The 127,442-nt window shown below is 44.3% G+C and overlaps 1 long non-coding RNA gene and 1 other non-coding gene across 2 annotated transcripts; both read left to right on the top strand.

Annotated features, from left to right (window-relative positions):
* Window positions 1-19,311: 19,311 nt before the first annotated feature.
* Window positions 19,312-85,332, top strand: LOC146058832 (uncharacterized). Its single transcript, XR_014469986.1, has 5 exons — window positions 19,312-19,399; window positions 24,590-24,704; window positions 64,124-64,266; window positions 83,518-83,608; window positions 85,095-85,332. It is a non-coding gene; the product is annotated as an uncharacterized LOC146058832 (long non-coding RNA).
* A 9,603-nt stretch (window positions 85,333-94,935) lies between these two features.
* LOC146060808 (5S ribosomal RNA) lies at window positions 94,936-95,054 on the top strand. The gene has a single exon (XR_014470484.1). It is a non-coding gene; the product is annotated as a 5S ribosomal RNA (ribosomal RNA).
* Window positions 95,055-127,442: the final 32,388 nt, after the last annotated feature.

Here is a 127,442-nt window from a genome sequence, read left to right as displayed (position 1 = left end):
ATCGTGTACCTTAACTTAAAGGTACACGATCCACAAGATTGTGGCCGTGCTAGGAAACAAGTACCAAAAGATCTGTGTGAGAAAGAATTGGAACCAATTGCACATAAAAATTTGTCTAACGCAGAAAGGGAAGCTCTAAAAAATTTGAAAGACAATCCAGAAATAATCCTAAAACAAGCGGATAAAGGGGGAGGTTTGGTGATTATGGACCGTGATGCATACGATTGTGAGGCTAACAGACTGTTGGGTGACGAAATTTCCTATGTAGCCCTGAACAAAGATCCTAAGGAGGAATTCATAGAAGATTTAAGACTACTACTCCTCCAAGGATTGCGAGATCAAATAATCACCAAGGAAGAATATCAGTTTTTAATGAGGTCTAATCCCATCACCCCTATATTTTACTTTTTACCCAAGATACATAAGTCTTTGCAAAATCCACCGGGACGACCCATAGTGGCAGGAATCGATTCCCTGACCTCAAATTTATCAGAATATGTGGACATCTTTTTACGCAAATATGTAACGAATCTGCCAACCTATTTAAAAGACACCACCACGGTTTTGAATCTTTTAAAAAGATTTTAAATGGAAAGACTCTTTTTATTGGGCCACGATTGATGTCCAGTCGCTGTACACCTGCATAGAGCACCAGCAGGGGTTAGAAGCATGCAAAGAATTCATGGAAGATGATGTAACACTCACCCCACAACACAAGACTTTTATTTGTGATATCATGAGTTTTATCTTAAGTCACAATTATTTTAAATTTCTGGACCAATTTTATCTCCAAAAATGTGGCACAGCAATGGGCACAATCTTTGCCCCGAGTTTTGCAAATCTTTTTATGGGAAGTTGGGAGAAACGTTTTATACACTCAGACCATGCTTTTAAAGACAACGTCAGGTTTTACAAGAGGTATATTGATGATATTTTAATTATATAGGAAGGTGATGAAGAACTTTTTAAAGATTTTTTAAAGTATATTGAAGACAATCAAATGAACCTGAGGTTCACATCCAAAATCAGTAAGCCAGACATTGAGTTCCTGGATCTGGTACTGACAGGAGAAGACTCTCAAGTGAACACAAAGAATTACATTAAACAAGTTGACACAAACAGTTATCTTCACTTCAAAAGTAATCACTTGCGCAAGTGGAAAGAAAATATTCCATACTCACAGTTTAACCGCATCAAAAGAAACTGCAGTAAAGACAGTGAATGCGAAATCCAACTGGAGCTATACAACAAAAGATTTGAAGAAAAGGAATACCCCACTCATATCCTCCAAAACGCAAGGATTAAAGTAAACAACATCAGAAGAGAAAATCTGCTTGAGTACAACACAAAAAGAGAGAAAAAAGAACAAATAGCCTTCATCACCACGTACAACCAACATGAACTAACAATCAAACAGAGCCTAAAGGCCCCCATACACTAGCCGATTTTGGTCAAATTTCAGCCAGATCAGTCGGATCTGGCCGAAATCGGACCAAAATCGGCTAGTTTTGATGTCCCCTCAGATCCGATGCGCGGTCCCGTGCGCATCGGATCTGCGTCGGGTGGTCGGACCTGCTGCACGTCCGACCACCCGACTTGGGACCTAGTGGGGCGGCGCTGCTGCGGTAGAGGGAGCAGGGGGGGCTGGGGACGCTGCGGGGGACACAAGCGGCATAGAGCCGGGAGGGGGGAGCCGGCGGGAGCTGTCAGTGTTGAATAAAAAAAAAAGCCCATACAATGAATGGGCGGCCTGTGATTGGCTGAGCGCTCTCTCAGCCAGTCAGCAAATAATCAAAATAATCGAACAACACACAGCGGAAAAGAAAAAGGATCTCTCATCGCTGAATATATAAGTTCCCTGGACGTGCCAAAGATACCTTTACGAGAGGGAGAATTCCGTATAACAACGTGAGTCTTGGTACGCCAATGGAACTTAACATCTATCACCTTATTGGTTTATATTAAGTGACACACACACATTCTGAAAATAAGTCTTTAATTGATTTATTATTTATTCAATTCTCTTTTCACCGAACTTCTTTTGATCCGGGTACCCACTCCCACGTGAGAACACCTCCATTTCAATTAAGGAGAAGCCGGTAACATAAAAGCATCAAAGATTCCTCTGCGCCACTTTTCTATCTCCCCCTCTTGTCTTGTTGTATGTTTTGTGAAGTATTGGTGTTACTTCTGGGGATTGTGAATTGAGGCAGCATTGCGCCACGTATCACCTGTCAATCTTGTTCTGTAAAATTTACCTAATTAGTATCAAGGTTTTAAGTAACCTCTAGCACTTAGCACTTTAGCACTCTCTTGCCTTTCAGGCATATATCATAAGCAACACTATTATGTAAATCAATAATAACATTGTTTTGGGTCAATTACCACAGAGCACTAAGCTGTTCACTTTATTTATATCGATATACAGTCCTTAATAATATCTCAATGGTAACACCAGTTTTGATTTATGTTGTTACTTCGAATTAGCCACGCAATGTATTAAATCATGTGGGCATAATATATATTCAAGCAGTCATGCACAATTGTATTTACAATCTTCTCTCTTATATTTCTATGTATGGTTTAACATGGGCGCAATGAAATAGCTACAAGACGCAAAAGAAGCAGCCTTTCTAATGAAAAAACCCCAACAAAATGGCCATCGGCATTCACTCCTGAGGACACATCTACAAGAGCCATGCGAAAGAACCTCTGACAGTCCTACGACTCTCCGGCGCATGCGCACACGGCGGAGAAGGTCACAGCTCCGTCTGATCAGTGAAAAGCCGGGCATGCGCACTAGCGCTTTTTGGACGCCGGAAACGTGGCGGAAGTGCCGCGTTTCCGTACATTTTGCTTTAGATGAACTTTCCAGCCACTTAAAAATGTTGTAAATTTAGCGTTCTGCATATATGTCTTTTAATCTATCCCTGAGCATGTGTCCAGCCCCCCTTTATAGTAAAGTCACAAATCTAGCTGGAGTAATTGATTAATGAACAGGAAATGACGTCATAGCTCACACTCACAGGCACATAGGTATAAATACAGGTTTGGGCTCATTCATCTCCCACCCCTTGAAGAAGTCACACCAGATGAAACGCGTTGGGCTACCTACCTCCTATCACCTCAAAAAAGTTAAGAACTTTTTATTAACACCTTTCTTTATACATAACCTTTTTTATATACAAAAATTTTATTTATTTTTTTAATTAATTTTTTCTTTCCTCTTTCTTATATATAAAACTCTTTTATATATATCCTCACCCCATCTCTTACCCAAACACAGTATTTTACACCTATATACCTCTGAAACAAGTTTTTATTGTGCAATATATGTCCATTGGTGTACAAATGGGTTTTTACTTTTATATTTTACTGTCATCTCATTAAATATTTGTATTATCATATTCACAATAATTAGTCGCCGATATCTTTTTCCATTGCTACCTGTAAACCCGTGAGTAAACATACCATTACTCTTACTGAAAGATAGGCTGACACCCTCTATATACAAAGGGAATATTTTTGTTTTTGGGAAAAAGAACCTATCCAGCACAAGTGGCGCCCCCTATTCAGAACTAACATATATATATATATATATAACGATAATTTTGTAAAAGCAGGCACTCACCATAGGCAATTCTTCAGGGTTGAAGCAAAAAAACTTTTATTCAGTCATAGCTGGAGTCGACGTTTCGATCCTCAACAGGGACCTTTGTCAAGACAATAAATATCCAAAGGACTGGAGGCACAAGGCAGTGTGTATATATATATATATATATGTGATACTAAATAATAAATCTACAAATGAAATAATCACCAACACATACAAAACATACATGGTGAAAAAAGTTTGAAAATCAATATACTCATCAGACATGGATGATAACATCAGCTACAATATTGGAAAAAAAAATTTTTCATAATCTCTGAACAAGGTATAATTGTGAACTGCAATATTGGACTAAAACCAATACACTTCAAACATAATACGTAGTACAATCAAATTTGGCATTAAGAGGCCATGGTGCCTAATTGTTACTTTCTAAGACACAAAAATAACATAATTTTAATCCTTGATGGGTTTAATTGTAGACAAATTGGGTTGGTCTGTGCAACATTCAAAAATGTACCTGAAGAATCATTGGGCCACAGAGTCCCGCAGCTGGTATCCCCTACGGCTTTCCAGGGAGCGGGATGGGCGCAGGGGAGCATCTTGCGGCTCAGATGGAACCTCCCACTCATCAAAAGGGATATCACGCCGCACAGCTATGTTGTGAAAGAATGCACACAATCCCACAATCTTCGACACCATTTAAGGCGCATACTGTAAGTCACCACCAGTCCGGTGGAGCACTCTAAATCGACCCTTTAACAGGCCAATTGAGCGCTCCACCACTTGCCTGGTGGCAATATGTGCCCTATTGAATGCCTCCTGTGGGCCCGGTGTTGGGGAGCTGTACGGCGTAAGCATGGGTAACCGGACTCACCCAGAACCCACGCATCACGGCCTTCAAGCTCTTGGAGTCTCTGCCAAATCCCGGTTTGTCGGATAACATGAGAGTCATGGGCACTTCCGGGAAACTTCGAGTTGAAGGCGAGAATTTCCATGGATGGGCCACATACCACCATCACGTTGAGTGAGTGGAACATTTTTCGGGTACTATAGATCTTCTCACTGCGTGATGGAGGCACAAATGGTACATGGGTGCCATCCACAGCTCCTATCACATTAGGGAAGCCAGCAATTTGATGGAATGCCTGCTGGCTTCTGTGAAGGGTCTCTTGTGCAAAAAACATGTCCATGAAGTGCCCCTTGCGCCTAAACATGGCTGACATCACACGCCTCAGGATTCTGCTGAAAGCAGGCTGGGATATTCCAGCAAGTACTGCCACTACTTGTTGGAATGATCCTGAGGTGCAGAAATGCAACACCGCCAGCAGCTGAGTGTGAAGCGGAATTGCCGTCGTAAGCCCATGACAAGGTTCTAGATCACTCTCAATTAAAGAGAGTATATCTAGAATGACATGTGGGGGTAACTGGTACCTAGTAAGTACCTCATCATCGGGCGTCCCAAAGAGTGTCACCCGTGTGCGAAAGATTCTTGCACATCCTGGCCTCCTTTGGCGATGAGGGGGTGGAGCCGCAAGTGCGATCAGCCCATTAGCCACAAAATCCATCATTGCTTCTGCAACCTACAATGAAATGATCACATAAAAAGGTAACCTATGCAAAGAATGGTCCACAATAAACTAACGTAGAAACATATGAATCCATACGTACAATTGAAGGGCGCCCGCTCAGGTCCCGAATATCCATAATGATCTACAATTATGTCAAAATAATATAACCTCACACAACTATTTTATATCAAATATGTTTCTTACATGGAACACTTAAACACTAATTAAGTAATATCTCTAATAACAATTGTACATGAAATCATGTAGTCATACACATGAAGGAAGAATTGTAACAAATATGTTAGATGGTAAAGCATGGGGCATCAAAGTGTGCGCCTTCCGATGTTGTGAAAGTGCATGTTGTAACATGAATAACCACATTGTGAACTCTAACAGCATGGCACAAATGTCAGCTATTGCTGGGAAATGCAGTTCACCAATATATGGAGGGCCACAGGTTTAACACCTGTGTGTTAAATGGTGCCCAGGTAAGATGATTCATTAATGAAAACAAGGATTTGCAGAAAAAATAGTGTGTGATATGTTAAAAACTGGTGCATAAATGATTACTCTTACATTGTTAATGTATATCATCTCTACAATGAACATGGGCAACCTTACCTTACACCTGGCCACAATACAGATCTGGAGACAAATGAACCTAGCATCAAGCCACTATTTATAGGCCTATCACATGTGATGTGCATGACATTAGTGATGACTATTGCATGAGTTTTGGACTGGATAGAAAAATGGAATGGGTTACTTACATTTGTTGTACATACAAAACAATAGCACAGTACAAATGAACATTTACAGATAGCATTTATGTTTTTCAAAAGTAGTAGGTGGACATTGTTGAAAAATTCTCAAAATTTAAACTACAGTAATTCAGACTTGGAATGTACACCAGGTTTTGTTTAATATAATTGCCGCCGGTATTGGCGTGGCCTATGCGCCGCACAAACAGCATGGTGTAAGCTGCCGTACGGAACGCTGCCGCAAAGAACGCAGGGTGTGGCTGATGTACGCCAATGACAGAAATGTGTATATAAAGGTGTGCTAGAAAAACAAAATGGTGTTGCAAACATGTCTGGTTCTCAATCAGTGGGAGAACAGGAGTATCAGGGCCTCCTAGCTCGCCTGGACTCCAGCACCTTCTATGTGCCCCTCACCAGAGACCAGCCATTGGGAGGTGAGCAGGCAGCTGGGCCATCAACAGCAGCCCAATCGACAGATGCCCAATCTGCAGCTGGGCCATCTTCTGCCTCAGCAGAATCATTGGGAACACAGCAGGTGGCTTCACAAGAGAGTAGCCTGCCCAGCACTTCAAGTACAGCGACTGGTAGCCGTGGCCGTGGGCGTGGGAGTGGCCAAAAGAGGCCAACAGAGGAACCAAGCAGCAGGAACATGGCATTCGAACCACAGGAGCTTGCCATACTGGTACCCCGTGGAGATGAAAGATTTGGGAGGACATAACTGTGGAGATTAATGCGGTAGCTCCACAAGTTCATGAGGCGGAGCACGTGAAGAAGAGGCAAGTTCAAGTGTGTTACATTTGAGCAGAACAAGACCAGTAATGTTTTTATTAGATGTTAGATGGAGTTGGTAAATGGTCGGTCACGTTGCTAGGAGCAACAGACATGATTGCCATGTCACTTAGTCTATATTTATTGTAGGGTGAGTGTGAATGTATCTTCTAAGTGTTGGTTTTATAGTTTAACATAATGTAAGTTATGTGGAATGAAGCACATGTTGTAATCTGTAGCAGATTCCAATGCATGCTACATCAAACGTCAGGAGTGACATGTAATAATATGTAAACTTTGGTTGCAGGTGGCATGACTTCAAAACCAACCTCAAGAAGAAACTGACCAAACGGTGGGAACACAGCCACACCTCTGGGGCTGGCCCCATGCCAGGCCGCCTGAAGCTCACCCCCCTGGAGGAGATGGCTGAGGGCTGCATAGCAATTGAGGAGGTCCGGGGGGGTGAGCAACATGGATAGTGAGGCCCCAGTGGACGTTATTGCTACTGATTTAGAAGGTAATTTGTTTGCATGGCATAAGTAGTTTGTACTAATTTTCAAGGAATATATTGTAATTGTAAGTTTCTCTTTCAACAGCATCCCCACCGTTTGGTAGTGAAACTCTTGAGGAGGTGGAGGAGTCAGTGCCACCTGCCACCAGTGGCAGCCATGTGCAGCAGCAGCAGCCAACGGCCACACAGGATTTGGACAGGTGGGTGCAGATGCTTGGGCAGGGAGAGTTAGCATCAGAGCGGCTGCGTAGGACCGAGGAGGTCATGCAGGGTATTGTCAGCACCCAGCAGGCAATAGCTGGGAGCCAGCAGGCAATTGCTGGGAGCCAGCAGGCAATTGCTGACACCCAGCAGGTCATGGCTGGCACCCAGCAGGCCATAGTTGCCAGCCTGCAGGTGTTGGCAGATCAAGCCCTGCGCCAAAATGACCTCCTCCTCCACCATAATGAGCTTATGGTGGAGCTAGTTACCACCAATAGGGCCCTTTTGTCAGTCGTTTCTGGTGCATTTCCAACACCAGCACTCCCTGCTGGCAGAAGGGGAAGACCATCCCCCCTTCAACATCATCTGCTCCACCTGCCCCACCATCCCAACGTGACCGTCGCCGAGGAGCTGCTGCACGTGGCAAGGGCCCTACCCGGCCAAAAAGTCCCGCAAATCTTTCATTTGGCTGTGTGTGTCAGCTTCCCGTGTGCAACCCAATCCCGTGCACAGGGTACCCACATTTGCCCTCGGTTTGAATGTTTTGTTTGGTTCCCCTGTTGCCCTCTTTCGGCTACCATTACTGTCTGCTGTACTTGAAGTGTTGGTGCTATACTTTTCTTGTGAAGCCACCTGATATGTTCCTAATAATTCTGCTGTGGCTATGTATGCAAAGAATACATTTGTGAATTTTTTTTTTTTTTGGTTTAAAATTCCTGTTATATTAACTTTAATTTTTGGCATGTGCCAAAGAACATGCTTTTAAAATATTATGTTTTAAATCTTACTGTAATAAATTTTTCTTTTTATCCCCAAATGTGTGCTGTTATTGGTGAATGTAAAAGTGACATGTATATTTATATTAGTGATAGCAAGTTCTGTCCATTGCTTGCAGTGTAAATGTGTGTAAAAAATGCAGCCGTGCTTTCAGCATAGATTTGTGTGTTTTGTTATGGTCCATTTAAGCTGCAATGGTTCCAATTGAAGCAATGAAAAGAGTGTAATTAATGAGTAATGAGTAAAGGAGTGGATTGTATTGTGTTCAGCTGACATTGGTTCAGGTGCGGGCGTACTGATTGGGCGTTCCGAATGCCTAGCGCATGACCGAGTGGTGTCCGCAAAGCAATACTTGCTAATGGAGACTGCATATTTCCTGCCTTTTGGTTCGTTTGCAGTCGGTGTTCTGTCCGAATGCACGCCTACCAGAATTAGTGCACTCCCTCGTGTACGCCCATGTTTACGCCCAGTGTAGCCCACTTTGAAACTACGCCCCTGTGTAGTTCCGAATGACGCCCATATTACGCCCATATTTCCCAAATGAATGCGGTGCACTTTTCTGTACGAAATTAGTGAGAACGAGTATGGAGACCTTGCGTGGCACATGCGCATAGCGTTGCCCACGCATGCACAGACGGCTAAAAAACGCCATCCGAAAGTATTCGGAAAATTACGCATCGACCAGAATAAGGCCCTGTATACCAATATTAACACTAATCAACATTTAAATGTACTGGATCATCCTAAATTAAAATGGGAGAAAGACTTAGGTGCACTCACAGGGGAACAATGGGAAAAAACACTGGGTTCAATAATGTATGCCATGGCATGAATTAGATATCAACAAATACACTACTATATTTTGCACAGGGTATATCGAACACCAGAAATGTTATTTAAAAGCAGCTTTCAGTAATCACAAATGCAGGAAGGAGTTGGTACTGTATGTACCTCCTCTTCCATTTGCAATGCTAAGGATTGCATATGCTCATCTGCTGGATCGCCGCCCCCCCCCCCCCTTTTCGGGCTCGCTTCGCTTGCCACGCAGCGGGCCCGTTGTCTCGCTACACTAATTTATTCTCCCTCTATGGGTGACACCCACAGAGGGACAAAGTGCCGGGATTTCGGCGTCAGGATTTTGACCGCAGGGATTCCGACCGCGGGGAAAGTGACTGCATCCCGTGCAAAACATATGCCTACCCCCCTCACCCTTGACATCATTTACCACCTGCATTACAAAAAAATGCCAGGCTCCAGGTTCCCTGTACACTGTAAGTTAACGGCTCCAACATACTGTACAAATGTGGTTAAGGCAAAGTTTTTAATACTGTAGCATGGTAAAGAACACTTTTAACTAACAATTGGGTGCAAATGGATTGAATACTAGGGAGTGTTATGGGGGATTATAACAATTAATATCCTCCCTTTATGTTCTATAGCGCTCCATGGAAATCAATATATCTATGTAAATGGGAAACGGTCATCTGTCAGACCACACTTAGGTCGGCAGTCATTAGGTCGACCCCGGAAGGTCGACTGGCCCCAGGGTCGACAGGGTTAAAGGTCAACATGGGTCAAGGTCGACATGACTTAAGGTCGACATGGGCCAAGGTCGACATGTGTTTTTCAATGTTTTTTGAGCCGGCATGTGCCGACAGGTGGTATTTCATGCCCTACCATCCACTAGGGCGTGGTGGGAGAATAAAATAGTGTGCCGAGCGTAGCGAGGCACCGTGCCCAAAGCATTGCAAGCGAAGCGAGAGATGGGAGGGGCTGCGGTACAACTCTAACTGTGTCCATGTCGACTGTGTCGACATTCGGGTAAAAAACTGTAAAAAACTCATGTCGACCTAATGACTGTCGACCTCAATGCATGTCGACCTTGGCCCATGTCGACATTAACTCATGTCGACCTTGACCCATGTCGACCTTTAATCCTGCCAACCCTGAGGCCAGTCGATCTTCCAGGGTCGACCTAATGACTGTAGACCTAAGTCTGGTTTGACAGATGTACCGCTTCCATACAAATACACTAAATTAGAACTAATCAGCTGAGGATTGTATCATTTTTATCCAGAGGGCAGCTTCCAGATGGTTTACTGGAACACCATTAATCAATCAATAATTAATGTAAATAGAGCGCTCAGATAAAACACATATAATCCATTTTAATATACATAATGTACATTAATTGAACAATTTATTATAAAAAATCAGCTCAATCAGTCCAGCAGATTAATAAAGCGCTAAAGATATCCTTTGTATCTTTATTGAGAATATTGAGTCAATTCAACAATGGGAAGGTATTTCATGGCTAAATGTTTATATCCTTTGGAGAATAATCAACAGATTTAGATGTAAATCAGATGAAAATTAGTTTATCCAGGGGTGCATGGTGAGAATACCGCACTATTTTTACATTAGGTGCAGCATACACAGATATCAACAATGTGTACTGTGAAGCCAGACTGCAGTCTTTGTAGCCTCAAGGTTTTACTGCATTTGAATGTAATGGTGTGGCAAACACCTGATTTGGAGGTATCTCACCCGCTGTGGGACTCCCCGTCTCTCCCTGAGTGTGGATTGCAGTCAGTGTTGGAAGGTGCCAGCAGCATAGTTTGCACACAGCCGTGCTTGCTGGATTTCTCTCCCGATCCCTCTCTCGCCGGAGCTCGCACCCACTCTCAGGCTAGTATTAAATGCTCCCGATTCACCGTTTTTTTCAGCGAATCGGGCTGTTTCACTCCTTGCGGTGAAATTTTTTCACTGAAAATATGATTCATCCTATTCAATATTCACTGTTCGCCGAAAGCGAACAGTGAATGCCGGCCAGTTCTCCGTTTCATGCTTGCTGCAATTCACTGGTGTATTTCAATGGGGTTTTCACTGGGATTCTCTGAGAGTGTATTCAATGCTAGGATGGCGAATTGCTTTCTCTCTGATTTTTGCTATGATTCACCATTTTGCATTCGACTTTTTAAGGTGAACTGGAAAGTGATCTTTTAAAATAAAGTTTTTTTTTGTTGGTGTCAAAAAAAATTTTTTTCTGTGAAGGGACATGCTATTTTTATTAATGTGCTTGAAGCACATTAATATATATTACATATTTATTTTATTTATTTTTTTACATTTTTTTTTTACACTTTCACCAGCAGGGGGCCGGGAGCCTGGAGCCGCTCATTAGATATTCATATATTCACTTCACTCTTGTCCCGGCTTGTTACGTGCGGGACTAGAGGAGCGACTCCCAACCCCTGTCCCGTGCCAGCATTCCCGAGGGGCAGCCTCTGCTGCCTGTGCCCCGGGAGCCCTCCCCCACAAATTCTGGGACAGGCAGGGAGGCTTACATCTCCCTTCCTGCCTCAGTCCCCCGGCTCCCTGCGGCTTTCGCCGCAGGGGTTAAAATTTGCCAGCAGGGGCAGCGAGCCTGCATTGAATAGGGTGACAGGGAGAGCTGGCAGCAAATGCTGCAGCCATCCTGAATCCTGTGAATGTGCAGTGAATCCTAAACAGGATTCGCTGCATAAGGAGAATAAAAACATTGAATACTCCCCTCAGTGTTGGAAGGTGCCGGCTGCACAAATTGCACACAGCCTTGCTTGCCGGACATCTCTCCCGCTCCCTCTCTCCCCAGAGCTCTCACTCACTTGTTTCCTCCCGGACTCAAAGCACCTTTATAAATATGCAGAATATACCAAAGAAGTGCTAATGTCTGCTGGGATGTTAGAGGTATTTGCTTGCGTGGTAGGTCAGGTCATCAGGTCCCCTTAACGCGTCAGAAGGTTAGCTTTGACCTTCCCGGTATTGATTTTTAAATGTCAAGACCCAATCCCGAGCACGTATTAATTAGAATTCGTTAGGTGTAATTAGATACATATGGTTCCTTACTTTATATTTACTTAGATAGCGGCAATATCTTTAGCTCATACAGCATATATATTTCAACAGATAATAACATAATAAAAACATATGTTGCAAATGAATATATAAATCATGGCATCCCTTTGATTCAATCATCCTTTGTAAATTCTTTGTATCAATCATACATATGTGATACCCTCACAGATAATTATCTTTATCCTTACAGGTTATCTTGCAACAGCAATTATCAACAGCTCACCACAATAACTCACAGGGAAAAATAATAGAGTAATTTTATTAAGCTGGAACTCCATTTTTCTTAAAGGAACTGATGTAAATCAAGGATACTATTATGCACAAAATATCAATATATAAATACAAACATCAGAGATTCTTCCCACGTAACATTGGTGAGTTTTTGATGTATAACAATGGGGCAGATGTATTAAGCTTTAACAAGAGATAAATCCAAGGGTGATAAGGAGAGATAAACGCCCAGCCAATCACCTGCTAACTGCCATGCTACAGCCTGTGTTTGAAAAAAGTCAGTAAAGAGCTGATTGGCTGGACGTTTATCTCTCCTTATCACCCTTGCATTTATCTCTTGTTAAAGCTTAATACATCTGCCCCATTATTACTTAGAGCATAAGTTGTACTATTCTGCAACAAACAAATAAGCAACTATCCATTCACCTGCAATGTATAACAAACCGTTACAATACCAAAACAGGTTATAGCGTTTTACCAGTACTAGATTATCATTGCGCAATAATTGTTTATGTCTACAATAGTCTTGGGTTAACCCTATTATGACTGCAGTCACCTGTTCTTTAAGCGCTTATTTATAACAAATATTCTTTCTTTTATAGGTCCCACGCTGCAAGGTCAACTCTCTGTGTATTTGTAATCCAAAGTGAAGAGAATACATAAGGTAAGTCTTGCGTAATAATGCTGCTGACTTTTAACTTGAACGTCAAATAATCTGATAATAGATGACAGAAGCTAGCAATCTTTTTGGAATATCCTGAGTAGAATGATATAAGCAATTTTCCCTTAGCAGTATAATTGCCACAAGTGTCTCTATAAGTGTCAGTCCACTTCTGTAATATGCAGTTTTGGGGCTGATTCAGCAGCCACTACTCCCTTCCTCCTAACTTGTAGCTAAGGAAGACTTGGGTATTGTGTGCAGTATTAACTACTAGAGTCTCTCCCCAAATGCCAGTGTAGGTACTGCTTATTGCTGCCTGGATGAGGTGAATGTTACACACAATGCTTTCTTTAGCCGGGAGAGGTGTTAGGCTGGCTATGAGGTTATTGCAGGGGCGTTACTGCTATCTGTGGGCCATCCTGTAGGCTGTCTCCGGCTGGACTATCTCTGGGCTGATCTGTGGGATATGCAGGAGGCTGTACTGTGCTGCCTTGGGGCTGGACAATCACTCACCACACCCTCTTCTTTATCGATCACAGCTTGGATCAGTCACCGCCTCTGTCACCGCTGCTTAAGGGGACCTCGGGAAATCACCGGAGCCCTTTTGGTAAGTATTCTCCTAATTACAGCAATGCATCACACACTTTCTAGCTGCGCAGCTCTGCTGCCTTAACTTTCTCTCCACAACTGCTACACAGTGTCTTTCCTGCAGCACTTTAGCTTTCCTCAATCCCTATCCACAACACACCTACCGCTCTTTCCCCTGAGCACCTCTATAGTCCCTGCTCTGGGGTTTCCTGAGGAGCAGGGGCTCTGCCAACTGTCAGAGTATATTTTCCTTTCTGGAATATTCCTCACAGTTCTCCCCTTTTAAGCAGGGTATATGGTATAGTCCACACTAATGGGCTAGGAGGACAAGTCCATTGTCAGTTCAGGAAAGGGGTAAACAGTGTTCAGTCCACAATATTCTATTAATAAGGGGTATTAACACATTAATACTTTTCCTAAATAATTAATTAACTACTAATATTACTTTTGATATCTGCTACATTTACTGTATCACAACCATATAACATTTTAGTTTATGTATAAACATTAACCCTTATTGGGGTGTTACATTACTTCCCCGCTGGAACGTTGTGTGTCCTCACACAACAGACAACATCCAATAAAGAACAGTCTAATATTTGTGGACACACACGCACTCAAAAAAACCCACTTTTTACAATTATTATTGATAAAAGCAGTACTTATTCTGACTTATGTTCAATCTAATGCCTATACTGTATAAATGGGGCACCTCTGTTTCTCATTCCAAATTTTCTCAAAATCTGGTGCATAATTAATGCTGTTTCACTGGAACTTATCTCAATATATTTACTATTTGGAAGTTTGTACTCTGATGGAACAGAAGTTAAGGGCTCTTTAACTGAAATATATGGTTCTTCACATAAAATAGATTCAGACTTTAGCATAAAAGAACCAAGGCAATTAAGTTCATGGGAACCCAACCTCTCTGCTGTGGTTGAGTGGGCAACTCTTTCAATGTCTTCCTTATATTCAACAGTTTTTAAATCTGGCTGGTTGTAGTGAACTTTACCGGCATGTGTGTCATCCATTCTAGGTTTAATCTGGTATTCTGGCTCTGGAAGAGATTGTGGTTTGTTAGTATCCTGTAGGTTCTGCTGCACCACTTCACTCTGTTGCTCTACATTTTGTTCAACTGTCCTCCCCACTGATTTTCTCTGCACTGGGACATTGGCATATGGACTGCGACCTGCTGCATATTTGCTGCCTTGCACTGAAACACCATTAGGACCAGTTACATTAGTAGCTTTGGTGCCCTTCTCTCCAATCACCACATTGAACTCCACCAACTCTCCTTCTTCCAAACTGCAGAAGAAGTTCCTGGGTTTGTTCTTCTTAATGGCAGTATAGTGCACAAATACATCTTCCTTGGTGTCAATATGGTTTATAAAGCCATAACCCCGTTGGACATTAAACCATAATACTCGACCCAAAATGTTCCTTGTGCTGGCTGGCAGAACACTGCCTGCATTAGGTACACCAACATTTTTAGCCTGGTTTTGCAATACTGTTTCTGGACCTATATCTTGTCTGTCATCCACAGGTTGATCAATTCTTGCTGTGCTTCCTGAGCACTGATCCTCTGCCTCAGGGTTTGAGTTTAAATTCTCATGTTGCCTGCAGTTGAACTGAACATGTTCCTTTTGTCTACGGCATTGACATACTGGCAATCCCTGTGCGTCAAACTAGTAGGTCCGTTTTATTATCGAATTCCTGGCTCTCTTTTCGATATAACCTTTCTGTTGTTCTTGAGGAAGCAATTGCTCTTTCGTTGGGTTTTCCACCTCCCTGCACAGTTCTGTAAAACCCTGGATAGATTCTTCAATCTTGCTTTTTAATACTTCACTTTGGTCAGGGCAGGAGGATAACTGAGCATGCTGTATGACTGCCTCTTTGGGTGCCATGGGTTTTTTTCTTTCATTATAGCTGATTTTAGAGGGACTTCTGGCCTCAGAATTTTCCACTGATAAGGAGGAGGTAGTTTCAAAAGATGTATTCAGTCCCAGAATTTTGATAACAGTCTCCTTAAATTCAGGGAAAGGGCAAGTTGGATTCTGTAATCTCATCATGCATAATGTAGTATGCACTGCATCCCCGAGAGCTCCTTCTATAAATTGACTGGTCAATGTTTCATCCTCTTGTTGTTTTTCACGGGGGTCAAAGTTCTGTAGTTCTTTGAGTGATTCCTGCAAACTGAGAGCAAATTCTCTTAAGGATTCATGGGGCTGTTGCTTTCTTGCATAGAAGTTAATTTTAAGTTCAGATAAAGTTCGCAAATCAAAAATAGTGGACAATTTTTTAAATATGTCTTCTACGTTCTTCTTCTGTTCAGTAGACCAAGATTTTACTTCCCGAAGGGCTAGGCCTCTTAACTGTCCGATCAATATTTCCACCTTCTGTGGCTCATTAAGGGAACCTATGCAAAATAGTGACAGCAGTTTTGACTTGAAGTCCTTAAATATACTGTTACCTGGAGTACAGGCTTTCCCAGAATAAGTTGGCAGCCATGGGGCTCCAGGGTAGTAAGGCAATGTAATGGGGTTGACGCCAGCCATAGCTGGTTTTGCAGAATAGATTCCCGATGTTGACTCTTCAGCTGACATTTCTTCCCTTTGTTCTTATCCTGTTCGTGCAACGCCAAATGTGATACCCTCACAGATAATTATCTTTATCCTTACAGGTTATCTTGCAACAGCAATTATCAACAGCTCACCACAATAACTCACAGGGAAAAATAATAGAGTAATTTTATTAAGCTGGAACTCCGTTTTTCTTAAAGGAACTGATGGAAATCAAGGATACTATTATGCACAAAATATCAATATATAAATACAAATATCAGAGATTCTTCCCACGTAACATTGGTGAGTTTTTGATGTATAACAATATTACTTAGAGCATAAGTTGTACTATTCTGCAACAAACAAATAAGCAACTATCCATTCACCTGCAATGTATAACAAACCGTTACAATATCAAAACAGGTTATAGCGTTTTACCAGTACAGGTCGAGTATCCCGTATCCGAATATCCGTTATCCGAATTATTCCGAAATACGGACATTCCAGAAAGTGCAAATTTTTTTTTTTTTTGCTAAAAACTCACTGTAGACATATGTAACAGCATCACTGGGGACATGATATGTAACTGGCACTATATATGTGCAAGTCAATGATTGCTTGGCATTCAAATTCAGTACCTGAGATAGTACACAAATTTTGTTTCACGTTTTGAAACCTTGTTTTTTGAACAAATAAAATATATTTGTGTGTATTTTATGTGGTAATAAAATATATTTGTGTGTATATTATGTGTTTATACAGCATAAATGCAAGATACTTCAAAATACATCATTGAAATATTAAAATATTCCGAAATACGGAATAATCCGTTATCCAAAATTCTCCTGGTCCCGAGCATTTTGGATAAGGGATACTCAACCTGTACTAGATTATCATTGCGCAATAATTGTTTATGTCTACAATAGTCTTGGGTTAACCCTATTATGACTGCAGTCACCTGTTCTTTAAGCGCTTATTTATAACAAATATTCTTTCTTTTATAGGTCCCACGCTGCAAGGTCAACTCTCTGTGTATTTGTAATCCAAAGTGAAGAGAATACATAAGGTAAGTCTTGCGTAATAATGCTGCTGACTTTTAACTTGAACGTCAAATAATCTGATAATAGATGACAGAAGCTAGCAATCTTTTTGGAATATCCTGAGTAGAATGATATAAGCAATTTTCCCTTAGCAGTATAATTGCCACAAGTGTCTCTATAAGTGTCAGTCCACTTCTGTAATATGCAGTTTTGGGGCTGATTCAGCAGCCACTACTCCCTTCCTCCTAACTTGTAGCTAAGGACGACTTGGGTATTGTGTGCAGTATTAACTACTAGAGTCTCTCCCCAAATGCCAGTGTAGGTACTGCTTATTGCTGCCTGGATGAGGTGAATGTTACACACAATGCTTTCTTTAGCCGGGAGAGGTGTTAGGCTGGCTATGAGGTTATTGCAGGGGCGTTACAGCTATCTGTGGGCCATCCTGAAGGCTGTCTCCGGCTGGACTATCTCTGGGCTGATCTGTGGGATATGCAGGAGGCTGTACTGTGCTGCCTTGGGGCTGGACAATCACTCACCACACCCTCTTCTTTATCGATCACAGCGTGGATCAGTCACCGCCTCTCCACAACTGCTACACAGTGTCTTTCCTGCAGCACTTTAGCTTTCCTCCATCCCTATCCACAACACACCTACCGCTCTTTCCCCTGAGCACCTCTATAGTCCCTGCTATGGGGTTTCCTGATGAGCAGGGGCTCTGCCAACTGTCAGAGTAAATTTTCCTTTCTGGAATATTCCTCACAGTTCTCCCCTTTAAAGCAGGGTATATGGTATAGTCCACCCTAATGGGCTAGGAGGACAAGTCCATTGTCAGTTCAGGAAAGGGGTAAACAGTGTTCAGTCCACAATATTCTATTAATAAGGGGTATTAACACATTAATACTTTTCCTAAATAATTAATTAACTACTAATATTACTTTTGATATCTGCTACATTTACTGTATCACAACCATATAACATTTTAGTTTATGTATAAACATTAACCCTTATTGGGGTGTTACACGTAGAATAGACAGTATATATAAACACATACTTGTAATCTCAGAGTTATTAATTTAAAGATGAATACAGTTGTAAAGTTAAATCTATCTTATTTGCTAGTCTATCATTGTCTTGGCTCTCGTTGCCTGTCGGTCATGCTCGAGGACTTCAGCAGAGGCCCTCCTCAGTCATGGGATCGAGACTAGTGATGGGAAATCTAGTTCGTTTTGGTGACTAGTTCATTATGATCTAGTTCACCCAAAAGATTAGATCAGAAGATTAGTTCATTTAGTTCATTATTCCAGCACTGACTCAGAGACTGAGAGGAGTGCATGGATCTAGATGAACTAGTCTAGATTATGACACACAGAGCAGGCATTGTAATACTAGCTCATTGTAGGAGTTATAGCCTTGTTAGAATGATTATATACTGTATGTTTAATAAATCAGATTATTTTCTAGTTTAGAAAAGCAATACATTATACAGCACACTTCTAGTGACAAGCTTATTGTTTAGCTCTGCAATATTAATCCCATTGTGGTTATTATTTTACCTTCCATAATATGCAAATAAAATATCCAAATTCAGAGTAATTTAATAAGTCAATTTTTTTCTGCTTTTAAAATACAGTATTTAGAAAAAAAACATGTCCCCTTGCCCCAATTTAGCTGACCTTAGAGAGAGATAAAGTAGAGACTTTGCAAAGTAACCAGTTGCTGATTGGTTGCTAGGGGCAACTGCTCCACTGTATGCATCAAGATGGTTCATACATATCCATCTCTGACTGTAATATGGAGTAAACAGAGCTACTACAGTATACTGTATAACATGCAGCAGCCAGCACTGTGTCTGTGGCTGCATACACACAATACATATGCCTGAGCACAGCAGTGCCACACATGGTAGCTCACAGGTACTGTACAGTCTCATTATGGCTGTATAGTCACAGATTAGTTCAGGGATCTGTATGATCAGTGAACTAATTGAACTACTAAACTATTTGTAGGACTCATGAGTCATCAGGACAATGTAGTTCATTTGGATCCGCAGAGTCCAGACCATGTCTGAGCTCAGCACTGCCATCTCTGGCAGCTACCATGTACTGCCTCCTGTGTATTGCATGAGAGCTGATAACATGGCTGCTGCAGAAGCTCCTACACAGATCCCAGCAGAAGATTTAGCACAGTATGCTCAGGACCCAGTACCAGAAGCAGCAGCAGTAAGTGTTTGGACATCTGAACTAATCATATAATGATAGTATCACATAAAGGTGAGCAACATGAGCACACATTCTCACTCACAGACACACCACACATAGACTTTGGCTAGGCAGTGCATATTTATATTTTATTAGACTTGTATTTGCTGGGCTTTGTTGTACTTTTAACTTTAGATTCAGGAAGTAAAGATCCAGTAAATGAGCCTTATGGATCTGCTGGGCTCTGTCTGTCTGTGTGTTACACTGGGCTCTGTCTGTCTGTGTGTTACACTTCCCACTTGCTTTACTTCCTGGTGAACTAAATGAACTAATCTTTGCCAGAGCAGTGATCTGAACGATTTAGTTCACTTTGAAGATTAGTTCATTTTGAACTAATCATTCACGAACTACCCATCACTAATCGAGACCCAACACGCACACATCAATATTAATTTTTTATTTGTTATTTTAAACTAAATGTAGTGTTTTCGAAGATCAAAAGTACATATATCTAAAAACTACTTTCTCCCAGTCATTTATACACGTAATATGCATACACTAGTGCTAGTGTATGCATAGACATAGAGATGCATAAGATAGATTTAACTTTACAAATGTATTCATCTTTAAATTAATTACACTCAGATTACAAGTATGTGTGTATATATACTGTATATTCTATGTATGATTGATACTATGAATCAAAGGGTTGCCATGATTTATATATTTATTTGCAACATATGTTTTTATTATGTTTTTATCTATGCTGTATGTGCTAAAGATATTGCCCCTACCTAAGTAAATATAAAGTAAGGAACCATATGTATCTAATTACACCTAACGAATCCTAATTAAGACCGAAATTGGGTCTTAAACGCTTAAAAATCAACCCCGGGAAGGTCCAAACTAACCTTCTGAAAAAAACGCCACTAATAATTGCGGAGAAACGTGTTAAGGGGACCTGATTACCCGATTTACCACGGCAGAAAATACCTCTAACATCCGAGCAGACATTAGTGCTTCTTTGGTATATTCTGCATATTTCTAAAGGTGCTTTGTGTCCGGGAGGAAACGAGTTAGTGAGAGCTCCGGGGAGAGAGAGGGAGCGGGAGAGAAGTCTGGCAAGCAGGTCTGTGTGCAAACTGTGCAGTCGGCACCTTCCAACACTGAGGGCAGTATTCAATGAGGCCAATTTGCCATGTTTCATGGTGAATTTGTGCTATTTTCACTTTGGAAGGTGATTTTTTTGGTCAGAAAGTGAATCACCCTATTCAACGTGCACTTTTCACCATCAGCGAACAGTAAATGATGAACAATTTGCCATGTCTCCGCAATTTGTTGTGGTTTTTCAATGGGTTTTTCAATGTGATTTACCATGAGTGTATTCAATGAGAAGATGGCGAATTGCTTTCTAAGTGATTTTCGCCATGTGTCACCTTGTAGCAATCGACATCTTTTCATGATGAAGTGGAATGTGAACTTTTAAAATAATGTTTACAAAAACAAATTTGTGTCAAAAAATGAGGAATTTTATTCTGTGAAGGCTATTTTTATTCATGTGCTTACAGCACATGAATATATATTTCATAAAAAAAAATATTTTATTTTTACACATAACAGCCAGCAGGGGGCCGGGAGCCGAGAGCAGCTCATTACATATTCATATATTCACTGCTCCCGATCATTACATATGCACGATCGTGAGCAGTGTTAGCGGCTCCTACCTGGTCCCCTGCTAGCTCTCCCAGGGGGCAGGTTGTGCTGCCTGGGTCCCGGGGAGCTCTCCTACCCCCCACATACATTCTGGGGCAGGCAGGGAGACTTCCATCTTCCTGCCTGCTGCCAACCCCTAGCATCCGCCGCAGGGGTTAACATTCGCCGTCAGGGCAGCGAGCCCTGCGGCATTGAATACTGTGTCAGCGAGGGCTGGCAGCAAAGGCTCCAGCCCTCTGGAACATGGCGACTGTGCAGCGAATCCTAAACAGGATTCGCTGCACAGCGCAATTAAAGTAATTGAATACTGCCCTGAGAGTGGGTGAGAGCTCCGGCAAGAGATGGAGCAGGTGAGAATTCCAGCAAGCATGGCTGTGTGCCAGGGGCGGATCCAGGATAAAATGACGGGGGGGGCACCATGATAAAAGAGGGTTTAGGTGGGGGAGGGGCAGTGTTAGTGGTGCCAGTGTACATGCTAAGAGAGCGGCAGAGAGAGGGTGGGAATGGGACTAATAATAGGCCCTGGCAGTTAAAGTACGCAGGCCCACCATGGCGACAAATGTGAAGGATGTTATTGTGCGCGCGCCGAAGGCGCGCTCCAGAAAAGGGGGTGTGGCCACTCAACAGGGGGCGTGTCCTTGAGTGTAGTGTTCAACACCATATACAACTTCTACACATTATGCAACAAAATACTACACCCCATTATACTTGCCCCTTACACATGATGCCAAATGGAATGAGCCAAAATTCACATAATGCCACATGGATTGAGCCAGAATTTACATAATGTTACACGGATTGAGACAAAATTCACATAATGCCAAATGGATTGAGACAAAATTCACATAATGACACATTGATTGAGCCAGAATTCACATAATGCCACATGGATTGAGCCAGAATTCACATAATGCCACACAGATTAAGCCAAAATTCACAATACACTTCATAAACAGGGACATTGTGCGCCAAAGGCACGCATTAAACATTTACACCATAATGTCCATTACATGTTAAGTTACACGCTATTATGTCCATTATGTATTATGCCAAACACCATAATGCCTATTAAAAATTAGGTACTCTTTACCTAGCACGGCGCCCATCGCGGGCATTGAATGCACTAAAAAATCGGGTGCGACGCGACCGACGCGATGCCCGCGATTTCCCATAGGGACCAATGTTAAATTTCTCAATTGACCCGATTTTACTGTTCAATGCCTCAAGTGACACGATTTTTCCATAGAGGCCAAATAGCCACCCTGAAGTGTGAAATGGCCCCCCCAATTGTTAACGCCACCCCATGATCAACGTGAACCCGAAGCATGGCGAGCGGCGGCGGTACGCGTCCTACGACCTTTTCATACCCCCACTATCCACGTCGGTGTGGAGTTGAGAATAGAATAGTGTGGCAAGCGCATCGAGCCACCGAGCCCGAAGCGTGGCGAGCGGACGAGGATACCTGTGAAGCCCGCGAAGGGACGCGTTTACCTGTGAAGGTATCCGCGGGGCTCGCTGCGCTCGCCACGCTTCGGGCTCGGTGGCTCGCTGCGCTCGCCACACTATTCGATTCTCAACTCCACGCCGACGTGGATAGTGGGGGTATGAAAAGGTCGTAGGACGCGTACCGCCGGCGCTCGCCATGCTTCGGGTTGACGTTGATCGTGGGGTGGCGTTAACAATTGTGGGGGCCATTTCACACTTCAGGGTGCCTATTTGGCCTCTGTGGGCCATTTAACATGGTTTCCTATGGAAAAATCGTGTCAATTGAGGCATTGAACAGTAAAATCGGGTCAATTGAGAAATTTAACATTGTTCCCTATGGTAAATCGCGGGCATCGCGTCGGTCACGTCGCACCCGATTTTTAGTGCATTCAATGGCTGCGATGCCCGCGATTTTTTTACCTACGATGCCCACGATCAAAATCGTGGGCACCGTGCTAGGTAAAGAGTACCAAAAATTATACTACCTAAGTGCTGCTTATCTACATGCTCATTGCCAAGGGTTCCATGCTCATTGCCAGAGGTTCCGTGCTTGTTGCCATGTGGGATTACATGTTCATTGCCAAGGGGGAATACATGCTCGCGGTAAACGGGGACAGCTGCCGCCAGGCAGAAGTGATAGCCACTGACAGTGGCAGAGCCTGGCTGTATTCAGAGCACTGCAGGTCCCGGCTTTTTGAAAAAATACCCCTTTCACACCAGAAAATGCATTCCCAGGTTGGCCCCTTTTACACCAGCCTAGTCCCTGCATTTTCTGGTGTGAGGGGGAGAGAAAACCACCCCTTCCCCCCTTTAACCAGTTATCTAATTTAACCGGCTATATCTTCGGAACCAACTGACCCATTTACATGAGACAAATATCATATTGAAGAACTTTTGATTTTGGTCCAGTGAAACTGGAACGTCTGGTTCCAGAGTAATCTGCCCTCAAAGAACATGAACAGCCATGAAATTACATTTCAAAAATAAAAAAATTGGTTTACATGCAATATCTTTGAAACCGATTGGCCGGTATCATATTGAAGGCCCAGCGATTTGGAATGGAATGAGATCAACCACAAGCTTCTGCGATGCCAGGGGGGGAACTGGCAGCCGCCGGAACCGGGTGGGGGGTCGGAATTGACGGGTCCCATATTATCCTATGGGGAAAAAAACGTTACAGCTTTGCCAGGCGATATCTCCGGTTCCCGGGAGGCTAGAGACACGGGGCTGGGCTCGTTGGAAAGCCCTGGTCCTCAGCTACAAAAATAACAGGGGGGCACATGCCCGGGTGCCCCTCCCCCCCCTGAATCTGCCACTGCAGCCGGCACCTTCCAACACTGACTGCAATACACGCTCAGGGAGCGGGTGAGATATTTTCAAATCAGGTGTTTGCCACACCATTACATTCAAATGCAGTAGAACCTTGAGGCTACAAAGACTGTGGTCTGGCTTAACAGTACACATTATTGATAAATGTGTATGCTGCAACTAATGTAAAAATAGTGCGGTATTCTCACCATGCACCCCTGAATAAACTAATCCCCATCTGATTTACATCTAAATCTGTTGATTATTCTCCAAAGGATATAAACATTTAACCATGGAATACCTCCCCATTGTTGAATTGACTCAATATTCTCAATAAGGATACATGTTGTAAGCTTGCAGCAGGGCAAGTCTGTCTGTTGTTACCCAGTTTGTTTTATCACTGTCTACTATTGTAAAGCGCAACAGAATCTGCTTCGCTATATAAGAAACTGTAAATAAATAAATAAACATGTTTCCTTCTGCAAAGTGAAATGTGTCTATTTTTTTACATCAGTATTATGAAAGCTTATTCTAGTGGAACCAAAGAATTAGATGTATACCTTGACCATGGTTGATGTCTACTTCTATTGGACCTCCCCAATTTTCTTCTTGCAATGAATACTTCACCAAGTTTCCCTCTGCAAAGTGTAATGTGTTTACCTTTTTTAAACATTTATTTTTCTTGTCTTTACTGTTTCCCTGCAGGGTCACCTTTAAACCATAGAAGCTTATTCAAGGGGAACCCAAGTTGTACCTTAACCATGATTGGCCTCTATTTCTAATGGACCTGCCTCTATGGACCATCCCTACTCTGTACCAGGTGAGTTAATATACCCCTAAATGTGTGAAAATTAAAGTGCCTTGTGGACCTACAGTAACTTGAGGTATGGAAATACCTGGTGAAGTGTAAAGTGTTTTTTGGGCCTACCTATGTGTGTGCAAATGTACTAATTTGAGTAAAGTGCCTTATGGGCCTACCTAGGGGTATGCAAATGTACAGATTGTGCCCCTCTGAGCAAGCCTGCCAGCTTGCAATGGCGCTGTTTCTGGTGGAGCTGGCGGGTGGCAGGGTTGTGCGAGCATCTTTCTCGCTCACGTGTCCCTCTCAGCTGGGTGGCAGGAAGCGGGGACAGGGTGCATCCCTGCCATTCTCCACTTCAGGGAGACGGACAGGGAGTGGGCAGAGCAGGTAGGGAGCGGGTAGATAAGCAGGGAGCGGGGATAGTGCTGCGGGGCTTCTAATGAGAATGGCTCCATCTGTACCTGGCAAAGTGTAAAATGCCCTGTGGACCTACTTAGGGGTGTGCAAATGTACCTACAGATGGAACATCTCTCTTCTATCCAGGGGCTGGCGGTTGGATCACCAACCGCCGCCCCCCGCCAGCCGCCGGAAAGGGATGCGCACGCATCCACTTCTAACGGAGCTCCCGCAAGTTCCCGCCGACGGTCCCCGATGTGGTCCCCGACATGGTCACACACACACAGTCCCCCACCTCCCCGCTCCTTCCCCTTAACCCTGCTCATCTCCCTGAAGCAGAGAAAGGCAGGGTTCGTGTCCCCCGACGCACTGTAACTGGGACGCGTGTGCATGTGGGACGCTCACGCGTCCCAGTCAGATGGAGAGCCGGCTCGCCAGCGGGGGCAATCTGGTGAGCCCCGGCGCTGGCTTAGAGGTGCTCCATCTGTTATGTGAAAAGTGCCTTGTGGACCTACAAAGGGGTGTGCAATGTACTTGGTTATGTATAAAGTGCCTTGTGGTCCTAACATAAAATTTATGGAAGTTTTCAAAATCAGTGCGGAATGATCTTAGTTACTGGAAAAGATGGTGACAACCGTGACTTCTTGATTTGTCTCATAGTGCTCAAATCACAGCACCGCAAACACACATAAATCACCCAGTAGCAGTGCCACTAATACGCATAACACACCCAGTAGCAGTGACGCTTACATGCATAACAAACCCTGGGAGCAGCACAGCTAACACACATAATGCCCCAGGTCCCAGGAGCAGTGCAATGTACCCAGTAGCAGCACTGCTGATTACACGCTTAATGCCTCCAGTAGCAGAGATGTTTACATGCATAGTGCCTAATGCCCACAGGACCTGCCCTGCCTACACAGATAATGCTTCCTATAGCATGGCTGCTTCTATACATATTGGCCATACACACTGAGTCACTGACTGACTGTGAGTGGGGCTCCACTTACTTGGCTTTTAACCATTTAGCCCCGCCCCTTGGCACAGGTAGCTCCATCCCCTGTTCTAGACCCACTGACTGTTGCTGTTAAGGGGGGTGGAGGGTGGTAGCGCTTATGCATCTGCAAGCTCACTGCTGCTGCTCCTGGAGGCTGTCAAGTCCACTTGTACATGGCTGACAGCTTAATCTCTGCCTGGGAGAAACAGTAGCAGCATCCTCGTGTGTGGATCACTCCCTAACTTCTCAGCCACAGGGGACCACGAAGAACAATAGGCCGCACAGTGAGCGGCCGGGTAACATCCCCCGTCTCCTGGCCATCTGACGCAAGCAGGCCAGACCCAGAATGCTGAAATGCATACCGACCTGGGAGGCATGTTGCACCCTGCCCCTGGTCCAGCACATCACTGCATTCACCCCAACACCCCCTCCCCCTGCAACCCAAAACTCGCTATCCCATTAAAAAAAAAAAACATTTTAATCACCAAGCACATTTAAAAAGCACATCTGCCCCCACCTAAACCAGCACCAAACACAATTAAATAAAGACAACAACCCCAACAAAACCATGGCATGCCACACACCCCAAAACACTCTGCAACTTGCTATCGTATTAAAAAGTTGTAAGAAAAAAAAAAACATTACAATCAACAAACACATTTTAAAAATACACCTACCCCACCAACAAAAGGCACATGGCATGCCATACACCCCAAAACCCCCTGCACCCCCTAAACTTGATATCCCATTAAAAACCTGCAAAGAAAAAAATATTTTAATCACTATACACATTTTAAAAAAAAGACAATAACCTAAACAAAACCAAGGAACATGGCATGCCATACACCTCAACCCCCCCCCCCCTTGCTAACCGTAAATTTGCTATCATATTAAAAACCTGCATATAAAAAAATTTTGAGCACCAAAAACATTTAAATAAAGACAACAACCACAACAAGGCACATGGTGTACCACACACCTCAAACACCCTGCAACACCTAAACTCGCTATCCCATTAAAAAGCTGCAAAGAAATAAACATTTCAATCACCAAACACATTTTAATAACACATCAACCCCACCCAAACCAAGACACATGGCGTGCCATACACCCCAAAATCACTCCTGCAAACGCTAAACTTGCTATCCCATTAAAAAGCTGCAAAGAAAAAACATTGAAATCACAAAACACATTTAAAAAACACACTAGCCCCACCCAAACCAAGGCACATGGCATGCCATACACCCCTAAAGCAGCCCTGCAACCCACTAAACTTGATATACAGATGGAGCCGCTGCCGCTCCACCAGTGGCCGGCTACTGCCAGGGGCGCACGAGACGCTTGCGCGCCCTGTGGCAATGAAGCCTGCCGGGGGTCCCCGCAGCCTCCCCCAGCCATCACCGATGGTCCCCCTCGCTGCCCCGACCCCCCCCCTGAATTGGGCAGTGTCTCCCTAAAGCGGAGACGGGCAGGGAGACGCTGCTCAGCCGCCACAATACTAGGGCGAGCGTGCGTGTGAGACGCACGTGCGTCCCAGTCCCTATTGACGGCACTCGCCAGTGAAAGGGATCTGGCGGCGCCAGGCAAGAGTGAGCGGCGCTACATCTGTAACTTGCAAACAAGACACTTTTCACTTGTTGCACTTCTCAGTTCTGCAGCAAGTCAAAATGTCAAAAGACCACACCACAAACACAGCTTAAATATAAACTGTGGAGGTGTGAAAGCTAATCTGCAATGCTCACATTCCACCTCATTGGTCTGTTTTCACCTATAGGCATATCGTAAGGAAACTATGAATAGGACTGAAAGTCTGGACTGGTGGTAGCAAATCTGCCAGTTGAAAGGGGATAAACTGGCAATCTGTCGAAAGCTTTGCTGTTTCCGATGAACATTGAATACCCCCTTAGTGCTTCAGAAGGTTTTCCATTATTTTTCTAGTAAAATGATTACATATATTAATATACAAATTTTAAATATAAAATTGGGAAGAGTTAAAAATTTCATTTGTCCACACTCTTTTTACTGCGTTGTATAGACTTTTAGTTTTTTTTTGCAGTGTTTGTGTCTATTCTGAAAATCTATTTTATATGGGCACTTCACCCAGTGTAATAAAGTTAAACAATGCATTTCAGTTTAAATGTGGAAACAAATGAAATTTAGCCTGTAGCCCCCAAAATTTAAACAACAGTATAGATGTAAAATATGTCGATTTTTTTTAAGGTATTTTAAATGGAAGATTTGTGCATTTTTTAATGTAAAAAATATATAAAAAGAAACTTTCTCTTAAATAAATAAAAATGTTAAAATTAATTTTGGTGTAATTTGAGGCCACTTTATTGTTATTGTTTTTAAAACTCCAAAACACATCTGCCAACTATACAGCAAGTATGTATTTTCTAGTCCCACATCATTTAATGCATTATTGTACTCTTTGTAGAATATGTAAATAAAAACATACAATTATTGGCAAAATTAAGCTAACTAAAAATGTTTAATATCCTGATGTCTAATTAGATGGGAGTGAGTTCCCAGAAGATATGAACCAATTCTCTGATTTAGGTTGGATCATATACTGTATTCTAAACTGCTCACAGCAGATGAGCATATGCAATCCTTAGCAATGTAGATGGAGGAGGTACATACCAACTCCTTCCTGTATTTGTGACTACTAGAAACTGCTATAAGATCTCAGTTATACTGTAGATAAACAGCGCAAACATCAATCATGATTTTTCTAACGGCCCAGGTGGATGCTGGGAAAATGGATATTCCAGGTCTGGGAGGACCGGGCATCAAGGATTACTATGTCTTTAAGACAGTGCAGCCCGTAGCTCCTCCCCCTAATACCCCTTCCTGTCCTCAGAGACCAGTTTTTTCCTTGGTGCTCTGAGGAACAGGGCGCTTTTTTCAAGGAGAGGGCTGTTAAGAATAGGCTGTTGTAGAATTAGGCTGTTGTAGAATTATCTTTGTTGTCTTTATTGTTTTCTTATTTTTACACAGGGTGTCAGCGCAGCAGCAGCGCTAACGCTGACACCCGCACAGCTTCTTCCCGGTGACTGGTGACCGGACCTATTGGCCGGAACACACCAGTCACCTCCCTGCACTGGGAGGGAGCCACGGCCGGGTCAGAAGTGTAAGGTAAGCGGCTCCCTATTCGTGGGGATTCGGAATACGCAGCTCACATCGCCAGTGGGGGGGGGGGGGGGTTGCTACCGGCGGTCCTGGCAGTGGTACCTGGCTCATGCCGTGCGCACCGCTACACCACCAGGGCAGATTTTCACTCAAAAAATGAGTGTGTGCTCTGCGGTTTGAGGAGGGGGCCGGAGTTTACATGGAAACTCATTCCTCCGCCCCGCCCCCCTGTTTTCTCAGTGTCCAGGTTTAACCCTCACCTTCACTGTTTTTGTTGCTGATGGAGTACATTATTTTCTGTGTGAAAGGCTGTATAAATACTGTACTGTTTCACTGTATTTGTTATTTTCTGCAGTTTATTGTTTTTATAAATGGGAAGATTGTCATCTACACGTTATCTGTTAATAGCAGAGCAACAGTATTTAGACACTAATCAGTTTATTAGTGTCAGTGTACAGCACTTTCCCTGTTGTTTTCACAGATTCTGTAAATTAGCTGCAATAGGCAATATAGCAGTGTTTACTCACTAATCTGTTTATTAGTGTCAGTATACAACACCTTTTCTGTGTTTCACATATTCTGTGAACGAGCTGCATTGTGCATTATAGCAGTTCTTAGTCACTAATCTGTCTATTAGTGTCAGGATACAGTGCTGCCTTGTTGTTTACACATTATTGGGCATAAACACAATCTGTTACAATCTGTGCAAGGCCTAGTACAGGTATCATCTTCACTACAGCAGGCCTTAGGGGCCTCTGGTGCTCATGCTCCTGCGCGACGTAATGGAAAGCAACCTTTGGTTGCACAAGATACAGACGCTGATGATGACCTCAACACAGATGACCCTGTGGAGAAGGAGGAGGAGGATCCAAAATCTGATGAGGATCATATGACCCAGGCTAGGGTGGAAAGTCGGATTAAATCTATCCGATCATGCTTAAGCATTAAGGACCCTGAGTCCCAACCTCCTTCTGAGGGCCCTGTTTTCAAAAGGAAAAAGAAGGACCCAGCAGTGTTCCCACAGTCCGCGCAGTTGGACAAAATATTCAAGGAAGCCTGGAAACACCCCAATAAAAAATTCCTGCTTTCAAAGCGGATTTAAGCCTTCTATTCTATCCAGAGGAGTATAAAAAGTGGGAGATCCATCCTCAGGTAGACGCCCACGTCACTAGACTAGTGAAGCCTACCACTCTACCTATACCAGATGTCACTTCACTAAAGGACCCGGTTGATAAGAAATTGGATCGATTTCCTAAATCAATGTATTCCAGTAGCCCTTCCTTTGCAGCCGCCTGGACTACCATGGCTATAGCTCACTGAGCAGATTAATTACTTGAGGGCCTACAATCGGGCACTCACAGGTCTAAACTCTTGGCATTGGTAGACAATATCAGAGAGGCTATCACCTACCTCAGTGAGAGTGTTCTAGATGGGGGTGTATTTGCATCAAAGGTTTCTGCCCTGTCAGTGGCTGCCAGAAGAGCTCTCTGGCTCAGGTCATGGAAGGCAGATAACGACTCCAAGAGGGCATTAGAAGCCTTGCCATTTACAGGGACAATGCCTTTTGGTCCAGAATTGGACAAAATAGTTACTTCATTGGCAGCCTCCAAGTCTGCTTTTCTTCCCTCTTCCGTGTCAAAGCCAAAACAACAATCCTTTCGTTTTTTCAGACCACAAAGTAAGGCAAGAGCTAAGACCTCTACAAGATTTCAGCCCTCCATCAATAAACAGAAACCCAAGCAGTGACAGGGCTGGACAGGTCGTCGACACGCTCCTAAACAGGCTGACAAACCGACAGCTTGATGCCAAAAGTCCTATGCCGTCAGAAATGGTGGTAGGAGGACACCTTCTTTGGTTCACATGGATTTGGATAGACTCAACAACAGACTCTTGGGTTATGAATGTTCTGTCACAAGGCTACTCCCTCACCTTTTGGTCCAGACTGTTGCATGCAGCGGGCGTGCAGCGTCTGTGACGGGGCGGCGGCATCTCACGGCCGCACATCCTCCCCGTCACAGCGCCAGGCGGCCAGGTTGCTTAGCAACCGCAGACGCCCTGGATTCGGCGGCCGGGCGCAGGATCAGCGCGTCAGCATGGCGCCTAGCAACCCGGGACGCCGGGGAGCTCAGGCAGCCGGATGCTGTAGTTCCGTTGCCCAGCAACGATGGACGCCGCCGGGAACAACGGCGGAAGCCTCCTGATTAGGAGGTGCATGGGAGGAAGTTCTCCTGTGACTACAGCTGATTCTTATTCGGCTGGGCGGGCTGGGCTGCAGGTACTCCTTTATAAGGAGGCCAGCCCAGCATACCCCTGCCGGTTATAGCATCTGTCACAGTGGTTTCCGGTCTCCCTGCTGTTCAGCTCTTGCAGTGTCCTGTCTGAGTGTGTTCCTGCCTGGGACCCTCCTCCGGTTCTCGTGAGTACCCCGTTGTGGGGTCAGCTATTATTCTTTTTGCATTTGTTTCCCAGTTTGGGATTATCCTTAGTTTTGGGGCCATCCTCTGTAGTTCCTAGGAGGTGCCCTGGGCCTTCGGCCCATTTCTGTTCTCCTGTTTGGTATCGTTCTCTCGTCACCTCTTTTGTGTCTTCCGTGTAGTTTGCCTTTTGTGTGGTGTATTTTTTGTGTATGCGACTCGGTCGCTGGTGGGTAGCGACTAGGTCGCTGGCGCTTAGCAGCGTAGCCAGTTTGGCAAGTTGCCTTTTGTTAAAATACCAGTTAGGTCCCGTAGCTAGATCTCCTTTTGGCTGTACCCTTGGGAGGTCCCGGTTCCTTGTACCATCATAACTCCTGGCTGCACCGGAGCCAGGGCGGGCTTAACTCGCCCTTCCAAACGTGGCGGCTACAGGCGAAGCCTAGCTCCTGCAGGAACCGGTTACCTGGCTTTGGGGGTCAACAGAGGTAGAGTAGGGTCTCGCTGTGGCTGTCCTAAACAGCAGTCACGGCTGCGGGTTAACTCCCGAAACCATAACATTATAACCGGCCCAAAAAACATAGCCAAAGAGGGAGGGCTTAGTATTAGGGGATTAATTCGGTTAGAAGTGTCTGCCCCTTGCCTCCCTGTTTAGGCTCCTATCATGAATCCTACTCCATCTAATCCAGCCCAGGCCTTTGCCAACCAGCTACAGAACCTTACCCAGATGGTGCAGGATCTGTCTTTACGGGTAAAGTCCCAGGAAGAACTGGCTCAGGGTCCCTCAGTTCCGGCTCCCGAGCCTAAGATGAATCTCCCGGACCGATTTTCCGGTAATCGGAAAGACTTCTTTAATTTTAAAGAGAGCTGTAAGCTTTATCTTCGCCTCAGGCCTAAGTCATCGGGTTCCGTGCAGCAACAGGTGGGATTAATTATATCATTGCTGCAGGGGGATCCACAAACCTGGGCCTTCGGGCTTAAACCTGACGATCCGGCCCTTTGATCGGTAGATGCCTTTTTTAAATCCTTAGGGTTGCTGTACGATGACCCTGATAGAGAGGCCTCAGCGGAAAGTCAACTGCGGGCCTTAAAACAAGGAAGGAGTCCGGCGGAGGCATACTGCACGGAATTCCGCCGATGGTCCAACGACTGCGGTTGGAACGACCCGGCCTTGCGCAGTCAGTTCAGGCAGGGATTGTCGGAGGTAATCAAGGATAGCCTGATTCAATACCCCTCTCCCGACACTCTCGATAGGCTTATGGAGCTTTCCATAAAAATTGACCGTCGCCTCCGGGAACGAAAGTCAGAGAGAAGTTCTACTCTCCGACCGACCTCTCTCGGGTATGTGCCATCCGAAGAGGAGGAAGAGCCCATGCAGATAGGGGCCTTTCGAATTCCTCCAGATGAGAGAACCCGCAGGATGTCAGCAGGACTTTGTCTCTATTGCGGCAGCAAGGGACATGTCTTGCGTACTTGCCCGAACAAACCCGGAAACGCACGGACCAAGTGAATTGTGAGAGGGTTCATCTTGGTCTCCAGCTCATTTCCTCTCGTAATGCATTATTGGTACCAGCCTGACTCAAAGTAGATAACACTGAAAACCCAGTATCCATTTTTATTGATAGCGGGGCGGCTGGAAATATTTTGGATATGTCTTTTGCTTCTAGGCTGGGAATTCCCCAGTTAGATCTGGATAGAATGCTCATCATGCGGGGTCTGGATGGCGGCCCTCTTCCCAGTGGAGCTATCACAAGCAGGACTCCACCGTTGCAACTTCGTGTGGGAATTTTTCATGAGGAGACTGTCTCCTTTTTCTTAACCTCTTGTTCCCTGGTCCCGGTGGTTCTGGGATACCCCTGGCTCAAGAACCATAATCCACACATTGATTGGCAAACAGCAGAGATCATACGTTGGGCGATCAGTGTTTTGGGTCCTGCGTCAAATGCCCCATTCGGGCGGCGGCAGTTACCTTGGAGGGGATTCCCCCTAGTTATTTGGATTTTGCCGACGTGTTCTCCAAAGGACAGGCAGATGTCTTACCGCCTCACCGTCCGTACGACTGTGCCATCGAACTTCTGCCGGAGGTACAATACCCGAAGGCCAGACTCTACTCGTTGTCTGGTCCCGAGACTCGTTCCATGAACGAGTACATTCAAGAGAATCTGGATAAAGGGTTCATCAGACCATCTAAATCCCCTCTGAGCGCGGGGTTCTTTTTTGTTTCTAAAAAAGATGGGTCTTTAAGGCCCTGTATTGATTACAGGGCCCTCAATAAAATCACCGTAAAAAACACTTATCCCTTACCATTGATCTCGGTTCTCTTTGACCAGCTGCGCTCCGCCAAGATATTTTCCAAAATTGATCTTCGGGGAGCGTACAACCTCATACGTATTAGAGCCGGAAGACAGCCTTTAGTACCCAAACAGGGCACTACGAGTATCTTGTGATGCCCTTTGGGTTATCCAATGCACCTGCTGTCTTCCATGACTTTATCAACGATGTCCTCAGGGACTTTTTGGGGAGGTTCGCGGTCGTCTACTTAGACGATATTATGATTTATTCCAGTACCCTGGAGGAACATCGCACCCAGGTACGTCAAGTCCTGCAAAAACTCCGCGAAAATCATCTCTTCGCCAAACTGGAGAAATGTGAATTCAAAGTTCCCGAGGTATCCTTTTTAGGGTATATTATTTTTTCAGACGGTTTTCGCATGGAACCCAAAAAATTGGAATGGGTTCGTCCCTCCAATTTGAAGGCCATCCAGCGATTCTTGGGGTTCGCAAATTATTACAGACGATTTATCCAGTCTTTTTCCGATGTAGTCACTCCCATCGTGGCCCTCACAAAGAAGGGAGCGGACCCTTCCAATTGGACCCCGCAAGCGGAGCGGGCGTTTGTAGCACTAAAGGATGCTTTTGTGACAGCTCCCATCCTCAGACATCCAGATCCAGAGCAACCCTTTATCATTGAGGTTGACGCCTCGGAGGTAGGAGCAGGTGCCGTGCTATCCCAGAAGGGTTCCAATTCCTCATTCCTCTTCCCATGTGCCTACAGGTCCAGAAAATTCTCATCAGCAGAGGCCAACTATGATGTGGGTAATCGGGAGTTGCTGGCCATTAAGTGGGCCTTTGAGGAGTGGAGACACTGGTTGGAGGGAGCTAGCCACCAGACATTGGTGATTACCGACCATAAAAACCTGCAATATCTGGAGTCTGCCAAGCGTTTAAATGCCCGACAAGCCCGGTGGGCATTATTTTTTACACGCTTTCATTTTCTCATCTCTTATAGGCCGGGATCAAAAAACATTTGTGCGGATGCCCTTTCCCGCAGCTTTATACCCAGACAAGAATCAAGGGTTTCCCCAGTGCCTATCCTTCCACCATCTGTTATTCATTCTGGTCTTACCCAGACCTTGAAGGATTTACTTCTCAGAGTTCAAGATGGGGCGCCCAGTCAGAAACCTGATGGGTGTCTCTTTGTTCCACAGGCCTTGAGAAGAGAAGTGTTGGCAGAATTCCTTGAGAGTAGGATTGCAGGACATCAGGGAGTCAAAAAGACTTCGGAACTCCTCTCTCGCAGCGTCTGGTGGCCCGGCATGGCCGGCGACACAGGGACTTTGTCTTGTCATGCCCGGTATGTGCGAGGCATAAAGTTCCTAGGACAACTCCGACGGGGCAACTTGTTCCATTGGCCATTCCGTCCAGACCATGGTCACATATTGCCATGGATTTTGTAGTTGATTTGCCCATGTCTCAAGGGTTCCAGGTTATCTGGGTAGTTATTGACCGCTTCAGTAAAATGGCTCACTTTGTCCCATTGCCGCAATTACACACAGCTAGTGGGCTGGCCAAATTGTTCCTTCTCCATATCTTTAGACTCCATGGTTTGCCTTCTGACATCATGTCGGATCGAGGCCCTCAGTTTATTGCACGTTTTTGGAAGCACTTTTGTGCGGCACTTAAGATTAAACTGAGTCTAACCTCGGCCTACCATCCCCAATCTAATGGGGTAACTGAACGACTTAATCAGTCCTTGAAGCAGTATTTGCGCATGTTTGTTTCTAAGACTCAGAATGATTGGGCAGAATTTCTTCCCGTCGCTGAGTTTTCCTATAACAATGCGTATCATTCCTCTTCAAAGATGTCTCAGTTTTTTACAGTCTATGGGGTTCATCACAAGGCTAATGCACTGGGCCCAGAGGGTCGTGTAGTCGCATCTTCAACCACGGCCTGGCTCAGAGATATATGGAGGCAAGTTCACTTAGCCCTTAAAGGAGCTGCCTTTCGGGAAAAAGTATTTTCCGATCGTTCGAGACGGCCGTGCAATTTTAAGGTGGGTGATAGGGTGTGGTTATCGACCCGTAACATTAAACTTCGACAAGGGTCTGCCAAATTTGGTCCGAAGTTTATTGGTCCATACACCATTATAAGGAGGGTCAATCCATTAGCCTTTCGGCTACTTATCCCCAAATCTCTTAAAATTGCCAATACCTTCCATTCCTCGTTACTCAAACCAGCCATCTGTTCCAAGAAGTTTCCTCGGAGGATAGTGCAGGGTAGATCACCAGTGGATGTCCATGGTCACTCTGAATTTTTAGTAGAAAAAATCTTGGACTGCAAGGTGGTACGCGGGTCTCTCCGCTTTCTAGTCCATTGAAGAGGATATGGGCCGGAAGAAAGGTCCTGGGTCTCGGACAGAGATCTGCACGCCCCAAGACTCAAAGCAGAGTTCTTTCGGGAATTTCCCGATAAGGCTGGTTATAGGGGTTTGTTAACCCCTCCTCGAGGGGGGTTACTGTTGCACGCAGCGGGCGTGCAGCATCTGTGATGGGGCGGCGGCATCTCACGGCCGCACATCCTCCCCGTCACAGCGCCAGGCGGCCAGGTTGCTTAGCAACCGCAGACGCCCTGGATTCGGCGGCCGGGCGCAGGATCAGCGTGTCAGCACGGCGCCTAGTAACCCGGGACGCCGGGGAGCTCAGGCAGCCGGATGCTGTAGTTCCGTTGCCCAGCAACGATGGACGCCGCCGGGGACAGCGGCGGAAGCCTCCTGATTAGGAGGTGCATGGGAGGAAGTTCTCCTGTGACTATAGCTGATTCTTATTCGGCTGGGCGGGCTGGGCTTCAGGTACTCCTTTATAAGGAGGCCAGCCCAGCATACCCCTGCCGGTTATAGCATCTGTCACAGTGGTTTCCGGTCTCCCTGCTGTTCAGCTCTTGCAGTGTCCTGTCTGAGTGTGTTCCTGCCTGGGACCCTCCTCCAGTTCTCGTGAGTACCCCGTTGTGGGGTCAGCTATTATTCTTTTTGCATTTGTTTCCCAGCTTGGGATTATCCTTAGTTTTGGGGCCATCCTCTGTAGTTCCTAGGAGGTGCCCTGGGCCTTCGGCCCATTTTTGTTCTCCTGTTTGGTATCGTTCCCTCTTCACCTCTTTTGTGTCTTCCGTGTAGTTTGCCTTTTGTGTGGTGTATTTTTTGTGTATGCGACTCGGTCGCTGGTGGGTAGCGACTAGGTCGCTGGCGCTTAGCAGCGTAGCCAGTTTGGCAAGTTGCCTTTTGTTAAAATACCAGTTAGGTCCCGTAGCTAGATCTCCTTTTGGCTGTACCCTTAGGAGGTCCCAGTTCCTTGTACCATCATAACTCCTGGCTGCACCAGGGCCAGGGCGGGCTTAACTCGCCCTTCCAAACGTGGCGGCTACAGGCGAAGCCTAGCTCCTGCAGGAACCGGTTACCTGGCTTTGGGGGTCAACAGAGGTAGAGTAGGGTCTCGCTGTGGCTGTCCTAAACAGCAGTCACGGCTGCGGGTTAACTCCCGAAACCATAACACAGACCTCCAGTTCAATTTTTTACAACAGGTCTTCCTGCAAATCCATCGAAGACGGCAGCCCTCGAGAGAGCAATCTCGACTCTCCTACATTCACAAGTGATAATTCCGGTCCCTCCTGCGTAGAGGGGAACAGGCTTTTATTCAAACCTCTTCTTGGTAAACAAACCAGACGGTTCTTACCATCCAATTCTCAATCTAAAGAGGCTGAATTTGTTCCTTTGAGTGAAAAAGTTCTGCATGGAATCACTCAAGTTTATTCTCCAATCAATAGAACTGGGGGATTTCCTGGCGTCCCTGGATATCCAGGACGCATTTCTCCACATCCCCATAAAGTTAACACATCAGCGTTTCCTTCTGTTCGCAGTACTGGAGCATCAGTTAAATTTCCGTTTGGCCTCTCCACCGCTCCATGAGTTTTCACGAAGGTGATTGCGGTAATGGCAGCCCATCTTCACAAATAGGGAATACGGATCTTACCGTATCTAGATGACCTTCTAGTCTTGGCACAGTCAATGGACATCCTCCAGTCTCACTTACAGATAACAACAGACCTACTCCAGACGCATGGCTGGTTGGTCGATTGGAGAAAGTCCAGCCTGACTCCGGCAACTTCCATAATTCATCTTGGATGCCTCATAGTCTCACAGAAAGTGTTTTTACCCCGGGAAAAAAGGTTGGAGTTAAAGGAGCTCATTCGATCCTTCCGCAAACAACAATTTCAATTCATAGGTGCATGAAAGTGGTAGGGAAAATGGTCTCCACTTTCCCAATGGTGGAGTTCGGACAATTTCATTCTTGACACTCCAATTAGCTCTACTAAATCGCTGGAGTGGGTCACAGCTCCACTTGAAAACCCAGTTCCTGATACTAACCCAGGAGGCTCGGATCTCCCTTCTATGGTGGCTCCAGTCGGAGAAACTCAAGAAGGGTCGTTTATTTGCAATTCAGGATTGGACAGTAGTCACCACAGACACAAACCTACAGGGCTGGGGAGCAGTGGTACTACAACACTCCTTCCAGGGTCTTTGGACACATCAAGAGTCCAGACTCTCGATAAATGTCCTAGAATTACGGACCATTCACAGGACATTCAGCGAATCAGGGAACCTTCTTCACGGAAGACCTGTACGCATTCAGACGGACAACGCAAAGGCTGTTGTGTACGTCAATCATCAGGGCGGGACAAAAAGCCGGGCAGCAATGCAGGAGGTGTCTCACATTCTAAAGTGGGCAGAAAGACATCTTCCAGCCCTATTAGCGGTGTACATTCCCGGAGTTTTAAATGGGGAGGCAGACTTCCTGAGTCGCCAAACAATACACTCGGGAGTGGTCCCTTTATCCAGAGGTGTTCGATCTCCTGGTGGATCGATGGGACTTCCACAAGTGGACCTCATGGCATCACGCCACAACAAGAAGCTGCCACTGTTCTGCTCAAGAAAAAGAGATCCTCAAGCCTGTCTGATAGACGCTCTGTCCACTCCATGGCCCTTCCAAAGGGTCTATGCGTTCCCTCCAGTAGCTCTTCTGCCATGCCCCATCCAAAGAATCAAAGGAGAACAGGTGGTAGTAATCTTGTTTGCCCTCAAATGGCCAAGATAGTCATGGTACCCAGACCTGCTCTGTCTATCCAAGGAACCTCCATTTCCCTCTCCTCTACGTCCGGACTTACTGTCACAGGGCCCTTGCCAACATCCCGACATTCATAGGTTAGCTTTGACAGGGTGGCTATTGAGCATTTAGTTCTGAAAACAAGGGGATTTACAGTAATCAAGACCATGTTGGCAGCCAGGAAACCTTCTTCTGCAAGGATCTATCACATAATCTGGCACAAATATTTTCTGTGGTGCGAGCCTAAAGGGTTTAACCCTCGCATATATCGGCTGGACGGAATTCTAGCTTTTCTTCAGTCAGGCCTAGAACTAGGCCTCAGCCACACATCCCTAAAGGTGTCAGCTCTGTCTGTGTTGTTCCAACAGAAGATTGCAACATCTGCCACTATCCATACCTTCCTGCCGGGAGTCTTACATCTCCAAACCCCTGTTAGACCTCCAGCCTATCCATGGGATTTGGCTTCGGTCCTAAAATACTAAATCACCTTTTGAGCTGTTGGATTCTGTGGGTCTCCCCTGGCTCACTCAGAAAACTTTGTTCCTACTGGCAATTTCTTCAGCCCACTTTTATTAGGAAAGAGAAAGATTTGTCATATGGTGGTGCACCATTTATAAGAACTGGAGTCATAAAATATACCTTTTATTGATTATCATTAAAAAGGAACGCGAAATATGACAAGCATGTTTGTCATATTTCGCGTTCCTTTTTAATGATAATCAATAAAAGGTATATTTTATGACTCCAGTTCTTATAAATGGTGCACCACCATATGACAAATCTTTCTCTTTCCTAATAAAAGTTTGCTATATACTTTTGTCCGTGGTAGCACACCCCTAAAGATTTCACAAACCATCAATCCTTACTAGAGGGGGCCAAATTTCAAATCAAACTTTATATCTGCTCCTTTTCCTGTGCAACTGATCTTCAGCCCGTAGGGTATCAGACCTCAGTGCTCTTTCATGTAAATCCCCCCGTTTCTGATCTTTCACGAAGACAGAGCAGTCCTCCGTACTAGACTGTACTATCTCCCCAAAGTGGTATCAAAATTCCACATTAATGAGGAGATTTTAGTCCTGGTTTATTCACCACACCCTTCTTCAACGGATGGGAGCGAAACTTCATCGGTGGATGAGTCATTGGACGTTGGTAGGGCCTTGCGCCTTTACATCACAAGAACAGCAAGTATCAGGAAAACTGATTCTCTGTTTGTCCTGTACAGTGCGCAGAAGCCTGGGTGGCCAGCATCTAAATGTACACTGGCACGTTGGTTACATTATACAATCCGTCAGGCATACATGTCGGCTGGTCTACCAGTCCCTCATTCGGTGTGGGCATACTCCACTAGGTCCGTGGGGACATCATGGGCCATGCGGGCTGGTGTCTTGGCTGAGAGCATTTGTAGGGCAGCCACATGGTCTTCTGCTCACATTCACATTCAGTACATTTTATTGTTTTGACACTTTCGCCTCGGCTGATGCAGCCTTTGGAAGAGGTGTTCTCATTGCAGCTCGGGAGCGTTCCCACTCTTAGAGGACAACAGCTTTAGGACGTCTCATTTTCCCAGCATCCACCTGGGCCGTTAGAAAAAAGGGGATTTTTGGTTCTTACCTGTAAAATCCTTTTTTCGTAGGCCAAGGTGGATGCTGGGCGCACACTCTTGTGCTCCAAATCAACAGTTAAGTTAGTTGGCAGTAGTTGACTGCCCTTGTTTGTATGTTCTGTTGAATGGATCTTCTCTCCTATCCCTATTCCTCGGCTTGTTAAGTTAAAACTGGTCTCTGAGGACAGGAAGGGTTATTAGGGGGAGGAGCTACGGGCTGCACTGTCTTAAATACATAGTACTCCTTGGTTCCCGGTTCTCCCAGACCCGGAATAACCATTTTACCAGCATCTACCTTGGCCGACGAAAAAAGGATTTTACAGGTAAGAACCAGAAATCCCCTTATTCATCTACAACTGCAAGCCTGAGTAAGTCTAACCTTACTCAGACTTGCAGTCACAGGGGGCATTACGAGGCCCCTGTTTTCCTGAATGCTGGCTGCCTGCACCCCCATCCTTCCCCGTGAATACCTCAATCTGTCAATTTAATTTCTGAGACACAATCTCAGGACTTGTTCTGAACAGAATTTACACTATTCTAATTTCTATACAAATGGTGCTAGGTGAGGATATAAAAAATAATATTGTATATACCCCTTAAAGAAATTGTAGGTTTTATTTTGCCCTTTGTCTTTTTGCGGGACCACTGAAGCTTAATAAATAAACAGTAATATCGGGGGACATTTACCAAAATGGATTCGTAGAAAAAAGGTGTATTCGTAGGGAGAAATACACCTTTTTTTTACGAATTTGTATTTTCGGGATTTACAATCCCAAAAATACAACAATTCGTAGTCCTAAAGATGGAACATTCGTATTTGTATTTACAAATACGAATGTCTACACCATCGATAGGATACGACAGAAATCACCATTCAAAAGAATGGTGGTTTCTGATTTACTAAGCAGCCGTACTGATAATACGGCTGCTTAGTGGTGTAAAACACCCACGCAAATACGACAGGAAAATAGAACACCATTTTCCTGTTCTATTTGCGTTTTAGCCTGCACGGATCAGTCAGATCCGTGCAGGCTGCAGTGTAAAAAAATAGAAAAATTAAATTAAAAAAAAAAAAACGGCGTGGGGTCCCCCCCACAGCCTAAACCAGCACCAGGCTGACAGAGCCTGGAGCCGGTAATTAAAAATCAGGGAACTCGACAAATAGGGGTTCCCTGATTTTTAACAACCAGCCCCAGGCTCCTGCTCTGGGGCTGGTTCCCAAAATACGGGGGACAAAATGACTAGGGGTCCCCCGTATTTTAAGAACCAGCCCCAGGCAAAACCAGCCAGCAGGGTAATGCCACAGCCGGGGGAGACTTTTTATACAAGTCCCCCCAGCCAAAGCATTGACTACTGACCAGTCAGCCTGGCCAGGGGTCATGGGGAAGTGGGAACCCCCCCAATAAAGGGGCCCCTCCTCTCCAGGACTGCTGTCCTCGATGCCCCTGGGCGGTGGGCATCGAGCTGATTGGAGTGTAATAAATAGAATAATAAACTATTGTCTTATACTGTGGAACTATGAGACCCAGCAAGCCTCCCCCGCATGCTGGGACTTGGAAAACCAGCATGTGGGGCATTAAAGGGCCCGGCACTTGTAGTTCCAAAGTACAAGAAATAATTAAATAAACACACACTGACACACTTGAAAACTAAAAGTTTAATACATACATTACACATAAATACTGATACTTACCTATCTTGAGCCCATAGGTAGATCCCTGGGTCCTGGGAATTTCTCAGCTCCTGGTTGGCCTCTAGGCGGCCAATAGAATCATTCGGAGGAGAGGCGCTGAAGATGAAACTTCAGCGTCTCTCCGGTTAGTCCGTGAGCGGGTACCGGCCGGGTTCAGTCGGGTTTTTTTTTTTTAATAAGACCAGGACTACGTCGGAAAGAAGAGGACGGGATCTTCGCCGAAGGACCTTGGTGAGTATGATTTTCTTTCACAGGTACCCCTATTGATTTCTTCGGACTCTGCAGCCCAGGACCCCCGAACTCTGGACCCCGGAACCAGGACGACGGACCTAGGACCCCAGACCCAGGGATCTACCTATGGGCTCAAGATAGGTAAGTGTCAGTATGTATGTGTAATGTATGTATTAAACTTTTAGTTTTCATGTGTGTCAGCGTGTGTTTATTTAACTATTTCTTGTACTGTGGAACTACAAGTGCCAGCGAGCCCTTTAATGCCCTGCATACTGGGACTTGTGGTTCTCCAATAGTTGCAAACTATTTTTATTGATAAAAACAGAGGGGGCATGGAGAGGAATTGTTGCAGCATACCCAGTTTATTCCTGCCAATATGCACAATAATGTGACAGTAGACTATACACCACAGGGCGCATTTGGGCCTGTATGTAGAGTGCTGCAATATGTCAGGGACACAACCACTAAGCATCTTGGCAGGATTTTGCTCCTAAAAAAATAAAACTTGTGGCAAATGTTTTCAATTTTGTGTTCTCTCTTTTGCAGACTTTTTCATCAGTTCTGTTTTTGAATTAGTAAATTAATATTTCTGTTCTGGCTTTTACTCCTCCTTTATTCTGATCCTATCTTCCTGTTTGACTTTAATCAAGAACTTTTCTACCTAACTCCATGCAGTTTTTTTTGTATTTTGTGTCAATATCAATAATATAATTGGTCAGTAATTATAAGAGCCATACTCACCTTCTCTCCTTGAAATCCCCCCCCCCCCCCCCCACGAGTGCTAAATGTACGTCATTTCAGCTTCTTATATTTTAGAGGTGAGTGATATTCAGCCCTTCAATATTTGAGGTGAACATGGCATACAAGTCACAAGGCTCTGGTATGACCCAAACAATGTGTTGTGATTTATCACATTATAGTGAGAACCTGAGCTCTATCCGGTTTTCACAGGATGTTACTGTTTATTTTATTTTTTTATCTCTTTACTTATGTTGGTAGAATCTATGAGATTTACAACATGTAGTGAATGTACAATGAATAAAGACATTGGTATCAACAATTCACCATGCATTTTTCATGGTTTTTTTTTGCAGTTAACAAATAACGATTTAAACTGACCCAAAAAAGGGTCGCAAGTTTAAGTTACTGTTATTTTATTAAGCTTCAGGTGTCCTGCAAAAACACAAAGGGCAAAATACAACTTACAATTACTTTAAGGGGTACTGTATATTAGGGATGTGCACCGGCTTTTTGCGTTTTGGGTTTTAGGTTTTGGGTTCTGATTACCTTCAGGTTTTGGGTTCTAATGGGTTTTGCCAAAACACCCCCCTAAACGTTTTGGGTTTTAGTTTCTGATTTTTTTTAAAAAAGCATAAAAACTGCTAAAATCGCAGAATTTTTTTTCGCTCCTACGCTATTATTAACCTCAATAAAATTAATTTCCACTCATTTCCAGTCTATTCTGAACACCTCACACCAAAAGGTTGCACCAAGGTAGCTGGATAACTATGCTAAGCCACACAAGTGTGCGGCACAAACACGTGACTCATGTAAGAGTGGCACTGCAGCGGCAGACAGGATGGCCGTTTAAAAAACTAGGCCCCAAAAAGACCCCTATGTGGCTTGATCTTGCTTATCATGTGCAGCCAAGGAGCATTGGGCGTTTCGTGCAGCACAGAGTTGTAACTGTTTCGATCAGTTTAACATCCAACAAGACCCCTATCTGGCTTGATTGTGTGATTATGATTATTATTAATTTATGTAATCTGATTGTTTAATTTTGTGACTATTATTAATTTATTACCAGTCGTCTCTTAAATCATTGCCTAATGGGTGGAGGGGAGGGGCCTAATCAATTACTAGGTGGCAGATTAAAGAGTTCCTCCATCTCTCTAGGACCCCTGGGTTGGAGATGTATCACTTTTCAGCAACCAGTGGCTTCCTACCTAACTGTACATGTACAGTTAAGCAGCCAACAAGACCCCTATCTGGGATGTGAGGGCTATCTGGCTGCGACATCTGTTACCCAATTGATCTCTAGGGTTGATTCAGCTGATCTGGCTGGCTAGGCGGGTGTTCCCTTTCCTCCCTCACCGCTTCACATGCGTCCATCCCGAAGCTGCGCACTCGGTCGAAGAGGATGACCATCCCCAGCTGTTGCTAGTCCTCCTTCTTCCCACCCACCTATCTATCCATTCATCCATCCTGGGCATCCTATACAAAAAGAAGTAGGATAAAGAGGAGATCATGGATGTACCCGAAGATATCTCTTCATCTATAATAATGTGGAGAGAGAAGCACCGATCTTCGCTCAAGGTTTTGCGAGTAGCTGCCCTCCCCTGCTAGAACCTCAAAACATGTACCAAGACCCCTATCTGGCTTTATCGTGCACAGTTTACCATGTGCAGCCAAGGAGCAGTGGGTGTTTCATGCAGCACAGAGTTTCTCTGCAAGTGTGTAACTGTTTTGATCAGTTTAATATCCAACAAGACCCCTATCTGTCTTGATTGTGTGATTATGATTATTATTAATTAATGTAATCTGATTGCTTAATTTTGTGATTATTATTCATTTATTACCAGTCGTCTCTTAAATCATTGCATTGGGTGGAGGGGAGGGGGCTAATCAATTTCTAGGTGGTAGATGGAAAAGAGTTCTCCCACCTCTCTAGGACCACTTTTACCCCTGGGTTGGAGCTGTATACCATTTCTTATGGCTGGCTTCCTTTCTAATCGTATCTGGTTTAATCGTGCTTATGATGTGCAGCCGAGGGTCAGTGGGCGATTCGTGCAGCAATCAATTAATCTCAGCAGTGGGATTGGTCAGCTCTGTGATTGATTATAATTTATTAAATTTATTACCACTGTCAAGAAGAATGCAAACAGTTGTATACATTGAAAGACAAGTCCAGTTACCCCATGAATGACTGTAGGAAGTGGGATTAATGAATGGCGATGCAATATGTAATTGTGCTTGGGCCCTCCCACCCACCCTTATGTTGCGAAAATAGGACATGCACAATTTAAAAAAACCAAACTTTTCAGCGACAGGGCCTACAAAACTGTGGCTGAAATGATTGGTTTGTTTGGGCCCCCACACAAAAAAACTATTCATAATATCTCCCTGTATAAACTGGCTCTACAGCAACAAGATGTCATCGTCACTCGTCATCCTCCTCCTTCTCCTCTGATTCCTCGCCCCATTTAGTGTGTACTTCGTCATCCTCACAGATTATCAATTCGTCCCCGCTGGACTCCACAATTACAGGTCCCGTTATAATCTCTGGAGGCAATTCCTGGTCTTCATTGAATAATTGATAATTCATTTTTATAAACATCATCTTCTCCACATTTTGCGGAAGCAACCTCCTTCGCCGCTCACTGACTAGGTTCCCCGCTGCACTAAAAACTATTTTGGAGTACACACTGGAGGGGGGACAACTCAGATAAAATAGAGCCAGTTTGTACAGTGGCTTTTTTCCTGCCAGTATAGGTAAGGACTGTCTGACATGTCTACTTGGATGCTGTCACCAAAGTAATCCTCCATCATTTTTTCAATGGTGACAGCATCCAATGATAGTAGACATGTCAGCAATCGGTGCCAGGTCCTTGAGTCCAGACCAGATGTCAAAACCACCTCCTGCCTGCCTTGCATCCCTGCCAGCGGGTTGTGTGGGAAATCGCAGCTGTTTCCTCACAGGCACAGGTGTGGGAGAAAATGGAGGAGCTGGGGCCATGACATGGTCCCCTTCAGATGACAATATCCTGAACAGCAGGTCTTTGCACCTTTGTAGATTTGTGTCCAGCGGAAATAGAGACACAACATACGCTTTAAACCGAGGTTCGAGCACGGTGGCCAGAACGTATTCCTCTGACTTTAACAGACTGACCACCCTCGTATCCTGGCAAAGTATATGGAGGGCTTCATCCACAAGAACGACATGCTTTGTGGAATCGCTATGCTTTAGTGCCTCCTTCACTTTCTCCAGCTGCTTCTGCAACAGCCTGATCAAGGGAATCACTTGACTCAAGCTGGCAGTGTCGGAACTGACTTCACGTGTGGCTAGTTCAAATGGCTGGAGAACCTTGCACAATACAGAAATCAGCCTCCACTGCGCTTGAGTCAGGTGCAGCCCCGCTCCTCTGCCTATGTCGTAGGTGGCCGTGTAGGCTTGAATGGCCTTTTGCTGCTCCTCCATCCTCTGCAGCATATAGAGGGTGGAGTTACAGCACGTCACCACCTCTTGTTTAAGCTGATGGCAGGGCAGGATGAGGAGTTTTTGCTGCCGCTCCAGCCTTCGGCAGGCAGTGGCTGAATGCTGAAAGTGTCCGCAAATTTTGAGGGCCACCGCAAGCATCTCCTGCACGCTCTTGTCACTTCTGATGAAATGCTGCACCACCAAATTTATTGCGTAGGCAAAACATGGCATGTGCTGGAAATTGTCCATGTTTAATGCCCGCACAATGTTACTGGCATTGTCTGACACCACAAATCCCCAGGAGAGTCTAAGGGGGGTAAACCACTGGGAGATGATTTCCCTCAGTTTCTCTAAGAGGTTGTCGGCATTGTGCCTCTTCCTGAAACCGTTGATACACAGCGTAGCCTGCCTTGGAAGGAGCTGCCATGCAGGAGATGCTGCTGCTACTGCTGCGGAAGGCAATGCATCTACCCAGTGGGCTGTCACAGTCATATAGTCCTTAGTTTGCCCTGATCAACTTGTGCACATGTAATTAGTTAAGTGGACAGTGGGTACAGCCGCATTTTTCAGGGCACTGAGGACACTTTTTCTGATGCCCCTGTACATTGCGGGATTGGGTGGCGGACACCGGACGCACGTCTAACACCAACATATCTGTCAAGGCCGCAGTTATCCGCTTTGCCATAGGATGACTGCTGTCGTATTTCGTCCTCATGGCAAACGACTGTTGGATGGTCAATTGCTTAGTGAAAGACGTAGCGGTCTTACGACTTCCCCTCTGGGATGATGACTGACTTCCAGGAGCAGCAGCAGCAGCAGTAGTAGTAGGCGTAGCACTGCAGGATCCTCCGGAGGAATCTATGGAGTCATTAATGCAGGTGAGATGGCCTGCAGGACTCCCCCCTATCCGGATCAAGGAGGAATTTGACGAGGAGGGAGTTGGTGGTGTGCTTTTCAGGCGCTTGGCTCCAAAAGGAGGACCAAGGGAATTAGGTGTTGCTGGACTGCTAGCTGCAGTTCCTGAACTAAACACTGATTTATGAAGCTTGTTCAGGTGATGTGGAAGGGAGGTTGTCCCTAGGTGGGCAAGATCCTTACCCCTGCTTATTGGATTTTTACATAAGCTACAAATGGCAATACATTTGTTGTCCGGCTTCAGATAAAAAAAATTCCAGACCATAGAGGTGGATTTATTGGTCCTTTGTCCAGGCATGACGATGGGCTTTTTCATCCCATGGAAAACAACTTTTTCACCCCAGGTGCCTCATTCCCCCCTGGTGCATCATTTAAGCAATCCAACTCTCCATCCTCCTCATCAACTTCCTCCTCAGTGCCAGCTACATCAATATCCTGGGGTACAACATCACCTTCATTAATAAAATCTGGAACTAGACTGTGGGTGATCCTTCCAGCATATGAAGAGGGCGTACTGCAAATGGTGGAAGGAGCCACCTCTTCACGCACAGTGATGGGAAGGTCCGGCATCACAACCACTGCCACCCTAGGACTCTCCTTGGGGCCTTAGCCGTTCCTTGCCACTCCGTGTCGTAAATGGCATATTGCCAAGTTTAAGTTTATCTTCCAACGATTTACATTTAATTTAATATTTTGATTCCTTATTTGGTTTTGATTGTACATGCCCTCTGCTATCACACTGGGCATCTGCCGTGGCAGCCGACGTTGTTGGCATTTCATCATCTATGTCATGACTAGTGGCAGCAGCTTCAGAACTATGAGGAAGTGGATCTTCATCTTTCCTTTTTTTTATCCTCCTCTTTATGTCACATGACAGTGCCAGTGGAGTGCAATTAAAACGTCAGTACTAGGCAGTACTAGGCACCAGACAGGTAGATACGGCAGTACTAGGCACCAGATGGTAGATACGACAGTACTAGGCAGTGGGCCCCAGACCAGACAGGAAGATACAGCATTATTAGGCAGTGGGCCCCAGACCAGACAGGTAGATACGGCAGTACTGGGCACCAGACGGTAGATACAACAGTATTAGGCAGTGGGCCCCAGACCAGACAGGTAGATACAGCAGTATAAGGCAGTTGACCCCGGAACAGACAGGTAGATACGGCAGTACTGGGCACCAGACAGGTAGATACGGCAGTACTAGGCACCAGACAGTAGATACCGCAGTATTAGGCAGTGGGCCCCAGACCAGACAGGTAGATACGGCAGTACTAGGCACCAGACTGGTAGATACGGCAGTACTAGGTACACGACAGTAGATACGACAGTATTAGTCAGGGGCCCCAGACCACACAGGTAGATACTGCAGCATTAGGTAGTGGACAATATATATATATATATATATATATATATATATATATATATATATATATATATATATATATATATATATATATATATATATATATATATATATATGTTTAAATAGAAACACAAGAGGAGCGCTCCATAGTGTAAAACCAAGATGATTTAATAGAACATATAAAATTCTCTTGGTACAGTCAATCAGTACTCGTACCGATAAAAAAACAGTAGTGGACTGGTTACCACATGATGTAAAATTACAAGCCAGGCAAGCCTCCTACCACCATCCGGGGCAGCTGCAGATCATCACGGACTCTCACCACACACTCCACGGAGGACACGGTGCACCGAGCAGTCTGTCAGGAACAGATGCGGCAGTGGGAACCCAGCGTGGAAGGAGCTCGCCGTCACCAAGCCCCGCCCTAACGCATTTCGTAATCAACTTCGTCAGAGGGCGTGGCTGGTGACGGGCAGCTCCAAACTAAGAAGGGAGCAGTGACCAATCAGAGCATGTTTATGCTCATAGAGCGCACAATACAAATCGGTGGTCCTTAACTTTAGAGTCTGTGATGCATTATAACTCATACAATGTGTAATTTCAAAAACGTATTTAAACATATAGTAGCACAATCTTTTATATTGAAACCAGAGACATATTCGCATTTCTAATATGTACCATCGAGTGGTCCCACAGACAATTTTCTTTTGCACACATACAGTATATCTTTTCCATTAGATGGTATATTTAGAACTAAAGTTTCAGATATTTAAAGGGTATAAGAGAATAAGTCATACTTAGTATAATTAATTATTTGTTGGAGGAATCATTATTGGGATACACTATAGATGGTACATATCACACAACATTATTCATAGCCTCGACCCCATCTATGAACAAAGATATTTACAGTAATAGAATATACATATACTCATATTGAAACCATAACAAACACTGGTATATCGTATCAAAAATCCAGACAGCTCAAATCAGATTTTTACAGCGGGTTACTTTTCCTATCAAGACATCTGAGGTGGAGGTTGGTTATTTACTTGTTTATAAATGGAGTAATCTCGTATCCTTTGTTTAACCCCACAGGTGACAGAGTATTTAAGGTCAGGATCCAATATGTCTCGCATCTTAATAGAGCGCGATCTCGATCTCCACCTCTTTTATTCTGAGGGACCATTTCAATTCCTCTCACTTTTAAACCAGCAGGATTACAATTGTGATTACTTTTAAAATGTCTAGGCACACTATGATTAGTGATGCCATGCTTGATATTTCTGATATGCTCTAGAATACGGGTTTTTAAACAACGTTTAGTTTTCCCTACATATTGATAGCCGCAGGGACACATTAGTAGATATACAATATAAGCAGAATTACAATTGATGAAATGGCCAATTTTGAAAGACAAGTTTTCTGGTCCATCGGAAGCAGGACTCTTTTGAATGAAAGGACAAATTTTGCATCTCCCGCAGGGAAAGCATCCTTTTAGGGAGAGAAAAGAGGAATTTCCAACTGATTCAATAGGAGCAATGGGTTCCATTTGGCTTTTAGATATCCATGCGCTAATTGTTTTTGCTCTTGTGTATACAATTTTGGGGGACTCTTCTAAGAGAAGTCCAAGAAGTGGATCACATTTTAATACATGCCAATGTTTCTTCAAAATTTTGGCAATATTACGCTCACCATCATTGTATTTGGTGATAAATAGGCAATCATGTCTATTTTTATTTTCCTCTTTTTTTCTCCTTATACTGTAACACATCCTCTCTAGGCAAGATTTTAGCCTTCTCAAGTGCATTTTCAACCACTTTTTGGGGATAGCCCCGTTCTCTGAATCTTTCTACATAGACAGATGCCTGGTTATTAAAATTTCCATATTGGTACAATTTCTCCACAAGCGGAGAAACTGTGAGTAAGGAATGTTATTTTTCCAGGGCTTAAAGTGGCAGCTCTCATATTCCAGATAGCTGTTGCTGTCTACACCTTTAAATAAAAAGTACATAGGGGATTCTTGGAAAATTTACCACACTCAGTATTAGATTCTAAAATTCTATTTTTTCTGACTGAAAGTTCGATGTAAACTTAAGATTGAAGGAGTTTATGTTCAGCTCCATCATAAACTGGTCAAACTCTGATTTGTAACCCCTCCATATAAGGATTATTATTTGATAGAAATCTTTGTGTAGTGTGTTATTGCAGTGTAATTTAATTTTATATTGTATACTAGGGGTGAGTTGCAAGATTGTGGGGCCAAGATTGAAAACCGCACTCAGGGGGGCGTGGCCTGGCTGTGCAGGGAACAGGACGCATACCTGTAGCGCTCCTGCACTCAGCCCATAAAAAAGGCTCTTTGGGGACACTTTGCCGCTACCTGACCGGCCAGGGGGACCTAAACGCACACTCCGAACCAGGGGAGAGAGCGCCGTGGAGCAGGGGACGGAGAAAACCCCGATCCGCGGTCTGCGGCCTAGCCGCTGCTGAAGCCGCGGCCTCAATTAACTGCCGGCACCCGCCGACGGAGCTCCACAGCCACATCGCGGCGGCTGGCGGGACGCGGCGGCGGATTGGGACACAGATTCCGGCAGGGGTGATAGCCGGGAGGCGCCCCTACCCCCTCTGACACTGCTGACCTGCCTAGGGGACCCAGGAGACGGGAGAGAAGCCGCACTCGTCGGGCATACATCTCCAGCGGCGGCCATCTTGGATCACAGGGACAGAAACATCCTGCTGCACAGCCTGTGAGTAGAGCAGCTGGTGAAGCTGCATACTGTCCCTGTCCTTCCCTGCACCACAGCCAAAGCTCCCCTACCCACATATGCTCCAGCCTTTGGGGTTCCCCCACTCACCCCCACCCCTGGACTAAGAGGTGCAGAGCCCACTGAGAACGTGAACTGTCCTTCCAACAGCCTATACAGGGGCACATTCTCAGCATAAGGCATTCACCTGATCCCCTCCATACTTTCTATGTGAGGACCGGCTGCCACCTGCCCCGGAAGACCCTGAACTGACTACCTCCTAGGTGTCGGCGCCCGGCCTCTGCTGACTCTCCCGCCCGTGACGACGAGGGGCTATATAAACCACAGCACCCCCCATTAAACGCCATCCTTTGCTCCTCCCCCGGCCCACTGCGCATCCTCTGAATTTCTGGTGACACAATATACCTACGCAGTAACTCCCGACAGCCCCATCACACGGACCATCAGTGACGGGGCCTCCGGGCTACCCCCTGCCGCCTCTCGGATGTGCGGCGAGTTGATTCCACATATTCAGCATCTGGGCCTAATGTGAGCGCCCCTCCCCTGCCATGCCGTCCCACTAACAGGGGAATGTGACCTTCGTCTTCCTACCTACACAGTGCTCCATCTGCATGTAACTGCTCGCTAGCTTTTTCCTTTTTCTCTAAATGGGCAAGAGAGGGAAAGGCTCCCAGAGTAAGACCCCCCAGAAACCACGTGACAACACCTATCAACAGAACTTACGCTCCTACCTATCCTTCCCACAGTCCGCGGACACCCCTGGGGTCCCCTCTGGTGAAGGTACCACCGCCACTCCCATCATGGCGGTTGCTCCCACATCCGAGGCCTCACTCGACTCCCTGTCACAGCTCAGAGGTGAGATAACGGAGATCCTCTCTCATGTTAAATCGCTGCCATCCAAACAAGATATGCAAGCCCTAGAAACGCGCCTTCACGAATCTATGCAGTCTCAAATAGCCCTTGTGCAAGCGGACGTATCTCACCTAGGCTCTCGGGTGGCTACACTAGAAGATGACAGAGAGGCTGTGCACACCCAACTATCCAGCCTGCGTGAGTCACTTGCCCAACAGTCCCTAGATATGCGGGCAGCGCAAAACAAACTGGACGACCTGGATAACAGGGGACGCAGAAACAACCTGCGAGTACGCGGCCTCCCGGAAGACATCCCCCCCTCAGGCCTCATGGACGCACTCAACAAGATCTTCGGGGAAATCCTGAACTTAGACCCCAATGACTCTATAGAATTTGATCCGGCCCACCGAGCCTTACGCCCAAGAGGACTGGCAACAGACCGCCCCAGAGACGTCATCTGTCGGGTACACTACTTCTCTCAAAAAGAGGAGATTCTCCGTAGGGTTCGTGGCTTGGAGGGAGTGGAGTTCGGAGATGCCCGCCTACAGATCTACCAGGACCTCTCATGGCGCACACTCCAACAGCGCAGGATGCTGAAGCCCCTCACGGAAGCACTTCGCCGAAAGGGCATTAAATATAGGTGGGGGTTCCCGCTGTCTCTTCAGGTCTCACACGACGGCCGAATAATCACCATCAAAGATCCACCAGACCTTCCAGATTTCTGCTCCACACTCGGCCTGGACTCCATACAACTGCCAGATTGGCAGGCCTTTTCCCTCCCCCCCATGCCGCCAACTAGCCTTCCGAGGAGACCCCGCTGGGAACAAGTGGAGAACTCCAAGAAAAAATCTAGAGGAGCTAACTCCCCCCATGCACCCGCCCCCCCGTGACACTATGAGGGTTACCCCCCTCTGCCTCTACCCTTTTAAAAGGCTCTCCATAGTTCTCTAATATTGTTGGTTTCCTTTACTGCGGTTGACTGATGCCCTCCTTGACTAAGTTACACCTCTTATGCCTCCTAGCAATCCGCACTGTGATTTCTTATATATGTTATACCTTGTTTGAGTTTTGCTTTCTTAGGTTGACGAAGACACTGCCCCCTAGTGTGCCCCCCGCCGCAACCTTTTTCTCCGTGACATGGGTACTCTGGTAGTCCCTCTTTTTGTCCGGATGCGGTTATTTTTTGCTCTTATACTAAATACCAATAGCTTGAAATGTTTAAGGATTACTGAAGTGATTATTGTTGTTGTTTTTCTCTCCTCTGCTGTTCCCTATCCTTATTTCAGTTTCCCTCTCCCTCACCCCCCCTCCGGGGCTTTTCCAGTATTTCAAACTATCTTCTACCTCCCATATGGCTACCTCTCTTAAGATACTTTCCATCAATGCTAGAGGGCTAAATACCCCAGAAAAAAGATCCCAGGCCCTTCGCTCCTTCCACGCTGAAAGGGCCGATGTAGTCTTGGTGCAAGAGACGCATTTCCGTAACTCTGAGATGGCGCCCAAACTTAGCAATTATTTCTTTCCTACTGCCTTCTATAGTAACTACCCACACTCTAAGTCCAAAGGAGTGGCAATTCTTTTTGCTAAACATTTACCTGTGTCAGACCCAGTAGCCCATACGTTGGAGGAGGGTAGATGCCTACTTGTTAATTGTAAGCTTGCTAACTCAGCTTTAACCATTGTCAATATTTATGCTCCCAACCAGGGCCAACCTGCCTTTCTTGAGAAGATGCTCGACAAGATATCGTCTCTCCGGGATGGGATCCTGGTAATTGGAGGAGACCTGAACTGGGCTCTTGACCCTCGCCTAGATGCCTCCTCTGGACCCTCCCATCCCGAACGGACATCCCGCAGGGTAAGGAGGCTGCTTCACACTCACCAGCTGTCCGACGTATGGCGTATCCTACACCCCTCAGAGAGAGACTATACCCACTTCTCCTCCCCTCACCAGTCCTATTCTAGAATCGACTATCTATTGCTAGACCACAGATATCTCCAAATCGTCCAAGAGGCCAAGATAGGTCCTACGACCTGGTCAGACCATGCCCCTATTACACTGCACCTATCCCTGGGACCTCCTCCCTCATACAACCGACCATGGTGCTTTAACGAGTCCCTGCTAAAAGATCCCTATTGCCGGTCCCAACTCGAAGAGGCCATCACGGGATATATAGCATGTAATGATACCCCGGACGTCTCCAAGCCTACGATCTGGGAAGCACATAAATGCGTGCTGAGAGGGAAGTGTATTCAATTGGGCTCATTCCTAAAGAAGCAGAGAGCGGGACAGATTGAGAGTCTTCTGCAGAGGATACAATCCCTAGAAGCATCCCACAAAACATCCCTCTCCCCCGATATCTATGCTGAACTTATTGCTGCCCGCTCAGCACTAAACAAGATCCTCCTTGACAAAGTAAAATTTTCCTATAGGAAATGTCGTAGCAGATTTTATAAGTGGGGCAACAAACCCGGCAAAATGCTGGCCCGAGCACTGCGTGAACAGAGGGCCATTTCTTTTATACCCTCTATTAGAGATGGGGGGGGGCGAGCTCTCCATGAAACTGACAAAATTGCCGAGACATTTTGCTCCTATTATTCCTCCCTATACAACCTCACCTCTGCAGGCTGCTTTGCCAGCGTTACAGAGAAGCAAAGTGCAGTTAGTGACTACCTCACTAAGATTGGGTTCCCAAAACTTTCCCCACTAGATATAGAGAGCCTAGAGAAGCCTTTCACTATGCTCGAATTGGAAGAGGCTTTAAAATCCTCCCCTGCGGGGAAGAGTCCTGGCCCAGATGGCTTCACCATTGCCTATTATAAGGCCTTTAAGGGTAAACTACTCCCCCTACTCCTTGAGGCCTTTAACTCCATTTCTGACCGTACCCCCTTCTCTAAGCAGTCCTTAGAAGCTCACATTACTGTGATACCCAAGGAGGGCAAGGACCCCTCTCTCTGCCCCAGCTATCGCCCTATCTCACTCCTCAACTCGGACGTCAAACTGTTTGCCAAACTTTTGGCTAATAGATTGAAGACCTTCCTCCCGGCCATCATCCACAGTGACCAGGTGGGGTTTGTCCCGGGCCGCGAGGCTCGAGACAACACTTCCAAAGTCCTTGCCCTCATCCACCAGATATCCAAGACGGGGACTCCTGCCATCCTATTATCCACCGATGCTGAAAAAGCTTTTGATAGGATTGACTGGAGCTTCATGTCCGGTGTGTTACAACACATGGGGCTAGGCCCCATCTTCTACCAACGCATTCTATCCCTCTACCACAACCCATCAGCCAAAGTCAGAGTTAACGGCTCCCTCTCAAGCCCCTTTGCCATTAAGAACGGCACCCGACAGGGCTGCCCTCTATCACCACTGATATTTATTTTATGTATGGAAGCTCTAGCCCTCTCTATTAGATCGAACCCAGATATTTCTGGCTATACCCTTCACGACCGGGAATATAAACTGGCTCTTTTTGCCGACGACCTTCTGGCCACTCTAACCTCCCCGACCACTTCCCTCCCCAACTTGTTAGAAGAGTTCCGCCGGTTTGGAGACCTCTCTAATTTTAAGGTTAACTACTCTAAGTCAATTGCCCTCAATATCACTACACCTCCCCAAACGCTTTCTGGACTTAAATCTGCCTTTCCCTTCACCTGGCACGACTCCCAACTGAAATACCTTGGGGTAGCAATCACCAGAAACCCTGCGCGATTATTCGAGGCCAACTTCACCCCCCTCTTGACTAAGCTACGAAACGACCTGCACTCGTGGCGGGCTCGGCCCTTTTCATGGTTCGGGAGACTGGGAGTCCTAAAAATGAACTTCCTCCCGAGAATCTTGTATCTCCTACAGACTCTGCCCATCAAGATTCCCCCGGGCTGGTTCCGGGACATTCAGGCTATAATCCGGGACTTTGTATGGGGAGGTAAACGACCACGCTTGAGACTAGACATATTACATAGAACAACGTCCAGAGGGGGCCTTAAACTTCCCAATATACAGGGGTATTATCAGGCTTGCCTGCTGTCTAGAATTCTTGAATGGACAAGGAGAGATACGTTGAAACAATGGGTCCAGATTGAACAACAAGAGATGCCCATACCGGTCTATCTGGCCCCGTGGCTCCCTTCCCCCCCTAGTTTGGAACATCCCACTATAGGGCCCACCCTAAGTGCCTGGAAGCTGGTGCGGAAATTCCCCTCTATTTCATCTAAGTCCTCTTCGTATATGTCTTTTCTGGCACATAGTTGCTTCCCCCCGGGACTAGATCTCAGGGCCTATAGATGTTGGTTAAATAGTGGCCTCTTCCGTGTCGGTCAGCTGGTGAGTGGGGGACGGATACTGCCCTTTGCTAGAGTTCAGGCGGACTGGAACCTACCTGATGCTGAATATTGGCGCTACCTGCAGGTACGCCACTACCTCCAATCCATGGGCCCCCCCGGTAATATATCTAAGCCCTTCACACCTTTTGAGCATCTCTGTAATAACAAATCTCCCCTTTCCCACACGATCTCCATACTTTACAACCTCCTCTTGAACGACACTAGCAGCAAACTACCCCACTTCACTGCCACCTGGGACCGTGAATTAGGTGGGGAGGTCGGTGAAACCAACTGGGAAAAGATATTCTCCCTGGCACACGCGTGCTCCCCGAGCGTGGGCGCGCGCGAGACCCAATACAAATTACTGTCCCGTTGGTACAGATGCCCGGATGCTCTCTCTAGGATGGGCACCGGGGTTCCCAATATTTGCTGGAGATGCTCAGGGGCTCCTGGCACCCCACTTCACATCTGGTGGCAATGCCCCCTCATAGTACCCTTCTGGTCAGAGGTTTTCAAGCTTTCTAGGACTATATTAGGAGACCCAGTCCCTACGGACCCGCTGTTCTGGTTGTTCCACCTCTCCCCTGCTCCTCTCTCAAGATATAAAAAATCCCTGCTATGCCACTTAAACAATGCCGCTAAATCGGTAATACCGGTGAGGTGGCGATCCACATCTCCCCCAACGATCAAAGAATGGTTTAGGAGAGTGGACTTCTATGCGGATATGGAAGACATCCTGTCTTCAGCGGGTGATGGACAGGCCCAGTTCAGGGATACTTGGACCCGCTGGCTAGTCTTTCGGGACTCCAAGATCTATAAAGATGTTATGGCGTCTCCAACCGTGTAGAACCCTCTCTCCTAGTGCCTATATAGCCCTCATTCCCTCTGGTATTTGACGGTCCATTATCTCCCTATGGCCTATGTGTTCGTGGTATACTTAATAACCCCAACTTGAGTGACCCGGAGTGTTCCCCCTCCCCACCCCCCACCCCCTTCTTTCTCTGTCCCCCTCTACTCTTCCACTTTACAATTTATTCCCGAAATATATTGGCACGATTTTACTCGCAGATTGTTTGTCTATATGACAGTGAAACTAAAGAATGTGCTTTTTGTACCTGTATTTAAAACCAATAAAAATTTAATTTGCAAAAAAAAAAAGAAAACCGCACTCAGTGCATGTCGTGCAAGATGTATGCGCACCTGGAGCAAGAGTCCCAGTGCGAATACATCTGTAAGAAATGCGAGCGAACGTCCGCCTTGGAAGCCCAGGTCACTGATCTAGAACGGACCGTTCAGCGACTGAGAGACATTTACAATCTTGAGCAAAGCCTTGATAGAATGGTGGAGGAGTTGCAGATGGGGACACTGGTAGATGAGGAGGATCAGGTAGCCAGCTGGGTCACGGTCAGAAGGGGAAACAAGAGGGACAGGAGGGACAGGCACGAAATCTCGGATCTATCACACCAGAATAAATTTGCACAGTTGGACGAAGTTTCGGCGGAGGATAGCGACGAAATGACGGAGCTGGAGGAGACTGTTCCCTCTAGCAACCAGAGGAGCGGTCCCTCTAGCTCAATCGGGACGGCAGCTAGTGAGGTGCCAAGTCAGATGGTGGTGGTAGGGGATTCTATCATCAGGGCAATCTGCTATCAGGACCGTGATCGACGCATGGTCTGTTGCCTCCCGGGTGCTCGGGTACGGCACATTGCGGACCGAGTAGACAGATTGTTGGGTGGGGCTGGGAACAACCTGGCGGTCTTGGTGCACATTGGTACCAACAACAAAGTTAATGGTAGGTGGGATGTCCTCAAGAAAGAGTACAGGGAATTAGGTAATAAATTAAAGGCGAGGACATCTAAGGTAATTTTCTCGGAAATGTTACCAGTGCCACGCGCTAGCCCAGGGAGGCAGAGGGAGATCAGATAGGTAAATGTGTGGCTCAAGGACTGGTGTAGGAAAGAGGGATTTGTGTTCATGGAACACTGGGCGGACTTCTTGGTCAGGCACCATCTTTTTTGCCGTGATGGATTGCACCTGAATAAGGAGGGGGCTGCGGTGCTGGGGGGAAGGATGGTTAGAGGGTTGGAGGAGATTTTAAACTAGGAGACGGGGGGGGGGGTAGCAAGACATTACGGGACCAGCAGTGAGAGAAGTTGGATTGGGATCAAGAATCATCTGGGGGAAGGAGAAGGGGGGGAGGACAGAGACACAGGTAATGTCCTGGGAAACAACATGGGTATAATCGGGGGTAACTCCCAGGGTGCATCAGGAATGTCATGTAATAACAGTCATGTAACACCATTACAGTTCTTAGGTACAGATGACTTTATTACACGGGAAAGAGTGATGGACAAAGGAAGTATTCACAAATCTGTTAACACAGTAGGTCGGGCAGTGAGCATATGGGGAAGGGCAGTAGTGAGTCCATTGAGGGGGAGGCAGGTATGAGGAATTTAGTAATGAATGCAAACGCAAATGAGTCTAGGGGAGAAATTAAACACAATATTAGGGACATAACTAAAAATAAACATAAATTAAAATGCTTACTGGCCAATGCAAGAAGCTTGGCGGGTAAAATAGGGGAGCTAGAAACTATGGTCAATAGGGACGATTACGACATCATTGGTATTACGGAAACAAAGTGTAATGAGACGCACGACTAGGCATTAACCATGGAGGGATATACACTCTACAGAAAAGACAGGGAAAATAGAAGGGGCGGGGGGTGTGCCTATATATAAGTAATAACTTAACATTGTGTGAGAAAAAAATGAGCACAGATACAGAAGAAGATAACTCGGAGGCAGTGTGGGCAGAGATAACCGACAATAATAAAAAACCAAATAATAAAATTATAATAGGGGTAGGCTATAGACCACCAAACATAAGTGAAAGGGAGGAGTCTCTTCTTTTAAATCAAATTAAACAATCAACTAAGCAGGGTCAGGTATTAATTATGGGGGAGTTTAATTTACCAGACATTGATTGGGAAAACGAAACATGTAAAACAGCAAGAAGCAATGGGTTCTTAAGCTTACTTAAAGATCAGTTTATTACACAAACGGTAGAATCTCCAACTCGTAAAGAGGCACTCTTGGATTTAGTATTAACAAATAACATAGACTTAGTTTCAAACACAAAAGTAATTGAACAACTAGGGAGCAGTGATCACAATATGGTCTCATTGGAAATCAACGTCAGTAAATTACATCATAAAAAATACTAAACTTCAGAAGAATGAACTTTGAATTATTCAGGGAAGCCCTTAAAGGAATAGTGTGGGAAACGGTTATGGATGGAAAAAATGCAGAGGAAATGTGGGATACTCTCAAAAAGGTACTTGATTCATTAACTATCAAATACATTCCTAAAGTAAACAAGGGTAAATTCAATAAAAAAAAGCCACCATGGTTGGACAAAAAAGTAAGGTCAGCTATCAACAATAAAACAAGAGCATTTAAATTCTATAAAAATAACTTAAATGAGGAAGCGTTCGCCAAATACAAAGATTCAAACAAAACTTGTAAAGGGGTAATCAAAGCAGCTAAAAAACTATATGAAGAGCGCATAGCCATTGAAAGCAAAACCAACCCCAAGAAATTTTTTAAATACGTAAATAGTAATCATATAATTAAGGAAAACAGGCCCACTAACGAATATCAGTGTAAAAAGTGTTACTGAAGATAAGGGAAAAGCAAAACTGTTAAATGAGTTCTTCTCATCAGTATTTACTAAAGGAGAGCAGACTGTGGAACGGGCATCTACAACAAATGGGACAAATAAGGCTGATTCATTGTTGATTTCACGCCCAAGGAAATAATACTGAAGCTCAGCAAAATCAAAACAAATAAATCACCAGGACCAGATGAAATTCATCCGAGGGTACTAAAGGAATTAAGGGATGAACTAGCTACCCCCCTACATTATATCTTTAGCAATTCACTATCGTCAGGTAAAGTACCAAAAGATTGGAGAATGGCAGAGGTAGTGCCAATATTCAAAAAAGGAAAAAAGGACGATCACGCTAATTACAGACCCGTTAGTTTAACATCAATAGTGGGTAAGCTTTTTGAAGGATTTGTAAGGGATAGTATCCAGGAATATATAGACCGTCACCGTCTTCTCAGTACTAACCAGCATGGGTTTGTGAAAGACCGTTCATGCCAAACTAATCTATTAGGGTTCTATGAGGAGGTAAGCGAAAACCGTGATAATGGAAACGCTGTAGATGTGATTTTCCTAGATTTCGCTAAGGCCTTTGATACTGTCCCACACAAGAGGTTGATATATAAAATAAAAGACCTAGGAATGGGTGAAAATATCTGCAGATGGGTAGGGAATTGGCTGTGTGATAGAGAACAAAGAGTGGTTGTGAACAGTGCCGTATCAGATACAATACCAGTACTAAGTGGAGTGCCTCAAGGTTCGGTGTTAGGGCCCATTTTATTTAACATTTTTATTAACGATATTGGGCAGTGGTTACTCAGCAATGTATCCATCTTTGCGGACGATACAAAACTCAGCAAAGTTATTAAATCATCAGAAGATATCACCACGCTTCAAAAGGATCTTGCAAAGCTGGAGGAGTGGGCTAAAAAGTGAAAGATGAGGTTCAACGTGGATAAATGTAAGGTTATGCACCTTGGAAGACACAACCAGTGTGCTAGTTATAACCTTAGCGGAAAGGAATTGGGTATTTCAATACTCGAAAAGGATCTAGGAGTCCAAATAGACAGAAAACTGGAGTGTAGTGCCCATTGTAATGTAGCAACAAAAAAGGCCAACAAAATTTTAGCATGCATTAAAAGGGGCATTGAATCTAGGGACTCAAGGGTAATTGTGCCACTGTATAAAACATTGGTGAGACCTCACCTCGAATACGGTGTATAATTCTGGGCCCCACACTATAAAAATCATAGAATTAGAAAAAATCCAGAGACGAGCAACAAAGCTTATTAGGGACTATTTACATTAGAAAAGAGACATTTAAGGGGGGACATGCTCAACATGTACAAATATATCAGGGGACAATATAAGGAACTGGCAAACACCCTTTTTTCAACAAGAAAGGAATCCAGGACGCGAGGGCATGAGTATAGATTAGAAGAAAAAATATTTTTTAAAGCTAGATTATCTCGGCCCGGGACTCGATGTGTGAACCGATTGCTAAGTACCTCGATTATTATTTGCAACCATGTATACAGAATACTTTTTTCCATCTTAAGGACTCTAGCACCTTGTTGAAAAGTTTTGCTAGCATTGGTTTAATTCCTGAAGATGTGGTGATGGCAACCATCGATGTCACAAGCCTATATACGTGCATTCCCCATGTGGCAGGATTACAAGCGGTCAGGCGACTGGTCACGGGGAATGCGCGATATGAGGGCCCGGACATCGATTTTATGTTGAGTCTACTTGAGTTTACATTGTTGTATAATTTCTTTCTTTTTAACGGAAAGTTTTTCCGCCAGAAGATGGGCTGCGCTATGGGATCCACGGTGGCTCCTACGTTTGCCAACACATTTATGTGGGAGACCGAGTGCAGCCTGTTCTTTGAGGAAAGTGGCACAGCAGAACACCTGATGGTGTATCATCGATATATAGATGATTTTGGAGGGGTGAGGAGCAGGAGCTAAGAGACCTTATTGATGTACATAACCTGTCCAGTAGCCCTATCAAACTGACCATGACCTGTAACAATTCTGAGATCTGCTTTTTGGATATCAAGATCAAAATCAATAGCAGTACGAGAGAACTGAGTACGAGCATGTACTCTAAGCCCACGGACCGCAATATGTTATTGCGACATGATAGCTTTCACCCCAGAGCAGCAGTAAAAGGGCTGCCCTACTCCCAATATATCAGGGTTTGTAGAACAACTAACAACCCCGAGGAGTTGGAGGGTCAATTAGAGAAAATGACCCAAAAGTTCATTGATAGGGGGTATCCTCCGAGGGAACTGTCAGCAGCTAGGGAGAAGGCCAAATCACGTGATAGGGCAAAGTTGTTCACTCAGTCCAACAAAAATTTAGAGAAGAACATCTTCCCCTGGGTAAACCAATACAACACCCATAGTAGGCACACCAGCAGAAAAGCTAAGGAGTTATGGCCTATTATTACAAGTGACCCGGACTTAAAAGGCTTTAAGGGCACAAAATTCATGCCCAGCTACTCCCGCAGTAAAAACATTAGGGACATGGTAGTCAAGACGGATGTCAGTAAATTTAAAATTCCTAAGCCCACACACTTCCTTTGCAGAAGAAATGGCTGCTTCAAATGCCTAGGGTGTGCCACATGTAGCCATCTGGTACCCGGGGATTACATACTGCATCCCCACTCTGGCAAGCAGGTTAAGATCAACTGGCCACTCACATGTAGCACACAATTTGTGATATATGTGATAATGTGCCATCCGTACAGCTCTAGCCACTGGCACAAGCAAGCAACCGGTGGCTCGCCATTTTGCGGATAGTAGACACAGCATGGCCACTCTTAAATATAAGATAGTGGACCATGTACCACAGGATCTGCGGGGTGGCAACCGCAGCAGAAGGTTATTACAGTTAGAGACACAGTGGATTTTTCGCCTAGAAACCCTTAAGCCTAAGGGATTGAATGAGTCACTAGGCCTGGCGAATTTTCTATAAATTAGTGGTGTGTCGGTGTGTCAACATCATTGTAACGGTCGGTGGGCACATCTGCCCAGCTTGCTGCCTTACGAGTCATTAGATGTTCCAGCAAGTATTAGATCACAGGGGAGCGACATTGGTGCATTTTTACAGTCTGACCCATAGCAGCTATAGAGGGTTAAAAAGCCCCACCAATGAAAAGGTGGGTGGAGCCGGGTAGACTGACAGAAGCATAAAAATTTTTTTGTATAAAATATTAGTAACATTTCTTAGTCCATGCAGATTAACATAAATGGGGACAGCCATTCCGGTTTTTAAATTTTAAATTGTTTTTTATATCTCCATAGCAGGAGTCTTAACTCACTATGCATTGTATGGCGAGTAGTGATGCTGTGATCCAGCCTCACGTACCCGCCCCTAGAATCACTGGTTGTAATTTGAGTGTTGCACTGATCACTGTGATAATGTTGTTTGTTTACATTTTGGTCTCCTAGATACCGCCCTGTTGCCAGGCTGCGGCAGACGCCGAACAAGGGTCCGGGATGTCACTTCCGCCGGAAGCACAGAGCCGATACCGGAAGCGGACCGGAGACCCAGTGCAGGCGCCGGTGGGCCGGGGGACGGACGGAGGGAGGAGGTAAGAGTTTATTTCACTATATATACACTGTCTGTACACATGCTTTTTATCCTGAAGAAGGGGTGATTCCGACCCCCAAACGTAGATTCGGCAATAAAGTTTTTTCACTTGCTTTCACCAAGCTACAGTCTCCAAGTGCCGCATGTCCTGTTTGTGCAGTACACACACATATATATATATATATATATATATATATATATATATATATATATATGCAAGGTTTTTAGGGTGGCACTCACTGGTTTTCTTCTAGAAATCTTACACCTGGACACAGGTAAATTCTGTTCGACATTTCAATCCTCTCGGATTTTTATCAAGAACACAAATGACAAAGGTACTCACCAGACTTTTAAAGAACAAACAGTGCACCCATGTGAGATCCTGTGCGGTGTCCTTCCCCATTGGGTTGCGGTGGATTGCCGTGTGCAAACGCATCAGCGTCATACTGTAACCTGGAGGAGAGTAGGATCAAACCTCTCAGAAAAAAATGCGCTCTAGTGCGCATGTTCCAACTGGCATCCGTGGAATGTCCAGTTGTCCCGTAACTGACGGGACTGCCCCTGTACGGCTGGTGCTAAGGAGCAACTACAGACGGGGGAATATGACAGGCGCTGTCCAGAGTAAGACCGCGCCGCTGCTGGAATATCTGCTCGTGTGTATGTGGGTAGACTACGCAACCCGGCACAACTTTAGGGGGAATTTCAAGGCACATGCATAATGGAAAAAGTGACAAATAGATAAAACAATGAGAAATAATAAAAAAAGAAAAGAAGTGACTGAGCGCGGTGTCAAAACCTTATGACCCACACTATCAAAATGTCAAAAAAGTAAGCAAATATAAAAACATGACACATGTAGCACTTGTGTGTATCTTGCTCCATGCTGTCACATGAAAGAATGCATACTGAATGAATGAAAAACCGGTTAAGCCGATTTACGTGGGTAAAACTGTCTGCACATTTAGGGAAAGGGCTGGCCAACATCGCTCTGCCATCAGGCTGGCACTCAGTGGAAAAGATGTCGACCAACCTGTGGCCAGACGTTTTGTCATGGCTAAACACTCACACCCTGAGATATCGTTTAATTGATCATGTGCCAGCATCCAAAAGAGGGGGAGACAGAGAGCGAGCGCAATTACAACTTGAAACATTCTGGATCCACAAATTGAATTTAATAGCCCCGTTAGGGCTCAATGAATCAATCTCTTTTTCTTGTTTTTCTTGATTTGCCAGGTCCATTTGTTTATTCAATCCTATTTGTTTATTGCCATGCTGATACACTCAGCGGACACTGAACAAACATACTCAATAGTGGTTTTTCTTATTGCCAGTATGTTGTTTGCTGTAGAATGTGTCTTTCTTCAGTTGTGTAACGATGATTGCCTTACTACACATTGTTACTGTACATCTATTTACTTTGATGGACATCGGCTTACCCGGTTTTTCATTTATTCAGTATGCATTCTTTCATGTGACAGCATGGAGCAAGATGCACACACGTGCTACATGTGTCATGTTTTTATATTTGCTTACTTTTTTGACATTTTGATAGTGTGGGTCATAAGGTTTTGACACCGCGCTCAGTCACTTTTTTTCTTTTTTTATTATTTCTCATTGTTTTATCCATTTGTCACTTTTTCCATTATGCATGTGCCTTGAAATTCTCCCTAAAGTTGTGCCGGATTGCCTAGTCTACCCACATACACATGAGCAGATATTCCAGCAGCGGCATGGTCTTACTCTGGACAGCGCCTGTCATATTTTCCGTCTGTAGTTGCTCCTTAGCACCAGCAGTACAGGGGCAGTTCCGTCAGTCACGGGACAACTGGACATTCCACGGATGCCAGTTGAAACATGCGCACTAGAGCACATTTTTTCTGAGAGGTTTGAGCCTACTCTCCTCCCGGTTACAGTAGGACGCTGATGCGTTTGCACATGTTAGCATCCAAAAATCATTCCTATAAGACACAACTCACACTTTAAGAACACTCTCGGACATTCAATGGAGGGAGGGCATGTGGCTAGCCACCAGTGATGTGACCTCCCTATATACGGTTATACTGTAGATCACACACAAAGGATAGAAGCAGCCAGACATTTTCTAGAATCAGATCCCAACATACCACATACCCAGACCCAGTTCATTCTAGACTCCATAAAATACATATTGGAACATAATTATACTTGGTTTACCAACCAGTACTACCTACAGACTACAGGAACAGCCATGGGGATGAGGTTTGCTCTGAGTTATGCGAACCTCTTAATAAGCAAGTGGGAGGAAGAGAGCATATGGAGAGGGCATGACTTCAGAGCAAACCTCGTCCACTTGCGAAAGTACATTAATGATGTCTTGATAATATGGGAGGGACCAGAAACAAGAGTTCACCAAATACTTAAATTATAATAACTACAACTTGAACTTCAGGTACTTATGTAATATCTGGGCTCCCGTTTTTCTTATGAGACCGTGTCCCCTCGCGTGGCTTGCTGCGCTCGCCACGCTTCAGGCACGGTGGCTCGCTGCGCTCGCCACACTATATAAAATCAACTCCATGCGTAGTTGGATAGTAGGGGTATGAAAAAATGGGGTGCATTTAACATGGGAGCCCAGATAATACATAAGTACCGAATAATGCAATAACCAGGGACAGGAACTAAAGCAGAAATTTAAAGAAAAAACTACAACAGCAAAACAGTGGACGAGGCATACGAGAAAATCACGTCAATAAACAGAAACACTTTATTAGAAGACAAGAAAAGTAACACTACAACAAAAAACACAGACCAAGGTCCATACTTCATCACTTAGTACAACGACTCAGCAAACCAGATGAAACACATAATCAATAAACATTGGCACATATTAATGGAAGATGACACGCTGGTAGAAGTACTGACGGACAGATCCAAAATAGTCTACAGAAAGGCACCTGACCTCAAGACGCAACTGGTACATAACCACATACCACCAGTTAGTAGTGTACAAACCAGAATATAAGGTACCACAAAAACACCGGGTTTCCACTACTGTGGCACATGTATGGGATGTAAAACCACAGACAGACAAGGGAAAAAGAAGGTAACGGAGATAACATCATACACCACTGGACAAACACACAAAATAAAACAGGAGATCACATGCCACACCAAAGGGGTAGTGTATGTCATATCATGCCCATGCGGCAAACAGTATGTGGGCAGAATGCTAAGACCTGTGAAAACCAGAATATATGAGCACATACGAAACATAAGGATAGGCCTCGAGCAGCACAGCCTGTTAAAACATTTCAGGGAAACACATAACATGGACTCGTCACTAATGTCCATCACAGCCATCACTCAGGTTCCAGTCAACTGGAGAGGGGGTGACTATTCTAAAAGAATCAACAAGGAAGAGTTGAAGTGAATCTATACGCTTCAGACAATGCAACCTAGATGGCATAATGCAGACTTCAACATTAGCGAAATAGTATAACCATAAGTGAACTGCACACTTTAACCCCCCCCCCTTTTTTTTTCACTTCTCCGTCCCTTCCGAGGGAAACTCTGAGCCACAAACAATATAACCCATCCACAGCACTCAGTCTAGACATAGACAATCAGGGTCAGCTATACTCATAAATTACACTTTGACATACAATCGAACTTCCTACACATCTAGCTTGGCATACTACAACATATCCAGGTGGATTAACATAGTGCACTCTAGACACAATTCTTGCGTATCTTTACTGCACCAACACACTAGCAAATAATTGAATTCTAACTGAACCACCATCCACCTGTGTCTCCTGCAGGGAACCCAATTCCCCTCCAACCACCCCTGCACAAATCCCCAAATTCCAGGTCGCCTACTGCAACCCACCACCCCCCAAACTACCTATCCCACCCCCTCACCCAACAGCACGAGAGTTCTATTTTACATGCACAATTATATTTGTTGTGTACATTAAATGTTCATGTGCAAAATATATACTGTGTCATCCAAATAAATATGTGTCATCCTCATATTGTTAGTGCTGCCCACTAGCAAACATTAGTACAAACCATACTTTGTAAATTTGTATTGCCTAACCAACATTTTTGGGTACACAGAGTGATACTAATAAAAGGTTACTACCTCACAGTGGTACATCATTTGCAGGAGTGCGCATTTCTATCCCCTCACCATTTTTGAACAATAACTGGGTTCCTGGACAGGACCCAGAAATTGCTGCACCAATTCACACCTCCTCGAGTAGAGCACGGTACAAAACCCAACTACAAGAAAACTGCAAATGTGTTGTGCACACAGTATCTGAGAGAAAGGTAGCCCACATTTGAGTACTGGCGGATGGTGACTTGCAGCTGACAATAGAGTGTTGCGATCCATTGGTTTATGGTAAAGGGTTGTGGAGAAACCGTCAGGATTGATGGTGACACATACATCCAGAAAATTAATTGATGTATTGCTGCAAGTGGATGTAAATTTTATGTTTACGTCGGACTCATTGAGGTGGGTGATAGTAGATTGCAGTTGGTCAGGTGGACCTGTCCAAATGAGAAAGACATTGTCTATGTAGCAAAGGTATAGAGCCAAATATTGTGCTATGTGTGACTGAGAGAGAAGCAAGTATTTTTCTATTTCAAACATAAATGCATTAGCATGTGTCGGGACCATGCAACTGCCCGATGCACACCCTTTAAGCTGCAGGAAAAACTCCCCATTGAAGAGGAAGAAATTCCTTGTTAGCGTAAGTTCCAGCAGTTGTAGGTAAAAATCAACATCTGGGCCAGTATATTTATTGCTGCCAGTGATCAATCTGTGGGTGGCTGCCAATCCTCGGGCATGGGGAATATTGGTGTCCAAGCTCAAGACATCAAGAGCGCAGAGTGGGCAATGGTGGTAATGATTGGAGTTTCAGAATAAAGTTTGTGGTGTCCTTCTGGTATGCGAAAAAGTAAAAATGGAAAATGGTGGACCGCAAATTCACAATTACTTTCATTATGCAGCTGCTAATTAGGGGTACTCTGCCCCTAAGATTCAGGAGAAAGAAAAAAAATAAAAAGCAGTGCTTTATGAAAGTAATTAATTTATTAAAACCAAAATATAGTTAGTATGATATTAAAATATTACACAATATTCCACATATACAGGCCGGTATTTAAATTAACTTTATAATACAATATAATTAATACAAAAGAGCTCTCTCACAGCTAGAAAAATAATAATCATATTAATAAATACTTAATTATTCAAAGAACCTATTTTCAAAGCAGCATGGTAATTAATACTGATATAGCACAAAATACTTTGCAATGGATTGGCAAGTCAAGTAAGTTCTCCGGAGCTTTCTCACAGCTCTAATTACTTATAACGTGCTTTTCAGATATTCTTATCCTTAATGCCCTTAAACTAACACATGTTAGTATATTATATATATTGAATAGAGGAGCAAACACGTGATTATCGCACCCGATTGTTTTCTTCTATTTTTTATTCTCAATGACTTTAGTCGGGTTTACTCTCTGCCGATAGTTACCGGACTTTATAATGAGGTTACAGTCTCGACTTAATTTATTTAGGCATCATGCAGCATGAAATTAAATTACTTGGATACTTGCAAGTGGAGCTCCACAGTTTTTAGGAGGGATCCCTTCCCCATAATCAATGCATCGCTTGTTGCTGCCCTTTCTGGAGTAAGAACCCGGGCAGCAGGGTAGAATACGGCCAGTATCCAGATAAGGATTTACGCGTTTCCCTGCCTCTCCTTAAAAGGTCAGCAGCTTCCTCAGAATCCTCTGTGCACTGACCACGCTGCTGCCACCCCTCCAACTACCATCAATAGCAAAAAACTCCCTTAAGGGGCTCTGACCAGGACCTGCACAGGGGCCATAGAAACTGCACAAGGAGGGGCCAGCAGTGGCAAATGATACACAAGAGGGAAAACAACAAATCCCTAGTATTCAATCTATCATCCAAGGCCCTTACAGCCACTGAGATTTTGGTTCTTAACCATGGTCTGTCCTTTGTCCCCACTAACCAGCATAACTCGTTTGCAAGCAAAGTAAAAATGTACAAATTTGTTGGTCACTTCATCTTAAAGAACACTTTGGTGATGTAATCTCCATTCCACGCACTTAACCTGCCTGCCTACGCATTGCCTGTCTTTGATCCCCCTTCTAACAATCATTCAATTAAATGCTACCACCGATTCATGAATAAAACTGCATGTAGCAACATGACCAGTAATATACCTAAACACATGAAATTATCACAAGCAGAATTTACAGCATTGAAGAATTTCAGCACCTATAATGACATCATTAGCAGACCAGCGGACAAAGGGGGGGTTGGGTTGTTCTTGATCTTGCCTTTTACAAGCAGAACATTTACAAACAACTAGTGGACACATCAGAATACCGCAAATTGGACGGCGATCCGACTCAGAGCTTTAAAAGGGAAATGGATTCCATCCTCCAAGCAGCTGCTTTGAATAACATCATTTCACAACACTGCATGGATACACTCAAAGTTACCACTCCCATCATTCCTTTATTGTACACCCTACCAAAGCTCCACAAGGATGCCTGCCACCCGCCCTGGATGGAGGATCATATCAGCCCGAGGCTCCCTCTACCATTCCATATCACAATACCTTGATGTCTTCCTTCAACCTGTGATCCAGGAACAAGGTGCATATCTGAAGGGCACCACAAACTTTATTCTGAAATTCCAATATTTACGACCATTTTCCCCTCATAGCATATTCTACATTCTTGATGTGGTGAGCTTGTACAACAATATTCCCCAATGCTCGAGGATTGGCAGCCACCCGCAGAGTGATCACTGACAGCAATAAATATACTGGCCCAGATGTGGACTTTTACCTACAACTGCTGGAACTTATGCTGACAAGGAATTGCTTCCTCTTCAATGGGGAGTTTTTCCTGCAACTTAAAGGGTGTGCAATGGGCAGTTGCATGGCCCCTACATTCGCTAATGTGTTTATGTTTGAAATAGCAAAAGACTGGCTCTATACCTTTGCTACATAGACAATGTCTTTCTCATTTGGACAGGTCCACCAGACCAACTGCAATCTACTATCACCCACCTCAATGAGTCTGAGGTAAGCATTAAATTTACATCCACTTGCAGCAATACATCAATTAATTTTCTGTTTGTATGTGTCACCATCAGTCCTGACAGTTTCTCCACAACACTTTACAATAAATCAACGGATTGCAACACCATATTGTCAGCTGCAAGTCGCCATCCGCCAGCACTGAAATGTGGGCTACCCTTCTCTCAGCTACTAAATGCATGACGCATTTGCAGACCGGAAGCAGAGACCCATATTCAAATGGACCAAATGGTCAACAAATTCATTGACAGAGGCTATGAAGCCTCCCAGCTTAAACCAGCCAAAGCCAAAGCCTTGTCTATTCCACGCACCTTGACTCTGGTACCCATAGTCCACAAAGACATTCCCCAAGGCAGATTAACATGTTATTCACAGCTAGCAATGAACTGGTACGCACTGCCAGGATGTTTTGGCCAATGATTACTACAGACCCAGATCTCCCAAGTCTACAGGGCACAAGCATCTTACCTTTTTATAAAAGAGAACATAATCTTAAGGATCTATTAATCAAGAGTTACAGCAATATGGGCACGAACACGCCAACTAACTTTCTAACAAAACAAACGGGGAATTACTGGTGTATTGGCCATGTTCCAGCATCTGGAGACTTGCCCTTCATTTAAACACCCACAATCTGGGGCCACCATCAAGTTCCGACAAGTACTTACTTGCTCCAGCCATTTTGTTGTTTATGCCATCCATTGCCAGTGTGGGCTCCTTTTACATTGGCAAGACTTTGTGCACCTTCAAGGAGAGGATGACGGTCCATCGCTCCTCCATCAAATTGGCCTTTGAAGGGCCAGAATCCGACCAACCCCTGGCCCGGCACTTTAAGAGTCACCACCACTCTCTACCATCCCTACGATACTGGATGCTTGAACAGATCCCAACCAATCACAGAGGGGGTGACCGCAACAAACTCCTCTTACAATGCGAAGCAGCATGGATTTATTGCCTAAACACAATTGCTCCAGGCAGGTCTGAATGAATATTTTTCCCTGAACTGCTGCTTATGGACATCTTTCACCTATGTTTTTTTTATTATATTGCCTATGTTCTGACATCCATCTCAATCAGCACATCCAGAACTTTGCCTATGTGTTGTAGATCATGTCTTATTACCTGGTTTGCATTTCCATGTCTGCTTATACATTTGATCTTTCTCCTTGTCTGTCTAACCCCCGCCCCTGCCAGTGTACATGTCGGTCCCACTTTTATATGATACACAGTTTTTTCTTTCAGGTTCACTGTTCAGCGCTACAAATACCTGTCTTTTGATATGGGACTTTTATAATTATGTCAGTGACGTTATTCTGCGCAGATGGGGTTACACGCTGGCCACAAGTGGTTCCCGCATTGGGAGTTGCAACCACAGTCCACAGTGCTGATAATAAAGAAATACAGATGGGGCAGGCCTCTTCTTTGCTGGCGGATTGTCATAAGTCACCGCTGCCAATCCGCCAGCAGCCTGGCTCGCCATCTGACTGAGACACGTGTGCGTCTCACGCGCATGCGCGTCTCGATCTCCGTCGGCGGGCGATGGGAACTCTGTCCGTCTCTGCTTCAGGGAGACTGACAGGGTTAGGGGGGGGTGTGGGCAGGCAGCGGGGACCCCGGGTCACCACCGACAAGCCGGCGGTGACCCGGGGGAAGCGCTGGAAGCACCGTCGGAAGGGGACACGCGAGCCTCTCGTGCGCGCGCGTCCCCTTCTCACTATAGATATGGCGCTGGCGGGGGATTGTGGCTGCTGTCACCATCGCCATCCCCTGCAAAGATGGGACCTGCCCCATCTGTAGTGCAAAAAACATGAAAAAATGTGCAATATATAAATCAAAGGTGCACAAAAAACAGAGAGGATACTTCCCTCATATGTATCCTATCAGAGGAAAGGGTTAATCCTTCAATTCTTTTTTGAATGGAGAAAAAGTTTCCTCACAGCGCGAAGTCCGGGGTTTTCAGTGAAAGTTCCAGATATTGTATAAATAAATCTGAAAAAACACAATGTGTAGTAAAGTATGTGATATGCCAAGGCAAGATACAAAGTTTACATGGTCATTAGAATGACAGTCAAGATATAATGCGTAACTCACTGTTCGAGAATCAATGATAAGTGCTCCCTAATTTTTACATGATGAGTTCATTAAAAGTTATGTTTTAAGCTAAACAATCATATCATACAATTAACATAAAAAAGAGTGCGCCCAAAAAGGCACATTTGTCTTTCTGTTTGCTCCTTGCAAACAAACCCCCTTGTATTCAGTCACAATTACTGAATGTGTTGGGCGCACCACCAATCCAAGACTACAATAATTGTATAAAGGTAGTCCAAGATATTGGTTCAATAGATGGTATATTTAGAATGCTCTAAGTGATGGTCAAAGTCTGTGCGGATCCATACACCCTTCCCTGCAACGTAGTAAAGTATATAATAAAGTGAATTCCAATCAAACGGTTTTCTCTGTTTCTTTACCCCACTCACACAAATTGGATGCAAATATTATATCAAAAGGCTTCTTTTAAATTGTGAATTGGTCTGATTCCAGGGGCAAACACAGGATTTTCAGAAGGGGGTTTCCAGAGAGGCGAAGCAAAGCCGGGTCAGTTAAAGTATTATAGATAGACCAAATGTATATAAATAATAATAATAATAATAATAATAATAATAATAATAATAATAAATATATATAGTGGAGTGGGCTTATTATTCATAATTTTCTGGTGGGAGGACAGCTTGCTTGACTGCAGATATCTCCAGTTCCCGAAAATAGATTTCTTAGATTTTAATGGAATTAAAAACTAGAGAATCCCACCTACCAACTGGTATTAGGGACTAGGGGATCAGACTTCCGGAGGCAGAGCAATCTGCCAACGAGTATATAAAACTACATACCAGGTGTGTGGAGCTGGAGCAGTAACCAGCTGCTGAAAGGCTGATATCTCTAGTTCTGAGTACAGTAGAGACAAGCTACTAGTGTCCTTCAAAGGGGCAGAGTCCCAGCTTTTGGAATATACCCTCAGAAAAACTCTACGTCAGACAGAATCTGAAATATCTGACTGGGAAAAGCAATTAACATGCTTGGATGGGGACCACTGCTTCGAAGTCAGATATCTCCGGTTTCCAAGGGCCGATTTTTAAAATCCTTGTACCCATGGAAAGAGGGGGCCCTCAGCTTTCAGCTTAGTGCCCTTAGACTCCTGGGGGTGTTTCTGGGTACTCAGAAACCCCCCCTGCGTGTGCTACTGGATTCAGAGGGGCGTACCTCTACTCACATCAATAATATATACTGTAGTATCCTTGTCGGTGATTATGATGGGCCATAGTTTTTTAATCTCACGATTGCCAGAACACCAATCATGAGATTAAAAAACTGTGGCCCATCATAAATACCGACAAGGACTTCCCGGCATTATATGATACTCAGATTATGCCAGCATACTCACAAGGTAGTAATTTAAAGCAAAAACTCGTCAAAGTGGACATAACAAACTTAAACCCTGGGACTAATACAGGTCACTTTTTACGAAGGAAAACTGGTTGCTATCGATTGTACAACCTGCAATTCCCTTACAATGGGCAACACATTCTCTCACCCACATTTAGGGAAACAATATAAGATTCAACATGTATTGATGTGCACATTGAAGTTTGTTCTCTATTTGTTAATGTGCCCATGTGCCTTGGTATATGTAGGCAAAACAGAAACCACCTTTAGGGAGAGGATGGCCAATCATCGATTGGCCATCCGTCAGGCTCTCTCTAAGGGGGTGGCTGAACAGCCGGTAGCCAAAAATTGGTTGGCAGCCGGACACTCTGCGGCAAGCCTCAGATCAAATATTATCGATCACATTGCCCCACTTAAATGGGGAGGTGACAGGGGTCGTATGCTTCTACAACTTGAATGTAGATGGATCTTTTGGTTGGATACGATATCCCCTAGGGGACTTAATGAAAACCTGGGCTTATATTGTTTCCTTTGAACCATTTCCTAAATTTATAATATTGGCAATATCTGAAAACGTTTACTGATAACACACTTTACTTCAAAATATATATGTATGTATATATATAAATATATATATATAAAAGCTTTAACTCATATATATATATATATATATATATGTAAATATATGCGTGTATATGGCCGAGAAAGATGGTGGCGTTATGCCTGGTGCTGAGGAGGTCGCTTTGGGTGGGTCAGCTGCTTGGGGGGAGGGCTGCCTCAGGATGTGGATAAAGGTCACCTTGCGGAAAAAAGTCCGGGGGTGGGGGCATCAGAGACAGGTCCGGCTGCTCCCAGTTAAGTGATTGCTGTAAATTATATCTACTACACTTAGTGTATATACAGTACATATTATACAGTATACATACAGCACATTATTCAGTACATTACTATTACATATTAGGGCAGTATGGATGGTGCAATGGATAGAATTACTGCCTCACAGCACTAAGGTCATGGGATCGAGTCCCACCATGTGCCTAACTGTGCAGAGTTTGTACAGTATATTCTCCCCGTACTTGCATCGGTTTTCCCCAGGTACTCCGGTTTCCTCCCACAATCCAAAAATATACTGGTAGGTTAATTGGCACCAATCAAAAATAACCCTAGAATGTCTGTGTGTGCATGTACATACGGTAGGGAATATAGATTGTAAGCTCCACTGGCTCAGGGACTGATGTGAGTGTTCGAAAATTATCTTTAAAGTGCTGCAGAATATGCGTGCACTATATAAGAAACTGGTAATAAATAAATAATAAAAAACACAGGTGTGTCCGGCTCTCACTGTTGCATCAAAGATATTGCCCTGGGTGCCTGCATCAGGTACAAAGTTTTCTGGTCACCATGTGCAAGCAGCAGGGACATGTAGCACTCCTAGGGACTCATATGCTTGTTGAAAAATATAAAATTTCCTTATTAAATTTATGCGGAGCTGTCGCTCCATTTCTAGTATAATCATGTGACAAAAAACAAACCAAATGCAATAAAACAAACTATACACTGACTAAAGAAAACAACTCAAATTTAGAAACTTATTGAGGCCTCCTAGACTGATTGTATTCAAAGTTAGTATCCATTTACAGTCTACCTGGAAATTATGTTTATCTCTATCATCACCTCGTATCATGAGGGAACGTAATCTATAATGCGGTACCTAAACGTAGCTATGTTATGTTGTGCTTCAGCAAAATTTATTACCACGGCTTGTTCACTAGAGCCTGTGGCAAGGGCGCTCTGATTGCAACCATACAGTATGTTAGGCCATGGGTCCCTAAACTGTCTTGCCCATGTGTAAAAAACATGGGAAAGAGAGCAAGTGCACAACGTATCTGGAGGTGCAAGTTAATGCATGTCTTTTCCTACAGGGCTGCCACCAGGGATTTTGGGGCCCGGAATTGATTTCCAGTTTGGGCCTCCCCCCCATGCCAGGCACTGTGGAGTTGCTCATGGTGGATGAGCTGTCAGTGTGGGAGGTAGATTTATTTGTACATACTGTATCTCACAGTTTGTAGTGCTTGTGCATGCAGACCCCCATCTCCCTCCTCCTTTCACTTACCTCCCAATTCAGCAGGTCCAGAAGCACGGCCAGGCTTCTTCAATGCAGGACGCTGGTGGCCAATTAAAATGCAACACTGGCTGATGAGCCAATCAGAGCTCATGTACCAGAAGCTGCTCTGATTGGCTAACGGTAAACAATCTCTGATTGGCTCAAAAGCCGGTGCAGCATTTTAATTTGCCGCCGGCGTCCTGCATTGAAGAAGCCAGGCTGTGCTTCCAATTCCTGTGATGTTTCCACTTTGCAGGTATTTGGCAGCCATAAATATGGCCACCGAAGATGAATACGAATGGATACCACATTGGAAAATACAAATGCGGTGAATACGGCAGATTAGTGAATTTTCCCTGATCACGATTCATATTTTACAGAAAATATGACTAATGCCGGTTGTATAAGTTCGTAACCAGGATCGGCCTTATTTCGGCACTTTAGTAAAATTCCCCCTAAGTCTTTTTTCAACAATATACAACAGTATTCAACAATATCCTGTGAGAACCGGATGGGGCTCAGGTTCTCACCATGACTTAAATCACAAGCTTATGTTACAGTGTTGGTGTCACACCAGCTGCTTGTGATGTGTATGCCATGTTTATCTCAAATAGCTAAAGGTTGAATAACTCTCAGCTCTACAATATAAAAAGCTGAAATGATGGATATTGGTCACTCTTGGAAAAAAAGCTTGTGCTAACTTCAACAAGGACAAGTGAGTATGGCTCATGTTCTTACTGAACTTTGTTTTTCATATACTGGGAATTCCATTTATTCTTCTACAATTATTTTATATTACAGTAAACACTACTTTCTTGATTAAATTAATAGTATAATGCAGTAATAATGCAGAAATATATATACACATATATATATATATATATATGTGTGTGTGTATATATATTTATAGATATCATTACTAAACAAAGGGTTATGGTATAGCATATCAACAGTGTTCTTAGTAGAACCTGTCTAGTTAGATGCCTAAAGGTAGTAAACGGCATCTAGATTGACAATTCATGAAAGTTAGACGCAAGTGTTGATGGGAGCATTATCGACTGGAACAAGATCGACATGAGTTTTTCATTTTTTTGGTGAAAAAATGTGAAAAACTAATGTCGACCATGTGTCTGTTGATCACGTTCCATTCAACCTAACGCTTGTGTCTAAATTTCATTATTGTCAATCTAGACGCTGTTGACTATCTTTAAGCATCTAACTAGAGGGTTGGGATCATTTGGTCTACAGCAAGTTGGTCGACATGCATTAGGTCGACACCAATAGGTTGACATGGGGAAAGTTGACATGGATATAGGTCGACATGGGTCAAGGTCGACATGGAACTAGGTTGACATGGGGTTAGGTTGACGGTGTCTAGGTCACCAGTCTAAAGGTCAACATGGGGTTTTTCACTGTTTTTGACCCGAATGTCAACACTGTCGACATAGACACATTTTAAAGTGCACCGCATCCCCTCGCATCGCTTGCTTCGTTAGCATTGCTCCAGGCAAGGTATTACTTTATTCTCCCACCACGCCCTTGTGGATGGTAGGGCATGAAATACCACCTGCCGGCACATGTCAGCTAAAAAAACAGTGAAAAACCCCATGTCAACCTTTTGACCATCGACCTTGACACTGTCAACCTAATGATTATGTCGACCTAATGACCCGTCGGCCTAACCCTATGTCGACCTAGATCCATGTCGACCTTGACCCATGTTGACCTATATCCATGTTGACCTTGACCCATGTTGACCTATATCCATGTTGACCTTGACCCATGTTGACCTATATCCATGTCGACCTAATGCTTGTAGACCAACATGCTGTAGACCAGGCTTGTCCAACGTTGGCCCTCCAGATGTTGTGAAACTACACATCCCAGCATGCTTTGCAATAGTTTTAGCATTCTCTAATAGCAAAACTGTGGCAAAGCATGCTGGGATGTGTAGTTTCACAACATCTGGAGGGCCAACGTTGGACATGCCTGCTGTAGACCAATTGACCGTATAACTAGATGCGTTAGACTAAGTGTGGTCGACCATAACAGATTAGAGACAACCTCCAAAATGAAATGCATTTACCCATGTGCTAAAAGTTTTATTTATCAAAGCTGCTTTAGTTTTTCCAAGATGCTTAGCAGATTGACCAAGCCACACGGCAGCACTCTACATATATACCCAAATGTGGCCTATGATGGATAGACTACTGTCACTTTGCTGTGCATATTGGCAAGAATAACCTATATACTGCTATTAACCAGGCACCCACCATCCAGGGGCTTCAGCCTGGCCTTGGGTGGCCTGGGGAGGACAACTTTATTGGGGGGGGTCCCCATTCCCCCAGAGAAAAAGCTTTGACCACGGGTCCTTGTGTAGAAAGTTTCCCTGCTGGATGTTGGAGCCCAGTGCTGTTTTTAAAAAAAAATACAGGGGACCCCTAATTATTTTGTTCCCATATTTGGGAACCAGGACCGGTCCAAGAGCCTAGTGCTGGTTTATGAAGTATGGGGAAACATCTATGTAATTTGTCCCATATTTTGGAAACCAAGATCGGTTTAAAGACCCTGGGGCTGGCTATGCTCATGGGTAAGAGACCCACGCTATTTCTTTTATGCTTACTTATTTTATACATTTACACAATGAAGCATCATATGGACCTTACTGATCCATTCAATGTTTCAGGGTCAGCCATTTTTGGCTGCCTAATATGTATGATTTCACTTTCGGAGAATAAATATCCTAAGAACTCTAAATTTGCTGATTTCTCAGGCAAAAAAGACATTTATAATCTTCACAACTTCAATTTACGGAATAGATGTAACAATCTAGACATGACCAGTGAGTGAGTCTAACTGGGATTATGATTGAGAAAGGTTTTGAGCCTGTTAATATGTTTGAGATGGATAGATACAGATTGTGAGAGGTACTGAGAGGGAGGAGTCAATGATAACTTCAAGGCAATGCACCTGTTGGCTAGGTGAGATAGTTGTGTCATCTACAGATAATGATATTGTGGGAGTTGAGGTTATGCAGGAGGGTGGAAAGATTATGAGGTCTGTCTTAGATATGCTACGTTTAAGAAAGCTCTGTGACATCAAAGCGATAGCAGAGACGCTATTTTATATAGAAAAAAAGTAGAGGAGGTCCATTGAACCTCCCTCCTTACGGTTTTAGCATGTCTCCTCGTGTGTTAACATTTATTTTGCTTTGACGAAAGTCTCCATCCTTTACTTTTTAAAATCATTGATAAATTTGAAAATCTCCATTGTGTCCTCCTTTCCCTTCTCTGTTATAAACTAGGGATGTGCACCGGCCACTTTTCGGGTTTTGGGTTCTGATTACCTTGAGGTTTTGGGTTCTAATGGGTTTTGGCAAAAGACCTCCTAAGTGTTTTGTGTTTGGATTTTTTGAGTTTTGGGTTCTGATTTTTTTGTTAAAAAAGCATAAAAACTGCTAAAATCGCAGAATTTGTTTTTTTTTTTTTTTGCTCCTACGCTATATCAACCTCAATAACATTTATTTCCACTCATTTCCAGTCTATTCTGAACACCTCATACCTCACAATATTGTTTTTTGAGCAAAAGGTTGCACCGAGGTAGCTGGATAACTATGCTAAGCCACACAAGTGTGCGGCACAAACACATTGCTCATGTAAGCGTTGCACTGCAGCGGTAGATACGGCAGTACTAGGCACCAGACAGGTAGATACGGTAGTACTAGGCACCAGACAGGTAGATAAGACAGTACTAGGCACAAGACAGCAATACTAGTATTGTGCACCAGCAGAATTTATAATAATTAATTTTATATTAGGTACTGCTTGGAAGTGGCACTCAGTGGCACACGTCAGTGCACAAACAGCATGAAATTATTTTTTACAGTCCCACAGAGCACAAGTATTATTATTTTTTCATTAAATTAGATATAGCAGCCTAGTATGTACTTGTACTACTAGGTAGGTACACTTAGGCAGTAACACTGCCAGTGGCAACAGTGGACTGAGTAAATAATACTGGCAACCTCTATTCACAGTATTCAGTGAAGGTAGGCAGCACCAGTGGACTATATATAATTCAATTAATTATTAGAAATATAGCAGCCTAGTAGGTAGAGAAAATAAACTACTAGGTACTAGGTAGGTATGCAGGTAGGCAGTAGCACTGCCAGTGGTCACCACAAAAGGTAGTTATTATATTACACACCACCAGTAGCTTTATGCAGTGCACCAGCAGAATTTATATAATAATTAATTTTATATTAGGTACTGCTTGGCAGTGGCACTCAGTGGCAAAAGTCAGTGCACCAGCAGCATGGAATTATTTTTTACAGTCCCACACAGCACAAGTATTATTTTTTAATTAAATTAGATATAGCAGCCTAGTATGTACTAGGTAGGTACACTAGGTAGGCAGTAGCACTGCCAGTGGCAACAGTGGACTGAGTAACTAAATAATACTGGCAGATTCAGTGCAGGCAGCACCAGTGGACTATATATATATAATATAATTAATTAATTATTAATATATAATATAATATTACAGGCACAGCACAGCACCAGAGGTAGGCCCCAGCACAGAGGAGACAGTAGTACTACAGGTACACAGTTAGACTGTTCTCCTAAGCAGAGAGGAGAACAGAGCACACAGCAGCACTGAGGGAGACAGCCCCAGCGAATAAAATAATTAATTACAGCACAGCACACCAGAGGTAGACCGCACAGAGGAGACAGTAGTACTACAAGTACACAGTTAGACTACACAGCAGCACTGAGAGACAGCCCCAGCGATTAAAAAATATTGCGTTCAAGGTCAAGGTCAAGCTCAAGTTTAAGCCCCAGCAGCAGCACCAACACACCCTCTCCCAACCCACTACTAGACTGGAGTGAAGATGGCGGGTGCAGCAGCCGCTTTTAAAGCCTTGCGAAATCCGGCGCCGGGAGATGACGTTCTGACCACGCGGACGGACCCGAGTCAGGCAGGAATCTCTGAGCGCTGCTCGGAGCCGGGCTCGGAATGATGACGTCCGTGGGGGCTCGGATCTCTGGAATCCGAGTCTGCACATCTCTATTATAAACTGTACATAATATGATATTTCCTGGTAAGTTTTGTAGTGCAAGTAAGTCTTGCACCACATTTTAGAGATATGTCCTCTGGAACTGGTCAAGATATTCTAGTTGAGGCCATACCAGTGGCCTATACATTACCTTTATAATTAATTTTTTTCCCTGCTACTGTTTCTTCTCCCTATGAAACCAAGCATATGACTTGCCTTCCTCATTGCTTTGTTAGGGCTATTTCACATGCTTCGGCTCCAGCCGGGCAGCTAAACCCCACACGGCCAAAAGCCGTGCCACACACAGTGGTTAATAATGGTCACAATTGTGTCCATTCACACGGGACGGCCACAGCCCGGCTGCCTGGTTGCAGCCGGATCCCACCACTGGAATTGACGGCTGCCAGACCGTGTGAAATAGCCCTTACAGTAATTACCTGCCTTAATAGTGCCATTCATGCTGTATTTAGTCTTAGAGTTTTTGAGAGCTAAGACTATGATTTTGCAATTTTGAGGAATTATAGTGTAATTGGCATGTTCTTGACCATTCCTCTGTAAAAAAGGCATATTTATTTATTTATTAACAGTTTCTTATATAGCGCACACAGATTCTGCAGCGCTTTACATAGCATAGTTATGATCAAAAACACATAACAAATTACAGTACAAGACAGTTTAGTACAAGTACATATTGATACCATTTGTCCCGAAACAATATACTGACCCCTTGGGTAAACTTTCCCTCTTGCAACTGCACTCCATTCACTATGACCCTCGGTTAAATATCCTTCAATCAGGCTTCAGTGAGTTACACACTTGCAGGTCCACTCACTGTGGGGAGAAAGTGCAGGGGGCAGACAGGGGGAAAAAATGGTCTCACCCATGGAAACGGCCAGCAATTTAAGGGTGTCCCCATGAATATGCTGGTCATTCCTATGGGTACGCAGGTGGGTCGATGCCTGCCTGGGGCGGATAGCTGACATAACAGGATGTAAGCTGCCTGCCCCGTTTCCGTCCTAGAACTCATAAATAAAAGTCATTTGACTGACTTTTATTTGCAAAGGCAGGAGAAATCATCCCATGGTCGGTGACCATGGAATGATTTCTCATTCTAGTGGAGGCAAGCGAGTGTATGTGTTCCAGTACACACAACATTGCATTGTACTGAGGGGATTAGGTGTTGGGGGTGTCGGTATTCGGTCATGTGGCGGGTGGCATCTCAGGCACTTGGTAAGCTGCAATGTTGCAAATAAGATTCCAGGACATAAAACTAGAATTCCAATCATCACAAAGTATAGTACTTAACACAAGAGATGTCTTTTTAAAATGTACTTAATGCATACAGTGTTAGTTAATGCTGTACAGAGGGTGGCCGATGCATCACAAGCAAAATACAATGCTTACTGCATCCAGCCCAGTGTATGTAAGGTTTGGTTTCTGTTCATATTTTCAAAGTCCACAAAGGAGTATTCTTTCATGAAATTACATCACATAGTAACTGCAATGTATGTTATTAAACAGCTTCTTAGACTCCCAAGATGATGCCCAAATGTGTGATACTGGTGACAGCTGTGGCCCTTGTCTGTCTTGTACAACTTGGAAAAGCAGAAAAGTAAGTCAACAAATTACTAAATTATATATTTATAAAAATTTAATCTATTTGCATTTAAACTCAGATCGCATTTAAACTCAGCACTTCAATGGGGATGTTTTGCAGAGGCACAGTAATGGAGCTCAGTGCCAGTATACAGTATGTGATATTAATACTGGTATGAGCCACATTACTGAGCCTTGTAAAACATTTACATAGAAGACAGCCTCTGTTATGGTTCATGGATGGGACAGATTTTTAAAGTGCCACTTGGGACCCATTTGGGACCCACTGGGTCCTAGGCAGGCACCTAATGGGAAATCCAGGCCTTTTCAGTGTTAGTCATTATGCAAGATTCCATTCATAATGTAACTTTAACTATATTCTAGGAATATAATATATGGAGGAAATGTTACTTGAAAAACATAATTATCATTCAGACTATATTTTAGGCAACATTTCAAGTATGGATTGGAAAATATTCCGACATTGCAAAGGTGCGACATGTGTGCTGAGATGCATGTAAACACCAGCATAACATGCATATTTGTCACACCCATGGCCATATACATTACAGTTTGCCGCAGCCTAGTTGGCTGAGTCATGGCTGCAACTAGGCATAACAGATGGGTCAACATGGCCGCATCATAGCCACGATGAGCATGGCTACATCTGCATTAGTCAACATTGCCAAATGGCGGAACGGCAATGGTCAACACATGAATAGTTTCACAGGATTCCTTTACGATTTTCTTTATTTTCTTGAACTCTTTCACACTTTACCATCCATGTGAACAATTATAAGTTACAGAAAAGAGTGCCAAGAGCAGCAATAGTGAAGTGAGGCATCAGTCCTGGAGCATGGCAACTGAAATGTCATGATAGGTGATGCTGTACACTAATTGGGGGTCCATGCACTCAGGTGTCGACATTGACATATGTCCACATGTTGCTTGTGTTGATCTCTAGCGTCAATCATTTACATGTATTTCTTTTCATGTTGACATAAGTATTGTTTACATAGACTTTGTCAACCTAATGAGCCACACCTAAGAAATGGGTCTGAACATAAATCATTTTTTTGTTGGTGCTGGATATGACTGTGAATTTATACTGTAGTGCTGTGCGAGTAGGGTGGTCAATGCTTATCATCAAATGTGTAACTTTAAAAATCTAAAGGGGTTATTCAGTGTGTGGCAATATTTCAGATGGTTTTACATATTGTACATACCAATTAGATGCTGCCGTTTTCATCCACATTGCAGCCATGCAGATTCTACTTTTTGAAAAAGTCAAATCTGCATTGTCAAAAATGGATACTAGATTGTCAAAACCTCTTTGTTTTTGACAATCTGTTTCCATTTCCGACAGCCCGCGGCTGCTCCGGCTGTCGGAAAAGTGCCTCATCACTAAAAACTAGTTTCACTCTGATATCACTAATCGTGGTTTACATTTTGATTTACTACTATTGTAGTTGCTGACATTACCATTTTTCTTCCTGGTGTAGGAAGGATGAAAGCAACCATGAGACTCATGAAAGGGAGATACAGCAGGACAACGCTGACAATGGAGAAATGAGGGATGAGAGGGGAATACCTGAACTTTTGGGCAAAGCTTTTGCTTTATTTAAAAGTAGAGTTGGTTAAATAAAACCTGCCATTTTTAGTAATGATATACATACATTTGTATATGATTGTTCTATAACATATCAGGAAATATTTCCTTCTGATAATATGATCTATAAAACATGAGCATAACTAACCCAGCATTGTGTGGTTTTTATTTGCCTGATGCATACTGTATATACAGGTCATTAGGACCAAGGACAATCTGTCATCCAGGGGTTTATTCTAGTTCATTCTTTCTGACAAAATCCTTCTTAGATGGACAAAACCATGTGCACTGCAGGGGGGCAGATGTAACATGTGCAGAGAGAATTAGATTTGGGTGAGTTATTTTGTTTCTGTGCAGGGAAAATACTGACTGCATGATTTTACACTTCAATATAGATCTCACTTTGAAGAAAAACCCCACCCAAATCTAATTCTCTCAGCACAAGTTACATCTGCCCCACCCGCAGTGCACATGGTTTTGTCCATCTAAGAAGGATTTTGTCAGAAAGAATGGACTAGAATAACCCCCCCAGTCTGATGTACTGTCAGGTATGTGACTGTAGATAGCTGTAGATCCTATTTGCGTACTTTGGGTATTCCTCCCAATATGAACATCTCCATGAGGGACAGAATGCACTATTCCTGGACATCCCTCTTAATTTATGATTACCATCACCTTTGTTCACATACCATTCATGTTCAAAAATAGTAATTGTAAATTATGTGTGAATTCCAGGAATAGAGCATTATGGCCATGCTGGAATGGGTCATGCTGGGAGGTATGCTTTGAGAGACTTTGTGGAGGTGATGTGGCAGGAGACAGATCTCTCCTGCTTGAGAGATCCCAGGGATTACCTGCATGAACCTGTTCCAGCATCATGCACCATTACCTACAAGTAGCATAAACTCTTTGGTAAACTATACTTATTTTTAGAACCATACTTATATCAAAGCTTTGATGCATGAGAAGCAGTGTCCATCACAGTGAGCTTACAGCAGCTCTACCTAATATCTTTAATATAGGCTTTTCATAGATTCAGTCATCTGCTGGTTTGTGCCTGTAAACTGTAAAGCCCCGGTAACAGGACTGCATGCTATATATATATATATATTCCAAAGACAAAAAACCTTACGGTTTCACATGCCCCATTAAGGCTTCTTACACATGATCTGGCATTTCAGAAACCTGTTGTAACTCTTTCACTCAAACTCCAAAAAGCAATGAAATTCCGATCATTAAGGCTGACGCCTTAATGGACGTGTTCCTTGCGCAATACAGATATGGTACGCCATCACAGCCTGTGGGTAAGTGCAGATTCAGCACTCTCACAGAGTGAGATTGCTGTCACTCACACAATGGTGGAGCTGCTAATTCACAGATTTGTGTGCTCATTGGAATACACACATGCAGTCTATGCAACTGAAGGTCTAAACAGTAAACAGAGCCGAGAGGATGGGGTAAAAGTGGTGTTGATTGGGGGAGGAGACAGTGCGGTGCAGTTGAGGAGGAATAGAAATGCGTAGATGGTGGAAAGGCTAAGCAGCACTGATGGTAGACTAACAAATGCGGATGGGTGGAAAACAGTGGCACAGATTGGGGGAGGTAAGACAGAGTGATGCGATCTGGTGGGAAACAGTGAAGCAGTTGGAGGAAAGACAGAGTGGACCAGATAGGAGAGAGACAGCAGTACAGATGGAAGGAAACTGTGGCATGGACGAGAAGGGCAGAGCAGCATGGATGGAGGGGGGACATAGTATCACTAATAGACTGGGATGCATTGGCACAGATAGAAAGAAAAAGAGTGGCATCGGTGTGGAAAGACACCCCCCCTCCGGTCCCGTGTAGCCCCGCCCACTGGCAAACGCAGGATTTTCAGAAGGGGGTTTCCAGAGGGGCGGAGCAAAGCACGGAGATGGACACTTAGGTGACCCAGTATATGCCAGGTCAGTTAAAGTATTATAGAAAGACCAAATGTATATAAATAATATAAATAATATATATATATATATATATATATATATATATATATATATATATATATATATATATATATATACATAACAGCAGTGTAGACCCATGAGCATAGCAATGTAATTTCCACTAATTACCCCTTTACTGCACAGATGGTGGGAGATGAGGTGGGAGAAGGGGGCATTGGGCTGAATAAAGAGGCCCTAATACATAACTTCCAGGGTGGTAGAGGATGTTTAATACGCAGAGGAGGGGTGTATAGTGGAGTGGGCTTATTATTCATAATTTTCTGGTGGGAGGACAGCTTGCTTGACTGCAGATATCTACAGTTGCCGGAAATAGATTTCTTAGATTTTAATGAAATTAAAAACTAGAGAATCCCACCTACCAAATGGTACTAGGGACTAGGGGATCAGAGTTCAGGAGGCAGAGCAATCTGCCAACGAGTATATAAAACTACATACCAGGTGTGTGGAGCTGGAGCAGTAACCAGCTGCTGGAAGGCTAATATCTCTGGTTCTGGGAAAAGTAGAGACAAGCTACTAGTGTCCATCAAAGGGAGAGAGTCCCAGCTTTTGGAATATACCCTCAGACCAACTCTAAGTCAGACAGAACCTGAAATATCTGACTGGGAAGAGCAATTAACAGGCTTGGATGGGGACCACTGCTTTGAAGTCAGATATCTCCGGTTCCCCAGGGCCGATTTTTAAAATTCTTGTACCCATGGAAAGAGGGGACCCTCAGCTAGGGCTCTCAGATTCCTGGGGGGGTTTCTGGGTACTAAGAAACCCCCCCTGCGTGCGCTACTGCCGCCCCCTGCTCATAGTTGGCTATCTCTCGGCACTATCGGCAGTGTCCTGTCGGCACCTACTGTTTAAAAATGAGAGGGAGCTGGCTGGGGAGGCTTTCAGCAGTGGGATGGAGGAAGCTGGCGGAGGGGAGAAGTAGGAAGGGGTAGACCACCTACTGAGGCTGCAGTGGGGAGGACGTGGTAGGGGGACTCAAAGCTTGCTGGTGCTACGGGCAGGAGGGGGGAGAGGGAGGCTGTAACTCATTGGAGGGAGAGAAAGAATGGAGCTGATGGTCAGCCTGCACGCAGAGGACATGGACAGGCAGTGCTGGTAAAGCACTTTTGAATATCCCGCCCAGTTCACTGACGTCACTTATTCTCCTGTCGCCTCTGGCACTGCACGGAGCTTATCAATCTAATTAAATAAAGTGGTGTCAGTGCTATTAATCACACAGTCTGTCCCTCTTAACACAAACAATCATAATTGCCCTCTGCTCACAGAACAAAACAGCTACTCGGGCAGGTCAGCCATGTGTGTGCACCTAAGTGAAGCCTATCCGAGTACTCCCCCTGCAGGTGGACACAGCGCATGTGCAACAAGTTGATAATCCCTATCTCTATAATGGGGCATGTTTCACTAAATTATAAAAAAAACTGTACCTGTCTGAAAAGCCTAAACCCCAAAAGGCACTATACTGGGACAATATCTACCTAATAAAACAAACCCCAAGTCTCAATTGTTCCTCTACCCCGAGTTATGCCTTCCCAAAAAAACCCTCATAGACTAACATGGGTGACAAAGTGTCATTTCGCGAGTCTCAGGAAAAAACTGGCAGTTGGAAGTTTAGATCACTCCCAATTGGTCAATTTTTAATATTTCGCCCTGAAATTTGGTACGCAGCACCGGTTGACGATTCTACGCGTACATGCCAAATTTCAGCTCAGTACGCCCAGTCACTTTTGAGGTGCAGACCCTCAAACACCATGCCCCCATCCGAAAAGTTCCCTATGGGAAAAATCCGTTCGTTGGATTCAGCCTTAATATAAGGGCACGAACGTCCCCTTATAATATAGACTTATACCTTAATAATGATTATATTAAAATAGAGGGGGGGGCAAAAATGTTGTGCCTAGGGGCGGCCTGACCCCTAAATTCGCCCCTGGGTGTGTCACATTGTGTAAGGGCATTATGGTGTGTCGCATAATGTGTAATGGCATTGTGGTGTGCGCATAATGGGGGGGGGGGGGGGGGCATTATAAATTTTGCTATGGGGCCCACAAAGTTGTAGTTACGCCACTGCCTGGAGGAGAGTAATAAACTTGAGGTTTGGGGGATTCGTGGGGCCAGGGGGAGGGGGGGATGTTACAGTGTCTTATATATCGCAGCAGATTCCTTTACAGCGTCTTATATAGCGCAGCAGATTCCGTTACAGCGTCTTATATAGCGCAGCAGATTCCATTACAGGATCTTATATAGCGCAGCAGATTCCGTTACAGCGTCTTATATAGCGCAGCAGATTCCGTTACAGGGTCTTATATAGCGCAGCAGATTCCGTTACAGGGTCTTATATAGTGCAGCAGATTCCGTTACAGTTTCTTATATAGAGCAGCAGATTCCGTTACAGTGTCTTATATAGCGCAGCAGATTCCATTACAGTGTCTTATATAGCGCAGCAGATTCTGTTACAGTGTCTTATATAGCGCGGCAGATTCCGTTACAGTGTCTTATATATTTCAAATGTAACATGCCAACACATGTTAGCCACGCCCCCAATTCATTACCGGGAGGAGGGGGGGGGGGCGCGAAATATGCCCTTGCTCCAGGCACCATGGCACCTAGCTACACCGCTGGTATTTACTATATTAAAGCAAAATGTAATCAGCTGTGCGACATAACAAACTGTACCTAAATAAGTCAGTAATGAGGCATTACGTCTACTTACCACTGCCTGCCAGCTCCACACCCATTTCAGGCTCCACGTTGCTGGGTGGTGGGTAGTTGGGTAGGGGTAGGGCTGGGTCATCCTGACCAGGGTAGATGGGTGGGGAAGGAAGGGAGAATGAGGAGGTTGGTGAGTGGCTAGGGGGAGGGGTGTGTGTAGGGGGAGTGGAGTTGAAGTGTTCTGCCTCATGGCAGCCCTCCTCCTCCTCCATCTCCACCTGGTCCGCCTCCTCCTCCTCCATCTCCACCTGGCCCGCCTCCTCCTCCTCCACCTACACCTGGGCCTCCACCTCCTGGACCTCCACCTCCTGGGCCACCACCTCCTGGGCCACCACCTCCTGGGCCTCCTCCTGGGCCTCCAGCTGGGCCTCCTCCTGGGCCTCCTCCTGGGCCTCCTCACGGGCCTCCTCACGGGCCTCCTCACGGGCCTGTCTGGCTCTCTCCCGCGCTGTGGGTTTAAAAAACAAAATGGATGAGTGTCATTTTAAAGTCAAATTTCTATTACAATTACATATCATATCCACATTACTGCATGTGAAAGAGGAAGTATCACACATATAGTATATGCCATTTCTAAATCATCAACACCCAATTGTCCTCATGTAATATAATTATTTAATAATGTGAAAATAAAAACATTCACTGTTAATTATGTGTGTTTTGCGTCAATACTTACAGCGTTCAAGACGCCGCCTCAAAAGCTGGAGTATATCCGGCTGCTGCCGACGCAGGTCGGACCATCGCCTCTCCAGCTGGGCGACGGTCCTCCGCACATTTGTGCGGGCGAATATTCGGCGCCGGGCTGCAACGTAGGCCCGGCGCTTGTCCCTATTGGAAATATAGGGACCTGCCTGCCCCAGCCTCCGCTCCATAACGGAGACTAATGCCAGCAGCTCCGCAGTAGTAAAGGGTGCTGCGCACTGGTATGTCGCCATTTTAGCACTGGCACATGACAAATATTCATGTCCTGTGATTGGTTGTTAAGTGTAGTATTTGGTATTAACTTTATTATTCATTTTGACATGCACAGTGTGTATGCGCTACAAGAATCGGCTAAAACATTGCACCGCCAAGCAACGCTTGCTATAGCTTGGCATCGCATAGCTGTACTTCGCATTACTTACTGTATGCATTTATGTGTATGCGTACATTTATAAAAAAAAACACATAGACATACGTGCAGTTCTCCTGACTACACCATTATATTGGACACATTATACACCTAAGCTGCATGCCTGCCTGCCTGCCTGGCTCCTACTTCAAATATATTTGGAAAAAAAAAAAAAATATATATATATATATATATATATATATATATATGTAGCAATGGAAAAAGATATCGGCGACTAATTATTGTGAATATGATAATAAAAATATTTAATGAGATGACAGTAAAATATAAAAGTAAAAACACATTTGTACACCAATGGACATACAGTATATTGCACAATAAAAACTGGTTTCAGAGGTATATAGGTCTAAAATACTGTGTTTGGGTAAGAGATGGGGTGGGGATATATATAAAAGAGTTTTATATATAAGAAAGAGGAAAGAAAAAATTAATTAAAAAAATAAATAAAATTTTTGTATATAAAAAAGGTTATGTATAAAGAAAGGTGTTAATAAAAAGTTCTTAACTTTTTTGAGGTGATAGGAGGTAGGTAGCCCAACGCGTTTCGTCTGGTGTGACTTCTTCAAGGGGTGGGAGATGAATGAGCCCAAACCTGTATTTATACCTATGTGCCTGTGAGTGTGAGCTATGACGTCATTTCCTGTTCATTAATCAATTACTCCGGCTAGATTTGTGACTTTACTATAAAAGGGGGCTGGACACATGCTCAGGGATAGATTAAAAGACATATATGCAGAACGCTAAATTTACAACATTTTTAAGTGGCTGAAAAGTTCATCTAAAGCAGAATGTACGGAAACGCAGCACTTCCGCCACGTTTCCGGCGTCCGAAAAGCGCTAGTGCGCATTCCCGGCTTTTTCACTGATCAGACGGAGCTGTGACCTTTTCCACCGTGTGCGCATGCGCCGGAGAGTCGTAGGACTGTCAGAGGTTCTTTCGCATGACTCTTGTGGATGTGTCCTCAGGAGTGAATGCCGACGGCCATTTTGTTGGGGTTTTTTTTATTAGAAAGGCTGCTTCTTATTATCAAAAACAAGGAGAAGAAATTTGCAAGGGATAAGCAAGATTATGAACAAGGAAAAATAAAAAAACTGGAGTAGATTCATCAACGCACCGTATCAGCAAAGAAACTACCAAAGGCCATCCAACCATACAACAAGAAATAAAAGTAAACATTCCGACAACAGAAATAACGACTCTCCCGGAACACCGCACTGGAGAACGTTCAACCGATACACACCACTTCAAAGACTCAAATCAACAGGAGATGATGTTTTTTTATCCACGGACACAGCGACGAGAATACGCGAAACCGTAAGAATAAATGTGAAGGAAGACGTCAAAATAGCATCCCCTCTGAAAAGAAGGTTCATAGAGGAAGAGGAAAAAGGGGCGGTAGGAGGGAGAGACCCTAAAAAAAGAACGATCCAATAGATGTACAACCAAAAGGAATCTTCAATCTCTCCAAACACATACTATCTAAAGCAGAAACCACCCTTCTGAATAGAGGTCTATCCTTCGCCCCAACAGAGGGCATGAATAAATTCGAGACCTACATCGAACTGAATAAATTTGTAAGAAAATTGACTTTGAAAAGACATTTCGCTAAGAATGAGAATGCCACTATACAAAACTATGAAAGTAGATCAAAATCTGGGTTAAAACCAGTCTCCAAATATTATCCAATTGAATCGAAAGGTAACAACATTGGGATCTTCTACGACCTAGTAAAAAAAGATCTTTGTGAGAAAGAATTGGAACCAATTGCACATAAAAATTTGTCTAACGCAGAAAGGGAAGCTCTAAAAAATTTGAAAGACAATCCAGAAATAATCCTAAAACAAGCGGATAAAGGGGGAGGTTTGGTGATTATGGACCGTGATGCATACGTATGTGAGGCTAACAGACTGTTGGGTGACGAAATTTCCTATGTAGCCCTGAACAAAGATCCTAAGGAGGAATTCATAGAAGATTTAAGACTACTACTCCTCCAAGGATTGCGGGATCAAATAAACACCAAGGAAGAATATCAGTTTTTAATGAGGTCCAATCCCATCACCCCTATATTTTACTTTTTACCCAAGATACATAAGTCTTTGCAAAATCCACCGGGACGACCCATAGTGGCAGGAATCGATTCCCTGACCTCAAATTTATCAGAATATGTGGACATCTTTTTACGCAAATATGTAACGAATCTGCCAACCTATTTAAAAGACACCACCACGGTTTTGAATCTTTTAAAAGATTTTAAATGGAGACTCTTTTTATTGGGCCACGATTGATGTCCAGTCGCTGTACACCTGCATAGAGCACCAGCAGGGGGTAGAAGCATGCAAAGAATTCATGGAAGATGATGTAACACTCACCCCAAAACACAAGACTTTTATTTGTGAAATCAAGAGTTTTATATTAAGTCACAATTATTTTAAATTTCTGGACCAATTTTATCTCCAAAAATGTGGCACAGCAATGGGCACAATCTTTGCCCCCAGTTTTGCAAATCTTTTTATGGGAAGTTGGGAGAAACGTTTTATACACTCAGACCATGCTTTTAAAGACGTCAGGTTTTACAAGAGGTATATTGATGATATTTTAATTATATGGGAAGGTGATGAAGAACTTTTTAAAGAATTTTTAAAGTATATTGAAGACAATCAAATGAACCTGAGGTTCACATCCAAAATCAGAAAGCCAGACATTGAGTTCCTGGATCTGGTACTGACAGGAGAAGACTCTCAAGTGAACACAAAGAATTACATAAAACAAGTTGACACAAACAGTTATCTTCACTTCAAAAGTAATCACTTGCGCAAGTGGAAAGAAAATATTCCATACTCACAGTTTAACCGCATCAAAAGAAACTGCAGTAAAGACAGTGAATGCGAAATCCAACTGTAGCTATACAACAAAAGATTCGAAGAAAAGGAATACCCCACTCATATCCTCCAAAACGCAAGGATTAAAGTAAACAACATCAGAAGAGAAAATCTGCTTGAGTACAACACAAAAAGAGAGAAAAAAGAACAAATAGCCTTCATCACCACGTACAACCAACATGAACTAACAATCAAACAGAGCCTAAAGAAACACTGGAATCTGCTACTCATGGACCCCATATTGAAGGAGCTTCTACCATCCAACCCAGAAATAATCTTTAGAAAATCCAAGAATCTGAAAGAAATTCTTGCACCGTGTCTACTGACATCAGAAAATACCCAAACTCACCCTAGTCAAAAATGCACAGGATCCTACAAGTGTGGAAAATGTAACATCTGCAGATTCGTCCACCCTATCAGAAAGAAATTCACCAACCACAACAACACAAAAGAATATCATATTAAAGACTTTATGAATTTTAACACCACATCCGTGATATACCTTCTGGAGTGCCCCTGCCATCTGAAGTATGTGGGCAAAACAAAAAGACCGCTTAAACTAAGAATACAGGAACACAGTCGGAACATAAAGAACAAAGTCGACAGCCATGCCATATACAAACATTTCCAGAATCGCCATAATGCCAACCCCGAGGGATTGACTTTTAAAGCTATCGAATGGGTCAAATTAGGACCAAGAGGTGGCGATCTGGCGAACAAACTGTCCCAGCGGGAAATGTACTGGATTTTTGAATTAAACACTCTACATCCCCTGGGCTTCAACGACAATTACGAGATCGCGCCATTTTTATAAGGTCGAATCTAATTCTTTATTCTTTTTTATCCCACCCGGGTAAACTAACATTATATTTCGTAAATATGAAACACTATTTCTCTTTTGATCAGTCTTTCACTACCCTTTCTCTTGTCTTCGTGTATTTCATTATTCACGCTTAAATTATGCAGCATATTGTACAAACCCAATAAAGTACTAAAAATCTCCAGGTGTCGCTGTATTTTCCTACAGTCAAATCACACTTGTTACGCCCAATCTCGTCCGATCTTGGAAGCTAAGCAGTGTTGGGCCAGGCAAGTACCAAGATGGGAGACCTCTTGGGAAAACCTGGTGCTGTAGTACCCAATAAGAAGCATGATATATACCGGAGTAGTATTAAGGTTCAAGCAATTTTTAGCTTTAACTTTAGCACTTTCCATTCTGACACACACTAATTAACTAAATAATGTACCTAATTAGTATCAAGGTTTTAAGTAACCTCTAGCACTTAGCACTTTAGCACTCTCTTGCCTTTCAGGCATATATCATAAGCAACACTGTTATGTAAATCAATAATAACATTGTTTTGGGTCAATTACCACAGAGCACTAAGCTGTTCACTTTATTTATATCGATATACAGTCTTTAATAATATCTCAATGGTAACACCAGTTTTGATTTATGTTGTCACTTCCAATTAGCCACGCAATGTATTAAATCATGTGGGCATAATATATATTCAAGCAGTCATGCACAATTGTATTTACAATCTTCTCTCTTATATTTCTATGTATGGTTTAACATGGGCGCAATGAAATAGCTACAAGACGCAAAAGAAGCAGCCTTTCTAATGAAAAAACAAAATGGCCATCGGCATTCACTCCTGAGGACACATCCACAAGAGCCATGCGAAAGAACCTCTGACAGTCCTACGACTCTCCGGCGCATGCGCACACGGCGGAGAAGGTCACAGCTCCGTCTGATCAGTGAAAAGCCGGGCATGCGCACTAGCGCTTTTTGGACGCCGGAAACGTGGCGGAAGTGCTGCGTTTCCGTACATTTTGCTTTAGATGAACTTTCCAGCCACTTAAAAATGTTGTAAATTTAGCGTTCTGCATATATGTCTTTTAATCTATCCCCGAGCATGTGTCCAGCCCCCCTTTATAGTAAAGTCACAAATCTAGCTGGAGTAATTGATTAATGAACAGGAAATGACGTCATAGCTCACACTCACAGGCACATAGGTATAAATACAGGTTTGGGCTCATTCATCTCCCACCCCTTGAAGAAGTCACACCAGACGAAACGCGTTGGGCTACCTACCTCCTATCACCTCAAAAAAGTTAAGAACTTTGGTACTCTTTACCTAGAAGGGCGCCAGCGATTGAAATCGCGGTCGTCGGGGGTAAAAATCGCGGTCATCGCGGTCATCGCGGGCATCGCGGGTAAATCGGGATGGCCGCGATGCCCGCGATGACCGCGATTTTTCCATAGGGAACAATGTTAAAAAGGCTGATTGACCGCGATTTGACTGTTAAATGCCTCAATGGACCCGATTTGGCCCTAGGAATCAATGTTAAATGGGCCACAGAGCCCAAATAAGCACAATTAACCCTTAAATGTCCCCCCCAATTTTTAACGCCACCCCACGATCCACGCGAACCTGAAGCGTGGCGAGCGCAGCGAGCCCGCGAGGGGCGGCGGTACGCGTCCTCCGACCTTTTCATGCCCTACTATCCACTAGGGCGTGGAGTGAGAATATAATAGTGTGGCGAGCGCAGCGAGCCACCGAGCCCGAAGCGTGGCGAGCGCAGCGAGCCCCGCGAGGGGACGCGGATACCTTCACAGGTAGACGCGTCCCCTCGCGGGCTTCACAGGTGTCGGCGTCGCCACGGACACCTGTGAAGCCCGCGAGGGGACGCGTATAACTGTGAAGGTATCCGCGTCCCCTCACGGGGCTCGCTGCGCTCGCCACGCTTCGGGCTCGGTGGCTCGCTGCGCTCGCCACACTATTATATTCTCACTCCACGCCCTAGTGGATAGTAGGGCATGAAAAGGTCGGAGGACGCGTACCGCCGCCCCTCGCGGGCTCGCTGCGCTCGCCACGCTTCGGGTTCGCGTGGATCGTGGGGTGGCGTTAAAAATTGGGGGGGACATTTAAGGGTTAATGGGCTCTGTGGCCCATTTAACATTGATTTCTATGGCCAAATCGGGTCCATTGAGCCATTTAACAGTAAAATCGGGTCCATCGCGCCTTTTAACATTGATTCCTATGGGAAATCGGGAGCATCGCGTCGCGGGCATCGCGGGTACATTTATGGCCGGCCGCGACGCGACCGACACGATTTCCATGTTTAACATGGGTTTCAATGGGAAATCGCGGGCATCGCGTCGGTCGCGTCGCGGCCAGACATTAATGTACCCGCGATGCCCGCGACGGGCGCCCTTCTAGGTAAAGAGTACCAGAACTTTTTATTAACACCTTTCTTTATACATAACTATTTTTATATACAAAAATTGTATTTATTTTTTTAATTAATTTTTTCTTCCTCTTTCTTATATATAAAACTCTTTTATATATATCCCCACCCCATCTCTTACCCAAACACAGTATTTTACACCTATATACCTCTGAAACCAGTTTTTATTGTGCAATATATGTCCATTGGTGTACAAATGTGTTTTTACTTTTATATTTTACTGTCATCTCATTACATATTTGTATTATCATATTCACAATAATTAGTCGCCGATATCTTTTTCCATTGCTACCTGTAAACCCGTGAGTAAACATACCATTACTCTTACTGAAAGATAGTCACAAATACAAAAGAACAAATACAAAAGAACAATAACCGGCGCTGATTATAAATGGTGACTTGTGAGTAGGTTTCCTCCTTATTCTCCACAAGTCCTACTGGAATCCCAATGGAATTCACTATTGGACCACACTGACCTGAGTGTGGGTCCCTATGTACACATAGTGTTTTCTTTGTCCAAATGTCCTTTAATCACCAATCCACACGTCACAATTGATTCTAAAAACTGACCTGGGAAATGGTCCCTATATTCACATAAAGGTATATTTGGACAAAGTAGGCTCTTCAAAAAACTCCAGAGTCAACCAGCAATGCACATCAATGGCATAAGGAACCAAACTGACCTGTATATAGGTCCCTATGTTCACGTAGCGTGTTCTTTAGTCGCTCACTTCTTTCTTTAGACCAAAGTATACATGATAATCGGATTTTCTCCAAAGCAAGTTTTAATTTCCAAGTGGATAAAAGACATACAATAAAATGTAGTAAAAAAAATTGGAGCTTTTCACAGGTATAGACCAATAACACTATATTATTCCTCCTCACCCGGAATGAGTTGGAACAATCTGTGATGCCCTGATGGTAGGGTGGATATCGGCCTCTCCTGTGTCCAGCGTCCCTGTACACCAACGCGTGTCTGACGTCACCGTCCTTCCTCAGGGTGTACTAGACACATGTCCCTTAGGGATATATATACCCAAAGGGGTTTATTCAAGAGGAGAGGTTAGCCCTCCCCTCACCGTGGTTACATAAAAAATCCAGAAAACACAACATATACATCGCATATTCCTATTCATCAAATACATTGCACAAGTCCCTGTCCCAATAAACAGCGTCCACTGGTTACATCATACAGAAAAAATAAACATTTTATCAGTTATTACGCATATTCTATGACCTATTCCATTCCTGATATTAGTGGTTTCCTATTTACAAATTCCCACTCCCCAATGTCCAATAGGTGAGTCCGTTTATGTCCGTTTGTGTCACTTCCTCCCAGTGACACGCAAACCAGGTAATCTATACACGTATAGGTCGCTCGTATCACGGACCCCCGACTTCCGGTCCCAGAGTGTTGACGCTATGACTCTCACAGCGTGGTTTAGAAGCCGCTTCCGGTCTTTGACCCGCATGCTGCCGGAGCGCATATAGCTGGAGCGCATACTTCCTCCTTTGATGACGGGCAGGAAGCTGCATTGTATTGAGTCCGGTGTTTGATACGCACACCGGAGTATATTTTGGAACGCACATCCCATCTCTCAATGGTTCGTTTTGCACATAAAACATTAAGAAAGATAAAAATTAATCACAAAGAATATGCGCCAACTACATGTTTCTATATGTATATTAAAACACTCAATCGATAAAAATACTCAATAGATAAAAATACACATGTATTAATAAAAATTGAAGACCATTTCATATATGTTTCATATGATGCTAAAATACAGGATTAACATCTAAAAAAATAAAAATATAAATATAAAATTCATATATGGATAAATTACAGAAGACCAATTCATACATAAGGTAGACAAATTCCCATAAAATTATAAACCAATCTATTAGGAAGATCATTATAGGCTTCCTGGGGATTTTTTAGGAACTTGGGGGTTTTAAGAACAAATAGAAGGCTTAAGACACTTTACAGGAACCATTTGAGTTCGAAGTCTGCATTGAGCCCTCGTGGGACCAAGGTCCTCAATGCATGTATTGTCCTTATCTCAGTCCTGGCCAAAGAGGTGTCCCGATCTCCATTCCTCCATTGTATGGGAACGGTCTTTATACCACAAAAGGAAACCAAGTGTTTAGGGTCCTGGCTGTGCATGGTTTTAAAGTGCATAGATACATTATGTGTCTCTAGACCCAACTTAATGTTCCTCACATGCTCCGCAAGTCTTACCTTGAGCATGCGGGTGGTCTTTCCTACATACTGGCTACCACACGTACATTCCAGCAAGTAAATACAGTATTTAGAGCTGCAAGTTATAAAATCCCTAATTTCGTATTTCTTGCCAGTTTGATTGGATTTATAGTGTGTTATTTTTGTAGTTTCACTTTTACATAATTTACATAAATTGCAGGAGCCGCATCTGTAAAAGCCCTTAGATTTAATGTTCCCTTTGGTTTTCGGGACATCCATTGCGCTCCGTACCACCGCATCCTTAATATTATTGGCCTTCCTAAATATAAACCTAGGTTTGGCCTCTATCTGCTCTTTTTTTTTTTTCAAAACATTTTATTGAAATGATCACATAGTACAATATATTGTCTCCAAGTCAAGGCGACAACTCACTCCTTGTTAGACATAAGTATACCTCGCAGGGTGATCCTATTTTCATTTTTTCAGTAAAATACAAACATACAGAAACGTAAAAAGAAAAACAAGCAAATATATAATACTGTAGGCAGTGTGTAGTACATTCACATGGAGGGATCGTTTCAAATAGTACAAACAGTTATTTGTCGGCCTTAGCTTAGGCTGTGTTTAGATATTTTTTTTTTTTTTTTTCCCCTCCCTCTGATTTTTAATTTAAATACACCGCCAATACGTCATAATTGGTTCTACACCATCAATCTAATTAAACGAATAAACTCAAGTGGACAGGACAAGACAAAGGAAAGGTACGGGGAAGGGTAGGTATTGAGATAGCTATGTCTAATTCCTAACAGGTAGTCTAGTGATGCTATTACATTTCACATAGGGGTTGCCAACACTCTTTTCCTCAATTGTAGTGACTAGGTGAACTGGTCACGTGGGACCTAACTGACGTATTAAATACCATGAAGTGTTTTCATATAAACTCAGAATTTGTGTTTGAGTGGAACTAGGCAGGGTCTCGATATAGGGCCCCCATTTTTTATAAAACCTCGTGACACCAGTCTCCACATCGGGTATTGTGGCTTGTCGTTCCATGTATAAAGTATTTAAGATCGTGGTTTTCGTTTCCAGTATGGAGGGTACTGACTTTTTAATCCAGTACTTCATAATTAGCCTCTTTGCTATTCCCAAAATCACTGTTATTACTGGTAACAAGGCTTTTTTCTTTCCCCCCCAATCCCACTCTCCCATTACCAGTAGCAAGCAGGCTGTAGGGTTTTTTGCTATTTTTAACCGAAAAGTACTGTTTATAAATGCAATCAGCCTATTCCAATATGTGGCTATCCTGCCGCACTGCAAAAGGTTGTGGAAGAAGGTGGCTCGCCTCTGACCACATTTGACGCAGGAGTCTGGCTCCCCAGGTAGCATATGTGCCCTCTGTGCAGGGGCAACGTATGCCCTGTGTATTACTTTCCAGTGTACCTCCTGGAGGGATGCTGAATGGAGATATTTCATGGTCTGTTGGCAGTGCTTCAGGACCTCCTTAGGCTCTTGAATCGAAGGTGTCTCCGACCTCCAGGCCATCAATGGTCTATTCCATTTTTTCGCCCCATCTGTGACCCCTGCCTCTACATAATAGTATCTCAGTCTATAAGTCCCAGTGCGAGCTAGTGTCATGATGGTGGTGATTGGGTCAGTCTCAGCCCCTTCCGGACCAGCCGGGGGGAGGGACTGAATCAAATGCCTTGTTTGTAGGAACATGTAAAAATGGGTTTGTGGTAATTTAAATTTTTCTCTCAGGTCTGCGAAAGACATGAGATGTCCACCCGGATCGTATACATCCCTGATTGCCGCCAAGCCAGCCTTCCTCCAAACCGAGAACTGTGGGTTGTCCAATCCAGGGGTAAACCCTGGGTTGCCCCATAAAGTGATGAAGCGAGAGACCTGGGGAGATCTTTTCAATGCCTTATTTGTGTATAACCATGCTTTGTGTGTATCTTTAAATAAAATATTGTCTAGTATGTCTTGCCTAATCATCTTCCTGGGTGTGTGTATTAGTGCTGTTGGTGAGTATGGGGCGAACAGTGCTTCTTCGAGAGCGCGGTTAGTAAATACTGAATGTAGCCAAAACCAATCCTTTATATATCTGAAACAAACTGCCCTACTGAATGTTGCAGGGTCTGGGATATTGAGCCCTCCCTCGGATCTGGGAAGCTGTAGTTTTGCATAAGCAACTTTCGGTTTTTTGCCCGCCCATAAAAATTTAGAGAAGACTGTTTTGACAATGGCGCAGTCTTGTCTGGAGAGGGATAGCGGTATCATTTGGAGTAGGTATGCTAGTTTGGGGAACGCAATGCTTTTAATGACTGCCGCCCGTCCCATCGTCGAAAGGGGGAGGGAGGTCCATCTGTGAAGGAGTGCAGATATCTCCGCTATCACCGGACGGAAGTTAACCGAGTAGATCTCGGACACAGAGTGAGGTATACGTATGCCTAGATATTTCATTGTATGCCTTACTATGGTAAATTGGGCCAATGGGGAATCCAGGATGGGCGAATTTTGGGGGCCTGAAAGAATCATCAGTTCAGATTTGTTATAGTTGACTCTAAATCCTGAGAATGCTCCAAACTGCTCTATTAGGGATACTATCTCGGGAATGGCCTCTTTTGGGTTTGATACGAAGACTAACATGTCGTCAGCGAAGAGGGCCAATTTGGCCTCCTCACTTCCAACTCTAATTCCGGTATACGTAGGGGATGCTCTAAGAGCTATGGCTAAAGGCTCCAGGGCCAGGGCGAACAGCAACGGGGACAGCGGACATCCCTGCCGAGTACCTCGTTTTGTGTAGAATGGTTGTGAGAGGAATCCATTATTTAGAATTTGCGTGGCCGGGTCTGTGTATAGGATTTTAAGCAAAGCAATAAATTGGGGGGGGGGCTCCAAATCTGTGTAATGTCTCGAATACATGGTCCCATGTAATTAGGTCAAAAGCTTTCTCCGCATCCAGGGAGAGTACCACATTCTGCTCCCCGGATGGGTGAATCCTAAGCCATTCCATTACAGTTAATAGTTTTCTAATGTTCACCACAGACTGACGTCCCCAGATGAATCCAGACTGGTCTGGATGGACCAGATGAGGAAGGATCATTTTAAGCCTGTCAGCCATAACTTTGGTAAACAGTTTGTAGTCTATGTTTAATAGTGATATGGGACGGTAGGAACTGGGGTCCTCTACATCCCTGCCTGGTTTGGGTAGAAGTCTTATTACCGCTGAGTTAAAGTATGTAGGGAGGGCCTTTCCTGTCATAATCACATTAAACACCGCTGTCAAGGGGGGGGCCAGCTTGGGAGCCAAAATCTTATAATATTCATTGGCGAACCCGTCCGGGCCTGGGGATTTTCCAGTTTTAAGCCCCATTATTGTTGACTGGATTTCTTCTGCTGTTATGGGGGCAACCAGGGTCTCTTTTTGAGCCTCCGAGAGGCCAGGTATTTGAAGGTTAGTCCAAAATTTTTCTTTGGCCTCTTTGTCTATTCTGGGGGTGGAATAAAGGGAGGAGTAGAAATCATAAAACACTTTTGAAATATCGGCATTGGATTTTTTCAATGACCCAGTTGGGTCTTTGATAGATCTCACTATCGTGGGAGGGCGTCTGCCTGCCAATAAATGTGATAGTAGTCTCCCTGCTTTGTTGCCATAGCGATGGAATTTGCTATTCCTAGGAAAACTAAATTTCTTCTCTATGCCTGTCAGGATATTGTCAAATGTTGTTTTGTCTTTGTAATAACAGGCTTTATTGGGCCCTGTTGGGTTATTTTTAAAGTTAGCATAAGATTGAGTCAACCGTGTCTGGGCTTCCAAATAGTCTTTGTCTAGGTCTTTGTCCCTTTTTTTACTATAGGACATGATGATCCCCCTTAAAACAGCTTTAGAAGTTTGCCAAAATAGCAAAGGGTCAGTGGTTTCCAGTTCCGCATGATTAAATTTAAAGTCCATCCATGCTGCCTCCAACATAGCTCTGAACTGAATGGAGTTTGCCAGGTAGGCCGGGAATCGCCATTGGCGGATCGGTCCTTTATCGACCTGGGCAGCAAGTTGTACCCAACACAAAGCATGGTCGGAAACGCTAATTGTCTCTATCTAAGCGTCAGCCACTCTAGGGAACATATGACGGGGGATTAATATGTAGTCTATTCTAGAAAGGGTACCATGCACGGCAGACAGGCATGTGTAATCCCTTTCCACGGGGTAGCACGACCTCCAAGAATCGACCAGTTGGAATTGGTCACAAAGAGAAGCTATTGTGTCATCAGGGTGGCGGTTATGTTTGGGGGCGGGCGTGTTTCTGTCTAGAGTATGTGAAGCTACGACATTGAAATCTCCCCCCAGTATCAGGGTAGGGGCTTCCAATGAATCAAGCCTGGCAACCAGGGATGTATAAAACTCTCGGGGGTTGGAGTTGGGAGCATAGATGTTACACAGTGTACAGATAGCGCAGGGCTTGTCGTTGCTGGGGATGGCGGAGGACTCGCCACCCGCCATCCCCCGCCCCTCGCCATCTGTATGTCGGAAGGGGACGCGCGTGCACGAGGTGCACGCGCGTCCCGTTCCGACGGTGCCTTTCCCCGGGTCCCCGCCGGCTTCCCCGGGTCCCCGCCGGTCCACACCGCCCCCCCGCAGCCCCCCGCAGCCCTGCCCGTCTCCCTGAAGCTGGAGACGGGCAGGACTGCACCCGCCGCGCCGCCTCGCCGCCCGGCTATTGAGACGCTCGTGCGTGGGAGACGCACGAGCGTCTCATTCAGCCAGAGCGCCAGATTGCTGGCGGATCGCCAGGGACACGGTCCTGGCGCTCCGCCAGCAATAATAAGGCCAGCTCCATCTGTATATGGGACATCATGAATAATCACATTTACAATCACATATCTGCCATTTTCGTCAACTTCAGTCGATGTTATTGTATGGTTGATAGCGTTTCTGACAAGAATTGCCACTCCCCGTGATTTGGAATTAAACGATGCCGATGCCATCACCGTCCATCTTAACATGTTAAGTTTTAATACCTCACGGGGGACAAGGTGGGTTTCTTGGAGAAAGGCGATATCTAAGGACATTTTGTTTAAGTATGTTAATACTTTCCTGCGCTTTGCAGGGGTATTGAAACCTCCCACATTCAATGAGCCTATTTTAAGCAACAACATCACATAATCTTACATATATATCTTGAGTAGTACCTCATACCTTAAACGATCCAGGGGAAGACACATGAGGGAAAAAAGACATATTAAGGGGAGACAAAACCAAGACAACAAGCAAACATCAAGACCTCCCATCACTGAGCAGCAATCAGTGTGGGGGGCAGAAAACATTTTAATCGGAACTTCCAAACTCAACTCTCTCCTATCTAACGGTACCTCCTAGCAAGGCCCCCTTCCCCCCCCCACCCCCCCAAAACTCCCCACGAGCCCCCCTCCCAAAGTCATCCCATCCCTCTAATATTAACATCTATTTTAGATCCTCACTCTAGCTGCGACATTATATTATTGTATTAATTAGGCAGGTAGACAAACGACTAACATGTTCCCTGAACCGGGATGTTATATAATGATGTTCTCCCTTCCTTTAGTGGGCTATGATCCTTGACAGCCCAGGCATCCCTTACCCAACAGATTATAACACAACTTAAAACAGTAACAATGAAGCATGTGAGGGCATTGACCTTAAATCTGTCCATCAGTAGCGAAGCCCAGAGAGCATCTTAAATTGGGAGGTATTGCTATGAATTGTGGCAAGGCCTATGAAATAAAGAAATAAATGCGGCCCCTGCCAACCCTCTTTAAGCATAACATTACCCATCCTGTTCAGTCAGCAGAGTCGGGTGTCTCCCGAGTATCAGGGTCGGCCTCTGTTGTTTCGGCCTGTTCAGCAAGGTAGCCATCTGCGTCAGCGGCCGAAGTAAAGTCTATAATCTTATCCCCCTCAAACACTCTCAATCTGGCCGGGTATAGTAACGCAAATTTTTTCTTTGCGTTGAATAATTTCGTGCACACTGTAGCGAACTCCTTACGGGCCCTGGTGACCTCCGCAGAGTAGTCTTGGAATATAAATATCTTGGCGTCGTTCCACTTCAGGTCACGGTGCCTCCTGGAAGCCGACCATATGGCGTCTTTATGTAGGTAGTTTAGGCATCTAAAAATCACGACCCTCGGCCTGTTTCCCCTTGTGGTGCGTGTTGGGCCCAGGCGGTGCGCTCTTTCGACTACCATATCTCTGCATTGATCCGATATCTGTAGCATTTCAGGCAGGGAAATTTGTAGGAACTTGTATAGATCAGGGCCCCTGATGGTTTCGTCTAAGCCCACTATCCTCAAGTTGTTCCTTCTCGATCTGTTTTTAAGATCGTCAATCTTATTCTGCAGCTCATAACAGGTTTGCTGGAGGCTGGAAGAGGAGCCCTTGAGTGTGACCACGTCTTGGAAAAGTTCTCCCACCCTGCATTCAGTAGTGTGTTGCATGTAGGCTACTTGTTTCAGCTGGGCTGTGACATCTTTAATGGCTGTATTAAATTTGGCTGCCTGTGCCTCCATCAGGGGACCCATAGTCTCTTGTATAGCCTTTACCACGTCAGAGTATGTGACAGGGGGCCCTTCCAGGGTATCAGGGGTTTAAGAAAACAGTACCTGAGAAGCTGTGTCTCCATTCTTTTCACGTGCAGCGGCCATCTTGGATCTGGACTGTGACTGCGATCTGTAGCTGGATGTGGCCCTCTTTCCTTCTGATTTTTGTGACCTCCTCGGCATCTGTGGGGAGAGAAATCTCTCCATCCACCGCCAGAGGTGGGTATGGTGGTATAATGTAGGTCAAATTTGTGCCCTCTGTGTCCAGGCTAGCACGCTGTGTCCCAGCTCCTGAGGTATCCAGCCCCCAGTGTGAGGTGCTGTGGAGGCTGTTATCGCAGCCTTGCAGCTTTGCAGCTTTATTTATGCCATTGGGTACTCCTGTGGATCAGGCAGGTTGCTGGGGCTGTCAGGTGGCCCAGGTAAGCGGGCTTTGTCTGTGCGGGGCTGGAGCTGTGAGGTGCGCCCAGCGCGTGGTGGGTAGCGTGGTGCGGCCTGGCGTGTCTCCCCAGCGCGTGTGTTCTGGCCGCGATCCCGCGGCGCCGTGCTCAGCGTGGCTGACCCTGTTATCCCTGGAGCCTGGTGGAGGGCTCCAGGTGGGTTAGATAAGCGGCTCGTGGCGGGGGTCGGGGCTAAGAGATGCGCCCGGCTTCTGCTGTTGTCTGGCGTGGTTCAGCGCGGCTCCCCCGCGCTCGTGTTGCGGTCGCGGTAGCGCGGCACCACGGTCTGCGGGTCTTTCTCCGGTGGTCTGGGAACTAGACGGAGGGCTCCAGGGTCATCCGGGGGGGGGGGGGTAGAGGGTGTTTGGTACCGGGGATGCAGCGGAGGTATCGTCAGCCGCGGCCGCTCACATCTAGACCGAAACCGGAAGTCCTCCTATCTGCTCTTTTAAGAGTGGGTCTTTAATTAACAATCCCCAATGCCTTTTAATAATGGCCTCAATTTGTTTGTGGTCGTTACTATATTGTGTTACGAAGGGAATATTATGTTTAGGCTCCGTAGTAGGTCTTCCCCCAATGGGGGAAGGGCTTTTACAGATGCGGCTCCTGCAATTTATGTAAATTATGTAAAAGTGAAACTACAAAAATAACACACTATAAATCCAATCAAACTGGCAAGAAATACGAAATTAGGGATTTTATAACTTGCAGCTCTAAATACTGTATTTACTTGCTGGAATGTACGTGTGGTAGCCAGTATGTAGGAAAGACCACCGGCATGCTCAAGGTAAGACTTGCGGAGCATGCAAGGAACATTAAGTTGGGTCTAGAGACACATAATGTATCTATGCACTTTAAAACCATGCACAGCCAGGACCCTAAACACTTGGTTTCCTTTTGTGGTATAAAGACCGTTCCCATACAATGGAGGAATGGAGATCGGGACACCTCTTTGGCCAGGACTGAGATGAGGACGATACATGCATTGAGGACCTTGGTCCCACGAGGGCTCAATGCAGACTTCGAACTCAAATGGTTCCTGTAAAGTGTCTTAAGCCTTCTATTTGTTCTTAAAACCCCCTAGTTCCTAAAAAATCCCCAGGAAGCCTATAATGATCTTCCTAATAGATTGGTTTATAATTTTATGGGAATTTGTTTACCTTATATATGAATTGGTCTTCTGTAATTTATCCATATATGAATTTTATATTTATATTTTTATTTTTTTAGATGTTAATCCTGTATTTTAGCATCATATGAAACATATATGAAATGGTCTTCAATTTTTATTAATACATGTGTATTTTTATCTATTGAGTATTTTTATCGATTGAGTGTTTTAATATACATATAGAAACATGTAGTTGGCGCATATTCTTTGTGATTAATTTTTATCTTTCTCTCTTAATGTTTTATGTGCAAAACGAACCATTGAGAGATGGGATGTGCGTTCCAAAATATACTCCGGTGTGCGTATCAAACACCGGACTCAATACAATGCAGCTTCCTGCCCGTCATCAAAGGAGGAAGTATGCGCTCCGGCAGTATGCGGGTCAAAGACCGGAAGCGGCTTCTAAACCACGCTGTGAGAGTCATAGCGTCAACACTCTGGGACCGGAAGTCGGGGGTCCGTGATACGAGCGACCTATATGTGTATAGATTACCTGGTTTGCGTGTCACTGGGAGGAAGTGACACAAACGGACATAAACGGACTCACCTATTGGACATTGGGGAGCGGGATTTTGTAAATAGGAAACCACTAATATCAGGAATGGAATAGGTCATAGAATATGCGTAATAACGTGTAATAATAATAATTAGTAATAATAAAAATGTTTATTTTTTCTGTATGATGTAACCAGTGGACGCTGTTTATTGGGACAGGGACTTGTGCAATGTATTTGATGAATAGGAATATGCGATGTATATGTTGTGTTTTCCGGGTTTTTTATGTAACCACTGTGAGGGGAGGGCTAACCCCTCCTCTTGAATAAACCCCTTTGGGTATATATATCCCTAAGGGACATGTGTCTAGTACACCCTGAGGAAGGACGGTGACGTCAGAAACGCGTTGGTGTACCGGGACGCTGGACACAGGAGAGGCCGATATCCACCCTACCATCAGGGCATCACAGATTGTTCCAACTCATTCCGGGTGAGGAGGAATAATATAGTGTTATTGGTCTATACCTGTGAAAAGCTCCCATTTTTTTACTACATTTTATTGTATGTCTTTTATCCACTTGGAAATTAAAACTTGCTTTGGAGAAAATCTGATTATCGTGTATACTTTGGTCTAAAGAAAGAAGTGAGCGACTAAAGAACACGCTACGTGAACATAGGGACCTATATACAGGTCAGTGTGGTTCCTTATGCCATTGATGTGCATTGCTGGTTGACTCTGGAGTTTTTTGAAGAGCCTACTTTGTCCAAAGATACCTTTATGTGAATATAGGGACCATTTCCCAGGTCAGTTTTTGGAATCAATTGTGACGTGTGGATTGGTGATTAAAGGACATTTGGACAAAGGTACATAGGGACCCACACTCAGGTCAGTGTGGTCCAATAGTGAAATCCATTGGGATTCCAGTAGGACTTGTGGAGAATAAGGAGGAAACCTACTCACAAGTCACCATTTATAATCAGCGCCGGTTATTGTTCTTTTGTATTTGTGACTACGTATGTTAAGGAGTGGTGCTCCCTGAACAAATAACCAGGCAGCGATTATAGAGAGCGCTGTGAAGCCGAAAAAGACCCGTTCTTCGATATTGTCTTACTGAAAGATAGGCTGACACCCTCTATATACAAAGGGAATATTTTTGTTTTTGGGAAAAAGAACCTATCCAGCACAAGTGGCGCCCCCTATTCAGAACTAACATATATATATATATATATATATATATATATATATATATATGTGATACTAAATAATAAATCTACAAATGAAATAATCACCAACACATACAAAACATACATGGTGAAAAAAGTTTGAAAATCAATATACTCATCAGACATGGATGATAACATCAGTTACAATATTGGAAAAAAAATTTTTCATAATCTCTGAACAAGGTATAATTGTGAACTGCAATATTGGACTAAAACCAATACACTTCAAACATGATACGTAGTACAATCAAATTTGGCATTAGGATGCCATGGTGCCTAATTGTTACTTTCTAAGACACAAAAATAACATAATTTTAATCCTTGATGGGTTTAATTGTAGACAAATTGGGTTGGTCTGTGCAACATTCAAAAATGTACCTGAAGAATCGTTGGGCCACAGAGTCCCGCAGCTGGTATCCCCTACGGCTTTCCGGGGAGCGGGATGGGTGCAGGGGAGCATCTTGCGGCTCAGATGGAACCTCCCACTCATAAAAAGGGATATCACGCCGCACAGCTATGTTGTGAAAGAATGCACACAATCCCACAATCTTCGACACCATTTAAGGCGCATACTGTAAGTCACCACCAGTCCGGTGGAGCACTCTAAATCGACCCTTTAACAGGCCAATTGAGCGCTCCACCACTTGCCTGGTGGCAACATGCGCCCTATTGAATGCCTCCTGTGGGCCCGATGTTGGGGAGCTGTACGGCGTAAGCAGCCAGGGCGTACATGGGTAACCGGACTCACCCAGAACCCACGCACCACGGCCTTCAAGCTCTTGGAGTCTCTGCCAAATCCCGGTTTGTCGGATAACATGAGAGTCATGGGCACTTCCGGGAAACTTCAAGTTGAAGGCGAGAATTTCCATGGATGGGCCACATACCACCATCACGTTGAGTGAGTGGAACATTTTTCGGTTCCTATAGATCTTCTCACTGCGTGATGGAGGCACAAATGGTACATGGGTGCCATCCACAGCTCCTATCACATTAAGGAAGCCAGCAATTTGATGGAATGCCTGCTGGCTTCTGTGAAGGGTCTCTTGTGCAAAAGACATGGCCATGAAGTGCCCCTTGCGCCTAAACATGGCTGACATCACACGCCTCAGGATTCTGCTGAAAGCAGGCTGGGATATTCCAGCAAGTACTGCCACTACTTGTTGGAATGATCCTGAGGCGCAGAAATGCAACACCGCCAGCAGCTGAGTGTGAGGCGGAATTGCCGTCGTGAGCCCATGACAAGGTTCTAGATCACTCTTAATTAAAGAGAGTATATCTAGAATGACATGTGGGGGTAACTGGTACCTAGTAAGTACCTCATCATCGGGCATCCCAAAGAGTGTCACCCGTGTGCGAAAGATTCTTGCACATCCTGGCCTCCTTTGGCGATGAGGGGGTGGAGCCACAAGTGCGATCAGCCCATTAGCCACAAAATCCATCATTGCTTCTGCAACCTACAATGAAATGATTACATAAAAAGGTAACCTATGCAAAGAATGGTCCACAATAAACTCACGTAGAAACATATGAATCCATACGTACAATTGAAGGGCGCCCGCTCAGGTCCCGAATATCCATAATGATCTACAATTATGTCAAAATAATATAACCTCCCACAACTATTTTATATCAAATATATTTCTTACATGTAACACTTAAACAATAATTAAGTAATATATCTAATAACAATTGTACATGAAATCATGTAGTCATACACATGAAGGAAGAATTGTAACAAATATGTTAGATGGTAAAGCATGGGGCATCAAAGTGTGCACCTTCCGATGTTGTGAAAGTGCATGTTGTAACATGAATAACCACATTGTGAACTCTAACAGCATGGCACAAATGTCAGCTATTGCTGGGACATGTAGTTCACCAATATATGGAGGGCCACAGGTTTAACACCTGTGTGTTAAATGGTGCCCAGGTAACATGATTCATTAATGCAAACAAGGATTTGCAGAAAAAATAGTGTGTGATATGTTAAAAACTGGTGCATAAATGATTACCCTTACATTGTTAATGTATATCATCTCTACAATGAACATGGGAAACCTTACCTTACACCTGGCCACAATACAGATCTGGAGACAAATGAACCTAGCATCAAGCCACTATTTATAGGCCTATCACATGTGATGTGCATGACATCAGTGATGACTATTGCATGAGTTGTGGACTGGATAGAAAAATGGAATGGGTTACTTACATTTGTTGTACATACAAAACAATAGCACAGTACAAATGAACATTCACAGATAGCATTTATGTTTTTCAAAAGTAGTAGGTGGACATTGTTGAAAAATTCTCAAAATTTCAACTAATTCAGACTTGGAATGTACACCAGGTTTTGTTCAATATAATTGCCGCTGGTATTGGCGTGGCCTATGCGCCACACAAACAGCACGGTGTAAGCTGCCGTATGGAACGCTGCCGCAAAGAACGCAGGGTGTGGCTGATGTACGCCAATGACAGAAATGTGTATATAAAGGTGTGCTAGAAAAAAAAAATGGTGTTGCAAACATGTCTGGTTCTCAATCAGAGGGAGAACAGGAGTATCAGGGCCTCCTAGCTCGCCTGGACTCCAGCACCTTCTATGTGCCCCTCACCAGAGACCAGCCATTGGGAGGTGAGCAGGCAGCTGGGCCATCAACAGCAGCCCAATCGACAGATGCCCAATCTGCAGCTGGGCCATCTTCTGCCTCAGCAGAATCATTGGGAACACAGCAGGTGGCTTCACAAGAGAGTAGCCTGCCCAGCACTTCAAGTACAGCGACTGGTAGCCGTGGCCGTGGGCGTGGGAGTGGCCAAAAGAGGCCAACAGAGGAACCAAGCAGCAGGAACATGGCATTCGAACAGCAGGAGCTTGCCATACTGGTACCCCGTGGAGATGGAAGATTTGGGAGGACATAACTGTGGAGATTAATGCGGTAGCTCCACAAGTTCATGAGGCGGAGCACGTGAAGAAGAGGCAAGTTCAAGTGTGTTACATTTGAGCAGAACAAGACCAGTTTTTATTAGATGTTAGATGGAGTTGGTAAATGGTCGGTCACGTTGCTAGGAGCAACAGACATGATTGCCATGTCACTTAGCCTATATTTATTGTAGGGTGAGTGTGAATGTATCTTCTAAGTGTTGGTACCGATATGATTATAAAATCCTGTAAGAGGAGGGCCGGCCACGAGTAGGGTGGCCATTAATTAATAGCTCTCTGAGCCCTAGCATGGGGTGTTGTGGGGGGGGATGGGGTGGGGATCCAGGTACGCCGGGGGATATAGGTAGTACAGGGAGGGGGTGGGGGGAGGTGGGTAATATGTTGTGTATAGGTAGTTGTAGTTATGTTTATGTATGTAAAAATGGTGGTATGTATGTCAGGGCAAAGTCGAGATATATGAGCAAAAAGAAAGGGAGATGGCAAGAGAGGTCGAAAATGAATAAAGGGGGATATGGTTAAATTTGTAACCTGGAATGTACGCGGTCTCAATGATAAGGTAAAAAGGTCCCTGGTATTAAACCACTGTAAATCGTTGGACGCGGACATTATCTGCCTTCAGGAGACCTATTTATGCGGTGATAGACTCTCTGCCTTAAAACGTCCCTGGGTGGGTAATGCGTTTCATGCTCCTTGCTCCTCCTCATCTAGGGGGGTTTCTATCCTGGTAAAAAAATCAGTGGTGTTTGAATATAGGGCAGTAAGGATAGACCCAGGAGGGAGATTCATTTTTATAGACTCTAGTATCAATCATGTAGGGTTTAGTCTATTGGGGGTGTACATTCCCCCCCCTTTTTCATACGAAATATTAAGACAGGCCGTGGATTTCACATCCTCCCTCCCCTTGAATCATATTATTTGTATGGGTGATTATAACAATATTCTTTCCCCCCAGTTGGACAGATGGCACAGGTCTAGTGATGCGGTCAGCAAAGGGGGTACTAGATTTGCGGAATTCATTGAGGGGATAGGGTGGTATGATCCCTGGAGAATTAGACATCCAGAAACCCGCCAATATTCATGTTACTCAGCCACTTATAAAGTTTTTTCTAGGATAGATTTGATCCTTGTATCAGATAGTCTATTAAATAAAATTATCAGTATAGACTACAAAGTACGTGGAATCTCAGATCACTCCCCGTTAGTTATGACGCTGGATATGTCGGAACCGACAGGGTACAGGCACTGGAAGCTCCAGCCATTCTGGCTGCCCCAGTTGAGCCAGCAGGAGATAGAGGAGGAAATTCTTGTATTCCTGGAGGCTAACGAGGGATCAGCACCCAATGCGGTCATATGGGATACACTTAAGGCCCATATGCGCGGATTATTTATTAAGAAAATCTCACGCCTCAAGGGGCTGCACCGTGAGAGGGTGCGGGAACTTGAGGCGCGATCACTGGAATCGGAACACACATATCAGGCTAGTCATCTGGATGCGGATAGGGTCGAATGGCTGAGACGGCAGACAGAGTGGCTGGAATACCTGCAAGGTGTAAATTATCGTCGATTGGGCACTCGGGCGCATCAGGGGTACGCGGGCTCAGACAAAGCGGGCAAATATATGGCCCTATTATTGAAAATGGATAGGCCTTCTAATATCATACCTTGCATCCGTACAGACCAGGGGGTGAACCTGACATCTACTGTCGAAATCGTTGATGAATTTGTGGCACACTTCAGTAAAGTTTATCAATCAGTTCAGCGCCACGGGAGGGAGGAAATAAGGGATTTCTTTACAGATCTGACTCTCCCCCAGGTGGGTTTGGATGCCAGGGTAGCCTTAGATGCCCCGTTTACATTGGAAGAAATAGGAAATGTAATTGGGAACCTGCCTCGGGGTAAAGCTCCGGGTCTTGATGGGCTTCCGGGGGAGGTTTTCCAAAAATTCAGTAGCATAATAACACCCCGGGTGTTGGCCCTGTGTCAAGGGGTAGAGCAGGGGGATGAATTACCGGACTCAATGAAAGAGTCTTCTATAGTTTTTTTGCCTAAAAAGGGCAAGGACCCTTCTAGCGTTGACTCATATAGACCCATTTCCCTGATGCCGACAGACGCTAAGATCATTGCGAAGGTTCTGGCAAATAGGTTAAACAATGTAATTCAAGATATTGTTCACCCGGATCAAACAGGGTTCATGCGGGGGAAGTCTACGGCAGTCAACGTTAGAAGGGTCTTTACATATATCCAATATATGAAGGTAAAGGGGGTGAGGGCAGCGGTGGCCTCATTCGATGCAAACAAGGCATTCGATTCTGTCGAATGGGAATACCTGTGGAACACACTAGAGGCGTTTGGGTTCGGTCCAGGGTTTGTACGGTGGCTAAAATTATTATATAAAAATCCCAGTGCCAGAGTTTCCATTAATGGGTATACGTCCCGGCCATTCCCATTATTTAGAGGAACTCGTCAGGGGTGCCCCCTGTCCCCTTTAATTTTCGCAATCGCTGTCGAACCCCTGGCTTGTCTCCTAAGAGCAAAAATACATCATCACGACCCCGGCAGGGACATAAGATACAATATGGTGTCGCTGTATGCTGACGACCTACTGGTTGGACTAGCTGATCCAGATAAAGATCTTCCAGTAGTTATCAGCTCTCTGAGTCAATTCGGGGAAATATCTGGGCTCAATGTTAATTGGAGTAAATCCAATCTGCTATATACGGGTAATGGCAGTGGGGGCGACAATGGGGTTCAAGAGGGGTCACTAGTAGAAGTTCAAGGGTTCACATACCTGGGGGTAAGGGTCTCGGCGACAGCAGAGGACTATTTACGGGACAATATAGTAGCAATAATCCAGGAAACTAAGTCAAGACTGAAGTGTTGGGCCAGATTGCCTCTCTCAATAATGGGACGGGTGAATATGTTGAAAATGGTTATTTTACCTAAGATATTATACCAGCTACAACATTCACCCATTTTTATTAAAAATGAATATTTCAGTAATCTCGACAGTATTATATCATCGTTTATATGGGGTAATAAACGCCCAAGAGTAAAATTAATGACGCTGTGTAGAACTCGGGAGAGTGGGGGTCTGGCCCTCCCTAATTTTAAAAAGTACTATTATGCGGCCCAATTGGTACACCTAAGGGCATGGGTCGGTCATGAGGAACAAACCTTAGAACTCAGTAAATTAATTAGTTGTATCGATTCTAGAGCGACGCCCCTACAGATACTACTAGCCAGTCCTTGCAGGAGGAATTACCCCCCTATTGTATCGCAAGCCGTTAAAATCTGGAATGCAGTCAGTAGGTTGGAAAATTGGCAGGGAGTGGATCCTGAAGCATCTATCATATTCTTCCCATCAATGAAGGAGTTGATGAAACAGCAGGGGGGGAGAATGTGGGAGCAGTATGGTATTAGTGCAATAGGCCAGTTCTATCACGACAGGGCCCTCAAATCATTCTCCCAACTCCAGGCGGAATATGAGCTACCACAGCCCATGTTTTATAGATTTCTGCAACTGCGGAGTGCTCTAATCGGATGGGGTAGAGAGAATGACGGATGGTTGAGCGAGACTCCTGTTAAGGTGTTCCTTAGGAAGATATCAACGCGGAAAGCGGTGGCGAAATTGTATAAGTTCCTCTGTGCATGTACCCAGGATGACGGACTCAGCCAATTAAGATTGAGGTGGGCCCAGGATATATCTGAGATAAATGAAAATAACTGGCCAATAATATTAACCCTCCCAAAAAAAGCAACAAATTCCACTAGGGTGCAACAGGTCCAGTTTAATATTCTACATAGGACATACATGACCCCGACTAAATTAAAGAAGATAGGAGGATCGGACAATGATAGATGTCCTAAGTGTGGGGTGAATGGGGCTACTTTCTGGCACCTTATTAGAGAATGTAACAAAGTTGCTCAATTTTGGGATAATGTAGGTAAGGCCCTTAAAAATCTGGGGGTGACACAAGTTGTCATAACGGATATCAACTACATCATGGGGTGGTGGCAGGAGGAAATTGGTACCAAAGAATATCGCTCTCTATTGACGCAACTTGTGGCATTAGCTAAGGTTATAGTGGCACGCTGCTGGATGGCGAAAGAAGGTCCGTTGTTTATAGAATGGACAAATCTTGTGAACACTAATTTTGAACACGAGAAATATTATTATGCCTCTAAAGGCCTTAGCACTAAATTTTATTCAATATGGAATGTGTGGCACCAGTCTGCATATTATCAATTTATGGGTTAGAGAGGGTGTTTAAATATATATTGTGTATTTTTTGTAGTATGAATAATTGTGGGGACTTGTTCTCCCTCGATCACTGTTTAAGGGGACTCAGGTTGAGCCCAAAGAGGCACTCAGGGATGTAGTTGAATCCGTAAGGATAATATTTTGTTATGTATATCACAATGTATTTAGAATATATGGGAGAGGGGATGTGCACAAGCACAGAACATGGGTGGTTTTTTGTTTAAATTTTTTTTTTTTTTTTTTTTTTTTTGGATAGTGGTATAGGTTATATGATATTATAGTATAGCAGCCAGATAGCGTGCCCATTATATATTGTGCGCATAGGGTATAGGATCCGTCAACAGTTTAGCAGGATGTTACTTGTCCCACCCGGGATTCCGTATGAGGTGGCTATCATTAAAACCCGCAATCAGTAGAAAGTGCTTTAAATGTAGTAGTAAGTTGTGCTAATATAATATGCTGTGTGTACGGGTAGTGAGGTATAGGCCCTAAAGAGAGAAGACTTGTTTAGACAATAGTTTGGTGTTGTGTCTGTATCTGCCTTTCAAAGTCGCAAAGAACGTATATAACGAAGTTGATAGGTAGTAATAAAATCTCCCCCAGAAGGATATACTAGTGGGTCCATTAATAAAATAAGAAGTATCCCCATCTTTTAGTGTAAGTCTCAAAGTGCAGATAAAGATCTCAAGCCCTGAATATGTATGTGTATGTGAATGTATTGTATTGTGTCAGATGTGTATTGTATTGTATTGTATTTGTCATTTTGTATGTATTTTAATGATTTGAAAAACTAAATAAAGACTCAATTAAAAAAAAAAAAAAAAAAAAAAGTGTTGGTTTTATAGTTTAACATAATGTAAGTTATGTGGAATGAAGCACATGTTGTAATCTGTAGCAGATTCCAATGCATGCTACATCAAACGTCAGGAGTGACATGTAATAATATGTAAACTTTGGTTGCAGGTGGCATGACTTCAAAACCAACCTCAAGAAGAAACTGACCAAACGGTGGGAACACAGCCACACCTCTGGGGCTGGCCCCATGCCAGGCCGCCTGAAGCTCACCCCCCTGGAGGAGATGGCTGAGGGCTGCATAGCAATTGAGGAGGTCCGGGGGGTGAGCAACATGGATAGTGAGGCCCCAGTGGACGTTTTTGCTACTGATTTAGAAGGTAATTTGTTTGCATGGCATAAGTAGTTTGTACTAATTTTCAAGGAATGTATTGTATTTGTAAGTTTCTCTTTCAACAGCATCCCCACCGTTTGGTAGTGAAACTCTTTAGGAGGTGGAGGAGTCAGTGCCACCTGCCACCAGTGGCAGCCATGTGCAGCAGCAGCAGCCAACGGCCGCACAGGATTTGGACAGGTGGGTGCAGATGCTTGGGCAGATTCGCCAGCAGGGAGAGTTAGCATCAGAGCGGCTGCGTAGGACCGAGGAGGTCATGCAGGGTATTGTCAGCACCCAGCAGGCAATAGCTGGGAGCCAGCAGGCAATTGCTGGGAGCCAGCAGACAATTGCTGACACCCAGCAGGTCATGGCTGGCACCCAGCAGGCCATAGTTGCCAGCCTGCAGGTGTTGGCAGATCAAGCCCTGCGCCAAAATTACCTCCTCCTCCATCATAATGAGCTTATGGTGGAGCTAGTTACCACCAATAGGGCCCTTTTGTCAGTCGTTTCTGGTGCATTTCCAACACCAGCACTCCCTGCTGGCAGAAGGGCAAGACCATCCCCCCTTCAACATCATCTGCTCCACCTGCCCCACCATCCCAACGTGGCCGTGGCTGAGGAGCTGCTGCACGTGGCAAGGGCCCTACCACGGCCAAAAAGTCCCGCAAATCTTTCATTTGGCTGTGTGTGTCAGCTTCCCGTGTGCAACCCAATTCCGTGCACAGGGTACCCACATTTGCCCTCGGTTTGAATGTTTTGTTTGGTTCCCCTGTTGCCCTCTTTCGGCTACCATTACTGTCTGCTGTACTTGAAGTGTTGGTGCTATACTTTTCTTGTGAAGCCACCTGATGTGTTCCTAATGATTCTGCTGTGGCTATGTATGCAAATAATACATTTGTGAATTTTTTTTTTTTTTTTTTTGGTTCAAAATTCCTGTTATGGTAACTTTAATTTTTGGCATGTGCCAAAGAACATGCTTTTAAAATATTATGTTTTAAATCTTACTGTAATAAATTTTTCTTTTTATCCCCAAATGTGTGCTGTTATTGGTGAATGTAAAAGTGACATGTATATTTATATTAGTGATAGCAAGTTCTGTCCATTGCTTGCAGTGTAAATGTGTGTAAAAAATGCAGCCGTGCTTTCAGCATAGATTTGTGTGTTTTGTAATGGTCCATTTAAGCTGCAATGGTTCCAATTGAAGCAATGAAAAGAGTGTAATTTATGAGTAATGAGTAAAGGAGTGGATTGTATTGTGTTCAGCTGACATTGGTTCAGGTGCGGGCGTACTGATTGGGCGTTCCGAATGCCTAGCGCATGACCGAGTGGTGTCCGCAAAGCAATACTTGCTTATGGAGACTGCATATTTCCTGCCTTTTGGTTCGTTTGCAGTCGGTGTTCTGTCCGAATGCACGCCTACCAGAATTAGTGCACTCCCTCGTGTACGCCCATGTTTACGCCCAGTGTAGCCCACTTTGAAACTACGCCCCTGTGTAGTTCCGAATGACGCCCATATTACGCCCATATTTCCCAAATGAATGCGGTGCACTTTTCTGTATGAAATTAGTGAGAACGAGTATGGAGACCTTGCGTGGCACATGCGCATAGCGTTGCCCACGCATGCACAGACGGCTAAAAAACGCCATCCGAAAGAATTCGGAAAATTACGCATCGACCAGAATAAGGCCCTGTATACCAATATTAACACTAATCAACATTTAAATGTACTGGATCATCCTAAATTAAAATGGGAGAAAGACTTAGGTGCACTCACAGGGGAACAATGGGAAAAAACACTGGGTTCAATAATGTATGCCATGGCATGAATTAGATATCAACAAATACACTACTATATTTTGCACAGGGTATATCGAACACCAGAAATGTTATTTAAAAGCAGCTTTCAGTAATCACAAATGCAGGAAGGAGTTGGTACTGTATGTACCTCCTCTTCCATTTGCAATGCTAAGGATTGCATATGCTCATCTGCTGGATCGCCGCCCCCCCCCCCCCTTTTCGGGCTCGCTTTGCTTGCCACGCAGCGGGCCCGTTGTCTCGCTACACTAATTTATTCTCCCTCTATGGGTGAAACCCACAGAGGGACAAAGTGCCGGGATTTCGGCGTCAGGATTTTGACCGCAGGGATTCCGACCGCGGAGAAAGTGACTGCATCCCGTGCAAAACATATGCCTACCCCCCTCACCCTTGACATCATTTACCACCTGCATTACAAAAAAATGCCAGGCTCCAGGTTCCCTGTACACTGTAAGTTAACGGCTCCAACATACTGTACAAATGTGGTTAAGGCAAAGTTTTTAATACTGTAGCATGGTAAAGAACACTTTTAACTAACAATTGGGTGCAAATGGATTGAATACTAGGGAGTGTTATGGGGGATTATAACAATTAATATCCTCCCTTTATGTTCTATAGCGCTCCATGGAAATCAATATACTGTATCTATGTAAATGGGAAACGGTCATCTGTCAGACCACACTTAGGTCGGCAGTCATTAGGTCGACCCCGGAAGGTCGACTGGCCCCAGGGTCGACAGGGTTAAAGGTCAACATGGGTCAAGGTCGACATGACTTAAGGTCGACATGGGCCAAGGTCGACATGTGTTTTTCAATGTTTTTTTAGCCGACATGTGCCGACAGGTGGTATTTCATGCCCTACCATCCACTAGGGCGTGGTGGGAGAATAAAATAGTGTGCCGAGCGTAGCGAGGCACCGTGCCCAAAGCATTGCAAGCGAAGCGAGAGATAGGAGGGGCTGCGGTACAACTCCAACTGTGTCCATGTCGACTGTTTCGACATTCGGGTAAAAAAACTGTGAAAAACTCATGTCGACCTAATGACTGTCGACCTCAACGCATGTCGACCTTGGCCCATGTCGACATTAACTCATGTCGACCTTGACCCATGTCGACCTTTAATCCTGTCAACCCTGGGGCCAGTCGACCTTCCAGGGTCGACCTAATGACTGTAGACCTAAGTCTGGTTTGACAGATGTACCGCTTCCATACAAATACACTAAATTAGAACTAATCAGCTGAGGATTGTAACATTTTTATCCAGAGGGCAGCTTCCAGATGGTTTACTGGAACACCATTAATATATCAATAATTAATGTAAATAGAGCGCTCAGATAAAACACATATAATCCATTTTAATATACATAATGTACATTAATTGAACAATTTATTATAAAAAATCAGCTCAATTAGTCCAGCAGATTAATAAAGCGCTAAAGATATCCTTTGTATCTTTATTGAGAATATTGAGTCAATTCAACAATGGGAAGGTATTTCATGGCTAAATGTTTATATCCTTTGGAGAATAATCAACAGATTTAGATGTAAATCAGATGAAAATTAGTTTATCCAGGGGTGCATGGTGAGAATACCGCACTATTTTTACATTAGGTGCAGCATTCACAGATATCAACAATGTGTACTGTGAAGCCAGACTGCAGTCTTTGTAGCCTCAAGGTTTTACTGCATTTGAATGTAATGGTGTGGTAAACACCTGATTTGGAGGTATCTCACCCGCTGTGGGACTCCCCGTCTCTCCCTGAGTGTGGATTGCAGTCAGTGTTGGAAGGTGCCAGCAGCATAGTTTGCACACAGCCGTGCTTGCTGGATTTCTCTCCCGATCCCTCTCTCGCCGGAGCTCGCACCCACTCTCAGGCTAGTATTAAATGCTCCCGATTCACCGTTTTTTTCAGCGAATCGGGCTGTTTCACTCCTTGCGGTGAAATTTTTTCACTGAAAATATGATTCATCCTATTCAATGTTCACTGTTCGCCGAAAGCGAACAGTGAATGCCGGCCAGTTCTCCGTTTCATGCTCGCTGCAATTCACTGGTGTATTTCAATAGGGTTTTCACTGGGATTCTCTGAGAGTGTATTCAATGCTAGGATGGCGAATTGCTTTCTCTCTGATTTTTGCTATGATTCACCATTTTGCATTCGACTTTTTAAGGTGAACTGGAAAGTGATCTTTTAAAATAAAGGTTTTTTTTGTTGGTGTCAAAAAATTTTTTTTTCTGTGAAGGGACATGCTATTTTTATTAATGTGCTTGAAGCACATTAATATATATTACATTTTTATTTTATTTATTTTTTAACATTTTTTTTTTACACTTTCACCAGCAGGGGGCCGGGAGCCTGGAGCCGCTCATTAGATATTCATATATTCACTTCACTCTTGTCCCGGCTTGTTACGTGCGGGACTAGAGGAGCGACTCCCTACCCCTGTCCTGTGCCAGCATTCCCGAGGGGCAGCCTCTGCTGCCTGTGCCCCGGGAGCCCTCCCCCACAAATTCTGGGGCAGGCAGGGAGGCTTACATCTCCCTTCCTGCCTCAGTCCCCCGGCTCCCTGCGGCTTTCGCCGCAGGGGTTAAAATTTGCCAGCAGGGGCAGCGAGCCTGCATTGAATAGGGTGACAGGGAGAGCTGGCAGCAAATGCTGCAGCCATCCTGAACCCTGTGAATGTGCAGTGAATCCTAAACAGGATTCGCTGCATAAGGAGAATAAAAACATTGAATACTCCCCTCAGTGTTGGAAGGTGCCGGCTGCATAAATTGCACACAGCTTGCTTGCCGGACATCTCTCCCGCTCCCTCTCTCCCCAGAGCTCTCACTCACTTGTTTCCTCCCGGACTCAAAGCACCTTTATAAATATGCAGAATATACCAAAGAAGTGCTAATGTCTGCTGGGATGTTAAAGGTATTTGCTTGCGTGGTAGGTCAGGTCATCAGGTCCCCTTAACGCGTCAGAAGGTTAGCTTTGACCTTCCCGGTATTGATTTTTAAATGTCAAGACCCAATCCCGAGCACGTATTAATTAGAATTCGTTAGGTGTAATTAGATACATATGGTTCCTTACTTTATATTTACTTAGGTAGCGGCAATATCTTTAGCTCATACAGCATATATATTTCAACAGATAAAAACATAATAAAAACATATGTTGCAAATGAATATATAAATCATGGCATCCCTTTGATTCAATCATCCTTTGTAAATTCTTTGTATCAATCATACATATGTGATACCCTCACAGATAATTATCTTTATCCTTACAGGTTATCTTGCAACAGCAATTATCAACAGCTCACCACAATAACTCACAGGGAAAAATAATAGAGTAATTTTATTAAGCTGGAACTCCGTTTTTCTTAAAGGAACTGATGGAAATCAAGGATACTATTATGCACAAAATATCAATATATAAATACAAACATCAGAGATTCTTCCCACGTAACATTGGTGAGTTTTTGATGTATAACAATATTACTTAGAGCATAAGTTGTACTATTCTGCAACAAACAAATAAGCAACTATCCATTCACCTGCAATGTATAACAAACCGTTACAATACCAAAACAGGTTATAGCGTTTTACCAGTACTAGATTATCATTGCGCAATAATTGTTTATGTCTACAATAGTCTTGGGTTAACCCTATTATGACTGCAGTCACCTGTTCTTTAAGCGCTTATTTATAACAAATATTCTTTCTTTTATAGGTCCCACGCTGCAAGGTCAACTCTCTGTGTATTTGTAATCCAAAGTGAAGAGAATACATAAGGTAAATCTTGCGTAATAATGCTGCTGACTTTTAACTTGAACGTCAAATAATCTGATAATAGATTAAAGAAGCTAGCAATCTTTTTGGAATATCCTGAGTAGAATGATATAAGCAATTTTCTCTTAGCAGTATAATTGCCACAAGTGTCTCTATAAGTGTCAGTCCACTTCTGTAATACGCAGTTTTGGGGCTGATTCAGCAGCCACTACTCCCTTCCTCCTAACTTGTAGCTAAGGACGACTTGGGTATTGTGTGCAGTATTAACTACTAGAGTCTCTCCCCAAATGCCAGTGTAGGTACTGCTTATTGCTGCCTGGATGAGGTGAATGTTACACACAATGCTTTCTTTAGCCGGGAGAGGTGTTAGGCTGGCTATGAGGTTATTGCAGGGGCGTTACAGCTATCTGTGGGCCATCCTGAAGGCTGTCTCCGGCTGGACTATCTCTGGGCTGATCTGTGGGATATGCAGGAGGCTGTACTGTGCTGCCTTGGGGCTGGACAATCACTCACCACACCCTCTTCTTTATCGATCACAGCTTGGATCAGTCACCGCCTCTCCACAACTGCTACACAGTGTCTTTCCTGCAGCACTTTAGCTTTCCTCCATCCCTATCCACAACACACCTACCGCTCTTTCCCCTGAGCACCTCTATAGTCCCTGCTCTGGGGTTTCCTGATGAGCAGGGGCTCTGCCAACTGTCAGAGTATATTTTCCTTTCTGGAATATTCCTCACAGTTTTCCCCTTTAAAGCAGGGTATATGGTATAGTCCACCCTAATGGGCTAGGAGGACAAGTCCATTGTCAGTTCAGGAAAGGGGTAAACAGTGTTCAGTCCACAATATTCTATTAATAAGGGGTATTCACACATTAACCCCTTCCCGACATTTGACGTATATATACGTCATGGCCGGGATGTACTTCCCGACACATGACGTATATATACGTCATGACTTCAAAGTGCCACTGCGTCTCAAGACGCAGTGACAGAGGGACGATGTCTGCTGTCCCTGACAGCAGACATGTCCCTGCATGCCCATCGGCGATCGCTGTGATTGGCTGTTCAATGTGAACAGCCATTCGCAGCGTTTTCCTGTGTTACCGGCGAATCAGACGCTCGGTAACACAGGTGTCAATCACCGCCGGGTGTGAGGGGGCATGAGGGGGTCATCGGTGACGACGACACCTCACCCCACCTGCCCCCAAGGCTGTGATTGGTCCGTCGGACCGACGGACCAATCACAGCCAAGGCGCGCCATTTAAACTAACGGTGACTGCGCTGCAGACGCCGTTCCGGTCTGGAATTGCGTGCAGAGCGGTCACCGGCCACTCTCTCGTGATATACATACCTGAACCTTGCCTGATACTTACCTGATCACCGCTGATCACCGCTGGTAGCGTGCTGCCAGCAGTTGGATGCTTCCTGGATCTTGTGACTTCCTGTGTCCTGCTGCTGCAGTGTCATAGAGTTACAGATCATGAGAGATAGTGACAGAGAGTGATAGAGAGTGATAGAGAGTGCTATATTTTGTGTCTGCTGCACCCCTTTTGTGCTGATCAGTATATCTGTGCTGATCAGCAACTTTTTTGGTTTTTTTTTTTATATATATACCTGTCAGTTGCACCAAAGGTTGTGCTGCCTGTGCAACTGACTGCTGCCCCCCCTTTTGTGCTGATCAGTTTAAATTAATTAACTGATCAGCAACTTTTTGGGGGTCCAGGTTTTTTTTTTTTTATATATACCCTAGCAGGTTGCACCCACAGTTGTCTGCCTGCTGCCCCTCACTGCAAACAGTGTCGCATCACTGCATCACTGATCTGCAGTTTTTTTTTTGGGGGGGGGATTGCAGTGGGGTTTTGTTTTTACACCCACGTTGCTTTTGTGGGTGCTTTTGTGGGTGTCCTGTGGCCGCTGATCAGTGACATACATCACTGAACAACATTTTTGGCACAGGGTTGATATTTTTTTTCTGCAGTTTTTTTAAATTGTTTTTTTTTTTGGAGAGTGCTGTGGTATTTTTTTTTAATTGTTTTTACACCTGTTGCCTTTGAGCGCTGTTCAGTGACGGACGTTACTGACCAACATCTGTGCTCAATTTTTGGCGCAGGACCTTTTTTTTTTTTTTTTTTTTAACCCCTTCAATTTTTTTTTTTTTATTGGGATCAAATTCCTGTATAAAGTATTTTTTTTTCTGCACTACATACACACTACACACTACATACCCCCCGTGTTGAAATAAAGTTTGTACCCCCCCAACACTATACACGTGTTGAAACATTACACTTACAGAAACACAAAAATAAAAATGGCATCCCAAATGTCATCCCAAATGTCATCCCAGTCATCCAGAGGAATGTATTCAGCGGAGGAGGCATATGCCATGCTTGCCTCTGACTCTGACACAGCCAGTGATGCAAGCGGGGAATTTGAAGGATTCGTCTTAAGCTCCTCTTCCTCCTCTAGTGATGAGGGACCCCTTCAAAGACGCCCCCGTAGAGCAGCTGAGACCCCCCCCCAAATGATTGATCCCGTATGGACCCCACCACCAGACAATTTTGAGCCCCAGGTTCCTGAGTTTTTGGCCATCCCAGGAATCCAATTTGATTCAACAGGTCTCAGAGAAATTGACTTTTTCAAATTATTTTTCTCTGATGATTTTATAAATTTAATGGTGGACCAAAGTAATTTATATGCCCAGCAGTTTATTGCTCAAAACCCCACGTCATCATTTGCTAGGTGGACCCCTGTAGATGCAGTAGAGATGATGACGTTTTGGGGTCTGGTGTTACATATGTGCATAGTAAAAAAGCCAGAAATTAGGCAATATTGGAGTACAGATGTTTTGTACAGCACCCCACTTTACCGTATGGCCATGACTCGAACTCGTTTTGAGATAATCCTTAAATTTTTACATTACACCGATAATGCACAGTGCCCACCCAAAGATGATCCCACCTTTGATCGGCTATTCAAAGTCAGGCCGGTCATTGATCATTTCAGTGCCAAATTTGCAGAGATGTACATCCCTGAAAAATTTATTTGTATCGACGAGTCCCTTATACATTTTAAAGGAAGGGTTAAATTCCGCCAGTACCTTCCCAGTAAGAGGGCAAGGTATGGCATAAAAATGTATAAACTGTGTGAAAGCACCTCAGGGTACACCCACAGGTTTAGGGTATATGAAGGGAAGGATTCAAGAATTGAACCGCCAGAATGCCCCCCCTCCCTCGTAGGTGTTAGTGGAAAAATTGTCTGGGATTTAGTGCACCCCTTCCTGGATAAAGGTTATCACCTCTATGTTGATAACTTTTACACTAGCATCCCCCTGTTTAAGGCCCTTGGTTCAAGAGGTACAGCAGCTTGCGGTACTGTGCGCAAGAACCAAAGAGGCCTCCCAAAAACGCACGTTGCCCAATTACTGAGAAGGGGTGAAAGCAGGGGAATATTCACCGAAAATATGTTGTTGGTCAAATATAAGGACAAGAGGGATGTCCTTATACTGACAACAATTCATGGAGACAGTACCACCTCCATCCCTGTACGAGGTACCAGTACCCACACCTCAAAACCTAATTGTATCCTAGATTACAATAAGTACATGGGCGGAGTGGATCTTTCAGATCAGGTACTGAAGCCGTACAGTCCCCTGCGGAAAACAAAAATCTGGTACAAGAAGCTGGCCGTGTATATCATCCAGATGGCACTGTATAACGCTTATGTGCTATTCCATTCTACCAGCCAGAGGGGGACATTTATGCACTTTCAAGAGGAAGTCATAAAGGGCCTAATATTTGGGAACCAGCAGGCAGAGGGCCCCAGTACTTCTAGTACTGGCCCCCGTATTGTACCAGGGCAGCATTTTCCTAACGAAATCCCCTCCACTGCAAGAAAGGGCTGGACACAAAAAAGGTGCAAAGTTTGCTATAAAAAGGAAATAAGAAAGGATACTATTTTCCACTGTGAAACTTGCCCCGACAAACCCGGCCTATGTATAAAGGAGTGTTTTAAAATATACCACACATCTATGGATTATTAGGTTCATCATTTCACCGTGCTTCAGGGGTCTTGCTAATGCCACATAGCACCCACCATTCATTCCACCAGAATCTGAGCTGCAAAATCCAAAAATCACTCCTTCCCTTCTGAGTCCTGCCATGCACCCAACTGGTATTTTTTGGTCACATATGAGGCATTGCCATACTCGGGAG

The sequence above is a fragment of the Crinia signifera genome, chromosome 2, assembly GCF_055691185.1.
Source record: "Crinia signifera chromosome 2, ASM5569118v1, whole genome shotgun sequence".
Taxonomy (NCBI): Eukaryota; Metazoa; Chordata; class Amphibia; order Anura; family Myobatrachidae; genus Crinia; species Crinia signifera.
This window is presented reverse-complemented; position numbering and strand designations above follow the sequence as displayed.